The 121260-nt window shown below is 48.4% G+C and overlaps 6 protein-coding genes across 20 annotated transcripts; 3 read left to right on the top strand and 3 right to left on the bottom strand.

Moving 5' to 3' along the window:
- Window positions 1–819: 819 nt before the first annotated feature.
- VPS33B (VPS33B late endosome and lysosome associated) lies at window positions 820–20190 on the top strand. Its single transcript, XM_068557914.1, has 23 exons — window positions 820–1260; window positions 4815–4895; window positions 5242–5303; window positions 6707–6756; window positions 6952–7019; window positions 11831–11876; window positions 12950–13044; window positions 13342–13446; window positions 13845–13941; window positions 14166–14243; window positions 14594–14667; window positions 14969–15055; window positions 15219–15309; window positions 15524–15598; window positions 15846–15910; window positions 16032–16086; window positions 17014–17060; window positions 17651–17783; window positions 18405–18478; window positions 18973–19074; window positions 19229–19304; window positions 19407–19523; window positions 19818–20190. Exons 1-23 carry the CDS (start codon window positions 1165–1167, stop codon window positions 19895–19897), a joined length of 1854 nt encoding a protein of 617 aa, XP_068414015.1. The 5' UTR covers window positions 820–1164; the 3' UTR covers window positions 19898–20190.
- A 3720-nt stretch (window positions 20191–23910) lies between these two features.
- On the top strand, window positions 23911–53543 carry PRC1 (protein regulator of cytokinesis 1). Of its 6 annotated transcripts, none has more exons than XM_068557953.1 (15): window positions 23911–24102; window positions 36170–36302; window positions 36668–36790; window positions 38626–38859; window positions 38942–39112; window positions 40115–40264; window positions 40587–40749; window positions 41553–41689; window positions 43958–44053; window positions 45583–45729; window positions 45946–46056; window positions 48899–49009; window positions 50244–50420; window positions 50749–50790; window positions 52361–53543. In XM_068557953.1, the coding sequence occupies exons 1-15, from the start codon at window positions 24092–24094 to the stop codon at window positions 52430–52432; spliced, it is 1878 nt and encodes a 625-aa protein (XP_068414054.1). In that variant the 5' UTR covers window positions 23911–24091; the 3' UTR covers window positions 52433–53543. The 6 variants fall into 6 exon arrangements, with proteins under 6 accessions (XP_068414054.1, XP_068414071.1, XP_068414063.1 ...); XM_068557962.1 differs by having other exon boundaries at window positions 23913–24102; window positions 40602–40749; XM_068557970.1 differs by lacking the exon at window positions 50749–50790 and having other exon boundaries at window positions 23912–24102.
- RCCD1 (RCC1 domain containing 1) lies at window positions 49195–71040 on the bottom strand. 6 transcript variants are annotated; one of them, XM_068558010.1, is made up of 8 exons: window positions 70218–71040; window positions 68076–68856; window positions 67774–67895; window positions 64847–64942; window positions 64029–64199; window positions 63488–63517; window positions 62833–62918; window positions 49195–49539 (listed from the first exon to the last, which is right to left on the bottom strand). In XM_068558010.1, exons 1-8 carry the CDS (start codon window positions 70510–70512, stop codon window positions 49420–49422), a joined length of 1701 nt encoding a protein of 566 aa, XP_068414111.1. In that variant the 5' UTR covers window positions 70513–71040; the 3' UTR covers window positions 49195–49419. The 6 variants fall into 6 exon arrangements, with proteins under 6 accessions (XP_068414111.1, XP_068414145.1, XP_068414136.1 ...); XM_068558035.1 differs by lacking the exon at window positions 64029–64199 and adding an exon at window positions 65339–65529 and having other exon boundaries at window positions 49465–49539; XM_068558044.1 differs by lacking the exon at window positions 64029–64199.
- Window positions 71041–71147: 107 nt separating this feature from the next.
- UNC45A (unc-45 myosin chaperone A) lies at window positions 71148–84910 on the bottom strand. Of its 3 annotated transcripts, none has more exons than XM_068557933.1 (20): window positions 84463–84910; window positions 84122–84283; window positions 83853–83889; window positions 83379–83554; window positions 81524–81616; window positions 80847–81014; window positions 79195–79363; window positions 78771–78941; window positions 77729–77900; window positions 76677–76977; window positions 75783–75877; window positions 75407–75548; window positions 74887–75027; window positions 74557–74684; window positions 74283–74349; window positions 73694–73807; window positions 73351–73466; window positions 72373–72490; window positions 72111–72263; window positions 71148–71985 (listed from the first exon to the last, which is right to left on the bottom strand). In XM_068557933.1, exons 1-20 carry the CDS (start codon window positions 84511–84513, stop codon window positions 71728–71730), a joined length of 2832 nt encoding a protein of 943 aa, XP_068414034.1. In that variant the 5' UTR covers window positions 84514–84910; the 3' UTR covers window positions 71148–71727. The 3 variants fall into 3 exon arrangements, with proteins under 3 accessions (XP_068414034.1, XP_068414028.1, XP_068414042.1); XM_068557927.1 differs by having other exon boundaries at window positions 72108–72263; window positions 84463–84907; XM_068557941.1 differs by having other exon boundaries at window positions 72108–72263; window positions 84508–84905.
- A 2853-nt stretch (window positions 84911–87763) lies between these two features.
- Window positions 87764–89389, top strand: HDDC3 (HD domain containing 3). The gene is made up of 4 exons (XM_068558066.1): window positions 87764–87899; window positions 88208–88263; window positions 88371–88611; window positions 88916–89389. Exons 1-4 carry the CDS (start codon window positions 87788–87790, stop codon window positions 89044–89046), a joined length of 540 nt encoding a protein of 179 aa, XP_068414167.1. The 5' UTR covers window positions 87764–87787; the 3' UTR covers window positions 89047–89389.
- A 3948-nt stretch (window positions 89390–93337) lies between these two features.
- On the bottom strand, window positions 93338–114001 carry MAN2A2 (mannosidase alpha class 2A member 2). Of its 3 annotated transcripts, none has more exons than XM_068558075.1 (24): window positions 113833–114001; window positions 113365–113573; window positions 112359–112508; window positions 111531–111788; window positions 111315–111459; window positions 109432–109603; window positions 108856–108983; window positions 108466–108639; window positions 107917–108103; window positions 105306–105483; window positions 104794–104996; window positions 104406–104588; window positions 104119–104233; window positions 103813–103880; window positions 103481–103646; window positions 102727–102963; window positions 102358–102480; window positions 101947–102061; window positions 101557–101690; window positions 101235–101376; window positions 99075–99208; window positions 96928–97122; window positions 96657–96767; window positions 93338–95902 (listed from the first exon to the last, which is right to left on the bottom strand). In XM_068558075.1, exons 3-24 carry the CDS (start codon window positions 112488–112490, stop codon window positions 95750–95752), a joined length of 3453 nt encoding a protein of 1150 aa, XP_068414176.1. In that variant the 5' UTR covers window positions 112491–112508; window positions 113365–113573; window positions 113833–114001; the 3' UTR covers window positions 93338–95749. The 3 variants fall into 3 exon arrangements, with proteins under 3 accessions (XP_068414176.1, XP_068414184.1, XP_068414192.1); XM_068558083.1 differs by having other exon boundaries at window positions 113075–113573; XM_068558091.1 differs by lacking the exons at window positions 113365–113573; window positions 113833–114001 and adding an exon at window positions 98681–98755 and having other exon boundaries at window positions 112359–112505.
- Window positions 114002–121260: the final 7259 nt, after the last annotated feature.

Genomic DNA, 121260 nt, shown 5'->3' on the forward strand with positions numbered 1-121260 from the left:
ATTAGTGAGTTCAGGTATTGTCAGCCGGATCTGTCCATTATAATGTCTCTCATAAGCTTTTTTTTTTTTTTTTTTTTTTAATGGTGTGTTAGCTTCTGCTTTTTTTTTTTTTTAACAAGGTAAATATAGATCTTTACCATCACCCCTGAAAATTCCCTAATTTTCTTCCCAATTTTCATCCCCAAAGTCAATCACTTTTCTGAAATTTTTCACTATAGTTTTTCCTGTTCGAGAACCTGATAGAAATGGCATGCAGATGCCACTCTCGTGTCTGGCTTCTTTCATGTATTCAGTTATTTTTATTGTATGAATATGCCACAGTTTATTTACCCGTTTTCCCACGAAGGGCATTAATGAGTCAAAACTCCGGTATTGAAAGGTCACAGCTGGCGAGACTTGGCTTCCATTGGCTCCTAACGCGTTCCTCTTCTCTCCCCTCACACCCGCCCCGCAACTCCACGCGTCTGGCCTCCCGCAGTTCGGAAGCCAGAGAGCTCCCAGCTTGCAGCTAAATTTGTGGAGTAGATTTGATTGACAGCCCAGATCCTCTGATCAATGCCCTCCGGATTCCGAGTTGGTTTCGCCGATTTCACCAAGTTCTAAAAATCGAGCAAGTGCCCAACGCTTGCTTGAGTGAGCTAGGAGAATTGGGTGTACCCTTCAAAGTTAGTTTAAGGTATAATTCTTTTATCACAGGAACAGTCGCCTCTGGTTAGGAATGAAACTGAACCTTGACGCGTTGCCGCTCGTTTTCAAATGTCCCTTCCAGGACGCCGTCCTTTTCCGGGTACGCTGAGCGCAGGGCGAGTGCACGGGATTTCCGGGAGGTCTAGGAAGTCGTCCCTCTCTTTGGCAGGAGGCGGGTATCTCTGCAGGTGTAGACCCTAATCCTGCGGACCGGCAGAGTGGACCGGGAGGGGTGGGGTGGGACAAAGTGGCTGCAGGCCTGAGGCGAGGTCCCCCGAGGCTGCGGCTGTCCGGCCAGGAGGTGGCCATTCATTCCTCCAGTGTGGCTGAGGAGCGAGGGCCCCTTCGGGGGCTCTTTCGAAGTCCGTGCCCTTACCTGAAGGAGAGCCATCCTGCGCTTACCCTGGGGCGCTGCCGGCCTTCTCAGAGCGGAGGGCGTCCGCCTTCTTCCACCCTGCGGCCCAGGTGACCGCTGCCATGGCTTTTCCCCATCGGCCGGATGCCCCAGAGCTGCCTGACTTCTCCATGCTCAAGAGGCTGGCCCGAGACCAGCTCATCTATCTGCTGGAGCAGGTCAGTGCCTGCCATGCTGGGGGCCTTTACTGTATCAACAGCCAGCACTCACTGGATGCATAGTTCTTTCTTACTGAGCTCCCTTGGTCTTGCTCTTGGCCCTTGGTATTGTCCTTGCAGTTTCTGTGGCAGGTCCAAAATGAAGCACTCAGGGAGGAAAACTTGGGACGATCTGGCCAGAGAGTTAATGGAAATCCCCCCTCCCCCCCTTTTTTTTTCGTACAGACAAGGGAGACACCACTAGTGCCAGGCATCACTGGGGATGGAAAGGTGGTTAAGACAACTTTGTCCTTAGGGTTCTTACGTTCCAGTGGGAGCAGTATGAAACACAAATTACCACACACAGGGTATCATGTGGTGAACGAGTGACAGCTAGGGTGCCTGAAACAATCATTTCTAGCTGGAGTGATCTAGGAGTTTCCAGGAGCTGGAGTGTGAAGATAAGCATATTTTCCTTGGAGATGGGAGAGGATGTTCCAGGTAGATGGACCGGTAGGAGCAAAGTTGAGGAACCAGGGAAGGACAGGCATGTAATACAGAGAAGAGAGGGATGAGAAGTTACACAATAGGCATTAGGCAGCTACTGAAAAATTTTCCCCAATATGTGACATGAAACAGTACTTGAAGATGATTCTAATAGCCATTGTGAAGTTGGATAAATGGGCAAAACAAGAAGGCCAGTGAGGAGACCATAGATCAGATTGAAGTAATAAAGGCCCACACAAAATTAGTGGCAGTGGAAATGAAAGGAATTGATGGGTTTTTTTGAGTCAAAGACTCAAAGACGTTGATTGGTCGTAAAGGTTAAGGGAGAAGCAAAGCTGAGTTTGACATTTTTAACTTGAGCTAATAAGAAAGTAATGCTGTTACTGTAATTTTAATGGATTACGTATATAGTCATTTGTTTAATGTTCATATTCCCCACTAGATTGGAAGGTCCTTGAGGACAGGGACATACCTATTTTGTTCAACATGTATACCTAGTGAGTACCTAGCTTAGAATCAGGCACTTAGCATGTGCTTAATAAATATTTGTTGCATGAACATTGAATAGAAATGAGAAAAAGAATTAGAGGAACAGTTTTGGTGGGGGAAGTTGAGTAGTTTGGGTTTGGATAGGGTGAAGTTAAGATGCTAGTAGGAAATACTGCTTGTAACATCAGCAGATAGAAAGGTAAAATTGCAGCTGGGGTAAAGATGGGGACTTGGGAGAACCTCAGGGGATGTGGGACCATATTTTCTTTCTCTGTAATGTGTCCTGTAGTGGTAGCACAATGATTGGCACATGAAAGACACCCAACAAATGTCTGAGGAATTGAAAAGAGATGCTAGTTAGAACCACTAGTTCAGGTGAGAGCCCCATGAAAGACAGTAAATGAGACCAAGGATAGAAACTTGTAAATAGAATGACCTGAGGAAGAGCTGCCCACAAGGGTGACTCAACGTGGCCAGAGTGGATTTCTGTGCAGTAATGTCCTCTTCAAACTAACTTCCTCTGACTTAATTCTTATTAATGGGCATTGCTATTCAGGCTTGAAACCTCAGAATCATCTTTGACTCTTCTTCCGTCCTCACACTTAACTAAACCAGTTGCTGAGTCCTGTGGATATTCCCTTACACCTGACTTTTTTTTTTAAATTAATTAATTTATTTATGGCTGTGTTGGGTCTTCATTTCTGTGTGAGGGCTTTCTCTAGTTGTGGCAAGTGGGGGCCACTCTTCATCGCGGTGTGCGGGCCTCTCACTATCGCGGCCTCTCTTGTTGCGGAGCACAGGCTCCAGACGCGCAGGCTCAGTAGTTGTGGCTCACGGGCCCAGTTGCTCCGTGGCATGTGGGATCTTCCCAGACCAGGGCTCGAACCCGTGTCCCCTGCATTGGCAGGCAGATTCTCAACCACTGCGCCACCAGGGAAGCCCTACACCTGACTTTTAAAATGGTGATTATAAAATAACACTAACAAATTCTAGAAAATGCAGAAGGTAAAGTGTAAAGAAAAGAAAATCACTTATAACCCTACCATCAGATACAAGCACTGTTAACACTTAATTTCTTTCAAGTATTTTTAAAAATTCTATTACACGTTCCATGTATCTCTTAAAAACCTGTTTTTGTTCACATCACCACCAGCCTAAATCAGGTCCTCATTCATTACCACAGGCTTGGGCTGCTTGTTTGTCTTTTGTTTTCTTGCCGCACCCCGCTGTATGCCGCGCTTCCCCGACCAGGGATCGAACCCTCACCCCCTGCAGTGGAAGCACAGAGTCTTAACCACTGGACCGCCAGGGAGGTCCTTGGGCTGCTTGGACTGTTGCATTAACCACATAAGTGTAGTCCTTACCTCTAGTTTCTCATGTCTCCAATCCATTTTACCCACAGTTCCCAGATTTACCTAATGAAAATTCCCAGCTGATTGGATGCTTCAGTGTACAAAAGCTTTCTATTTTTCCTTGTTCCATAGAGGATCAACACCAAACTCCCTAACTTGGCATTTGGGACCCTTCATGCTCTAATTCCTGTCAAAGATTTCAATCTTGTTTCACACCATTCCCCTACATCAAGATTTCTCAGCCTTGGTGCTATGGACATTTTGGGCTGCTTAATTCTTTGTGGTGGGACTGTTCTGTGCATTGTAGGATATTTAGCAGCATCCCTAACCTCTACCCACTAGATGCCCGTAACACCCCCTGCCCCAAGGTGGACAACCCAAAATGTCTCTAGACTTTACCAAATGTGCCCTGGGGGGCAAAATCAGCCCTGGTTGAGGACTACTGCCTTACATGTACCTTACCCATCAGGCAAACTGAATTGCTTGTTCTGCCCTTACCATTCAACCTGTTCTCTTTCCCTGGCCTTTGCTAGATTGCCATCTCAATCTATCACTGCCAACATCCTACCCATTTGTCAAAGCCTAGTTGAGAGGAAACTTTCAATGACTTCCCCCTCTCTTCTGCTCAGTATGACCTCTCCTTCCTCTGGACAGATGAAAAAGTAGCATCAAGAGTGATGAAGCAGGAACCAGATGACAGGGATTTGGCGTGGGAGAGTGGGTGTGTGGGTGAGGACTGTCCTGGGTTAAGTTTTCCGCCTTGAACATAGGTTATTTTTGTAATTAGAAGAAAAATGCCATTTAAAGAGATATTTGGCAGTTAGTTGAGGGGCTGCAGGATACACGGCGCGGTTTTCTTTTGTTTGGCTTCGTTCAGCAGGAAATCGATTGGGTTATCAGGAGACAGAGTGGAAGAGGCAGTGGAGTAGAGGAGCAATGATGTAGAACAAGGTCACAGGCAAGCAGGAGGGTTGAGTGACAAGGACTTAACCTTAGAAAGAAGGTGAAATATCTTTCCACTGGTACAGAAAATGAGAAGACAAAATAGGTGAATATGTAGAGAAATGTCAGCTGTGGATATAGGCAATAAATAAGGTGCTGGGGTAGATGAGGTCTAGTGCCCTTCCAACTCAGAGACTGCTTCTATTAAATGGATGGCTAGATGAGCTGTCAGCCGAGGGAGCTTGTGTGACCTGAGAGTAACCCAAGATACTGTGTCTCCTTCAGCTTCCAGGAAAAAAGGACTTGTTCATTGAGGCAGATCTCATGAGCCCGTTGGATCGAATCGCCAATGTCTCCATCCTAAAGGTACCTGCCCCTTTCCCCACGTGTATCAGGCCCCTCTTTCCTATTAAGCAGTTTTTCTTTTGATGAACAGTACATATTACTGAAGAGTGACTACCCTTATAGGGTAAATAGAGGATGGCAGAGTTGCAGTGACAAGTGGGGATTGATACTCTTTGTATTGTTTTATTTTTGGTTTTTCTATTGACAGTTTGAGGAAGGTTCAGTGGGATGGTTGTCAGGGAGGTACTTTGACTGCTAGAATTAGTATAAATAGGAGGGAGCCCTTCCAGAAGACCCCTGTCATTGTATCAGGCTTTGGGTTTCCAAGCACACTTATGTCCATTGTTTTGTTGGATTCTCTCTGTAGCAACATGAAGTAGACAAGCTGTACAAAGTGGAGAACAAGCCAGCCTTCAGCTCCAGTGAACAGTGAGTGTCTGGGAGACTCTGTCTTGGCTCCAAGCTGGAGGAGGTCCCTACACATTTGCCTTTGATCGGTCCTTGGCCGAGATCTGGCACCATGATGTTTGTGACATGGTTACAATTTCATCCTTAGGTTATGCTTTAGCCTCTTAATTGGTCTCCCTTTCTGCGGTTTCTCCCTCCCTTGTCCTCTTCTCTCTTTAACCCAATCTACCATCTCTAACCAGATTGATTAATCTTTCAAAAATATTTTCACTGGGCTCTCCTGAAGCACCTTCAAGGCTTCCCTTACTTACCGAGTGAGGTCCTCATTGTTCGTCATAGATTCCAAGGCTGCCTGCAGGGAGGCCTCTCACCCCCTTTCCAGCCTGGTCTCTTTCACGTGCCCACTACTCAGCTCGCACTTTTGCGTGCTTCCCAGCTCTGCACACGTACCTCCGTGTTTTTGGCCACTCCACCCACTCTCTCCTCTCCTCACTGTTCTTGCGACAAATACCCAGCCTTCAGAATCCAGCCCCGCCTCCTCCACGCAGCTCTCAGTTGCCATTCTGGGGTGATTTTCTCCTCCTCTGGACTTACATGGGGTTCAGTGTTTGTCCTGTTCACCTGGCACACAGTCACATCCTGCCTGTTGTCTGGTGTTTGTTTTTATTTTTAATACTTCTCAACTTAAGTAATGTACACCCTCCCTTAGAGGAAAAAATTCTCCTAGATACATGGAGAATACATCCATGAACCCCAGTTTGAAAAACAATTTTATATACTTTCTTGTATTGTTTTTTAACACTTGATTGTTAATATACTCCATACATATATGCATCTTATTTTGCCCAATAGACTGTAAATTATTTGAGAGCAGGAACTCCTGGGTCCACCATAAGGCCAATAAGTGCCCCCAGCCCACCACGATATACCTGTTTTATCGGGGGGAGTCTTGTGTGTGTGTGTGTGTGTGTGTGTGTGTGTGTGTGTTTAAACTCTTAATTATATACTCATTTTTTTAAAAAATATTTATTTATTTATTTGTTTGGTTGCACCAGGTCTTAGTTGCGGGAGGCGGGCTCCTTAGTTGCAGCAGGCGGGCTCCTTAGTTTTGGCTCGCCGGCTCCTTAGTTGTGGCATGCTAACTCTTAGTTGCAGTATGCATGTGGGATCTAGTTCCCTGACCAGGGATTGAACCTGGGCCCCCTGCATTGGGAGCGCAGAGTCTCATCCACTGCGCCACCAGGGAAGTCCTGAGTCTTGTGTGTTTGGTATGTGGTGAGCCAAAAGAGCTGGCAGGGCTTTGGCTGGGGTGAGAACTGTAGCAAATGGTGAAAGAGTTGACATTGTTTAAGTTTCTTCTAAGCTGCTATCACCAACTTCATGATTTTTCTTCGCTAAGGTTTTTTCCCCCTTCTCTCCCATAGACTGTGCTTCTTGGTCAGACCTCGCATCAAGAATATGCGGTACATTGCCAGTGAGTGTGCCATGGTGTTCATTATAACTAAGACCTGGGAAAGGGTGGGAAGGTCTAAGGACCTTGGCCATAAGAACCCTTTAATAAGAAAAGAATTGTTTGGGTAGGCCATACTCCTCGTAGAGGCTCTCTGCTTCCTTGCTTCTAGTCTAACAAAGGTCCATGGCTTTCGGGTTGCATCCTTTCTGTCTGTAGATCTTGTCAATGCTGACAAAATGGCTGGCCGAACTCGGAAATACAAAGTGATCTTCAGTCCTCAGAAGGTGAGTTTGGACCCTGGTGGAAATGACATAGGGTAGAACAGGACTGGGGACTGGGAAGGGGTAAGGGGCCAACAGCTATATCTCCCTCAAAGCAAATTATAGGTGACTGAGTAAAATACCTGTCACTTTTTTTTTATTAAGGTAGCAGAGTCTGTCATCAAATTGCCCCGAATATAGATTGTACAGTTGTGAGAGGTGTCCTCTACATAGATTTCTTTAAATGAAAAGATTGACATTTTTGAAGTAGAACCTGCAATGTATCCCTTCTAACACCAATTCCTATATAGTAATGGTGCACAATGTTATGGCTTTTCAATGACTTTCTCCCTATATCTCTTTAATAACAAACACAATAAATCTTCACCCCCTGCCCCATGCTCATCGAAGGCATGTGGCTGGGCTGCCCTTGGGTTATCAGAACCATACCAGTGTACTTTGGAAGAGGTTTTTCTTACACAGTGTGCAGTAAAATGGTCTCTAAGCTTGGAGCAGCTGAGGGAACTGAAGCCCACAGTCACATAGTGAATTAGCATAGCCAGGCTAGGTTTCTTCCATCTTTACCTCAATAATTGCAGTAAGTGTTAGGTGATCTGTCATAGTATCTCCGTTTCTCGATTCCATCAAGTTCCCCTGTCATCCCCACATCAACGGGGTGCATTGTAGGTACATCCTCAACCTGATTGATTGGGAGGAATGATGTACCAGGTCTATACATTGCCCGTCGTAGGACTATACAGTTATACCAAGTAGTGCATGCCACACTCAGAGCAGGTAGAAATTAAAGTTGAAAGGACAGGGATTTATTTCTTTGCAATTTTCCCAAGAAAATTCTAAAGAAAATAGAAGCAGTAGGTAAGACTAAAGACACTGAAGCCAAACTGTCTGGCTGTGAATCCATGCTTTAGCACCTATTACCTGTGTGATCTTGGATAAGTTACTTAACTGCTCTGTGTCTCAGTTTTCTCATCTATAAAATGGAGTTGATAATAGTACTTATCTCTTTTAAATGAGATGACTTTCAGTTTCTATTAAGAAGTCTAGAGGAATCATAGGCTTATATTGTTTTCTCATCATTTAAAAGGAATAAGAGGAAAGAACCAGTGATCTTCCTTTGAAGATCATTTGAAGATTGATAGCACAGTCTTACAGCTATTAATCCTGTTTAGGAATATAAATATATCAAGTGTAGCATTATTACCAGGGCAAGAAAATTATTGAGTAAAATAACCAATCAGAATTACAGGTTACTTTTGAATGTTATTAAAGGAGCTATAGCAGTAATTTCTAGTTTTTGGAGTCTTACGAGACCCTTTTTTTCAAATTATACTTCCAAGGACAGACTTGTTTAAACAGGGAATAGAACAAGTTGGTAACAGTTTCAAATAATGCTACAAGCCTCCATATCACACAGAAAAAGAAAATTGATATTTTTATGAAGTTTTTCTTTCTAACACCCTATCTAATCAAATTCTTTGACCTAATTTTCCATCACAGGACAGTGTCTTCCTTAGTTGCTGTAGGGAAGAGGAATTTTCTCTCTCTTCCTGAGACTCCCTTTGTTAATTATGAAGATTGGCAGTTTTCAAACTGGGCTATGGAGTTCCATTAGTTAGCATTAAAAGTAGCCCTGTAGGGACTTCCCTGGTGGTGCAGTGGTTAATAATCCACCTGCCAATGCAGGCGACACGGGTTCGAGCCCTGGTCCGGGAAGATCCCACATGTCACGGAGCAACTAAGCCCGTGTGCCACAATTACTGAGCCTGCACTTTAGAGCCCATGAGCCACAACTACTGAAACCCGTGTGCTACAGCTACTGAAGCCTGGGCGCCTAGAGCCCATGCTCCACAACAAGAGAAGCCACCGCAATGAGAAGCCCGCGCACCGCAACTAAGAGTAGCCGCCACTCTCCGCAACTAGAGAAAGCCCGCACACAGCAACGAAGACCCAACACAGCCAAAAATAAATTAATAAAATTAATTAATTAATTAAAAAAAAAAAAAAAAAGTAGCCCTGTAGGATTTCAGTTTTACTGACATAAATGGATGAGGGATGAATAGGACTCTTCTGTGTAACCATAAAATAAGGAGCACATAGCATTAATCTTCCACACCTCATAGAATTATGAGGATCAAGAGAGGTATAATGCTTTTATTTTTTATTTATTTACTTTTTAATTTTTTTTTTTTTTTTTGGCTGCGTTGGGTCTTCGTTGTTCCACGCTGGCTTTCTCTAGTTACGGCGAGCGGGGGCTACTCTTCGTTTCAGCGCTCGGGCTTCTCATTGTTGTGGCTTCTCTTGTTGCAGAGCACAGGCTCTAGGCGAGCGGGCTTCAGTAGTTGCGGCACGCAGGTTCAGTAGTTGTGGCTCGCGGGCTCTAGAGCGCAGGCTCAGTAGTTGTGGCGCACAGGCTTAGTTGCTCCGCGGCATGTGGGATCTTCTTGGACCAGGGATTGAACCCGTGTCCCTTGCATTGGCAGGTGGATTCTTAACCACTGCGCCACCAGGGAAGTCCCTTTTTTAAAAAAATGTTTATTTATTTATTTGGCTGCTCCGGGTCTTAGTTGCAGCGTGCAGGATCTTTAGTTGCAGCCTGTGGGGTCTTAGTTGGGGCATGCATGTAGGATCCAGTTCCCTGACCAGGGCTCGTACCCGGGCCCCTTGCATTGGGAGCACAGAGTCTCAACCACTGGACCTCCAGGGAAGTCCCGATGGCACAGTCTTACAGCTATTTATCCTGTTTAGGAATACAAATATATCAAGTATAACATTATTACTAGGGCAAGAAAATTATTGAGTAAAATAACCAATCAAAATTACAGGATACTTTTGAATGTTATTAAAGGTGCTATAGCAGTAATTTCTAGTTTTTGGAGTCTTACAAGACCCTTTTTTTCAAATTATACTTCCAAGGACAGACTTGTTTAAACAAGGAATAGAACAAGTTGGTAACAGTTTCAAATAATGCTACAAGCCTCCATATCACACAGAAAAAGAAAATTGATATTTTTATGAATTTTTTCTTTCTAACACCCTATCTGATCAAATTCTTTGACCTAGTTTTCCATCATAGGACGATGTCTTCCTTAGTAGCTGTAGGGAAGAGGAAATCTGTTTCTCTTCCTGAGACTCCCTTTGTTAATTATGAAGATTGGCAGTTTTCAAACTGGGCTATGGAATTCGATTAGTTAGCATTAAAAGTAGGTCTATAGGGACTTCCCTGGTGGTCCAGTGGTTAAGACTCCTTGCTTCCCCTGCCGGGGACGCAGGTTCGATCCCTGGTCGGGGAACTAAGATCCCACATGCTGCATGCCACGTGGCGTGGCCAAAAAAAAAGGCCTATAGGATTTCAGTTTTACTGACATAAATGAATGAGGGATGAATAGGACTCTTCTGTATAACTGTAAAATAAGGCAAACCTAACATTAATCTTCCACACCTCATAGAGTTATTATGAGGATCAAGAGAGGTAATGCTTTTAAAACACTGACAACAATGCCTAGTACATGTGAAACAAATAATACACATCCACTATTATTATTGTCATCATCATTATCAGACAGAAGTGCCCTCAACTTTCTTCCTCATTACCTCCAAATATTTCACCCTTTTCCCACCTGTCTCAAAGGAGGATGAGGGAATTCCCTGGTGGTTCAGTGGTTAGCACTCTGCGCTTTCACTGCCAAGGGTGTGGGTTCAGTCCCTGGTTGGGGAACTAAGATCCCCACGAGCCATGCAGCATGGCCAAAAAAAACATAAAATAAAAAATAATTTACAAAAAATAAAAAAATAAAAGAGGACGAGACACTGGCCTTTCCCCATCTAAGAGCGGAGGCTCCCCTGTGTTCTTGGCCCCATCTCTGCCTGCTTTCTCCACTCTCTTGCTTCATCGAGTAGACTTTTTTATATCTTCAACCATATCTATCCCTTCTAAACAGTTCTCTCTCCTCATCTCTTGTCCCTGACAGCGACTCTCCCTTAATTCGTGGCCAGACTGAAGAATTATCTGCTGCCACTTCTTCTGCTTCCTCACGTCCACCTTCATCTTTTAATCTAGTCGCCTAAGATCTCCGCTGTCAAATCCAGTGATGTCTGTGTCATGCTCTTCCTACTTAACTTCTCTGGCATTTGAGACTGTTGCCCATTCTTCCTTGAAACTCTGCCTTTAGAGGTGCTATTTAGGGGTGCTGTTTTCTCCTAGTCTCACCTCTTTATGTATTCTTTCTCGGTCTTCTCTGCCCTGTCTTGGACTGTGCACCCTTTTAATTTTGGTTCCCTAGAGTCCTGTCCTAAGCTCTCTTCTCTCTGTGTGTTCTTTTGGACAAACTATCCACTTTAAATGCAGTATATGTGCCTTTAACCCCCGAGGCTGTCTGTCCAGACCTCCCTCGGTGTCTGCAGAGGTCCCATGGACATGTCCTAACCAGAACTCCATCCCTCCTCTCTCCACACCATTGCTTTTTACCTCCACCTGCTCCTCCTCCTCTGTTTCTATAGCACTGTCACGCCCTGCTTCCTGTCTCTGCCTGCAGGACCCACCCCTCCATGACAGCTGAATACCTTCTCCTTTGTAAAGCTTTTCCAGTCAGGGAGAAAAAAGCAATTGACTTAATAAATGAATGAAATGGCTGAAAAGGAAACAAAGCGTTGGGCCAATGATTCCAGTGGTCCTTTCTAGATCTAAGAGTCTGGGTTCTCTTGTCTTTTTCACTGGGTTCAATAAGTGTGGTCCTCATCAGTGACCACAGAGGAACTCCAGAGAAATGGAAAGAATGGAGAAGGGGGTTACTAATCAGCTTCCCTTTCTCTTTCAGTTTTATGCGTGCGAGATGGTGCTTGAGGAAGAGGGCATCTATGGAGGTGAGAGGAGACGGATATGAGTGGAAAGGGGGAGGACGTGTGCAAGAAGGCCGTGATGGTTGTTCCCCGTCCCCATCTCCTCCTTTTCCCTGCCTCATTCCTGTTGGCCTGGCAGGAGGAGAGGGTCCTGAGAATTGGAAGGAAGACCCCAAATTAGAATACTAGTGGGGCTATAGTTGAAAATCACCGGTGCTCTCTTCTTACCTCCCAAGACTCCCACAAGCAAAAATCGTGCCTTCCCTCCTGTATGTATTCCTCACTCCATCCTCCATGCAACACAAAGCTGGTCACCGTCCTCCCTACTGGAAATCCTGCAGTGGCTCAGATTAAAGCTCAGAATCCTCAGCATGGCCTCCTGCGCCTCTACAGTCTGGCCCCTTCCTGGCCCTTTCGCCTCATCATGTGCCGCTCCTCTCGCCTGACTCACTACCCTCCAGCCATGGGGACTTCACACACCTGTTCTTGTTGCCTAGAATATTCCTCACCCTACGGCTTTTTGCCTACCCAAATCATACTCAAATTCTAAGCCAAATGTCTCTTCTTTAGGGAAGTCTTTCCTGTACCTGTAGTTGAGGTTAGATCCCTGAAATGTTTGTGCTCATAGGTTGCTGTTTTACTTCTTTGGAGCATATAACTGTAGTTAAATTTGTCTGGTGTGTACTCTCTCACTACATTGTCAGCTCCAGAAGTCAGGAGCATGTCTATTCTGTTTACCACCATGTCCCCAGTATTTAGCCTAGCGCCGTACATATGTGGCTTTCCGTCAGTATTTGTCCAATAATGCATAAATGAAGGAGTGTTTCATCAGCACTTTTGGTTGGCGATCTAATGAAAACACACCACTGATCCCACTGTATTACAGGCTGATACGTACATGTCTCCTTTCCTTATCAGCCTGTGAGCCCCTTCCAGGCAGAAACTGTATCTTATTCATCTCTGAGCATCCCATGCTCAGTGCAGTACCTGGCATGTGGCAGGCACTCAGGAGTTTCTGCATGGCTGTAGTGGAGCTTCCCTCTTAAGGTGGAGCCACGTGCCTTCGGCAGGGAGGCTGATGCTCTCTGTACCCACAGATGTGAGCTGTGACGAATGGGCCTTCTCTTTGTTGCCTCTTGATGTGGATCTGTTGAGCATGGAACTACCAGAATTTTTCAGAGACTACTTCCTGGTAAATGCAGGGCCCTTGGGTCTTGGCATCAAGGAGTCGGGACAGACATGGGGTCCTGTGGGCTAGAAATATGGATTCAACCTTCATCCAGCTCATAATTTATCATGAGTGATAGTAATTTGGAGATGGAATACTACCGCTTGATGTTCATGGGGCTTCCTTTGGGGCCAATGAAAATGGACTTTTGCAAGCGTTGCCCAGACCCTGCCTTTCTGCGCAGGGCTTCTAGGCCTATCCACTTTCCAGATGGATCTGTCGGGTTGATCCATATCTTTGTGGCCCATGTGGTCCCTGCAGGAAGGAGATCAGTGTTGGATCAACACTGTGGCACAGGCCTTGCACCTCCTCAGCACGCTCTATGGACCCTTCCCTAACTGCTATGGAATTGGCAGATGTGCTAAGGTGAGCAGTTCTGTGTCCTGATAGCCCCTATTCACTTGTTTTCTAATCACCAAGGATTATTCATGGGCATCTGGGATGTGAGGTATATTCTTTACCTTGCTTTCATTGCTCCGGAGTAGGTCCCCAGAGGGGAGAACTTGTGTGGTTAACAGAACGGCAAGAGCCCGGGACCTCTGGGTAGCATCCCTAAATCTTTGGGGGCGGAGAGACTCCTTCACTGGTGTGGGGCAGGATGGGGAGGGGTAGGAACAGGTGGGAGTAGAAGAGATAATATTGTTAATAATTAGCTCCTCTCGGGGTCAAGGAGAAGGATCACATGGAAAAGGTTTGGGTTCTGTAGGTGTGGGGCTGCACAAGGGATCTGGACATAAGATTGCGAATGTCTTGGGCCCTGGCAGATGTCACATGAATTGTGGAGGAAACTGGAAGAGGAGGAGGATGGTGAAACCAAGGGCCGAAGGCCAGAAATTGGACATGTCTTTCTCCTGGACAGAGGTAAAGTATGCTCAGCAGTCCTCTCATCTGTCGACCCTAGAAGATACGGGAATATGGGAAACATGGTGGCACAGCTGGGATCCTCAAGTTGGGGCTGTGAATGCCAGCGTTGACTGGGGGCGTGGGCACTTGGGACCCATGGAAGGCACTTGAGCAGATACTGAGCAAACTGGGTGGGAGGCTGCATCGGGGAGGACCCTCACGGTCGGGGATCTTGGTTTCAGATGTGGACTTTGTGACGGCACTTTGCTCCCAGGTGGTTTACGAGGGCCTGGTGGATGACACCTTCCGTGTCAAGTGTGGTAAGTGGCATCTCGGCGAGACGGAGGGGTCCTCAGCTCCTGGGGCTTCCCCACGGTGAGGGTGCAGGACTTGTGGGAGAGACCCAGGCTTGGAGTGAACTGCTGCCTTCCAAATAGTTTGGGGGAACGTTTAAATCTTCTTTTCTTTTTTTTTGGCCACGCTCTGTGGCTTGTGGGATCTTAGTTCCCTGACCAGGGATGGAACCTGGGCCCCTGCCATTGGAAGCTCAGAGTCCTAACCACTGGACCACCAGGGAAGTCCCTGGGGGACCTTTAATGGCAGTTCAGGAAAGGGAGGGGAAGGAAGGACTCATCAAAGATCCTCATAGCTGTTTCCTCTGCTCTCAAAGGGAGTGTCGACTTTGGCCCAGAAGTCACATCCTCTGACAAGAGTCTGAAGGTGCTGCTCAACGCCGAGGACAAGGTGAGCACATGGGTGCCAGCAGAGGATTTCCCCAGGGCCACTGCCACCATGAGGCTGTGGGCCCCGGCACTGGGAGGAGAGGCCGAGTCCCCAGGAGAGAGGGACACCCTGCCGGTTAAGAGCACAACCCAGAGCACATAGCAGGGATTTGACATGTCCTGACTGATACCAGCTCAGCTTTCTTTGTACTTCTGCTAGAATAGCTGAGCACTCTCCCTGTGCTGTTGTTACCCTGATGAGGCAGGAAGGAACGAGGTATGCGTCTGTATAGTAATTTGTTCCTGTCTTATTCCCCTTGCAGGTGTTTAATGAGATTCGTAACGAGCACTTCTCCAATGTCTTTGGCTTCTTGAGCCAGAAGGCCCGGAACTTGCAGGCCCAGTATGATGTGAGGCTCCCAGCCCAGGTCCTCCGTCTGTTTCCTCAGTGGCTCCCCAGGCTGCTGCCCTTTGGCTCCCCTTCTGATGCTACAGTGGGTGGGAACTGAGGGAGGGTAGTGCTTGCTCACATCTGAGGGCAGAGGGGCTGACCTCATGGGAATGTCCCCACAGCGCCGGAGAGGCATGGACATCAAGCAGATGAAGAACTTCGTGTCCCAGGAGCTCAAGGGACTGAAGCAGGAGCACCGCCTGCTGAGTCTCCGTAGGTTTCAGCTTGAGGGTAGGGCAAAGGGATCCCTGCAGAGGAGATCTGGGAGGAGATCCCTGTTCATTTGGAAAATAGTGCTCTTCTTTGGTCTAAAGTGGGAAGAAGTGCTCCTGCACTTTGCCTTAAGAGGTCCTTATTCTTCTGGACAATAAAGAGACATTCTTCCAGAACTAGGTATATGTCAGCTCCCCTTTTGTCCTGTCTGCAGATATCGGGGCCTGTGAATCCATCATGAAGAAGAAAACCAAGCAGGACTTCCAGGAGCTCATCAAGACTGAGCATGGTGACTTGGCTACTTCTCCTGCTTCTGCTTCCCTGGCTCCCAGCCCCAGCCCGCCCTGAAAAGATGCTCTCTGGCTCTTTCCAGCTGATGCTGGCTGTGTGGAATGTTGGTTCCTGCTAGAAGCCCTGGGGGCCCCTTAACCCACCCCAAGGATGGAGAAAGAGATGAGGAGACAGACGCCCATTAGCATAGATGGCAACAGCTGAGCCGCTCCCCCAGTAACAGGCTCTCCTCTGATTATTCGCAGCGCTGCTGGAGGGCTTCAGCATCCGTGAGAGCACCAACTACATTGAAGAGCACATAGACCGGCAGGTGAGGCGGGAAGGGGGGAGATATTGGGAACAGCGTTTAGAGGTGAGGCTCAAGCGGAAGCAAGAGGAGAGAACGTGTGTTATGAAACTTGAATTCTCCTTGACTCTTTCTTCCTGTGCAGGTGTCACCCATAGAAAGCCTTCGCCTCATGTGCCTTTTGTCCATCACTGAGAATGGTGAGCCCCAGGGACCAAAGACGCCAGATTGAAAAGCTGTACTTTAGGGATAGTCCCCTGTAATCTCGTGGATTCTTTCCCCTGTAAAATAAAGCAGTTTTTGTTTTGGGTGAAACATTCCCAGGTCATAAGGTAATTTATTGTTCCAGCCCTAAACAGGACCACATCCACCCTCCCCAACCCCCCGGCACAAGGCCTGTCCCATCGTAGGACTGCAAAGGGGTAGAGCTGAGCGGCATTTCTCTCATCATTCCATCTGGCCTCCTACCCTCAACAAGATTTCATAATCAAGATACAGTCCAGGAAAAACCAATTTCATAAACATTTTAAAAGCTCAGATTCTGCAGCCTTTCATGGCAACTTGTTTTGAGTGTTGAAGTCTTCCAGTTGGCAAATATTCTTTAAGGTTGCTTTCTACCCAAAGACGTTATTTGCTTATTCTAAATCTCCTTTATTGTAGTTGGAAGTCCATTTCTTCTTACCTCTGTGGAGAAAAACATTTAAGACTGCACTTTGGGAGCTCATTTGAACACTTTTCCTATTCCTCACTAGCTGTTGAGCAATTCCCCAGAAAACTAGCCCATAGGCAGGGAGAAATGCACGGGAAGGCCCTTGTCCTCCCTCCTGCCGCATCCCACCCCCCACTACGGATTAGATTAGCTTTCGTTTCGGTGTCCCTTCCTCGGGGCTCTTCCTTGGAACTCTCAGATCCAGGCTATATCTTTCAAAAAGCAAGCTTAAATTTAGGAGTCAGTTTAGAATCAACTGCATAGGATGCAAGGTTAATGTTATGTACTGACTCCTTCCTTCTGACTAGGGTTTTTTTTTTGGTGGGGGGACGAGGGTTGGTTTGTTGGTTGGTTGGTTGGTTTGTACACTTTAGGACACCTCAACTGGCTCATGAACCTTTATCTTCCTTACCCTCAGGTTTGATCCCCAAGGATTACCGATCCCTGAAAACCCAGTATCTGCAGGTAAGGCCAGGAGACCGTGTTCTTGAGGGAACTTGGTGGAGGGAGGTCATTGGACATTTTCGAAAGAGGCAAAAGAAGAAACGGTCCCTTTCCTGTCCCCATCACCCTCCTGTTCCCATGCGCCTCCCTCTCAGAGGTTGTGGGGATGGTCACCTTTCACACGCAGAGACCCTTCCCACTGCCCTTGTTTCACTCTGCTCCCCTCTTATGTGGCCAATGCGGGGGGAATTTGAACAATACAGCTGTTGGACCCAGTGGAGAGTTCTTACTCCTGGGTTCTCCCTTTATTTAGCATCTTGCGAGGCGTCGATACACCTTTCCTTCCAGGTCCTTCTCAAGTCCTACCTCCTCTGTGAAGCCTTCCCCACCTCCTTACATCGATAGCTTTCTGTGCTCTTTAATTGTTCCGTGCTGCTTTTATTCTTTGTTTGGCATTTGGTGATTTCTGATATGAAAATCTTCCCCACAAACAAGTGTGCGCTGTTCAGGACACAGAGCGCATAATCCTCCTCTCCCCCACCTCCGTATCACCTAACAGTGCTAGGCCCTTGGTGGATGCTCGGTAGAGAGCTGAATTGCATTTTCTTCAGAGCTATGGCCCCGAGCACCTGCTAACCTTCTCCAATCTGCGGCGAGCTGGGCTCCTAACGGAGCAGGCCCCGGGGGACACCCTCACAGCCGTGGAGAGTAAAGTGAGCAAGCTGGTGACGGACAAGGCTGCAGGTGAGCAGGGAGTGCAGGTAACCCCTTTCACCCTCCTCGGCTGTTGTTGCCTGTTCTCTCAATGGGCAGAGCACCCTGGTGGGGAGAGAATGAGCTGGGGAAGGAGAAAGTGGTTCCTTACGGTTACTGTCCTGACTGCCACTACTTCTGCTTGTAAGAGCAGCTTCCAGTTATTGAACACTGACGTGCTAAGCCTTTTAGATACACTTTCTCATTTAATCCTCGCAAAGTTTCTATGTGGTAAGTTTTATTATCTCCATTTTACACATGAGGAAACCGAGGCTTAGGGAGGTTAAGTGACTTCTTCAGGGCCCCTTAGTAAGTCAGATTTGACTCCAAAGGCCGTACACTTAACCAGTAAACTAGGATCACCCTGTAGATTGCATTTAGTAGAGGGCTGGTACCCTGTAGGAGGAGGAAGACTGCGGGTGGGAGAAGGGTGGTGATTGTCTTAATCAGTTCCAGGGAACTGTAGGTGAACGGCTTTGAGGGGGATCTTCAGATGTGATAGGTCCTGCTATTTGAGAAGAGGGGGTCCTGTCATTTCCTGAGTGGTATCACCTGCGGCAGCATCATTAATCCATAAACCTTAGATGAAACCAGCGCAGATTTCTTTCCCAGGAAAGATTACTGATGCCTTCAGTTCTCTGGCCAAGAGGAGCAATTTCCGCGCCATCAGCAAGAAGCTGAATCTGGTATGTAGAACAGGGGTGGACAAGGGAGGCAGTGGGGTCAGTCCTTCGTGAAGTACTTTGAACCCACAAAAACCTCTCTGTCATTTTGTTTTTATAAAGATCCTTTTGTGTGGTAGCATTATAGCATGAGCTTAATAATGAGACAAGACACAAAGGTTCATTCATTTAATAAACACATAACTCACACCTACCAATGTCAGAGAATACACTGAGTGCTGCTTCAGTGACAGACATGTCCCATGTCGCTGAAGGGTCAGAAGGGGTCCCTCCTTCCAGCGAGCGTGGAAACTCATTCAAGAGAATCAGCAGGCACTGAACAGCTTTCATCTTTGGTTATGGATTCTTTTTTTTTTTTTTTCCTCCAAGGCTATTGCTGGTTCTCACTTTAGTTGAAGTAAGAACTGTTCTTAGGGGTATGCCACTTTTCTCTGACCCTGTAAAGGACTGGAGGGCTGAGTGGTCACTTGCCTCATACAGTCCCCTTTGCCCTCTAGATCCCACGTGTGGATGGCGAGTATGATCTGAAGGTGCCACGTGACATGGCATATGTGTTCAGTGGTGCTTACGTGCCCCTCAGCTGCCGAATCATTGAGCAGGTGAGAACGAGTGGCTCGCTCCTGTTCATATTTCAAGCTCTCTGCTTTCTCTTAGTCCCGGGCCTGGCCCAACTTTTAACTACCTGAGTGACTAGCAAGAAATGTGACAGTCTGGCTGCTGCTAGACTCGAAACTAGTGCTTGTGCCTTCCCAGGTGCTGGAGCGGCAAAGCTGGCAGGGCCTGGACGAAGTGGTGCGGCTTCTCAACTGCAGTGAGCTGGCATTCACAGGTGCGTGGCCTTGCCCAGTGGGGGCAGGGTGAAACGAGAGGAGGGCCGGATGCATCATCCAGTAGTGCCGGTGAAGAGCTGAGTCTGGTCTGGTCTTTGCAGACATGACCAAGGAAGACAAGGCTTCCAGCGAGTCCCTGCGCCTCATCTTGGTGGTGTTCTTGGGTGGTTGCACATTCTCTGAGATCTCAGCCCTCCGGTTCCTGGGCAGAGAGAAAGGTGAGATCAGGCTTCCGCGGGATCTGGGGGACAAAGGGCAGCCCTCAGGAAGGCTTCTTTACTGGCCTCTGGGTACCACTTACTGCCATCTTGCTGTGGGCTGAATAGCAGGAAGCCCAGTTCTACCAAGCGTGGCAAGTTGCTGTGCCCAGGAGCATGGCACTGACACATCTATGACTATAAACTGGTGCTCTGACCCAGCCAGGGCCATGGAACTGGAGGGGCTTGACATGGCTGGTGGTAGGGGCTTAAATCTGCTTTCAGTCATGTATGGTGGTGCTTTTGACTCCTTAGGGTACAGGTTCATTTTTCTGACGACAGCAGTCACCAACAGCGCTCGCCTTATGGAGGCCATGAGTGAGGTGAAAGCCTGAACTTTTCCCGGCCAGTGTTGATGTCTTCGCTGGACATGTTCCTCAGTGGGATGCAGGAGTTTGAATCCCAGCTGCTAATAAAATGTCTACCAACTATGCTCCTAAGAGCTGGGGAGCAGGGAACTTATTTGGATTTAGAGAACATATCTGAGGAGAGAGTTTACTTCCTGCCCCCAGGATATTTCTTTTTTGTTTATGAAGTACAGCCCATGCTGATGAGATAAGGAGGAAGAGGATCTTTTGCTAAATCCTGTTTGAGTATCATTGTAAATAAAGCCTCTACTCTCAATGTATCAATATTATGTTTAGTTCTAGACAGGCACTTCCATGTTTACTGGTGAAGCAGAGGTGGCTTTACATAGGGGCTTGGTGTATTCTGCGGCCTGGACTGGGTAGTAGCTCTGGGCCTGGTCTGGTTCTTCCTTGAAACTTGCACTGGTCTGGTTCTTCCTTGAAACTTGCACTGTACTGGACTTTCCTCAACCATAAAATGAGGATTAGATAGATGATCAGTACGCACCCTTCCAATTCTAAAATTCTGTGGTTCATTACACTTTGGAAAAAATGAGCTTGCTATTGTTTTAACTTAAGGAGTCGCTTGAATTTTAAGCCTTTTGTTTCTTATTGCAGAATGAAAGATTGTGTCCCTTGTTAGAGCAATTTCAGGCGTTGGCAAACTGTGCTCCTGTAAAGGTTACCAGTGCCCTCCTAAGTGCTGATTCTAGTGACCTTTCTTTCCCTTTACCCTTTAAAAATTGTGAACACTAACCACATCTATTAGTGGTTGTCTTCTAAGTTGATCTCACTGATGATCCCCTTTACCTTCTTGTAATTCTCATATTCAGCTTCCATGACACACTTTTTTGTCCTCCTGCATTCTCCTAGGCTGCACTTCCGTCTCCTTTGGTTCCTCTCTCTGTGTATCCTCCTTTGTTGCATCTCCTGTCTCTGTCCTTTATTGTTATCCACTTGCCCATCCCAAACTTTTGTCTCACTGCTGAGCTTCACGCGATTATTTACAACCTGGTCGTTCCATGGGCAGTTCACACTCAGCATGTCTAAAATAAACTCTCACACTGAACCTCGTGTCCCCACTTGGGATCCCTAAGTCTGCTCCTCTTCATCTGTTTCCTTAATTGACATTCTTATCATCTACCCAAGTTTTGTTCATGCAAGAAATTATATCCTTGGGACTTCCCTGGTGGTCCAGTGGTTAAGACTCCGTGTTCCCAATGCAGGGGACCCGAGTTCAATCCCTGGTCAGGGAACTGGATCCCACATGCATGCCACAACTAAGAGTCCGAATGCCACAACTGAAGATCCCACATGCGGCAACAAAGATCCCGCGTGCCGCTACTAAGACCCGGTGCGGCCAAATAAATAAATAAAATTTAAAAAATTAAAAAAAAAAAAGAAATTATATCTTTGACCTCAGATTTTTTTCTTTTTATACCCCACATGCAGCTGGTCCCCTTACCCATTATTTCTAAATGCTTCTGGTTCATCTTCTCACCATACCCATGGCAGAGGTACTTGTTTTTGGCCTGGGCTTTTGCAAAACTGTCCCTCCCAAGCTCTGCCTCCTATCTGTTGCCCAATCCACAGTGCTGCCACGTCTTTTTTTTTTTTTTTTAATTGGGGTATAGTTTTACAATGTTGTCTTAGTTTCTACTGTACAGCGGAGTTCCCTGTGCTATGCAGCAGGTTCTCATTAGTTGCCTATTTTATACATATTAGTGTATATATGTCAGTCCCGATCTCCCAGTTCATCCCACCCTCGGTGTCCATACGTTTGTTCTCTATGTCTGTGTCTCTATTTCTGCCTTGCATGCCACTTCTTAAAAGAAAGATCCAAACCTGTGGTGTTGGATCATCAAAAGTATTCTTTCCATAGGAGAATGATAATGCTATATGAGTGCAAATTCCAAGGAAAATGCAGTACCTCAAGTATCTAGCTAGAATCTTGACAGTGCTACGTGCTAGTGTGCAAGATCAAAGACACTGCTGACAGGGCTGTTAGTTTGTAGAAAGAATATGTGGCAGTCAGAAAAAATTCTATGGCCAAATGAATAAACAGTGGCAGTGCATTCTAGAACAGCACTGTTCACTAGAAATATAAAATGATCCTTTTTTATACACATTACAGAGTGTTTTACATGCTGAGTATGTGCTCTGAATTGATATCTTCCAACGGTTCTATGACTTAGTTAGCTTCAGAATTACAGTGTAAAGCACATGATAGCAAAATCGTCTTATCTCTGGATGCTTAGAACCGTGGCCCTGGGAACCTGTCTGAAGATCACAAGTTTTTGAAGCTTTCTGGAAAACTCTCAGGTTAATCAACAAAGAGCACATGTAAATTTAAAAAGTGGTGCCTGCAGGCCACATACTAGTGGTGCAGATGTTTGGCACGCTGCTCATGAGTTAAAGGATGTTGAAAGCACCAATGAAGTTTTTCCGAAAGTAAGAAAAACATGGTCTGGAAGGTGAAGCAAACAGGCATCCTTTACTTTTCCTTCATGGAAAAGACAAATGAAGAGAATTCACAGAAGTTACAGTTGACTAATACACATGGGGAAAATGTGCAATTTCAGCTATTATCAAGCAAGTATGAATCAAACAAGGAAATGCCACTTTTTGCCTAGCAAAGAGGTTTAAAAGGACAGTAGTACTCCATACTGCTGAGGGTGAGGAGGGTACTCTTCCAGTGAGACTTCCTTGGTGGTGAGGGCAAATTAATAAATACAACCTGTCTGGAGAGGGAGCATAAAGTAATTACACTTGTAGGAACCAACCCTAAGAAAATAATGCAAAATGCAAAGATTTAGGTATGAAGACATTTATTTGTAGAAAGTACAACCTAAATATCCATTGATGGCAAAATAGTTGAATTATGAATCTACACGCCAATATATTATGCAACCATGAAAAAAGGAAAAAGTGATATATAAGCATTAAGGCATGTAGCGAGGATACAAAAGTACTTTGTCGATTTTGAGTTTTTAAATTTTTGTATAACAATTATATAAATCCAGGTAATTTGAAAGAAAACCACGATCCAGGTAATCTCCATTCATTTACAGTCGTTACTTGGGCAAGTCACTCAGACCTTTTTGAGACAGTTCCCTTTGTAGAATGGCGATAATACCTAGCGGGATGGTTGGGGAGATTAAATGGGATCACTCGTCTAGAAAGGTACCAGGTCGGTGAGCAGGGTTCAGTGTCCGTCCCTTCCCTTTCCCTTTAGGTCATGGTTTCCTACATCTCGGGAAATTGCTCGGTCCCCAGGCTTGCTGCCTGAATGAGCAAGGGAAACAAATTATGGCGCCAGGCTTTTCTGTTAATCCCTCTCATGTCACCCTGCCGGCTGAGGGCGGCAAGGCCGTTTACGCGCCACGCCGGGGAGATCCGGACACCGGGCGGTCTCTGGGCGGCGACACGCACTTCGAATCAAAACCGCGCCGGGGGGCTTCCCTGGTGGCGCAGTGGTTGAGAGTCTGCCTGCCAATGCAGGGGACGCGGGTTCGAGCCCTGGTCTGGGAGGATCCCACATGCCGCGGAGCAACTGGGCCCGTGAGCCACAACTACTGAGCCTGCGCGTCTGGAGCCTGTGCTCCGCAACGGGAGAGGCCGCGATGGTGAGAGGCCCGCGCACCGCGATGAGGAGTGGCCCCCGCTTGCCGCAACTGGACGAAGCCGTCGCACAGAAACGAAGACCCAACACAGCCAGAATAAATAAATAAATAAATAATAATTAAAGGTGCTAATAATTAAAAAAAAAAAAAAACCGCGCCGGGGCCGGGCTGAACTCCGAGGAGGTTGCCGGCTCGCGAGGTTTGGACGTCCCCTCCCGGCTACAGAACAGCGAGGCAAAAGAGGCGCGCGTACGCGCACACAGCGACCCCGTCTCCCGCCGGCGCGCGAGCGCTTCCCACGCCCAGTGAGCGAGTCCCCGCCCCTAGCCACGGCGCGCCGGGGGGCGGGGCGAGGCGGGGCTTCGCGAGGAGCCACGAGACGCGGCACCAATCGCGGGGCTCCTCCGCCTCGGCGTTCGGTTTGAAATTCTGTGGAGGCCTAACGGCTCGTGGAACGGCTACCGGGAGTGAGACTGCCGGTGCTTGCGGGTGGTTGCTGCGCTCGGGCCCGCGTGGAGAGGGTCGGGGCCTCGACGCCCGCCCTCTTGGAGCGTCCGCCATGAGGAGAAGGTGCGGGTTGTGAGGGAATAGAGGGGACGTGGGAGGGATCTGTGCCGGTCCCGGGTGCGGGGCGGTGGCGGGGCGGTGCGGAGTCCGAGAGGCCGCCTTAGGCCGTGGGCCGGGGTGTCTCTTCAGCCGGCGCCCGAGTGAGGCTGGAAGAAGCCAGGCACGGCTGGGAAGCGGCGAGCCGGTGCACGGGCCGCGGGCCCCTGGCGGGGTGGAGGCCAGACCTGACGTGCGCCTTCCCCGGGGCCGCGGGCTCCCGCAGGCCCCGACGCCCGGGTGCGGGCCGAGCGCAGGTGCCCGGGAGAAGCGGCGGGAGGCCAGGCGGGCCCGCGGCGCCCCCGGTGCCGGGCGGTCAGAGCTGGCGTCCGGGAGCCCCACCCTCTCCGCCAGCAAAGCGTCTCAGGTGCTGCTTCTTAGCACCGACGGCTTGTCCTAAGTCCTGAGTCTTCTATGGTCAGTGTTTCTAGTTTTTCTTTAAATAAAGCCGTGCAGTTTTTAATTTATCGTTGCTTTTCGATGTATCTGGGTTGCAGTGTTAACACTTTACTTGAATTGGAAAGATAGCTTGGTTTTCGTGCAAGTTGAAAAACTCCGATAAAGGAATTCTTTTCCTGTCGTTTTAACAACTTCTCAGGCAGTGCTGGGAAAGGAGTGTCCGAATTGAAATTGGGACCAGACGCACCACAGTGCCACCTATCAGCCTTGTGACTTTGGGCAAAAATGTTGAATGTCAGTTTGCTCATCTCTAAAATAAAAATAATGTCAGTGCATAGGACTTTTGTGTTAAAAGCGATGCAGATGTTAACCTTATTTTCTATAAGTAGTGGGTGAAGCATTGTGATGATTCATTATTAAATAATTTATAGTTACTAGTCAAACTGATTGATGTATGGCTTTGTAAGTTTCCTCCTTCCATGATTACTAATTCCGACCGTTCTTTTTCAAATGCTTGCCCTCGTGAGAATGGGAATGGAGTACAAATCACTGGTACCATTGGAAAAACAGATCTCAGGTGTAAGGTTGTGGATTACAAATATCTTATATAAAAGACAGCACATTTAAGCTGCTGTGCGTTTCAGCTAATGATGCATTCTGAGGACTAGTAAAATTTTAAATGACATTTTACAGGAAACTCTTACTCCAAGTCCATTAACAGTTTTTGGATTGTTCAGGCATCTACTGCTTTCAAGAAAGTAAATGAAGGGGGAGGAAAAGTTATCAATTAACTTTGGTTCCAGGCTGACAGATATAATTAGGCTTTAAAAGAGCAACTGGAATTACTCTACTAACAAAACCAGACCTTCAGGTAATCTGGATTTCAGGTATTCATATTTAGAGAGGACTATGAGAAGTATGCCTGAGGAACATGGTTATCAGAATGGTCACTGAATTAACTATTGGCTATCGATTTCTGAAGCAGGTTGTACAGAGGAGCTTAACAAAGCTTCTCTGGAGGGCTATTTAGGAAAAAATAGGACTTTGTTTCAGTAGAATGCTGCCAGAAGGTAGGAAATCATTTAGAGGGTCATTTGGGATATCTTCCAGTCTAGTGACTTAGGTTCAAGAGACTGGAAAAATTGGCCCCCTTTTCAACCTCTGTATTCTTGGGTGGTATTCTTGTAAGCACCCTCAGTTTTTCAGTGATGTACTAAGAAAAAAGTCTCAAGTTTGCACCTTTTAGGGAATTACCTGAAACCATTTAGAAAGGCACTACATAATTGTACCATGATGATTATTTTTTTAACATTTTTTATGCTTTTATTTATTTTTAAAGTCTTATTGAAATTTACAATGTTGTGTTTAATTTTTGCTGTACAGCAGAGTGATTCAGTTATACACATATATTCTTTTTTAAACACTTTTATTTATTATTTTTAAAATTTATTTATTTATTTATTTATTTTTGGCTGCGTTGGGGTCTCGTTGCTTCGCGTGGTCTTTCTCTAGTTGTGGCGAGCGGGGGCTACACTTTGTTGCGGTGCGTGGGCTTCTCATGGTGGTGGCTTCTCTTGTTGTGGAGCACGGGCTGTAGGCCCACAGGCTTCAGTAGTTGTGGCTCACGGGCTCCGTAGTTGTGGCTCGCGGGCTTTAGAGCGCAGGCTCAGTAGTTGTGGCATACCGGCTTTTAGTTGCTCCGTGGCCTGTGGGATCTTCCCAGACCAGGGATCGAACCCGTGTCCCCTGCATTGGCAGGCGGATTCTTAACCACTGCGCCACCAGGGAAGCCCCACATCTTCTTTATCCATTCATCTGTCGATGGACATTTAGGTTGTTTCCATGTCTTGGCTATTGTAAATAGTGCTGCTGTGAACATAAGGGTGCATGTATTTTTTCAAATTATAGTTAGTCTGGGTGTATGCCCCAGGAGTGGAATTGCTGTATCATATGGTAACTCTGTTTTTAGTTTTTTGAGGAACCTCTACACTGTTTTCCATAGTGGCTGCACCAACTTACATTCCCACCAATAGTGTAGGAGGTTTCCCTTTTCTCCACACCCTCTCCAGCATTTGTTATTTGTAGACTTTTTATGATGGCCATTCTGACCAGTGTGAGGTGGTACCTCACTGTAGTTTTGATTTGCATTTCTCTAATAATTAGTGATGTTGAGCATCTTTTCATGTGCCTGCTGGCCATCTGTATGTCTTCTTTGGAGAAATGTCTCTTAAGGTCTTCTGCCCATTTTTCGATTGGGTTGTTTGGTTTTTTTGTTGTTGAATTGTATGTGCTGTTTGTATATTTTGGAGATTAAGCCCTTATCTGTCGCATCATTTGCAAATGTTTTCTCCCATTCCATAGGTTGTCTTTTCATTTTTTTATGGTTTCCTTTGCTGTGCAACAGCCTGTAGGTTTGATTAGGTCCCATTTGTTTTTTTTTGTTTTTATTTCTGTTGCCTTGGGAGACTGACCTAAGAAAACGTTGGTATGATTTATGTAGGAGAATGTTTTGCTTATGTTCTCGTCTAGGAGTTTTATGGTGTCATGACTTATATTTAAGTCTTTAAGCCATTTTGAGTTTATTTTTGTGTGTGGTGTGATGGTGTGTTCTAACTTCATTGATTTACGTGCAGCTGTCCAGCTTTCCTAACACTGCTTGCTGAAGAGACTGTCTTTTCCCCATTGTGTATTCTTGCCTCCTTTGTCAAAGATTAATTGTCCATAGGTGTATGACTTTATTTCTGGGCACTGTATTCTGTTCCATTTATCCAAATGTCTGTTTTTGTGCCAGTACCATGCTGTTTTGATTACTGTAGCTTTGTAGTATTGTCTGAAGTCTGGGAGGGTTATGCCTCCTGCTTTGTTCTTTTTCCTCAGGATTGCTTTGGCAATTCTGGGTCTTTTATGGTTCCATATAAATTTTAGGATTATTTGTTCTATTTCTGTGAAAAATGTCCTGGATAATTTGATAGGGATCACATTAGATCTGTAGATTGAGTAGTATACCATGATAATTATTATTTACAGTGACTGCACTCAGGTGTCGTAAGATCATACAGCTTTTTTGAAACATCTTTATTTGTTCAAATATTCTTCTTGAATCTTTATTATATATAAGACACCATTCTAAGTGGTGGGGATTCAGCAGTGAACACAACTGACATCCTTGCCCTTTAGAGGTTACATTTTAATAACAAAAAAAAAAGGTAATAAGTAAGCAAATTTTACATTAAATGGTAATAAGTGCTATGGAGAGAAATCAAGCAGAGAAAGGGGATAAGTACTGAAGGTGTGGGAAAGGGGAGTTGCAGTGTTAAGGGATAAGTACTGAAGGTGTGGGAAAGGGGAGTTGCAGTGTTAAAGAGATTGGTCAGGAAAGGCCTCCCTGAGAAGGAGATCTTTGAGAAAAGACCGAAAGGCGGCAAGGGGCAAGCCATGGGACACCTAGGGGAAGACAGTCTAGGTTGAGGGAATGGCAAATGCCAGCGCCTGAGGTGGGACAGTGCCCGGTGGGTTCCCGAAAGAGCAAGGAGTCCAGTGTGACTGGAGTAGATTAAAGGGCTCTGGAGGGCTTTGTAAAGTCAGAAGATTTTCCTCTAAGATAAGGAATCACTGGAGGATTTTGAGGGCATGGAGGCTTGTGGCTTCGGTCCACACAATAAGCTTAAGGAGGCCAAGGCAGAAGCAGGGAGACCAGTTAAAAGACCAGGGCAGTGGTACAGATGAAGAGATGATAGTGGTGACCTGGACCAGGGAGGTAAAGGCAGAAGTGGGGAGGGGTGAGATTCTGGCTGTCTTTTTTCCCCCCCCCCCTTAATATTTATTTATTTATTTAGGCCGCACCGGATCTCAGTTGCGGCACACGGGATCTTTAGTTGTGGCACGCGAACTCTTAGTTGCAGCATGCGTGTGGGATCTAGTTCCCCGACCAGGGATCGAACCCAGCCCCTCTGCATTGGGAGCGTGGAGTCTTACTCACTGGACCACCAGGGAAGTCTTTTGAAAGTAAGGGTAATGGCAGGGATGTAAGAAAGAGGTGTCAGAATGATATAAGAATTAAACTCGTATAATTGGAATGTTATAAAGAGTTTTTTAATTCTTTGAAAATATATAAACAGAAATATATAAACAGCTCATGCAGGTCAATATTAAAAAAACAAACAACCCAATCAAAAAATGGGCAGAAGACCTAAATAGACATTTTTCCAAAGAAGACATACAGGTGGCCAAGAAGCACATGAAAAGCTGTTCAACATCACTAATTATTAGAGAAATGCAAATCAAAACTACAATGAGGTATCGCCTCGCACCAATTAGAATGGGCATCATCAGAAAATCTACAAACAACAAATGCTGGAGAGGGTGTGGAGAAAAGGGAACTCTCTTGCACTGTTGGTGGGAATGTAAATTGATGCAGCCACTATGGAGAACAGTATGGAGTTTCCTTAAAAAACTAAAAATAGAATTACCATATGACCCAGCAATCCCAGTACTGGGCATACACCCAGAGAAAACAATAATTCAGAAAGACACATGCACCCCAATGTTCATTGCAGTACTATTTAAAATAGCCAGGTCATGGAAGCAACCTAAATGCCCATCAACAGACGAATGGATAAAGAAGAAGTGGTACATATATACAATGGAATATTACTCAGCCATAAAAAGGAACGAAATTGGGTCATTTGTAGAGATGTGGATGGATCTAGAGACTGTCATACAGAGTGAAGTAAGTCAGAAAGAGAAAAACAAATATTGTATATTAACGCATATATGTGGAACCTAGAAAAATGGTACAGATGAACCGGTTTGCAGGGCAGAAATAGAGACACAGATGTAGAGAACAAACGTATGGACACCAAGGGGGGAAAGTGGCGGGGGGTGGGGGTGGTATGAATTGGGAGATTGGGATTGACATGTATACACTGATGTGTATAAAATAGATAACTAATAGATAACTAATAACTGCTGTATAAAAAAATAAATAAAATTCAAAAATTCAAAAAAAAAGAGAAAATTATACTGTCATGAGAACTGCTTCTAGAATATTTGGTAATTCCAAACACTTGTTAAAGTAATCAGCTCCAAGGGAGGGTTAACTTTTTCATTATAACAAATTGTGTTTAGGCCCATCTGCTGGAGTTTAGCAGTCCATCTGCTGTATAGGTGTTTCGGTTTTAATTGATTTTGAGATCTATGAATTTTATCCCAATTTCATGTCATTTTATTTTGTAGAAGTAATTTGACTAAATGAATTAGCAATCAGATCTGTTTTTCAAGTAAGTCACAAATTTCACAACTTCCGATTATGTGCCAGATATTTTTAAATAACAGCTTTATTGAGATATAATCCTCATACTATACAATTCACCTATTTAACGTGTTACAATTTAATTATTTTTAGTATATTCAGAGTTGTGCAACTATCACTGCAGTCAGTTAACATTTTTATCATCCCTTTAAAAAACTCATACCTATTAGGGGTCAATCCCCTTTTCCCACCCACCTCCCTCCCCTGAATCCCAGCCCTAGGCAACTGCTAATCCACTTCTTTCTCTATCGATTTGCCTATTCTGGATATTTCACATAAATGGAATCATGATATGTCCTCTTTTGTGACTGGCTTCTTTCACTTGGCATAATGTTTTCAAGGTTTATTGTCAAATATTATTCCATTGTATAGGTATATCATATGTACCTGTTCATTAGTTGATGGCCATTTGGGTTGTTTACACTGTCTTCGTTGTGGCACACGGGCTCCTTAGTTGCGGTTTGCTGGCTCCTTAGTTGCAGCAGGTGGGCTCCTTAGTTGTGGCATGTGGGCTCCTAGTTGTGGCATGAGAACTCTTAGTTGTGGCATGCATGTGGGATCTAGTTCCCTGACCAGGGATTCAACCTGGACCTCCTGCATTGGGAGCACGGAGTCTTAACCACTGGACCGCCAGGGAAGTCCTCTTGTAGGTTATTTTATTTTATTTTATTTTTAAATTTTTTAATTTTTTAAAAAATGTTTATTTATTTGGTTGCACCGGGTCTTAGTTGTGGCACATGGGCTCCTTAGTCACGGCTCACTGGCTCCTTAGTTGTGGCTCACTGGCTCCTTAGTTGCGGCAGGTGGGCTCCTTAGTTGTGGCATGCGAACTCTTAGTTGTGGCATGCATGTGGGATCTAGTTCCCTGACCAGGGATTCAACCTGGGCCCCCTGCATTGGGAGCACAGAGTCTTAACCACTGCGCCACCAGGGAAGTCCCTCTTGTATAGGTTATTTTACATAAAATGCTAAAATTAGGATTTTGACTTGTGGGTTCTTTTGTCTTAAAAGTGCAGTGCAAAGGGATTATTTGTCTGAGGAAGCACTTTAGTTAAACTTGAGTTAATTGAGATTATATTTAATACCTTGATACCTGTTAACGTTTCTAAAATGGAGTACAGTAAATTCTTTCTTTTTTAAAGGAATTCCTTTATTTTTATTATTTATTTATTTATTTTTGGCTGTGTTGGGTCTTCGTTTCTGTACCAGGGCTTTCTCTAGTTGCGGCAAGCGGGGGCCGTTCTTCATCGCGGTGCGCGGGCCTCTCACTATCGTGGCCTCTCTTGTTGCGGAGCACAAGCTCCAGACGCACAGGCTCAGTAGTTGTGGCTCACGGGCCTAGTTGCTCCGCGGCATGTGGGATCCTCCCAGACCAGGGCTCGAACCCGTGTCCCCTGCATTGGCAGGCAGACTCTCAACCACTGTGCCCCAGGGAAGCCCCCTTTTTTTTTTTTTTTTTTTTTAATAATTCCTCTTGGCTGCGCCGGTGTCTTAGTTGCGGCATGCACGTGGGATCTAGTTCCCTGACCAGGGATCAAACCCGGGCCCCCTGCACTGGGAGTGCCAAGTCCTACCCACTGGACCACCAGGGAAGTCCCTGTAAATTCTTTTAAACACTCTTCATTATGGGGGTATTGATAATTGGCCGTCCGGTATATAGGCAGCTGGTATTTGTGCAGAAGTTTTTCTTGAACTAGGACAGGCAACCTTTGAATTGGGATTTCTTGGCTAGAGAAATGTCTTGGATATGAATATATTAAAACCTAAGGAGGACTTCCCTGGTGGTGCAAGGTTGGGAATCCGTCTGCCAATGCAGCGGACATGGGTTTGAGCCCTAGTCCGGGAGGCTCCCACATGCTGTGGAGCAACTAAGCCCGTGCACCACAACTACTGAGTCCACGCGCCACAACTACTGAAACCCGTGTGCCCTAGAGCCCGTGCTCCACAAGAGAAGCCACTGCAATGAGAAGCCTGTGCACCCCAACGAAGAGTAGCCCCTGCTCGCCGCAACTAGAGAAAGCCAGTGCAGCAACGAAGACCCAACGCAGCCAAAAATAAAATAAAATAAATAAATAAATAGAGAGAAAAGGAAGGAAGGAAAAGAAAGGAAGGAAAGAAGGAAGGAAGGAAGAAGTGAACAGAAAAGAAAAAAGAACCTATGGAGAAACTGATGTTCTTGGAGATCTAGGCTGGTGATTCAGAACCCCTGAATATGCTGCGACAGAGAGGGGGCCAGTGAGAGCCTCTATCCTCATCATTTGCACACAAAGAGCTTCAGTGACTTGTTCGAGGCCTCCTGGCTAACTGATAGCAAAGCACATCCAGAGTTTAGTTTCTCTGGTGCCAGAGTGGTCTCTTTGTTATCCAGGTGTACCAAGAAAGGAGAGAAAATCTCTGTTATTTAAATGCTGTGTGAAGCAGACTAAGGGTTATCATTTTTAAAGTAAAGGTTTTTTGAGAATTCCCTGGCAGGCAGTGGTTAAGACTGCGCTTTCATTGCCGAGGGTGCAGGTTCGATCCCTGGTCGGGGAGCTAAGATCTCACAAGTTGTGCAGTGAGGCCAAAGAAAAAGAAAACTGAAGTTTTTTTTGAAAGATAAAATACAAGGTACACAGTTAAATTTGTGCTTCAGATAAACAGTGAATAATTTTTTAAATAAACTTTTTGTAATTGAAGTATAACATACATTCAGAAATGCACACAAATCAAGTGCAAACTTGATGGATTTTCATAAAGTCAACACACACTGTGTAACCCCAGGACAATGACAACCACTATCCTGACTTCTCAAAGCAAAGCTTAGTTCTGCCTGTTTTTGAACTTTGTATAATTGGAATCATGTAGTGATAGATGCTTGCTTATATGGCTGTTTTTCCTCTTCTTCCCCAACTTTTTGTTCTGTTTTTCCATCTTAGTTGTTTCTTTTACCTCCCTTTTTTTTTTCTTTAAGAATTGAGGTATAATTTACATACAGTAAAATTGACTCATTTCACATGTACAGTTTGAATTTTGGTCACTGTGTATAGTTATGTAATCATCATCACCATTAAGATCTAGAACCATTCTGTCACCCTAAAAATAGTTGCCTTGGGCTTCCCTGGTGGCGCAGTGGTTGAGAATCTGCCTGCCAATGCAGGGAACACAGGTTCGAGCCCTGGTCTGGGAAGATCCCACCTGCTGCAGAGCGACAAGGCCCGTGAGCCACAACTACTGAGCCTGCGCGTCTGGAGCCTGTGCTCCGCAACAAGAGAGGCCGCGATAGTGAGAGGCCCACGCACTGTGATGAAGAGTGGCCCCCACTTGCCGCAACTGGAGAGAGCCCTTGCACAGAAACAAAGACCAAACGCAGCCAAAAATAAATTAAAAAAAAAAAAAAGTTGCCTTGTGCCCCTTTGCAGTTGATCCCCTGCCCCGATTCCAGGCAGCTCATTTGCTTTCTTTCACTATAGTTTTGCCTTTTCTAAAATTTCATAAGATAGAATCATATAGTATGTAGTCTTTTTGCATTTGACCTCTTTCATTTAGCATAGCTCAACGTGATGTTTCTGAGATTCACCCATGTTTTTTATTCATTGCTGTATTATTCGATTGTAGGAATGTACTGTTTCTCTATTCTGTTGATGGGCATCTAGGTTGTTTCTACCTTTATGATATTATGAGTAGTGCTGCTTTGATCATTTTGGTACATACCTTTGGTACATATGTGTGCGTTTCCGCTGGGTATGTATGTAGACATGGAACTGCTGGGTTCAGCTTTAGCAGATACTGCCAACAGTTTTCAAAGTGGTTGTACCAATTCACACTCCAAGCAGTAGTATATGAAAGTTCTGGCTTTTCTGTATATTCACCAACACCTGATTATTTTTTAAATTTTAGCCATTCTGTAAATTAATAGTTGTAGTTTAAGAACAACAACAAGGCCACCTACTGAATGGGAGAAGATATTTGAAAACAGTATATCTGAGAAGGGGTTAATATCCAAAATATACAGAGAACTTACACAACTCAACATTGAGAAGAACGAGCAACCTGACTAAAAAATGGGCAGAGGATCTGAATAGACATTTTTCCAAGGAAGACATACAGATAGTCAACAGGCACATAAAAAGATGCTTAACATCACTAATCAAAAGGGAGATGCAAAACCACAATGAGATAATCACCTCACAACTGTCAGAATGACTATTATTATTATTATTTTTGTTTCTTTAAATTTTATTTATTTATTTATTTATTTATGGCTGTGTTGGGTCTTTGTTTCTGTGCGAGGGCTTTCTCTAGTTGCAGCAAGTGGGGGCCACTCTTCATCGCGGTGCGCGGGCCTTTCATTATTGCGGCCTCTCTTGTTGCGGAGCACAGGCTCCAGACGTGCAGGCTCAGTAGTTGTGGCTCACGGGCCCAGTTGCTCCGCAGCATGTGGGATCTTCCCAGACCAGGGCTTGAACCGGTGTTCCCTGCATTGGCAGGCGGATTCTCAACCCCTGAGCCACCAGGGAAGCCCAGAATGGCTGTTATTAAAGACAGTAGATAACGCGTATTGGCGAGGATGTGGAGAAAAGGGAACGCTTGTGCACTGTTGGAGGGGATATAAATTGGAGTAGCCACTATGGAAAACAGTATGGAGATTCCTCAAAAAATTAGAAATAGAACTACCGTATGATCTAGCAATTCCACTCCTGAGTATTTATCCAAAGAAAACAAAACACTTAATTCGAAAAGATATGTGCACCTCTATGTTTATTGCAGCATCCAAGATATGGAAGCAACCTAAGTGCCCATCAGTAGATGAATGGATAAAGAATATGTGTATATGTTTGTGTGTGTATGTATGTATGTGTGTGTGCATGCACACACACACTGGAATATTACTCAGGCATAAAAAAAGAATGAATTTTTGCCATTTGTGACAACATGGATGGACTTAAGAGGACATTATGCTAAGTGAAATAAGTCAGACAGAGATAGACAAATACCATGTAATTTCACTTACATGTGGAATTTAAAAAGATAAAACAAATGAACAAACATAATAAAATGTAAACACAGTTATAGATACAGAGAACAAACAGGAATTTGCCAAGAGGGGTGGGGGGTAGGGGGAGGAAAGAAATAGGTGAGGCAGATTAAGAAATACAAACTTCCAGTTGCAAAATAAATGTGTCACAGGTATGAAGTGTACAGTGTGGGGAATATAGTCAATAACTATGTAATATCTTTGTATGGTGACATATCATAGCTAGACTTATTGTGGTGATCAGTTGTGAGGTGATTATATCAAATCACTGTGTTCTGTAACAGGAACTAACATAGTGTTATAGGTCAATTATATTTCAAAAACAAACTCATAGAAGAAGAGATTAGAGTCTTAGGTTACCAGAGGCTGGGGGTGGGGAACTGGATGAGGGCAGTCAAAAGGTTATAAGGAATCAGTTTTAAGATAAATAAGTACTAGGGATGTAATATAGAACATGATAAATATAATTAGCACCACTGTATTTTTAAAAATATTTATTTATTTAATTTATTTATGGATGGCTGCGCCGGGTCTTCTTTAGGCATGCAGGATCTTTAGTTGTAGCATGTGGACTCCTCGCTGCGGCATGCACACAGGATCTAGTTCCCTGACCAGGGATCAAACCCGGGCCCCCTGCACTGGGAGCGCGGAGCCTTATCCACTGGACCACCAGGGAAGTCCCAGCACCACTGTATGTTAGTTATGAAAGTTGTTAAGAGAGTAAACCCTATGAGTTCTCATTACAAGGAAAAAAATTTTTTTTCTATTTCTTTAATTTTGTACCTATATGAGATGATGGATGTTTACTAAACTTATTGTGATAATTACTTCATGATGTATGTAAATCAAATCATTATGCTGTATACCTTAAACTTATACAGTGCTATATATGTCAATTATAGCTTAAAAAAACAGGAAGGGAAAAAATGAGTAACAAAATCGCAATAAATTGCCAGCTATTTTATAAGAGCTGACATTTTTGTCTGTTTTTTCTTTAATAAAAGCATTTAAAATTCTGTATTGTACTGCCATAGGTAGACTCATTGATCAAAGTCCAGATTCTGAGTATTATTCAGAAGATTGAATTTCCACACTGAATTGATAATATGATACTGGATTTTGCTTTGCCAGCGTTGTGGTGTTTGGAGGGGGAAGGATAGGAGTGTGTTCAAGATGAGTTAAGCTGAATGCTTGTTTTCAATTTGTTTTAGCCTTGAGCCCACTGCGAAACTAGTTTGTTTAGTTTCGTAAATACTGCTTTTAGGCTGGAGGCAGTGGCTCATGTAGCTGGCTTCTCTTTTGCTTTTTAGTGAGGTGCTGGCAGAGGAGTCCATAGTATGTCTCCAGAAAGCTCTGAATCACCTTCGGGAAATATGGGAATTGATTGGGATTCCAGAGGACCAGCGGTTACAAAGAACTGAGGTTGTAAAGAAGCATATCAAGGTGAGTTGAGTAATACTGATCTCTTTGTAGTGGGACAGGGGTAAGGATGTTGGTTTCTCATCTAAGATAGCATATAGAAGTGACACTAGGATGTCACAGGCTCCTCCTGGTTTTTTGTTTGTTTGTTTGTTTGTTTTGGCTGCGCCGTGCAGCATACAGGATCCTAGTTCCCCGACCAGGGATCGAACCTGTGCCCCCTGCATTGGGAGCGCAGAATCTTAACCACTGGACCGCCAGGGAAGTCCTGGTTTTGTTTAAGTCCTTCCTTTAAAATTTGAAATTATGAGGGTTTTGGTGTTATTTGTTGTTTGAGGCCAATGGAGAAAACACCCAAAACTTTTATGGGACTGTTTTATCTCTCGTAGGACCTCCTGGATATGATGATTGCTGAAGAGGAAAGCCTGAAGGAAAGGCTCATCAAAAGCATAGCCATCTGTCAAAAAGAGCTGAACACTCTGTGCAGTGAGCTACATGTCGAGCCATTTCAGGTACATGGCAGGGTGTCAGGGGATCCTGCTTGGGTCTGAGATTTAGGGAAGAACTTTGATTTGGGGCTACAGGTGGAAAGTTTCCTTGTAGGGCTGATACTGGACATGAGAAATGGGGAAAATGTGCTGCCTAGTTACTTGGTTCCAGCAAAGCAATTTTCACTTATGTGAAGAGTTGCCCTGTTGAGAGGTGAAGCAGCTAAGTGTTGCAATGTTTTAATCAAAAACAAGCCTCTTACTATCAATTTGTAGGACACAAAAATTTTTTTAAACTCTGAGCTAGGCATAGACGATATCATTCCATTCTTTCTTTGAAAGAAAATGAAGAGAGCTACTTAGGAAACAAAAGTGACTAGTGATATAAGGAAAAGTTACCCGAAAAATCTGCCTCTGTGGATTTTTTCATACCCGAAAGCTACATATCCCTGAACGAGCCAGAATGGCCACTTGAGAAGAGATGTATCCACAGCTGGAATATCAAGAGAGCGTAGTCAAATTCAGGGCATGCCATGTTTATCTGTGTACTTTGCTGAGAGGTTGCTGTCCTGTGGTCCAGCACAAATCGGACTTGAATGAGGACACCAGCAAGCATGACATGAATGACAGAGGGACCCCAAAACATATCCCTGGCTAGAACCGGTAAAAACAGTGTTGGGATCATAAAAATGAAGACAAACGTGGAGTTTGGGAAGGTAATTAGAATAGATGTGGGTGCAAGGACAGCACACAGTGGCTAATGTGGTACCAATAAGGTCTCAGGTCCTTCTCCCTGTTCCAGAAAGAACTGCCTGGGTATCTCAGTGGAGTCGGCCTAGGAGGAGGAGACTGTCTTTAAAGGGTTAAGGCTAATTCATTTCTGGTAGCCAAGAGCAGTCAGGCGGACTGTGACATCAGTAGAGCTTCCTGAAATCAACACAAATGGCATAAATATCATTGATTTTGGACAAATAGTTTCTTTCTTTAGTCTTTTTTTTTTTTTTTCTACAAAGGGTTTTTTAGTAGAACAGTGGCAGGATCTGATATATATATATATATATTTTTTTTTTAATTAATTTATTTATTTATTCATTTATGGCTGTGTTGGGTCTTCGTTTCTGTGCGAGGGCTTTCTCTAGTTGTGGCAAGTGGGGGCCACTCTTCATCGCGGTGCGCGGGCCTCTCACTGTCGCGGCCTCTCTTGTTGTGGAGCACAGGCTCCAGATGCGCAGGCTCAGTAATTGTGGCTCACGGGCCCAGCCGCTCCGTGGCATGTGGGATCCTCCCAGACCAGGGCTCGAACCCGTGTCCCCCGCATTGGCAGGCAGACTCTCAACCACTGCGCCACCAGGGAAGCCCTTTAGTCTTTTTTTTTTTAATTTTCAATATGAAATTGGGTGAGAAGTTAGATATACAGTGGTACATCTCCCTTAAATTATATGACAGTTCTTAGTTCACCAATGTTGAATGAAATTTATAGGACATATAACTGCCACTTTTCTTTTTCTCCCGCTTATCAGTTAGGAGTAGAGCAAGGAGTACTAAATTGATTTTTATTGGTTAAGTGATGTTTAGGATTATTGGGATAAACATTTAGTTGGGAGCTAAATATACTACCCTATAGCTAATTCAAAATAAGCTTTTCAACCAATTTTTACCTCTTGTAAAAAGTGCCCTGGTACCTTTCCTTATTGGGGACCTTTTTTAGGGGACCCTCTTTGTGCCATATTCTGTTAGCTGTAAGTTGATTTATTTGTAAGTTTAACTAAAAGTCTGTCATCCTAGTCCTCTTTCGTTGTCTTCTCTTCCTTTGAAGAAATCCGCTTGGAACCTTAACAATGGTACATTGTCTCATACAGGAAGAAGGAGAGACGACCATCTTGCAGCTAGAAAAGGATTTGCGCACTCAGGTAGAACTGATGAGAAAACAGAAAAAGGAGAGAAAACAAGAACTGAAACTACTTCAAGAACAAGATCAAGAACTGTGTGAAATTCTTTGCACGCCCCACTATGACATTGACAGCACCTCAGTTCCCAGCTTAGAAGAGCTGAGCCAGTTTAGACAACACGTGGCAACTTTGAGGGAAACAAAGGTGTGCTTACATTCATACTTCCTAAAAGTCATTTGACTTTCCTGTAGGTATCTTGTAATCTTTTTTTTTTTTTTTTTAATAGGCATCTAGGCGTGAGGAGTTTGTCAACATAAAGAGACAGATCATACTGTGTATGGAAGAATTAGAACACACACCAGACACAAGCTTTGAAAGAGATGTGGTCTGTGAAGATGAAGATGCCTTTTGTTTATCTTTGGCAAATATTGCAACACTACAGAAGTTGCTACGGCAGGTAATGTCTACTCAAATTATGGCCTGGGATCTCCATAGTATCCAGCAATCTGAGAAAACTGCAGTTTTTTCCTTTAAGATAATGAGATAGGGCTTCCCTGGTGGCCCAGTGGTTAGGAATCCACCTGCCAATGCTGGGGATACGGGTTTGATCTCTGGTCCGGGAAGATCCTACATACCGCGGAGGAACTGAGCCCATGCGCCACAAGTACTGAGCCTGTGCTCTAGAGCCTGCCAGCCACAACTACTGAGCCTGCGCACCTAGAGATTGTGCTCCGCAACAAGAGAAGCCACCACAATGAGAAGCCCTCGCACTGCAGTGAAGAGTAGCTCCCTCTCGCCACAACTAGAGAAAGCCTGCATGCAGCAACAAAGACCCAGTGCAGCCAAAAAAAAAAAGATAATAGTATTATATGAAACACAACCTTGATTTTTTTTTAAACAAAAACCTTAATTTATATATAGCTCTGAGAATGTGAAATTGAGATTTTTTTTTTAATGTTTATTCATTCATTCATTTACGCTGCGCTGGGTCTTTGTTGTGGCACGTGGGATCTTTTTTAGTTGCAGCCTGTGGATTCCTTAGTTGCAGCATGCGGACTCTTAGTTGTGGCATGTGTGTGGGACCTAGTTCCCCGACCAGGGATCGAACCCTGGCCCCCTACATTGGGAGCAGGGAGTCTTACCCACTGGACCATGAGGGAAATCCCCTGAAATTGAGATTTTTGGATGAAATAATAATAGTCATTTGAATTAGCTTAGTGTTTAATTGAAAAAAAATTTTTTTAATTAAAAATTTGAATCCTAATTCTTGGGGTCTGAGATCCTATCATAATGACAGCCTTACAGTTTGTTTTCAGAAGTCATGAAAACACACCTCTTCACAGTCTTGTAAAAGTGCTTCTTCTCCATGTGGGTACAGATGTGTCTCTGTGGGAGGCCAGAGGGCCAGTTTTCTCTGTGCTGCTGTCTTTGCTATAACCACTGGCTTTCCTTGCTGCAGCTGGAAATGCGAAAATCACAAAACGAAGCAGTGTGTGAGGGGCTGCGTGCTCAGATACGAGAACTCTGGGATAGGTTGCAAATACCTGCAGAAGAGAGAGAAGCTGTGGCCACAGTTATGACTGGGTCAAAGGCCAAGGTCCGGAAAGCGGTAAGAAACCCAAAGGGTGCTGGGTCAGCATTTTGGTGTCAAGTCTGATGTCTTTACCAGCTTCTGCCTTGAGTGAGCCTGTTTTTTTTTTTTTTTTTTTTTTTTTGAGCCTGTTTTTAAGACAAGCGTCAGAAATGAGTGGCAGTAGCCTGCTCATCTTTTATCTTTCGCATATGTTTCTAGATTTCTGGCTCCTATGATATCATTGTTAATAAAGAGTGTTGACTTACCTCTGTGGTTTTGTATTGTAATTTTATTAAAAAGGGGGAAAATATTTTGCAAACCTACGTGAGTATACAAGTATGACAAGCACTTTTAACAGGTCTCTTTGTTTCAGCTGCAATTAGAAGTGGATCGGTTGGAAGAACTGAAAATGCAAAACATGAAGAAAGTGATTGAGGCAATACGAGTGGAGCTGGCTCAGTACTGGGACCAGTGTTTTTATAGCCAGGAGCAGAGACAAGCTTTTGCCCCTTACTATTCTGGTTCGTACAGAAGCGTCACTCTTCATGTGGCCTGCTCACTTGTCTTTTACAAGTGCAGACATTCACTGGGAAGTATTTCCTCTACTGAACAGACATTGCTACCTTTCCAGGCCATTCAGCATAAATTGCCATTCCCGTTCAAATGAGCATTTGCAAATGCTATTGGGAAATAAGGGATCTCTTGGTTTCTGAAGCAGTATATCTCTGTAGCATGTAGTTGTGAAGCTCAAGTTTATCAGGTGCTTACTCTGTGCCAGGCGCAATGTCAGACTCTTAACAGGATTATCTGACTTAATTCTCATGTCAAGAGATGAGGACACTGAGGCATATAAATGTTGAACAGCTTAACCCAGAGACACACAGCAGGTAAATGGCAGAGCCCACATTTGAGCCCACGAAGTATGACCCCAGGGCCCAATGGAATTCTAGTCTGACCTGAACTGAATATAAAGATGAAGCCGTCTTTACTAAATTCAACATTTTTGGACATTTTCTGTGACTCAGCCCTCTATTGGGCAGGGTGGAAAGGAAGAATATGAAAGAAACCTAAGACAAGGCAAGAGATGACAGAGTTTTGAGAATCTTAGTCCTTTTAGTCCACACCCTAGTCCCTTAGTCTCTAGTCCCACCAGGCTGATTGGGACAAACCTGGCTTTTATTATCCGCAACATACACTTACTCGTGTATCATTTTTACTGTAAGGAAGAAAATTCTGTTTCCATTTTAGGGGGATGAGGGATTAGTAAACTGGGATACTAAACACTAGAGGGATTTTTTAAAACTACTGGGCCTATATCTTGCAGAGGACTACACAGAAAATCTGCTCCAGCTCCATGATGCCGAGATTGTGCGGTTAAGAAACTACTATGAGGTTCACAAAGAACTCTTTGAAGGTGTCCAGAAGTGGGAAGAAAGCTGGAAGCTTTTCTTAGAGTTCGAGGTACTGCCTTAGTTTTTGTCTGTTTTCCTTAGAGTACAGTGAAGTGTTAAAGCGTCCCCTGTATAGAGTCAGAGGCCTGTTTCCTTTGCTCTTTACCAGGTTTCTAATACCATCTTTATCATTAAGTCTGTAAATTACTGCTAACCCATCTGTATTTGTCAAGCTTATATGCAGAAACATGTAAGAGAAAACCCCAAAATTAATGCCTTCAATAAGGTTGAAGTTTCTTGCATAAAGGAAGTCTAAAGGTAGGCAGTGCAAGGCAGGTATGGCTATTCCACAGTCAGGGGGTCCCAGGCTTATCCAGCTCATAGCTCCTTTACCACTAAGGGGTGGATCTTATCTTCCAGTCCAGGGTGGTTCTAGAGCTCCCACCACAGCGTTTCAGGCAGTGTGGTGGAGGAGGGAACACAGAAGGCATTGCTCCTCCACCCCCTCTAAGAGGTTTTCCCAGGCTCTCTTCACAGCACTTCTGCTTAAATGCCACACCAACTACTGTAGCGAGGCTGGGAGAATCACTATTGCAGATAAATTCAGGTTCTATTACTAAGGAAGGAGAGAAAAATGGATGTTGGGGCAGGCAACTAACATTCTATACTCTTCCAACTTTTGTTATTATCTTAGAAAATTGCCTGGGTATTTGGGGCACATTTGTGGACTCTGAATTCCTTTTGTTTTGATAGACTTAGCACGAATAGATTCCCTTAGAGCATTTTAGAGCTCAGAACTGGGACTAGGATGAGGCAAGTGAGGCACCTTGGGCACGAAATTCAAGGAGACTCATTCTCAGGTTCATACTGGTCCTGTTAGAGCTTGAACAGGCCTTTAGAGAATCTGGAGTTTAACTCCTTCAAGTTTCCGGGCAAGAAACTAGGACTCAGAAGTGGAAAAAACTGTGAGAGCCCACAGCTGTTTAAGAGCAAGTGTTCTAGTCCTCAGTTACTCCTTACTTCTGGTTGAAAGCAAGAAGGAGGAGTAATAAAAGTCAATAAAGAGCTCAGCCATAAACAAGAATGAAATTTTGCCTTTTGCAACAACATGGATGGATCTATATAGGGTATTATGCTTAGTGAAATAACTCAGAGAAAGGCAAATACTGTATGATACCACTTATATGTGGAATCTAGAAAATAAAACAAACTAGTGAATATAACAAAAAAGAAACAGACTCACAGATACAGAGAACAGACTAATGGTTACCAGAGGGGAGGGGGAAGGGGGGAGGGGCAATAAAGGGGTAGGGGTTTAAGAAGTACATACTATTATGTATAAAATAAATAAGCTACGAGGATATATTGTACAGCATGGAATATAGCTAATATTTTATAACTATAAATGGAGTATAACCTTCAAAAATTGTGAATCACTGTGTTGTACACCTGAGACTTATACTGTAAATCAACTATACTTCAGTGTAAAAATAAACCATGTGTACACACACACATATATATATAAAGACAGTAAAGAGCCAAATAAGCAACCCTTGTTTACATGCCAGTATTTAAGAAAAAATAAGAAACTAATTACCATTCCTTTTAGTTATTGCTTATAATCAAGCAGTCTGGAAAGGAAATAGAATTTATCAGTTTGGCCCCCAAATTGTCAAGATTGTTTCTAAACTTTTCTGATTACCTGCCCCGTTTTTTAGTGTATTCGCCTAATTTATATTTACAAATTATACACTTATATTACTGTTCTGATATACTGTATACACTGTAGAATAACAAAAAACAGAAAAGTTAAAAAGAATAAGAACCCTAACATTTTACATTTTTTGTCCATTTTGTGAGGGTTAATTTAATAAAAACCAGATTATCTATAAACCCCTTAACTGAGCACATTTAAGTTGCATTGTCTCAATATGTTGGAAGTGAGTGGGCAAGTAAGGATGCCACCACCAAACCCTCTGAGTGTAGACCTCCCCCTTGTCCTTCCGCATACCCCATTTCCTGTTGGTGACATCTGAACCCAGGAAGGGAGCCAGTGACATTGTGCATTAAATATTAAAGCCTGTCTTACTTCTTAGACTAAAAAGGAAACACTAGTTTTCCTGCACCCCAGTGTATGATCTTGCATATGCCTCAGAGTGTTCACACCCCACTCCCTGCCTTAGAAAGCCACGATTTCTCACTGCTAAAAGTGGATGGGAATGCAAAACTCCGAAGTCTCCCTAAAAATATGTATCTGTTTATGAGAGTGAGGATTCTTAGCAGAAGTGACTGGTCTGACTGTCCGGGGTTCACTCTAATTAAAATGTATTTTTCACAGAGAAAAGCTTCAGATCCAAGTCGATTTACAAATCGTGGAGGAAATCTTCTAAAAGAAGAAAAGCAGAGAGCCAAGCTCCAAAAAACACTCCCTAAGGTAATATTGTTGCTGAAAGAGTTTTTGGTGCTTGGCTACAAAATACCTCACTTTTTGTATATCTCTTGCTTTGAATCATTTTTTCTTAAGTAAGGATAATAAGTATATACTGGGCCTACCTAGTATAAGCAACTGAATATCAAGTTTTATTAGCTTTTTAGGGCTGCCATAACAAAGTACCAGAGACTGGGTGGTTTAAACAACAGAAATTCACTTTCTCACAATTCTGGAGGCTAGAAGTCTGAGATCAAGGTGTCAGCAGAGTTGCTTTCTTCCGGAGCCTTTCTCCTGGCTCCAGATAGTAGTCTTCTCCCTGTATCTTCACATGGGCTTCCTTCTGTATGTGTCTGTGTCCAAATTTTCTTATACGGCTACCAGTCATGTTGGATTAGGACCCACCCTAATGACCTCATTTTAACTTAATTACCTCTGTGTCCCAATAAAGCCACATTCTGAGGTACTGGGGATTAAGACTTCAACATGTGAATTTGGCAGGGGACATAATTCAGCCCATAACACAAGGTAACCTTTTGAGAAAGTGCTTTGGATCTCATTACTATTCTCTATTTTAATAATAATAATAATAGTTAACATTTATTGAATTAAGTGCCATATACTGTTTCAAAGTGCTTTCCATTTATTCATTTAATTGTCACAACATCCTTAAGAAGTTGGTATTATTATTATTTTTTTTTTTTTCAAATGTATTAAGTGTATACTCTGTGCTCAGGGCTTTACATGAAATATTTCTTATTCCTCAAACTTCTGAGTCAATTTAATAGGCAGTTTTTTTTTTGTTTTTTGAAATTCACGTTCTTTTTATTTATTTATTTATGACTGTGTTGAGTCTTCGTTTCTGTGCGAGGGCTTTCTCCAGTTGCGGCAAGCGGGGGCCACTCTTCATCGCGGTGCGCGGGCCTCTCACCATCGCGGCCTCTCTTGTTGCGGAGCACAGGCTCCAGATGCGCAGGCTCAGTAATTGTGGCTCACGGGCCCAGTTGCTCCGTGGCATGTGGGATCTTCCCAGACCAGGGCTCGAACCCGTGTCCCCTGCATTGGCAGGCAGATTCTCAACCACTGCGCCACCAGGGAAGCCCCAAGAAGTTGGTATTATTAATTCCATTTTTACAGATGAGGAAACTAAGGCACTGCGAACTTAAGTAATTTGCCTACCTCTTCACAGCCAGTAAGAGGTAGATTCCAGATTGGAGCCCAGATAGTGCCGCTCTAGTGTACACTGCATATTTAACGTTGCTGGTTTCCCCCAGTGCTGCCTCCAACTTCGGGCACCAAAACTGTAGTGGTCAGGCTCTGGGTTCTCGCCTTTTCCCACCTTCATGTGTATTATGAATGAACCATCCCAAGACCGATTTCTGGCCACTCCAACCCGTTCCCACGTGGGTCCAGCTACCTGAAGTCAGGCTAATGATACTCTGGGGAGGGAGGAGGCATTCTTCGGGAGAATCATTTCTTTTGGGCTTCACACCAAAAATTTGAAGTAATTAACATGTCCTTGTTTCTGGTCTCAGTTGGAAGAGGAGTTGAAAGCAAGGATTGAAATGTGGGAACAGGAGCATTCAAAGGCATTTGTGGTGAATGGGCAGAAATTCATGGAGTATGTAACAGAACAGTGGGAGATGCACCGACTGGAGAAAGAGAGAGCCAAGCAGGAACGAGTAAGTGAACCCAGTTTGGGAGGAGGAGAAGATAGCATGAGTGAGCAGCCCAGAGTCTCTGCCAGGGCTCTAGGTTGGTTGAAGGAGTAGCTCATGGCAGCTCTTTTTAGCTCTGGGTGCAGAGACTTGCGCTAGATTTCTGGCCCTGCCTCTGCCCCCATCCCAGACCTGTTCTCCTTCTGGGATTTGTCACTCTTGCTTCTGACTTTCACATAGCAACTAAAGAACAAGAAGCAAACTGAGACAGAGATGCTCTATGGCAGTACTCCGCGAACACCCAACAAGCGGCGAGGACTGGCACCTGGCACACCGGGCAAAGTGCGCAAGGTAAACATGAGGCTGCATGAACTGCCATGTCTGAGGCATTTTTGAGGCTAGGGCTCTGCCCATCTCTTGCCTTCTGTCCTGCAGAGATGGGAAAGAGTTTTTCTAGCCTTCCAGGTTGAGTCCATTTGACAGTGTGAATGCAATTCCGCAGTTCAATCCTGAGTAGGGACTTGACAGTGACAGTCAAGGAGTGGCCAGCTTTGATGTGTGCCAGTTGTTGAGTCCCAGATTAAACTCGGGGGCCAGCAGCTGCCAACATTCTGTAATGATGAGAACCTTCAGAGGTTCATTCTGTAATTCCAACAAGTGACCATGGCACTACGTGAAAGAAGACTTTCATGCTTGGCAAATGGAATACCTAATACTCCTTAATCTCTAGAGCAGGAAATCAGGGAGTTCTTCCTTCCTTCCTTCTTTCTTTCTTTCTTCCTTTGTTTTTTTTAAACCGTTTCTTTAATAAATGAAGTGGAGCATTATTTTCCTCTTCCCTTGCAACTCATTTTATAACACATAAAATGTTTTAAAAATCACCTGTAATGTAACTCCAGGAGAACCAATGAGAATATTTGGTGTTTTTCCTGCTTCTGTAAAAAGCTTTTTAAAATAGTGTATTTTCACAAAATAGAGATCACATATAATTTTGATTTCTGCTTTTTCCCTAGTTGGTATTGGTTGTGATTTTTTTTTTTCATAGCATCAAACTTTCTTCAAATAACATGCTCATTCTTAGCTATATATTCTATTCTTTTGATATAGTGTCATTTACTAAACTAGTTCCCTATTGTTTGATATTAGGTAGTTAATTTTTTATTAGGAAAATAATGTGACGAAATTTTAAAAACGTGTTATAAAATCCTAGAAAGGTTTGGGGTTTTTTTTGGCTCTGTTGGGTCTTTGTTGCTGCGCGTGGGCTTTCTCTTGTTGCGGTGAGCAGGGGCTACTCTTCATTGCGGTGCGCGGGCTTCTCATTGTGGTGGCTTCTCTTCTTGCAGAGCATGGGCCCTAGGCGTGCAGGCTTCAGTAGTTGCGACACGTGGGCTCAGTAGTTGTGGCACACGGGCTTAGTTGGTCCGCGGCATGTGGGATCTTCCCGGACCAGGGATTGAACCCGTGTCCCCTGCATTGGCAGGCAGATCCTTAACCACTGCGCCACCAGGGAAGTCCGAAAGGTTTGTTTTCATTAAAAGTTTGAAAATCTCTCTATTAGATGCTGAGAACACAAAGATTAAGTGATACGGCCCATGATCTCAAGAGTGCTGCATCCAAACATTTCTCAAGTGCTGGCTGCACTAATCATTCAGTCTGTGATACCAAAGCAGTTATAACAATTTACGCTTCCAGTGACAGTGCCTAAGTGCTACGCTGGCTCCAATCTTTGCCAACATGTGATATTTTCAGACTTTACAGTTTTTGCCCATCTGATGGGTGTGAAGTAATGTCTCATTATAATTTTAGTTTGCATTTTCCTAATTACTAATGAAGTTGAACCTTTTGACATGTTCATTAGCCTTCTGGATGTCCTATTCTGAGACAGTTTTTCTGTTGGAACATTTGTTTCTTTCTTGCAAATTTTATAGGAATTCTTTGTATGTTCTGGATGCTACTTCCTTGTCAGTTGTGTTACAATAGCTTTTCCCAGCATTTGTGTGTGTCTTCTGTAGCTTGTCTTTTTTGTTGTTGTTGTGCCGGGTCTTAGTTGTGGCAGGTGGGCTCCTTAGTTGTGGCATGCGAACTCTTAGTTGCGGCATGCATGTGGGATCTAGTTCCCTGACCAGGGATCGAACCCAGGCCCCCTGCACTGGTAGCTCAGAGTCTTAACCACTGCGCCACCAGGGAAGTCCCTGTAGCTTGTCTTTTTACTCTTTATGGTGTTTTGTTGATGAACGAAAAGTTCTTAATATCAATATAGTAAAAATGTTTTCAATCTGTTTTCTTAATGGCTTGTACTTGCAAATAACCTACCCAGGACCTGAGGCACACAGATATTTTCCTGTGTTGTATTTCCTAGTTTGTGTCTTGTATTTGAATAGTCTTGCTATCCCATTTAATGTTTTTAATCCACCTAGAGTTTTTCCAATTAAAGAAAAAGCTTACAGCTTTATTGAATAAAGTAGACACATAATATTTAAAGTGTACACGTTAATAAGCTGTGATATATGTATGCACCGTGAATCCCTCACCACAATCAAGACAGTGAACATACCCATCACACCCAAAGTTTCCTTTTGCCCCTTTGTTTTCTTTTTGCTTCCCTTACCACCCATTTCCCTCCCCCCACCCACTTCCCACTAGCTCCTGGCAACTGCAGCTTTGCTCTGTTAGTTTGCATTTTCTAACATTTTATATAAATAGAATCATACAGTATGTATACTTCTGTGTCTGACTTTTTTCATCTGTTGTTGCATGTATCAGTAGGTTACCTCTTTTTATTGTTGAACAGTATTCCATTGGACGTATATACCACAGTTTGCTTATCTAGTTGCCTGTGTTGATGGATATTTGGCTTAATTCTAGTTTTCTGGCTGCTACACATAAAGCTGCTATAAATATTTATATGTAAGTCTTTGTATGGATATATGCTTTCATTTCTCTTGGGTAAATACCCAAGAATGATATGGCTGGGTCTTATGATAGTTGTCCGTTTAACTTTTGGAAACAAAATGGTTGTCCCATTTTACAATTCCATCTGCTGGATGGAACACTGAACGCTTTTCACAGGTGTCCTCAAAGCTCTTCACCATGAAAACAATCTTAGACTACTTCCCATCCTCACTCTCTGTAGTGTAAGGATGGGCTGCTAAGCATGTCATCTCACATCAGTAATCTCTGTTCTTCTCCTTAGCTGAACACTACCACTGTGTCCAATGCTACGGCCAACAGCAGCATTCGGCCTGTCTTTTCGGGGACAGTCTGCCGCTCCCCTGTGTCTCGCCTTCCACCTTCTGGCAGCAAGGTTAGTATGCTCTGTGTACAAGCACATCCCCGACACTGCCCCAACCTATGTACTCCGGGGACTGCTGGGAGGTGGAGAGATTGAATACTATCCTCTGGACTGAGAAGGAACTTTGAGGCCGAAAAACAAAGCAGGCAGCTTCATAAAGCGCAATTATGAAGTTTATTGTGGGTAACTTGCATACAGGCAGAATCGGGCAGACGGTGACCCAGAGGCATTTGCAGCTGCACTCAAGCACGAAAGAGATACGGGGTGGGGGGGGGATTTAAGGGGGCCAAAGCTAAAAATAGAATCTGACTACTAGGGAGAAGCACATCTGTAGTGACAGGAACTGGGTGGTTTTCCTCCCCCCAGGGTCTCAAGACCATTAATCGTCTACATCAGCAAAAGGCATTCTTCCAGTTTTCTTATCAGATGAAGGCAAGGGTCAAAGTTGATAGGGAACTTATCTGGCTTGGCCTCATTCCTTGTAAGCTGAAGCTCAGTCTTGCAGGAAGGGGAGGGGATGGGACTGCAGGCCTAAGATGGAGCTGACAAAAAGGAGTCAGTATGGTTCAGCCATACAGGGCCCCACCTAACTTGTTCCACTTTCTAAGATCCCTGGATTCGGTTATCATTGAGATGCTGAAAGTTGACAGATGTAAGCTAGCTAATCTGTCAAAAACTAAATGAGAGAAGAGAATGGTCATTTTGAGCCCCATCCGGTATCAAGGGAAGCACTGGGATGTGACTGGGAAACTGAAGAGTCTCCATAGGCTCAGTTCAAAGCCTGGTCTTCAGTTGCTACTGAGCAAGGTCCTTGCATGTGGGTCCAGCCCAGTGACACTGGACAACTAGATGCAGATAGGTACTCTCACCCAAGGAGGGAGTGAGGAGTGCGTGCTAAAATGTGTTCAGTCTTTCAGGTATTTTACAGACTATGCTCAAGATAAGGGTTCTGCAGATCATTAAGAATTTGTATGTTTTTAAACCAAAAGTAGGGACTTCCCTGGTGGTCCAGTGGTTGGGACTCCATGCTTCCAATGCGGGGGGCGTGGGTTTGATCCCTGGCTGGGGAGTAAGATCCCGCATGCCGTGCGGCGTGGCCAAAAGATAAAAATTTAAAAAATAAAATAAGCCAGAAGTATAGGATTACAGACACACGAATAATATAAAGATGGTATCAGCCTTTGATAATTTGTGTGTGTGGTCATTATAAGGATGATACATTGGTCGATCTTTCTTTTCTCTACAGCCAGTCACCACTTCCACCTGTTCGGGGAAAAAAACACCCCGTGGCATCAAGCATGGAGCCAACAAGGAGAACCTGGAGCTCAATGGTAGCATCTTCAGCGGTGGGTACCCTGCCTCGGCCCCCCCACGGCGCAACTTCAGCATTAATTCTGTTGCCAGCACCTATTCTGAGTTTGCGGTAATTCACCTTTTCTAATATCTACCAGTCCCTGGGGAGCACACAGTTGGGGCAGAGTGGGTATCTTCCCAAGGGCACCCAGGCTATTAGTTAGGACAGTTCTTTGGAGGCTGAGAATCCCTTTCCTGACTTGACCATGGCACATGAGGTGGGGGTGGTTTAAGGGTGGTATATAGGAAGAAAGATGGCAGCAGCAAGCAGACATTTAACCTGGATCCTTCTGCTTAAGAAATACCATTCCCTGGCTGCAGGAGGTGAACCTTCTAATCACTGCCCTGGTGCTCTCTTGGTGGAGTTCTTGGTAATTGTCTCAATTCTTTGTTCTTAGAAGGATCCGTCCCTCTCTGACAGCTCCACTGTTGGGCTTCAGGTCTGTATGGCAACCCCTGCATGTCCCATGTCCCTTTTCCAGACTGATCTGTCATCTGCTGGCTTCATTCCCATCTGGGCACAGGGCTACACTAACCAATAATCTCAGCTGTACTATCATAAAACCTTTTTTTAACAAAGGAAGCAGGAATTCCTAATACGGACTTCAGAAATAATAAATATCTGGCTTAACTTCCCAACAGACTGACTAACCTGCCAATTAACTTGTTCAGACTTGAATTGGATTCTCAGCCCCATCTAAAGTCAGGCAAAGTTTTTTTATCATGTTATTTCACAACAGAAAACTTTCACCCTCCCCAGTTGTGACATTAAAGGCCTCCAATGTGCTGCAAGGAATAGAGGCCCCACCACGTGGGGAGGGGAGCCCCAGCTGTGTGCTGCCTATGAGGTTCTTGGCCTGTGTGCTGATTATTTCCTGGAGTATATGTCTTACTAACCCCTCAGAGCTGAATTGCCAACTTTCTGTCTACTCTGAGCTAGCCAATGCTCATTTCTTGCCTTTGCCTATTTTCTACCACATTGAGCTGCTAAAGCATATATGAGGCACTGGAAGAAAGTAATTTTTTCCCACAATGCTCTTCAGCTCCTAGTAACGTACTCCACATTTACCAACACTTAACTGCAGTGCCCTTTCCTTAACAATGTGTGTTCTCTCTTCCCTCAGTATCTAACTGTTGAGAGGTGAGCCTGCCCCTCACCCTTGTGGGGGATACTGAGTTAAAGCCTAGGGCATCGACTCTCTTGCTGCAGTGATGGAGAATGTGACAGCTGCCCAAGGCTATCGTTCATTTTGAGCACTGAAGCTAGCTTTATATTCTTCTACTTTTGTCAAGTTACTTGACAGGGGTGGTTCTACCTATAGAAGGTGGGTATTTGTCACTCTGGCTAGCTGATTGCTGGACAGAGTCCAGCTTTCTCTTTTGTTTGCTCAGCCAAGCCCGCTTCATCCACTTGCTGCTTACATATATCTGTTTCTCTCTGGCTAGGCCGAGGGAGATTCTTCTGGTTTTGGTTGCTATGGCTGGTAGACTCCACCAGGCAGCACTGAAGCCAGTAGACTAACCTCTACTAACATCTGTCCTTTCTCAGTGGTCATTACTGCTCTGTCTTCTGCTTCTATACCATGTGCTCCAGCATGAGATCAGATCACCAGCAGGTTACAAGGCCCTCAGCCCCAGGGATTGGTAGATATATGTTCTGGCCCATTGTTTCCTAAAGGGCTCAAAAGACCAAAGCTTGTTGCCTACCTAGCTTGACAACTCAGAGAGTACTTTGTGAAGTATAAAGGATTTCTCTTCTGTGAGGTTTTAATAGAATGGACTGGCTGAGGAAAGGGATCAAGGGGCATATGTGCACATGCTTAATCTGTGACTAAGGTGTTCAGAGTCCCTCCCCTTTTGTTCCTAACACAGCCTGTGCTGGGCTAGGGACCACCATCTTAGAGAAACAGCCCTCAGAGGGCTGTATGCTGACACTCACCCGTGCTTACAAGGGCAGGGCATGCATGAGAGGGGACAGTAATGCCACTGATGTTATTTATTTTTCAACAGCGAGAACTTTCAAAGGCTTCCAAATCTGATGCTACTTCTCGAATCCTCAATTCAACCAACATCCAGTCCTGAGAAGCCCTGACCAGTCATCCAGCTGAGGTTTCCTATGCCCTGTGCCTAATTATACAGGGGTGGCTTTAATGTTTCTTCAGTTTAGATGCGCTTGAAAGCCTGGACAGGTTCCATTACCATGGGCCTAACTTACAGAAGTGAATGAGTTACAGATGAGAGTCCATCATAAGCTTAGTACGTCCTTAGACACTTGGTTTTATTTTGACTCAAGAAATACATTAAAACATAGTTCATAGCAGTAAGTGTAAATTTTAGCATATGGAACCTAATTTCTTTTCCTACCCCATAATTGTACTTGCTAAAGCATGATCAAGGGCTTGTTTTACTTCACCATTGTGTAGTTTAATGATTGACTATGCCCAAGCTTGGGGTATGGGACATGAAGCAGTTTTGGGCTTGTACACTTATAATTAGCAATTAACGTCTTTTTTGTTTAGGGATGTTCAGTTAATGCTATAGCTTCAATAGCTTTGCTCTCACCTAAAGGCCTGTCCCCACCACACAGGACAGCCTTCCTCCTGATGAAGATGTCTGTGTGTCAGAAGTTAGGATGGCCCAACTCACTGCCAAAGAGGTGACAGGGAGGCTGGGAGCACCTTTGTTAAATTGTGTACAGTTTTGTTATATAGGCCAGTGCTGTGGGGGTGTGTGTGTGAACACACGTACTTGTCTGCACTCTGCTTCTTCAGTTTATCTCTGGGTCCAGTTCCCCATCCCTGTGCGCCCTGTGCCTGAGTTCCTCCACCCTCTGCACTTGCCAGCCAAGTTGGGAGGCTGTTTGGATGGGTTGGGCCGTTTCTGTCGTGGAGATCTGGAACTTTGCACATGTCAGTACTGGGGAGCTGTTCCTGCTGTAGCGTCCACGATGAGGCTCCTTCTTTACCTACCCTATGTATCAATCACTACTGTGCTCCCCAAAGCACTATTATTTATTCTCCGTCTGCCTGCACCAGTACTACTGTCAGCACAGTAAATGGTTCTTGGAAGCTTACCAGTGTGGATTTGGTCTGTGTCAGCCATGCTGTTTAGGCATACGTATAAATGTCCTGATTTTAAAATATAAATATTCTTAAAAATAAATTAAAATGTGTATACTTATATTTCAAAGATATATACTGTGGTGTGTGTTTTCGTTGTTCCCCATGTCACTTTTTGGTTGGTTTTTGTCTGTGGAAAATAGAAAGGACTAAAAGAAATACAAGAAATTTTTAGTCGGGAGTATGATTTTCACATTCTTTTGAGTGTTTGTAAATTAAGAACATCTCTTATTCTGAGAAAAAAGTTTTTTTGAGAGGAATAAAAAGCCTAAATCCTGATGTATAAAGAGGCTGAGGTACTATTAGGAAACTTCTGGTTTCATTGCTATGTACACGTCTTTGTATGGAGATATATTTTCTTTTGGCTAAATACCTAGGAGTGGAATAGCTGCATCATACATATGGTAGGTGTATGTTTAACTTTTTAAGAAACTGCCAAATGGTTTTCCAAAGCAGTTGGACTATCTTACATTCTCTTCAATAATGTGTAAGGGTTCCAATTTCTTTTCTTTTTTTTTTTTTTAATAAATTTATTTATTTATTTATTTTTGGCTGCGTTGGGTCTTCGTTGCTGCGCAAAGGCTTTTTCTAGTTGTGAGTGAGTGGGGACTACTCTTCATTGCAATGCGCGGGCTTCTCATTGTGGTGGCTTCTCTTGCTGTGGAGTGTGGGCTCTAGGTGTGCAGGCTTCAGCAGTTGCAGCACATGGGCTCAGTAGTTGTGGAGCGTGGGCTCTAGGTGTGCGGTCTTTAGTAGTTGCAGCACATGGGCTCAGTAGTTGTGGCTCGTGGGCTCTAGAGTGCAGACTCAGTAGCTGTGGCTCACAGGCTTAGTTGCTCCGCGGCATGTGGGATCTTCCCAGACCGGGGATCGAACCCGTGTCCCCTGCATTGGCAGGTGGATTCTTAACCACTGTGCCAACCAAGGAAGTCCCTGAAGGTTCCAATTTCTTCTATCTTTTCCAACACTTTGTATGGTCAGTCTTTATAATTTTAGCCATTTTAGTAGCTGTGAAATGGTATCTCATTGTGGTTGGAATTTTCACTTCCCTAATGACTAATGATGTTTAATATCTTTTTGTGTACTTTTTTGCCATCATTCTTATCTTCTTTGGTGAAGTACCTGTTTACTATTTTTGGCCATTTAAAAAATTGAATTGTATTTGTTTTTTATTTTTTTGGCTGTGCCCACGTGGCTTATGGGATCTTAGATCCTCAACCAGGGATCGAACCCAGGCCCTCAGCAGTGGAAGTGTGGAGTCCTTACCACTTGACTGCCAGGGAATTCCAAAGCTATGTTCTTACTGTTGAGTTTTGAGAGCTCTCTATATATGCTGCATACAAGTTCTTTTATCAGGTGTATGTTTTGCAAAGATCTTGTCCCCATCTGTGGCTTCTTTTTGTTTTCTTGAAGTATAATTGACATACATTATATTAATTTCAGGCTGCTTTAATTCTTTTAACAGTGTCACTGAAGAGCAGAGGTTTAATTTTGATGACATCCATTTGTTCTTTGGATTGTACTGCTGTTGCTCTAAGAAATCTTTACCTAACCCAAGATGATAAAGGTTTTCTCCTAGAAGTTTAAAGTTTTCAGTTTTACATTTACGTCTGATTCATTTTGGCTCTGTGTGTATCATCTATCTGTATGGCTCCAGGTATGGCTTTAAGTTCATTCTTTTTGCATACAGGTAGCCAGTTGTCCAGCACCATTAGCTGAAAAGCTAAACCTTCTCCACTGTACGTTTCTGTTCCACTAATCTATTTGTCCTAATGACAGTACTACCCTGTCTTAATTACTGAGGATTTATACAAATTCTTGAAATCAGGTAATGTTAGCTTTCCAACTTGGTGCTTTTAAACGTTATTTTTTGTCTGTTCTGCTTACTGTGCATTTCTGTAAGAGTTTTAGGAAAAAAGCTTGTCAATTTCTACCCAAAAATCTGGTAGGATTTTTATTGGCATTGCATTGAATCTGTGGACCACCTGAGGGAGAACTGACAACCCCCGAACAAGGCATATCTCTCCATTTATTTAGGTTTTCTTTAATTTCTCTCAGTATTTTGTAGGTCATGTTTACAGATCTTTCACATCTTTGTCAGATTTATCCCTAAGTATTTCATGTTTCTTGATGCTATTGTAAATGGTATTTTTTAATAAGAATTTCTTGTTGTTGCTTGGCTACATATAGCAGTTGATTTTTGTATATTGCTCTTGTATCCTGCAGCCTTGCTAAACTTATTAAAAGAAAAGTGAGAAAAAGAAATACATTCTTTACAGATGATTGGCTTTGTGTTGCAGCAAGCCTTTAATGCTTAGCCAGGCTGTTTACAACTCTGCCTTAGCTTTCAGTCTTGCTTGTGTGGAGCCTGAATGCTAGACAGAAATGAAAGCTTATTGTTTTCTCAGGCATTTCTGAGCAAATATCCAGCCCTGGGCATGTGTTATGCTTTGATTCCCCAGTATACTGTGGGACCTTTTAAAAGGCCTTTCTCCCTATCATCTCCTTTCCCAACCTCTTTCTTCCCAGATCTTTCCCTTGCCCAGGTTATTGCAGCCAATACTTGTGCCTTTAAATACTTTCAGCAAAAGCTGCCCAGCCCTGGGAACATTAAGTCTGGCAAAACAAAGGTGAGCTCTTGCACTGATCCTCCAGGGAGCTGCCAGATAGCCTGTAACCCACAACCACCATTCTGTGAGAACTGTTTTCCTCCCTCTGGTACTAGCAACCCACCCAAGCAACTTCCAGGAAATTTAACAGATCAGTGAGTGCCCTTATGTTCCCCCTTCATTTTTCACTTTTTCCCTTTTGGGAGTCGGATGTTAAAGACTAGGACATTCAAAAGTATCTGCATATATGGGGAAAATTAGAAAGTGACCATGATACCTAAGGAAAGGCTCAGAAAAGACAATATTACGTTTACACCTAAGGCTGATCCTTGGTACAGAGAGAGACAGCCTACGACAATTAAAAAAAAAAACAATGGCAAACCCTGGAAAAGGGGGAGAATCTGATTCCCGGAGTTACCATATTACCAGATTCAAATGTCCAGTGTTCAACAAAAAATTCACAAGGCATGCAAAGAAACATGAGAGTATGGCCCATTCAAAAGAAAATAAATCACCAGAATCTGTCCCTGAAAAAGACTTAATGGCAGCTATATTTATTAGACAAAGACTTGCAAACAATGGTCCTGGGGACTTCCCTGGTAATGCAGTGGTTAAGAATCCGCCTGCCAATGCAGGGGACATGGGTTCGAGCTCTGGTCCAGGAAGATCCCACATGCCACAGAGCAGCTAAGCCTGTGCGCCACAACTACTGAGCCCATGTGCCACAACTACTGAAGCCCACACGCCTAGAGCCCGTGCTCTGCAACAAAGAGAAGCCACTGCAGCCCGCGCACCACAATGAAGAGTAGCCCCTGCAAGTGGGGGCTTAATATTTATTTTTATATTAATATTTTATATAAATATTAATATTTAATATTAATTAAAAATAAATAAACCAGTGGCTCAGAGGAAATCACAGGGGAAATCAGAAAATAATTAGAATGAATGAAAAGAAAAACAAAACATACCAAAACTTATGGGATGCAGCAAAAGCAGTGCTAAGGGGAAATTATAGCTGTAAATGTTCACATTAAAAAAACAAAGATCTTAAGTCAGCCAGCTAACTTTCAACTTAAAAACTAGAAAAAGAACAAACTAAACCAAAAGCTAGCAGAAGGAAGAAAATAAAGATTACAGCAAAGATAAATGAAATTCGTATAGAAAAACAATAGAGAAAATCAGTGAAACCAAAAGTTGGTTCTTTGAAAAGATCAATGAAATGGATGAACTTTTAGCTAGATGGACTAAGGAAAAAAGACACAAGTCATTAAAATAAGAAATGAAAGCAAGGGGACTTCCCTGTTGGCTCAGTGGTTAAGAATCTGCTTGCCAATGCAGGGGACATGGGTTCAAGCCCTGGTCTGGGAAGATCCCACATGTCGCGGAGCAACTAAGCCTGTGTGCCACAACTACTGAGCCTGCACTCTAGAGCCCACGAGCCACAACTACTGAGCCTGCACACCTAGAGCCTGTGCTCCACAACGAGAAGCCACTGCAATGAGAAGCCCACCACCGCAGCAAAGAGTAGCCCCCTCACCTCAACTAGAGAAAGCCCCTGCGTGGCAACAGAAGACCCAACGCAGCCAAAAATAAAAATAAATAAATTTATATATAAAAAAAATGAAAGCAGGGACATTACTACTAATTCTACAGAAAGAAAAAAGGGTTTTAAAAGAGTACTATGGGGACTTCCCTGGTAGTACAGCAGTTAGGACTCCTTGCTCCCAGTGCAGGGGGCCTGGGTTCAATCCCTGGTCAGCAAACTAGATCCCGCATGCTGCAACTAAGACCTGGTGCAGCCAAATAATTTTTTTTTTTTTTTATAGAGAGTACTATGAGCAATTAATTGTACACCAACAAATCAGATTACCTGGGTGAAATGGACATGTTCCTAGAAACACAAAACCTATCAAGAGTAAATCACAAAGAAATAATCTGAATAGACCTATAACTAGTAAGGAGATAGAATCACTACTCAAGAATTTCCCAGGAAAGGGCTTCCCTGGTGGCACAGTGGTTAAGAATCCACCTGCCGATGCAGGGGACATGGGTTTGAGCCCTGGTCCGGGAAGATCCCACAGGCTGCGGAGCAACTAAGCCCATGTGCCACAACTGCTGAGCCTATGCTGTAGAGCCCTCAAGCCACAACTACCGAGCCCGCGTGCCTAGAGCCCATGATCCGCAACAAGAGAAACTACCACAATGAGAAGCCCACGCACCACAACAAAGAGTAGTCCCCACTCACCGCAACTAGAGAAAGCCCGCATGCAGCAACGAAGACCCAACACAGCCAAAAATAAATAAATAATTAAAAAAAAAAAAAAAAAAAAGAATTTCCCAAGAAAGAAAAGCCTTGGACTTAATGGCTTCACTGTGAATTCTACCAAATATTTAAAGAACTAACACCAGTCCTTCTCAAGTTTTTCCGAAATATTTCAGGGGAAGAAACACTTCCTAACTCATTCTGTGAGGCCAGCATAACTTTGATACCAAAGCCAGAAGACACTACAGGAAAACTACAGACCAATATCCCTTTTGAACATAGATGAAAAAATCCTCAGCAAAATACTAGCAAATAGAATTCAGCAACACTTGAAAAGGATTATACATCATGACCAAGTGAGATTTATTCCTGGAATACAAGGATGATCAACGTAACATGCTACATCAAAAAAATGAAGGAAAAAAAACACATGATCATCTCAACTGATGTAGAAAAAGCAAGATTCCGTGCCCTTTCGTGATTAAAAACACTCAATAAAATAGGAAAAGAAGGGAACTACTTCCACACAATAAAATCCGTATATGAAAATCCCACAGCAAACATTAATACTCAATGGCTTTTCCTCTAAAATCAGGAACAAGGCAAGGATGCCCACTTTCACCACTTTTATTCAACATAGTAATGGAAGTTCTAGTCAGAGCCATTAGGCTCTAAAAGAAATAAAAGGCATCCAAATTAGAAAGGAAGAAGTAAAAGTATCTCTGTTTGCAGACGAATGATCTTATATGTAGAAAATCCTAAAGACTACAAAAAAGCTGTTAGAACTAATAAATGACTTCAGCAAAGTAGCAGGATACAAAGTCAACACACAGTTGTATTTCTATACACAATGAACAATCCGAAAAGGAAATTACAAAAATGATTCCAGGGCTTCCCTGGTGGCACAGTGGTTAAGAATCCGCCTGCCAGTGCAGGGGCCCTGGGTTCGAGCCCTGGGCCAGGAAGATCCCACATGCCGCAGAGCCAACAAAGCCCGTGCGCCACAACTACTGAGCCTGCGCTCTAGAGCCCGTGAGCCACAACTACTGAAGCCCGCGCGCCTAGAGCTCCGCAACGAGAAGCCACCGCAATGAGAAGCCTGCGCACCACAACAAAGAGTAGCCCCAGCTCATTGCAACTAGAGAAAGCCCACATGCAGCAGCAAGGACCCAACGCAGCCAAAAATAAAATAAATTAATTTTAAAAAATGATTCCATATATAGTAGCATCAAAAAGAATAAAATACTTAGGAATTAACCAAGGAAGTGAAAGACATGTACAATGAAAACTACAAAACACTCCTGAAAGAAATTATAGACATAAATAAATGGAAACACATCCCATGATCATGGATTGGAAGACTTAATGTTGTTAAAATTGGACTTCCCTGGTGGTCCAGTGGTAAAGAACCCGCCTTTCAATGCAGGGGACAGAGGTTCTATCCCTGGTTGGGGAACTAAGATCTCACATGCCGCAGGGAAACTAAACCCGTATACCACAACTACTGAGCTCGTGCGCCTCAACGAGACAGCCCACGTGCCGCAAACTACAGAGCCCATGCGCTCTGGAGCCTGCACGCCAGAACTAGAGAGAGAAAATCCGCACGCTGCAACTAGAGAGAAGCCCAAGCGCCACAATGAAGAGCCCGCGCCACAATGGAGGATCCCGCATGCCTCAGTGAAGACCCCATGTGCCTCAACTGAGACCCGACACAGCCAAAAAAAAAAAAAATTAAAAAAAAATTGTTAAAATGTTATTAGTACCTAAAGCAATCTATAGATTCAGTGCAGTCCCTAAAATCTCAAGGACCTTTATGCAGAAATAGAAAAACACTACAACTCATATGGGATCTCAAGGGACCCCAACAGACAAAACAATTTTGAAAAAGACTAAAACTGGAGGACTCACACTTCCTGGTTTCAAAACCTACTACAAAGCTATAGTAATCACAACAGTATTGACATAAAAAGAGACAGACATATAGATCAATGAAATAGCCCAGAAATAAACCCTCGAATATACAATCAAATGATTCTTGACAATGGTGCCAAGGCCATTCAATGAGGAAAGGACAGTCTTTTCAACAAATGGTGCTGGGAAAACTGGATAACCACATGCAAAAGAATGAAGTTGGACTCTTACCTAACACTATATACAAAAATTAACTCAAAATGGATCAAGGACCAAAATATAAAACCTAAAACAATAAAATTCTTGGAAAACATAGGACAAAAGCTTCGTGACATTGGATTTGGTGATGATTTCTTGGATATGACACCAAAAGCATAGGCAACAAAAGAAAAAATAGACAAATTGGACTTCATGAAAATTAAAAAACTTTTTACATTAAGAGACAGTATCAACAAAGTAAAAAGGCAACCAACAGAATGGGAGAAAATATTTCCAAATCACTTATTTGATAAGGGATTAGTATCTAGAATGTATAGAGAACTCCTAAAACAACACACACACACACAAAACCAGATTCAAAAATGGGCAAAGGACTTGAATAGACATTTCTCCAAAAAAGATATGTGAATGGCCAATAAGCACATGAAAAGATGCTTAACATCACTAATTATTAGGGAAACGCAAATCAAAATTACAATGAGATACCACCTCACACCTATCAGGATGGCTACTGTCAAAAAAACAGAAAACAAAGTGTTCGGTGAGGATGTGGAGAAATTGGAACACTTGTGCACTATTGGTGGGATTGTAAAATGGGAAAGCCACTGTGGAAAACAGTATGTAGGCTCCTCAAAAAATTAAAAATAGAATTACCATATGACCCAGCAATTCCACTTTAGGGTATATATCGAAAAAAATTAAAAGCAGAGTCTCAAAGAGATGTTTGTAAACTCATGTTCATAGCAGCAGTATTCACAATAGCTAAAACATGAAAGCAACCCAAGTGTCCATCAACCAATGAATGGATAAACAAAATGTGGTATATACATACAATGGAATATTATTCAGGCCTAAAAAGGAAGGAAATTCTGCAATATGCTATAACATGGATGAACCTCGAGAACATTATGCTAAGTGAAATAAAACAATATTTATCTTATAAAAAGATAAATACTGTATGATTCCACTTATATTAGGTACGTAGGGTAGTCAAGAGCACAAAGACAGACACAAGGTATAATGATGGTTGCCAGGGGCTGGGGAGAACAGGGAGTTATTGTTTAATAACTGTAGAGTTTCAGATTTACAAGATGAAAAGAGATGGGAATGGATGGTGGTGATGGCTACACAACAATGTGAATGTATTTAATACCACTTAAAAATGATTAAGATAGTAAATTTTTTGTTATGTGTATTTTAACTCAATAAGAAAAAAGAAACAAATTCCTATCAGTAAGAGACTATAGCGCTTCCCTGGTGGCGCAGTGGTTGAGAATCTGCCTGCCAATGCAGAGGACACGGGTTCGGGCCCTGGTCTGGGAAGATCCCACATGCCGAAGAGCAGCTAGGCTCGTGAGCCACAATTACTGAGCCTGCGCATCTGGAGCCTGTGCTCCGCAACAAGAGAAGCCGTGATAGTGAGAGGCCCGCGCATCACGATGAAGAGTGGCCCCCACTTGCCGCAACTGGAGAAAGCCCTTGCACAGAAACGAAGACCCAGCACAGCCATATATAAATAAATAAATAAAAATAAATAATTAAAAAAAAAAAGTGAATGGGAAAATTCCTCTAAAAAAAAAAAAAAGAGAATATATAACTTGAGGTATAACTCATACAATGGAATACCATATAACAATAAAAATGAATCAACTGCACGACACCACAGATGAATCACACAGTGCTGATGAAAAAACAAGACATAAAAGAACATACACAGAATGATTCTATTTACCTAAAGTTCAAAAGCAGGCAAATTATATTGTATAAAGATGCATACAAGGAATGGTATGAGTCAAAATGAAAACAGGTGTATGAATAACAAAATAAGATGACCTCTAGTGGTTCCCAATCTTAGCACTACCTCCAAATCACAGGGGTGGGGTGGGGTGTGGCAGCCTAAAAAATCTGCCCGCATCTAGGTTCCACACCCCTAAGTTCTGATTTCAAATCTCCAGGTGTTTGTTTCTTTTCTTTTCTTTTTTGGGCCACACTGTGCCACGCGGCTTGTGTGATCTTAGTTCCCAGGCCGGGGACTGAACCCGCGCCCTAGGCAGTGAAAGCGCAGAGTCCTAACCACTGGACCGCCAGGGAGTTCCCTCCAGGTGTTTCTAATGTGAAGACAAAGTTGAGGATGCTGCCTGCTCTAAGGTGGAGCAAGAGGGCTGTGATAGGGAAGGCCAGATGTGGGGCCTCTGGGGTGCTGGCAATGGTCTTCCTTGACCTGGGGGGAGTTTCACAGGTGTTAGCTTCATAATTTTTCACTCTACATTTATTTTATGCCCTTATCTATACATGTCAGCTCTTCTCTTTTTCCACAGCGTACACGTAGGTGTTCCAGGGCCCACAGCTCACGGTCCTTACTTGGAGTTGCTTATCTACAAAGTACTTCACACGGCAGGGCCGATCCAAGCTGGTCGTGTCTTTGTGGCCAAGCTGTCCATATTTACCTAAAGTGAAATAAGCTGCTTTGCCATCCTCTCCAGTGGGCCTTGTGGCTTTTCCCCTCCAGGAAGGAAAAACAGCCCACTGACTGAAGTGCTGGGCTTAAGCCACCACTCTGCTGGTGTCTGCTCCATGAATTCAGGAGACCAGCACCACAGAGCCTCCAGGACCAGGCAATTCCACAGGTCCCCAAGAGGCAAGATGCTCCTCCAGGCTCCCCACTCCTAAGCTCAGATGTTCAGAGCAGAGATTTTATTTTATCTTTTTCTCTACCCAGTGCCAGACCAAAAGATGTTTCATGACTGCTGGCTAAATATTCCCTTAAGACAAATACTTTTTCAGAAAGGTAGATGGGAAATACTGATATGTTGCCCTATTTCTCTCTTGTCTGGTCTCTGCCCCTCTGAGTGTGCCTATATCTGTCCCAGAGAAGGGAGTAGACAGCTTTTCAGTCCCAATGGTCAGGCCGAGGCCCCTGCTTCCACTTCTCTGCATGGCTGTTGTCACCTGCCCTCTACTCCCAGGTATTTCCTCCCCTTGGTTTAAGTGTCACAAAAGCAAACCTTTTACTTACCCCAGCCCCAGGTGTAGAGCTCCCCCATTCCTGCAACCAAAGGACAGCAAAAGGACAGTAAGGGGCTGACACCACTGCTCTTTGACTAGGCATTTGTCCAGCTCGGCCTGCCAGCATGTTATGGTCACCATGAGACTTACTTGGCGTAGCAAAACATATCCTCTCTCTCTTTAACAACCGTCTAGTTGCATTTGGGGTGATAAAGGATCCAAACTGAAAAAGCTCACCTCCCTATATGGGGACTGATTGGCCTGCAACTCACAGCTGCTGAGTTTAGGACAGCCCTGCTGTCACATGAAAGGCTGGCAACACTAGCCTCCCTCCAGAAGGAAGAACCTTCGGGGCCTGACAGGCTGGGGAGCCACTGTTAAAGCCCCGTGGGAGTGTACTGAGTGGGGCAGCTACTCAGTACATGTCAAAGACGCTTAATTAAAATGGTAGTTTTTTAGGTGACCACACCCTTTTCTGCAGCCACCAGCTAGAGAGTGGGGTGGAGGGACCTCCTGCTCCATCCTGAACCAGCCTACCCAGCCCCACTCACTTGTCACCACTGCTGTGTGCCGGGATCCACAGCTGGCCTTGACTGCATCTGAGCCCAGGGGGAGGTCCAATAAAGCCGGGAAGGGCTGGACAGCTATGAAGGGGGTGGGGGCTCCATCCTCACCCCCGGCTACTCTCTTCACTTCAGAACCATCTTCATTCAGTCCTGAGGCTTCAGAGAAGTAATAAGAGTGATGATGATAATGATGCTGAACACTCACTGAGCGCTGATCTAAACCTCATTCATATACTGACTCACTCACTACAACCGCTGACACACTTGCTCTAGCTCCAAAGCCATCGCTCCCAACCCCACATTCCCTGGGAAGTGCTGGAGTTGACAGGTTTGTGGGGCATGTAGTGCTGACACTGGCATCAGCCTTGCCGTGCTCCCTCTCATAAGGGGCTCAGAGTCCTTCGTTGTGTCCTGGGGTCCCAAGGATGTCACATACCCTTTTGAGCACTGTAGCTCTCAGGCCAACAATATGGCCAGGAGTCAGGAATGACAGAAACGTGTGGAAATCAAGAATTGACCCTCACCAACAGACTTGTGGTTGCCAAGGAGGAGAGGGGTGGGGGAGGGATGGATTGGGAGTTTGGGATTAGCAGATGTCAACTATTATATATAGACTGGATAAACAACAAGATCCTACTGTGTAGCACAGGGAACTGTATTCAATATGCTGTGATAAACCATAATGGAAAAGAATATATATATATATGTATAACTGAATCATTTTGCCATACAGCAGAAATTAACACAACATAAATCAACTATACTTCAATAAAATATATCAAAAAAAAAGAATTGACTCTCACCTTCTGAGGTTGTCTTTCCATCCTCTGCCACGCTCTTGGTGGGCAGGGCCAGCTGCCCTGATTCATTCCAGCCCCAGATATAAATATCCCCAGCCTCTGAAAGAGAGATAAAGGGGCCCCATTAACAGACTGTGATCGCCCCCTCCACCTCCTAAGCATGTGCAACCATCTAGACTCCACTACACCCCACTAGCTCCCTAGAGACAACTCCTGCCTGCCCTGCCCAAGTCAGCACTCCAGGCAAAGTGCTTCCCTCAGGCCCCAGCAGCTTCCTTGTCTCAACAGGGCCCCTTCCCCCTTAAGTGCCTTCAGGTCACCCTATTCTTAAAGGAAGTCTCTTGCTGGCTCTTCCTCTCCACTTTCACTTTTTCCTTTTGTTGTTAAATTGCACCCCTCACTCACCCCGCATGAGTTTGGAAATGTGGCCCTGGAAGTTCCCCAGTGGTCTTTTTTTCACATCCACTGAGCCCAGGCCCCTTTCGTCAGCCCTACCTGCCACCGGTCCTGCTGAAGGCCTTTTAAAAAACTTGTTTTGGGCTTCCCTGGTGGCGCAGTGGTTGAGGGTCTGCCTGCTAATGCAGGGAGCACGGGTTCGAGCCCTGGTCTGGGAGGATCCCGCATGCCGCGGAGCGGCTGGGCCCATGAGCCACAATTACTGAGCTTGCGCATCTGGAGCCTGTGCTCTGCAACAGGAGAGGCCGTGATGGTGAGGGGCCCGCGCACCGCGATGAAGAGTGGCCCCACTTGCCGCAACTGGAGAAAGCCCTTGCACGGAAACGAAGACCCAACACAGCCAAAAATAAATAAATAAATAAATAAATAATTCTGCTAAAAAAAAAAAACAAAAAACAAAAAACCTTCCACCTTCCCCCACCTCTGTCCTGCTCATCTTAATCTCAACCACCATCAGCTCTTTCCTAGACAACAAGAACCTTTTAAAAAAAACAAAACTTGTTTTAACTGAGGTGGTATTGGTTTATAACATAAGTTTCATGTGTACAGCATTATATTTTGACTTCTGTATGCACTACAGTGTGCTTATCACCAAGAGGTTAGTTTTCATCCGTCACCATCCAGCCAACCCCCTTTACCCATTGCACCCTCCCCCTCCCCCGAAGGCCTCTGGAAGCTCTCACAGCACTGGAGTTGGTTGATTGGAGCAACAGCCCTATGCTAAAAATTCACTAACAGCAGTGGCTAATTTTCATCAAGTGCTTATTCTGTGCCACTGTTCTAAGCACAATATCCCCATTTTATTCAAGAGAAAACTTGAGGCACAGAGAGGTTAGGTCCTCTGCCCAAGATCACAAGGGGCAGGGTGATGATTTGAACCTGGGAGGTCCAGTCTGAAGCATCCGTGCTCCAACCACGCAACACCAAGGCCTCAAATGCCTTTTGGACCTTAGTGCGAGACTTCCCATTGGGCTCACCTTCCAGCCCTCTCTTCTCTTCCCTCCAGCCCAGTCATTCTCAAGCCTGGCTGCTGACCCAGGCCCATTACATGTGAATATGGACGGGACAGTACAGGCATAGGTAGTTTTTAAAGACCCCTGGTGAAACCATGCCCCATAGAGTTAACAGAAGCTGATAACTAATAGAAATTCCTGAACTTCTCTTACAGAACAACAGATGAGGGAACAGCCTGTTAAAACCCCTTTGCTTGTTAAGTGCCTTCATTGATTAAGTTCACTTTCGTTATTTTTCTTTTTTTCTCTTTAATCGCATACCTTCCCAGCTTCATGCAACTCAGTTGTTTCACAGGAACTTGGAGTCAGCTCCTGCCCAATGAAAGCCAGCTGGGGACTAGTTGGGGCCACTGACCCTAAAACTGGGCCTGTGCAGATGTCCAGTGGATGGCCTCTTGATGTCAGAGGGCTGGAAAACTCCACCCTCAGATCATGCTAAGCGCCTCCACTTTTTTTTTTTTTTTGGCCACACTGCGCGGCTTGTGGGATCTTAGTTCCCCAACCAGGGACTGAACCAGGGCCCCTGAAGTGAAAGCGCCGAGTCCTAACCACTGGACCGCCAGGGAGTTCCCAAAGCGCCTCCATTTTGAATATGCAGAAGCATGTGACCCAGATATGCCTGCTCAGAACACTGATTACCTCCCCTTCTTCCCTACCTCCAATCACCTTTCCCCACACCTAAGACCACCCTGCTTATCCCATAAACACCCCAACTCCCTTCAGGGAGGCAGATCTGAGACTTATTATTCTCCCATTTCCTCTCTTGGCTGCCTTGTGAACAAACTGTTTCTTGGCTGTAAACCTTGGCATCTCAGCGTCTGGCTTGCTGAGCATCAGGACCTGGTCGGTAACAATATAAGTGGCGGCCAGAGCCCCAAATGCAGATCCTTGCAAAGATCATTCGCTCCCAGCCGCACCCAACAGCCTAGAAATCAGCTGCACCTGGATCTCCTGCCAGAGTGGTGAACACAATCTCAAGTGAAACTCCTCATTCTGGTCCTGGGTCACCAGCCATGGCACCACCAGAGCTCACACTCACCATCATCATCCTCCCGGTGGGCATCCAAGTGTCCACTGTGTGCCACACATCACGGCCACCCGGGCAACTGCTGCCTTCTTTTTTTTTTCTCCTTAGCTCGGTTGCCCCTCACCCCTTCATTCTCCCTTGGGGAGTATTTTAGAAAGACAGCCCTGGCTGGAGGCAGACGGAGGGGAGGGGTAGTGAGACCAGTAACAGAAGACAGGAAACAATTGTAACAGTCCGGGTGCGAGTGGGTGATGGTGGCGGCAGAGGGGCTGAATCTGAGAGGCATTAGGGAGTCATGAATGACTGGGCTGGCTGATGTGGGAGGAGCCTGGGAGGAGGCCCGGCTAGGGCACCCATCAATCTGCGAGAGAAGGAGGAAGGTTTGGAGCCTACGAGACCTTGAGCTGGTTTTGGAAAAGCACTAGGTCACTCACCACTCACACACAGAGAGTGCCAGCCACCTGCGGCCACCTCAGCCATGGTTAGGCCCTGCAGCGCCTGCAGCAGCCTCGGCTCCGGCTCTGCCTCCAGAGTCCCGTGGCCCAGCTGTCCGTGCCTGAGCAAGGGAGACCCTAGTCAACTACAGTCACACCAATGGGTCTCCCTCCCCTTCCCTCCCCAATCACTCTCTCCTGCCCCCTGTATGCTCACCTCCCACTCCGAGCCACATTTACCCGCACCCCACCCCACCCCCACCCCCCGTCATCGCCACAAAAGCCCAGCCGGCCCACCTCACCTGCCCCCGCCCCAGGAGAACACCTGGCCCGCCGCGTCCAGCAGCAACGCGTGCTCAGCGCCCAGCTCCAGCCGGCGCGCCCGCAGTGTCGGGGCCAGAGGCCGGTAGAAGGGCGGCCGCGGGCTCACGTAGGCGCGAGCGCAGGGCAGCAGCGGCAGCGGCCCAGCCTGGGTCTCATCCCCGCCCGGTCCGTCTTCCCGCTCGGCCTCCGGCACGGTCTGGGCCCAGAGGGGCTCCCCGCGCAGCGCCGAACCGGGCGCCCAGGCCTGCAGTTCCGTCCCGGCCCCGGGTCCCGGCCCCGCCCGCAGCACCACCAGGAGCTCCTCCGACGCCCATGCGTCCCTGCAGCCGCCCACCGCTCCGATGGCGAAGCCAGACAGTTCCACCTGGCCTCCTCCACCTGCGGGGGGCGGAGAGCTGGCTGGGGAGGGGGCGGGACACGCACCCAGGGCTGGGGTCGGGATGGCGCCGGAAGGGGGGCGCTCACGGGTCACGAAGGCGGTGTAGCTCCAGCTCGCGCTCACGCGGCAGACATCGAGGCCCGCACCCGGCGCCCTCAGAGGCTCGGGGCTGTGTACCTGGCGCCCGCGCCCCGAGCCCAGCGCCTGCCCGAAGCCGCAGAAACCGAAGCCGAACCAGGCCCCGCGACGCTCCTCGGCCATGCCCGGCAGCGCCCTCTGCTGGCTGCGACCGGGCTGGGGCGGCCGGCGGGACGGAGGGTTAAGGCTAGAACTCGAAGAGATTCTTCCAGATGCCTTGCGGTACACTGAAGCTGCCTCACCTGTAAAATGGGGGAAATGCCATCCTCCTAACCACAGAGGCAGACGATGTGCATTCCACCAACATTTGCTGAGCGGGAGCCTTGGCTAAGTCCTGCCAGATTTAGGAAGATTCTGAGCTGTCTAGAGTGGGGCACTTTCCCTGCCTTCCCTTTTGACTCAAACAAGTTCGCTGTCCCACAAAGTGGGCACGAGGTATTTAAATGGCTTCTCTCTTAGGCGTTGGACTAGGATCTGAGTCCCTCCCCCTCCAAATTCCCAATGCCAGGCACATTATCCCATGTAATCTTGGGAACTAGAATTGCCCCCATTTGACAGCAGAGACTCCCAAAGAAAGTAACCCTTACACAATCACATAGCTTAGGACCGAGAGGGGCAGAAGGCTGAACTCAAGGCCCATAATTTCCACATACAGTGCTCTTCCCACCAGTGGAAGGCAGAGCATTTGAGAAACAATGCCCTGTACGGGTTAGGACCAGTTCCAGGGTTCACATGTTTGCCTCTGCAGCTAGCAGGGCCTGTGTCCTCAGCCAATTTACTTAAGCTCTCTCAATCCAATTCAATTTCTTCAGTTTCACAAAGCTGGGGAGTAGGGGAGGTGATGTTTGTACCTACCTTGTAGAATTGTTTGGAACAGATGCAAATAAAGGGTTCAAGTGTTGGCACCTACCATGGTAAGCACATGGTATCAGCTTATTAAGTCCAGTACTTAGAACTGATAAAAATGACCACTGGATTTTCAGGGAACTATATAAACACAATTTCAACTGGACCTTATCTAGTCACTTATTCGTTCCACATGCATTTATTGATCCCTTACTCTAAGTCATTGAGGACCGCTGTCTCCTTCCAAGGAGCTCACGCATAAATGGGGAGACAGATGCACAGTCGAGTGGCACGGTAAGGCCACTTTTTCCGTACAGCATGTTCGGCTTGATCAGAATTTCCCTGGCATTTTCAAGCCTGTGAAGTCAGGTCCTGGGTCTCTCCTTGACCCGGGCCTGGGCTCCTGCCCCTTCCGGGTCAAATCCCAGCCCTAGGAGGCCTCTGACCTTGATTTTGACCCTGTGCCCTCCACCCCCTCAGGCAGCTCCTTCCAATGGGCAGTCTTGAGGGAGGAGGAAAGGCCGGGGCGCAGGGCGGCCACCCAGGAACGAGGCTCCAGACAGCCCAAGACCTGGCTGGCAGCCGCAGGAAGGAAAGGTTTGAAGAGCCGCGCCCTGAGCGAGGCGCCCATTGGCTGCCGCCGCCTCCCCGGGGCCAATCACCGGAGAGAGTGGTGACGTCACCGCGCGGGGAGGACAGCCTTGGGACAAGCTCACCTCGGTTCGGGCGATCTCCGCCGCGGCCTGTCCAGTCCTACCTCGATCAAACAGGTCCCCAAGGCCTACGCTAGGCCGCTGCGGCCTCCGGCGGGGAGTGGGCGAAACCTTCGGTGGGCGTGGGCTCGTTGGGCCAGATGGTCCCGTCCTCCGCAGGCACGCGCGGGGCCGCGGAGTCAGTATTAGAAGCACTTGGGGGACGATAAGAAAGAACTGAGGGGTTGGCGACAAGGGACCCCAGTGACGGGCGCCGCCTGTCAGTCCTCTCAGTCTGGGATGGCGGCAGCTCGCTACTGGACACGCGCGGGTCTGAGGCCCTAGAAGCAGCACCCGCATTAGGCGGGTGCTGGGCAGCTTTTACCTTCCATTGGCTCGGGATCTGTCACTTACCTCCGTTAAGCCAATGAGAGTCAAGCTGGGCTTAGTCCGCTCTGCAGAGAGCGGAAGTAGGCTCTCAGGTACCACCCGCCCAAGCAGGTGGGGATGCCCGCAGCGGTCCAAGCTTAGCTCCAACCCCGCTCAGCTACTGAAGCTTCCCTCAGGGCTTTCCCACCCCCAGATCCCGAGCTCTGCCTGACTGGACGTCACTGAAAACTCTCAATACAAAGGCAGAAGTGGGCTTCCCTGGTGGCGCAGTGGTTAAGACTCCACCTGCCAATGCAGGGGACACGAGTTCAAGCCCCGGTCCAGGAAAATCCCACATGCGGCGGAGCAACTAAGCCCGTGCGCCACAACTACTAAGCCTGCACTCTAGAGCCCCCAAGCCACAACTACTGAGCCCATGTGCCTGGAGCCTGTGCTCCGCCACAAGAAAAGCCAACGCAATGAGAAGCCCACTCACTGCAACAAAGAGTAGCCCCCGTTAGCCCCCGTTCACTGCAACTAGAGAAAGCCTACACAGCAAGGAAGAACCAAAAGCAGCCATAAATCAATCAATAAAGGTGGAAGTAATGAAAAGCCTAACGCATGTGTTTCCATGCGACAGGATACTTTATTGATTCACTTACGTTTACCCTTTGGCCCTCTACAAGGATCAAGAGGCAATTCAGCGGGCCCTGGGGTGGGAATTCATTGGATTCCTTCCGCAGAGGTGGCTGTGCTGCTGAAAAGCTGCCCACACAGGCTCAGCCATGCCCAGCTCCTGCTCCACGCTTTGGCCCACAGCCAGCCCTCCCTGCCCACTGACTGGGCACATATTTTGAGTTCCACACACTTTTATTAGAGGATCAGGGGTGGTCCTGCCAGCAGGCTCAGGTGAGGCTCACAGCTGGTGAGGCTGCTTGCTGGGTCCTTCCCAGTGCAGGGAGTCCACAGGCTGAGTTAGGACGCGCCATCCCCATTCCCAGCTGTCTAAGTAGTACAGGAAAAGTTCCCTGCTGCGTGAGGCTGAAGGCAGTAATGGCAGAGCAGGGCTGTGAACGTGGCCCGTGACTCAGAACAGAGGACATCAAAGGGCAGCTGGGCAGGAGACACCCCAGCACCCACCAGCCAAAGCCACATCTGCCCTCGCTCTCTGTGCTGTGGTAGGTAGCGTGTGTGAGAGGCAGGTCCTCACTTTCCATCCTGGCTGGGTCTGATAAGCCCATATTCCACTGCTTTCCCCAGACAAGCGGCGGCAGCCCTTGTGACGGGGCTCTCCTTGCCCTTAGCCAGCACTGACAGGATCTCCAGCATCTCGCTCTCCATCAAGGTGCTGGCAATCTCGCTCGAGGCCTCCACCATGTTCAACACCACCACAGCGCCCCGGTGCTGTAGCTCCTGGTTGGGGCTCAGAAGCAGGGCCTGCAGGATCTCCAGCCAGTGTGTGGTCTGCAGGAAACAGAGCAGCGTGACCACCGAGCAGCAGGGAACCCTGGCAGGGCACTCACTCACACACCCTGGCTGGGGGTTCCTGGCCCACCTCCCCTGCCCCACCAAGAAGGGGCACTGACCACCTGGGGGATGCGGCTGCACAGCGAGGGCCGCGTGGAGGTGAGCACGGCCAGGCCCCCGGCAGCCGCCCGCCGTAGCAGCTCGTCGTCCTCTCCACTGTACAGCACCAGCAGCTTCAGCCGGTCACTGCCCGTGGCTTCAAAGAGATCCTGCACCTGTGGCCGGAAGCGGGGAGTGCACCAGGTCAGCTGGGGCAAAGTCCAGCCAGGGACAGGTACTTCTGCGTGCCTGCCTGCCATGACCGCCTCCTGGACCAACCCTCACCTCCTTGCTCATGGCCAAGTTACACATGCACTCGGTGGCTGCCCGGCGGATCATCTCATGCTCCTCAAACATGTAGCCCTCAATCATGGGCACAGCCCTCTCCTTCAGGATCTTCTGCCTGTGGGGCCAAGGGTGGAGGGTCGGCATCATCAGAGCGTTGGCATCCATCACCCCCACCCCCGCTTCCCCACACAATCAAACCCGGGGCCAAGGATTTCCCTGGGCAATATCCAAAGAACCCCTGCACCGGGGATGAAACCACCAGGCAGTGGTTTCCAGCCTTCTAACCGGGCCTAGGAGATAGCATGGGACCTTGGGAAATGCTCTAAAGTAGGAGTTAGGAGACCCGGGTGGTGATGATGGCGATGCTAACACCTAACATTTGAGCCCTCACCCTGACCCAGCACTCGGACTATCTTACTTAATCCTCGCCACAGCCCTACGGTGAAGGTGCAGGTGTGATTATCATTACTATTTTGCATAAGAGGAGACTGAGACTGAGTGGCCCAAGGACACAATCAGCAGTAATAGCTCATCTGTACTGCTTGGGCACATTGCCAGGAGCCAGGCACCTATGTAGTAAATGCTTTTATACGTATTTTCTCATTTAATCCTCCTCGCTGCTCCTCCACGAGCTAGGTACTGTAGCCATCCCATTTCACAGAGGGGGAAACTGAGGCACAGAGGAGTTAAGTTACTTGTGAGATTATACACTAATAAACAGTGAACCCAGGATTTGAACCCAGGCAGCCTGACTCCAGGGCCTGCGCTGTCATTGCCCAGTCCCTTGCTATCTCACGGGACACTGCACAAGTCACGCCTCTCGGCCTGTCTCTTCCGCTATAAGATGCAGAGGAGTCACCGTGAGGAGCAAATAAGTGAGTGACTGGGGAGTGCTTTCCACGCTGTAAAGCGCTTTCCCGGGGATGGTCCAAACCATGATGCCCTGCCCAGGCCCCACATCCCAAGGGACCTTACCGGAGCCTCTCGCTGATCCCCGCCAGGTTCGTTAGAGCCATGAGCGCCTCAAAGTTCTGCAGGCCGGAGCAGTTGAGGTGCAGGAGGGAGACCAGGGGCCGGACCACCTCGTAGATCTGCGATATGCACCCACCTGTCAGGGCTACGCGCCCCAGCTCCCCCAACTCCACCGGCCCTGCAGATGGGAGGGAGTCCAGCCCCCAAAAGAAGGCTGCCCTTCCCACCCCCAGGGCTCAGCAAAGCTGACACTTCCCCAAGGAGGAGCCGCAGCCCGGGTCAAAGGCCATCAGGGCCCCGTGAGGGGGTGGAGGACAGGCCAGCGCTGGGGCAGAAAGACACGCACCCGCTCGCCAGGAAAGGTCATCTCTGGGTTGGAGGTGATGGTGAGCTTGGCAAGAGCCTGGGCTGCCTTCATCTGCCCCACGTCAGTGCCTTCCAGGGCCAGCGGGAGCAGAGCCTGTAGGGACAAGCCCATCAGTGTCCAAGATGTGCCTGGGAACATAAGGCCCAAAGCGCGAGGCTCTGAGGCCCTGACTGTGCTGCCCTCACCTTTCCCCCCCATTCTCTCCCCAGGCTTGACAATGATACTCCCACTCCCACCCCTCTCATCTCTCTGAGGCCTCCCAGTAAGCTACCCAAACACTTCCCGAAACAACTATTAAGGAATAGACGTGGATTGTGCCCGGCACCAGAGCCATGGAGGTCAATGACACAAGGGAAAGGAGAAGAGCTCAGGACCCTAATAGGCACAAAGTCCAGGGCTCTGAAGAGCCCCCCCCCACCGCCCCCCAGCATCTCTCACTCAGCAGGAAGACATTCCTGCTGGTCGCTAATAATACTTCTCCATCCCACACCCAACACTGATCTCTGGTGTAGCAGCCACTCAGTGATGTTTTATACGCCATCGCGAAGGAGTCTGTAAGCCCGCTTACCTTGCCCCCTCCCTGAGCAACCACGGTGCCGCGGTCCTCGGACTCCTCCACCAAAGCCAGGAAGACCCTGTGGGGAGAAGGCTGTGCTGGACGGGCGGGCCCGGGCTCTGGCAGGCAGACCCTCCACTCCTGGCTCAGCGAAGGAAGGGTGCCATGCGGGTGGCCCCCTGCTCCGAGGGGCCCATGGCACCGGGACCTGCTCCCGCTGTAGTTCCATCAGCAGCCTGGAGGCTGACGGGCTGCAGCAGGTCCGGTGTAGCTGGGGCAGGCTCACCTGGAGAGCAGCTCCCTGCAGGAACTGGTCAGCACAGGGCTCTCGGTCTTCACCATGCACGTCATGGCTGACACCACACCAGCCGCCAGCAGCTTCTTAACCCGAGCACGCACGAAACTCGGTTTGTCCTGGGGGAGGAGGCAGCTGAGCACAGGGGCCTCGGCTGATTAGGCAGGGAAAGGGGAACCCTCCTCACAGCACAAATTGATGAACATGAAAACAAAGGGAAAGAAACCCGCTTAAACAGAAGGCTCATCTGCTGTGGATGTTTCAGGTCAACTGGCCCCAATGACACGGAGGCCCCCAAACCCCTCCTAGCAGCCCCCTCACCTTGGGGTGCTGCTCGGGCACGTGCTGCTTGGCATACTTGGCCAGCTCCACCATCTTGGGGTCCGGCTCCTCGTAGTCGTAGCTATTGGTGCAGTTCACCAGCGCCGAGGCCACCGCAAAGAGCACCGACCTCTCCTCGGACTGCCGGGAGCAGAGGGGCCATCAGTGGCCATCCCAGGGGAAAGAGCAGCACCGGGATAAGCGCTGCCCAGGCTCCCAGTTCTACCCTCAACTGGACCACGCAGGCACCAGGATGAATCTGGGAACCGCCCAGGCCCCAGGGTGGCCCCAGACTTTGGGAGCTCACACACTTGACCACCCCAACTGCTTCTAAGAGATCGTCCTTTCCGACCCTGCTGGTGCAGGCCAGTATGCCCAGGCCACACAGAGCGGCCACTCAGGCTACCAGCCCCCCCTCCCTGGGGTCACAAAAGCCATTGGCCAAGACCTGCCAAGAAAGCCCCATAGGCTCTAATCCTAGACAGTGTCCCCGGACGACTGCAGGAGCCCATGCAGCTACCTTGCTGAGCTGGAACAGAGCCTTCAGCGCAGCCTCATCCTCCACAAACTCCTCCTTCACGTCGGCATCGAAGGTAAGGTAGGCCAGACCCTCCACCGCCCAGCGCCGAGTGCCCGCATCGATCTGGTCATTGCACAGCCACCTGGGGGCATGCAGGGCACGGATGACCATCAGAAAGGCGGGGGGACAGGAGGGGCACACCAGGACCAAGGGGGAAAAGCCAGGGGCTGGGGCATCCCCGCCACAGACAGAAGTAGTTCACGTGGCAGCGCAGGAGGGTCTGCCTGGGGGAGGACAGGGCAGTGAGGAGACCCCACCCTCCTCTTTTGAGGTCTGGCTGACAGGTTGGGAGCCACAACAGTGCTAAATGACTCACTTTCGACACTGCTTGGCCAGTTTGAGCGTGGAGCCTTCAGCAAACTGCTTCATGCTAAAGTCGGTCCCTCCGGCCGAGCCGAGCTTACAGAGTCCCTGGTGGAAGAAGCGAGAACCAGCTGTTGGCCGAGGGACGGAGGCAGAGCAGGGCTCCTCCACAGCTGGCGTGGGCTCCCCCCCGGGCACTCTGCCAGGCTCTCTGGAGGCCATGCACACCGCCACCAGGTTACCACCTGGAGAACCGGGCAGCAAAATCACCTACTGGGGTGGCAACATGACATGGCATCTGGTAGAGACTGACATATTGACCACCGTGCTGGCCTGGGCCCCAACCCCTCCCGATCTGCACTGGGATTTGCTGTTCCTTTCCATGTCATACAAGGAAGCTCTTTACAGATGGAGCTAAGATCCGTGTGGGGAGAAGACGGGTACCTTAGGCCAGGCCAGGATCCTCACGGAATGGAGAAACCCAGGACTAAGTGCTCCAAGGAGGAGGACCAGCGTCCTCAAGGTGCAGGGCTGCAACAGGCTCAGGGAGGCCAAGCAGTCCCCACACCACCCGCTCCTGGGGCCGCCTGCCGGCCCAGCCTGTCCACACAGCCCTCTGACCCGCCTGCCCAGCGTGTCCTCCATCATCTCCTCCTGGAGCCGCTCCCACTGCCCCAGCCCAGCCGCCCTGCATTCTCAGGTGTCCTCTGTGTACGAGGCTCACCTCCCTGACCTGACCATGAGACCTGTGGTAGCAGGAGCCAGGGCCCCTGCCTCCGGCCTCGACAAGGCCCTGCACATCCCATACTGTCACCCAGCGTGTGCTGGGATTGCACCCTGAGACACCAGCCAGCCCAGAGCCCCTGCCTGGCTGCCTGCTTGCCCAGCCCAGGCCCGCCCGTCTCACCACCAGCGCCCGGATGCGGATGCTGTCCTTCTCGCCACGCCTGTACAGGTCCTTCAGCAGTGAGACACCGTTGGCCGTGATAAACGAGGCCCGCTTGGCCTTGCCAGCCGCGTGGATCAGGGCCTCCATGGCCACCAGCTGCTCCTCCTCCTGCTCTGAGGCACACAGAGCGATCACACTCTCCATGACGCCATTCAGCTCTAGGGCCCGGTTGCCGGCGTCACATGGGCCCTGCAGGAGGCAGGACACCGTCTGGAGGGCCCGCAGCTTCCCAGTCAGCCCTTGGCCCTCAAACCAGCTCCTGAGGAGTACAGGGTGGCAGCTGTCACATCAAAGCCAGCATAAAGGGACTCTCCTTCCCTCCCTTCCCCTCTACTGGCCGGGCATCTGCACTACTTGAGCAGCAACAGCAAGAAAAGCTGCCGGAATTCCCTGGTGGTCCAGTGGTTAGGATTCTGGGCTTTCACTGCCGGGGGCCCGGGTTTGTTCCCTGGTCAGGGAACTAAGATTTTATAAGCCGCGTGGTGCAGCCAAAAAAAAGAAGAAGAAAAGAGAAGTTGCCAATGGGAAGACTAGGACATCCTCTGGATGGCAGTCGTTGGCGTTCTTTATCGAGGCTTTCATTCGAGCCTCCCCTGATGACACACTACCTAATGTAGGTCACTCTCACTCACACCACCCTGTTTGCCTCCTTCCCTGTACTCACTAAAATCTGAACTTGTGCTGCTTATTTCCTGACTTGTTTTCTCCTAGCTGTGAGCTCCTTAAGGGTAAGGACTGTCATACTGCACTGCTGTGTCAGAACGGACACACAGTAAGGGCTCAGTGAACACTATGTGCTTGAGGACATTTGTTGCACTAGAGAAGTGATTTGAGAAAGAATGTCCCTGGGGAGGTCACTCTGGAACAAGATGTGGCCCTTGGGACCACCCTGTCTGGCCCCCGCTAGTCCTCCCCAAGGCTGCTCTCCTTGTGGGAAACCTTTCACTGCTGTCCCTCCCCAAAGAGTCAGAACTCTCACGGGAACCCTGGCAATAGGAGGCTTCCCTTACTTGATGTAGTTTTCACAGAGTCGGTGGAAATTCTCCCTCTCGGCATCACACTTCAGGTCATCGAAGAGCTTGCTGAGGAGAATGGAGGCGCTCATGCGGCTGTTTGCTGTCACCGTGAGCTCCCCGAGAGGGTCCTGCACGGAGCCCCCCACCTCCAGAATCTTTTTCAGACCTGAAAAGACACCCTATTTAGACAGCAGAACATGAGTTCCAACCCCTATAAGCAAAGGGAAGAGGTTTCCTGGGAGATGCGTGCAAAGGCAGGACCACTCTTGCACGAGGTCAGAGTGCAGACAGGCTCACAGAAGCTGGTGGGCTGGGGGCAGGCGTGGGGTCAGGGAAGGACCTCAGAAGTAAGGTCTGCATGCAGGCCCTGCCCATGGGGGTGAATGCTGTCGGGTTTGGAGGTTCCTCATCTGTAAAACTGAAGGGAAAACAACATCCACGCCTCATAGGATAATTGGGATAACAAGAAAAGATGAGTACCCAACAGATGTACTCAGGCTGGGACTTTGCCAACCTTTCCTAATTTATCTTTTAAGGGAAAAGAGAAGTATGAACTTATATATTAAACTTGAAGAATTTTCTCCCTGCATATAGAAGTAACACACACTCATTGAAAACACTTCAGATACAGAAAGCTGACCCAGCCTCCCTGTTAACCTGCTCGTGGGCCTGCTCGATGTGCGTGCACGTGCACATGAACGTGGCTGAAGGGCCCAATGTTCCCTAAGGGTACAGCGCAGGCCGCATGCACTTCAGTACAGACACACGCTGGGTGCAATTCCTCCCGGAGACAAGCAGGCCCAGCTACCCAAGCAAGATGCAACACACACTTGATCTTTCTCTGTCTCTCTGTATTTAGTTATCTATTTATCTATCTACCTATTTATTTATTTACTTATATGCCACACCACAACGGCTTGCAGGATCTTAGTTCCCCGAGCAGGGATCGAACGCAGGCCCTCGGCAGTGAAAGCGCAGAGTCCTAACCGCTGGACCACCAGGGAATTCCCTTTCTCTCTAAGACTCTGTCACCTACCTTGGTCGATAACCCAGAGGGTGAGGCTGTTGTTGGGGTCCTTAGGAGACTTCCGGGGCACCACTTTAATCAGGAGGGTCAGGGCACTGTCTCGGCCTTGGCCCGAGACCCCCACCTCAGTCAGTAGCTCCAAGAGGTTACTGATGAGGACCTTCAGCTCCCGGGCGGGATCTAGCAACAAGAAGACATTAGTGGGCTCTACAGTGGCCTAGCCCCAACTTCCCTGGTAGGGAGAGGGGACCTGCAGCCTGAGTGCTGGTTTCCAGCCTACCCCAGAGGCGCCCTGGCTACTTAGAACCTCGAGTAAAATACTGTCAACAAGCCGTATTCCTGAACAACCTGCGGCTGCAGCTGGCCTGGCTGGCTCAGCCCCTTCTTCTCCACGAGAGCCACACCCACAGGACACAGACTTGCTTCCACTCACCCACGATGATGGCGCCTTCTTTGCCACGGAAGCCCTTCTTGACGCCTTCCTTGAGGGCATCAAACATAACCTGCAACAGGTGGCAGGCAGCCAGGGACACGGACTGGTTTTCCACACCCAGGATGGAGACCACCCTCCGAGTTCCCAGCACGCTCAGGGTCGCCACTGTCTGGGTGGGAGAGAAGTGGGCAGAGCTTCCAGTTGGTGAAGGGCAGCCATGGAGATCCCTAACTGGGGGTCAGAGAGGGTGGCCAGAGGGGGGAAAACATGTGGGTGAAAGCGCAGCTCCCCGTGAAAGCAAAGTGGGCCTGCTGAGGGTGAGGCCAGGGCAATGCCAGGATTATCTTGTTGGAGGGCTTCCTAAAGAAACATTCCAGGGGACTCCCCCACTCTCTCTCTCCTCGGCTCCAATCAGAGAAGACAAGGAATACTGTGGCTCTGAAGGCAGCTGCTTTGGTTCGTGTCTCCCCAGGAAGGAGAAACATAAGCCTGGACAAAGCTACCTGAATACCCGGCCCAGGGACACCTCATTCCTCCCTGACACCAACCCTGAGGTTCTGTCTACATCCTGGGGATGTGGACATACATGGAACGAACCACAAGGCCTCTGCGCCCATTTCTGAGCTGGAAAAACCCCGAAGGTCTACTTGGGTCCATCCCCATTCACAACAGGGATGGGCAGGAAGGCTAGAGGAGGCAGGCAGAATTCACGTGGCTTTACCGTTCCTACTCCTGGGAGACCCAGAAATAGAGCCCGATCTTGGCCTGAAGCGTTCATAGAATGTTTCACGTTTCCACCCCTGATCTAAGAACTGTGGGCTCCTCTAAAAGCAACCAAGGGTCAAGTCCCTGTTCCCTAGGTCCAGTCAGTTCGGGCAAGAGCCAGAGCATGGACTTTGTGACACTAGCCTGGGGCAGGGCTGTTCCTGCTGAACTGTCTGTGCAGGACACCCACAGTCTACACTGAGAACCATCTCAGGGTCCTGCCCTACATATCTGGTCTCGATGGTAAAGATGCTGCGGGTCACATCACTGACCACATCAAGCACTGTGAGGACCTCTGTCCAAGGGAAATGCCAGCTTGATGGTGAGGGAAGGACAGGTGCCCTGTTCTTCGCATGCAGCTTGCTTTTACCACACGGACAATGAAGGGATCAATGACCAGGTGTCTCTGTGATCAGCTGCAAGAGAGTTCCCTGGTCCGGGAAGATCCCACATGCTGCGGAGCAGTTAAGCCCGTGCGCCACAACTACTGAGCCTGTGCTCTGGAGCCCACGAGCCACAACTACCGAAGCCCGCGCGCCTAGAGCCCGTGCTCCGCAACAAGAGAAGCCACTGCAATGAGAAGCCCGCGCACCGCAACGAAGAGTAGCCCTCGCTCGCCGCACCTAGAGAAAGCCCGCGCACAGCAACAAAGACCCAACGCAGCCAAAAATAAAATAGATGAAAAAAAAAAAAAGTGCTCAGGGTGTCAGTGGGCTGCTTTTGCTCTTTCCTGGCCGCACTTTGTCCCAAATCATGTTGGTCTTTTTGTGTCATTTTACTTTTGCCTCTCGTTACATATCTCCTTATATTTTGCCTTATGAGAGGTGGAAGAGTGGATGGACAGACAGACTGACTGAAGCAGTAACTAGACCCTTCGCCCCACCCACCCGTGATTGGTGTTCAGAGCAAATGCCGACTAGTGTGCGCAGGGCCGCCAGCATCAGGTCGGGCTCTCCCGTGTCCAGCAGGCGCTGCAAAAGCTGAACCCCGTTGCTCTGGAAGATCTTCTCAGCTCCAGCATCCTCCCGGGCCAGCACCACCAGGTTCTGAGATGCCTGCGTCAAAGGAAGTGCACATAACGTGAACACTGTACACGGCACAGGGCAGGGCGAGTAGACGCCCTGAGCTCTGGACCTCACTGCTTCCACTTAGCAGCTGAGTGACCTTAGCCATAAACTTAACCTCTGTGAACTTCAGCTTCCTCTTCTGTAAGTAGAGAAAAGAGCTTGCTCTTGGCATTGACAGTTAGAATAAATGGAGTCCTGAGTTCCTGGCAAAGCCTGAAGGGCAGAAACAGTGCCTCAGTCACCTCTGTACACCCAACTCCAAGCACAGGACCTAAGCACCAACAAGGTGCTTCGGGAACACTGGTTCCCTCTCCCTGGCTCACACTTAGGCCCCAGGCCCTCTGAGCTCCCACCCAGGCTCTGTGAGCCCAGCTGCCCGATCTAAGGAGCGACGTGCAGCAGGCCAAGCCAGCAGGGGCTCCCAGGGCCAACATCAGCACACAGGGAGGGATGGGCAGCACTGGGGGAGTTCAGCTCCCACTCACACAGTTCCATACCTTTTGCTTTTTCTCAGTGCCTTTTTCTTGTGGGTCCAATAATATCTGAAACATCTGCTCCACTTTGGCATCCGTCGAAGACATGTATCTCACCTACGACAAATCAGCAAAGCACGGGAGGAACTGCCTCTCTTGACCGGAGACAACACATTCCCTCTTTGTTCTCTCCGGCTCCTCCCAGGGCCTGGCTCCTGACCCTGGGAGGCACAGAAGGATGCCTGGGCTTAGGCCTCGCACCAAGCTACCTTGGGCAGGAAGAGACTTGCCTGGCAGCTTCTCCCAAACTCCCCGCAGCTGTTTTCTTCTCTGAGCTACTTCCCACTTGGGCAGCGGGGGGCAGCGCTGATGCTGAAGGCAGGGCCATTCAGAAGGGGTGGCGTCCTGTTAGCCACGAGGCAACCCACTCCCAGGGGACCATGTACATTGGGCAGCCTGGTGCGCGGCCCGTGGCACTGAACCAGCATTTATACCTCCTGCAAGGGAGCCAGCAAGTCATGAGGTAGCTGCTGACACGCCTTTTAAGTCAAGGATTCTCTTTTTGATGTTTTTTTAAAAATAATGTGAATGACCAAGCTCATCCTAGGCCCTCTCCCTCCCTAGGGTCCTGGGCGTGGATAGCAGCACATGCCTAGCATGTGTGCGCCGCTCCCTGCTTCCCCTCCTGCAGCCATGGCAGACGTGGTTCATGTCACAACACGTTCTTCTCCTAGGCCCAGGCGACCTGCTTCCTAATCCTTCTCAACACAGGGTTCTAAGCAGCCCCAGCTGATCAGACAGAGCTGACACTGAGAGTGCTAACACTGAGACCTTTCTCAGGTCTCAACCTTTTGATAAGGTGTTTGCCATTATATTACTTGCTTCCACTGGATCAGCATTTTAACACCAAATTATCTGGCTAATTCAAGCTTGATAATAGTTCATGACAATCTTTAGATTATTTTCTCCTAAATTTATTTTTAAATATGTGTATCACACAATGTCTATTTAAAAAAACCACCAGAAAAAGCAAAATCTTTTTTGAAAAGCTCTCTCAATCCTATTCCTTTCCCTAGCAGTCATACCGTCATCATTTTGATGCATGTCTTTTAAAATATTTTTCTTTGTGTTTACATACCCAACTGTACCCGTGGAAAAAACATGGTATTATTTTGAGTGCATTTGGGGGGGGGGGATCATTTTAACATAAACGGTATCATACTATACGTTATTATATATTTTGCTTTCTTTTCACTTACAAGTGTCAGCTTTCCACGTCCATATGTGTTGATCTGCCTATTCTTAGTAACTACAACGTAGGAGTCTGTAGTAAGGATGTCGCTTAGTTTATTTAGCCATTCCCCTACTGCTGGGCATTTAAGCAAGTTCCAATTTTTCATTACTACAAACAAGGCTGAAACAAACATACACACACCTGCTTGTATACACGGGCAAGGCTTCTCTAGGGGAGACAGCAATAAGTAAACATACTGAATCATAGGACATGCTCATTTAAAATTTTAAGAGATATGCTAAAGGACTCTCCAAAGGAGCTGTGCCAATTTACATACATCCCCTCCAGCAGTCATGAATGAGCCCACGTCCTCCCGCAACCTCACCCCTTAAGTGTGTCTCCTTCCTTCTAGCAATGTGTACAAACTTTAAATGTTTGCCAAAAGACCACCAAAAAGAACAGCACTTTACTGTTCTTTTAATTTCCTTTTACGTAACCACTGGCAAGACTGAGCATCATTCTATAAGGTCATTTGCCATCAGCATCTCCCTTCCAGGGAACTGTGTTTACACCTTTGATCCGGATCCATTTACCAGTGCCCCTCTACCACTGGTCAATGCCTCGCTCTCTCAATTACTCACACACCTTCTCCTGAATCTGGCCCGCGATGTTCCGCAGGGCCTCCTGGAAAACTTTGTTCTTGGGCTCCAGGCTCACACATCTCTGCAGGTCAAGGACGGCCTGGTCGAGGCGGCCTAGCTTCTCTAGGGCTTGGCTCCGCCGGTAAAGTGCTTTGACATCCCCACCGTCCTTTTCAATGGCTGAGCACAAACAGGAGCTCTGTCAGCACCCATGAGGCCACCATCTCCAGGTAAGAGCAGCAGGGAAAGATCTCGAGGGGCAGAGGAAGGTGGGGGGACGGATGTGGGGCTCAGTACTTCAGCCTCAGAAAAGGTGAGGGTAGCTGCGGAAAGGAAATGCCCCGGGAAGGGGGAAAGAAAAAAGGCAAATGTGTTTCAGGGGTGAAAAGGAGGAGGAGAAAGTGACGGTGCAGTGGTCCCAGAATCCTTGCCCACCCCAGAAGTCCCACAGCTCCACACAAGGGCCACATTCCCCTACCTTTGGATGCCTCGGTTTCTGCTTTGTCGTAATCTTCCTGTAAGAGAAAGAACAGGCCTGAGAGGCTGGTCATCTCCTTTTTCGGGCACAACTGGGCAACAAAGTTGTTTTCCTTAGTCACGAGGTTCCCCCACCACCTAGAGACCCAGAAGACGTGTAACAAGTGTGGGTGGCCTGAAAAGGCGAACGTCCAGTCGGAGCCCAAGCAGCAGCGAGGTGGGCAAACAGGGGTCCGGGCAGGCCAAGGGAAGAGCAGCCGGCTCGCTCACCAGCTTGAGGTGGCAGGCGGCCCGGTTCCGGTGCAGAATGGCCTGGTCCTGGGGCGTTGCGCCCAGACCCAGGGCTTGGGTGTAGGCCGTCAAGGCGCCTTCGTAGTCCCCGCATTTGAACAGCTCGTTGCCATCCTTCCGCAACTGTTCCACTGAGCTGGCCTGAGGAGGGAAGGGGTGGAAACGTCCGAGATGGGCTCAGGGTGAGCCGGGGAGCTAGGGGCAGAGGAGCCTGGGGTCGCGGGTGAGTCCCATGGAGGGCCAAGATTGAGGGAGGAGGAGGCCCGAGAATGGTCAGTGCAGGTGCGAAGCGGTGAGGGCGCAGGGGGATGGGTACGCACTCCGGGGTCGGCGGGCCGGGGCTCGGGGGTCCCTGGACCACTCACGGTCATCGCGCAGCGGACGTCCCGGGCGCGCGCAGGCGTAGTCTCTGGAGAGTGGTGCGTCTAGGCTCGGGAATCCGCCGTCGGCTGCCCCGCCCCAGTCTTGCGTCAGAGGCGGTGGCAGAGAAGGGGCGTGGCCAAGGCGAGAGCACGCCGGGAAGAGGGGCAGGGCGCTCGGCCCGGGTCCGCAGGCGCAGAGAAGCCCCAGGCGCGCTTAGTCTGTTCCCGCCGAGACCGACAGGGGGCGCGCGGCGGAGGACCGAGAGGGGCGCTCGTGGCTGCTCAGGCCCGGTCCCGGCCCAGGTCCCGGCCCAGATCTCGGCCCCGGCCCCGACCGCGGCAGAAATGCACGAGGTCTGCAGTCATCAGGGCCACGAGCAGCAGGCTGTAAAGGCCCAGTGCTAGAAGCGGGCCCGGGCCCCTATGGGAGAGGGTAGAATATCAGGATGCTGGCCCAAGCCGCGCTCTTGCTGCTGCAGCCTGTGGGTTAGAGCCCCTGAGAGTCTGGAGAAAGCCCAGAACTCCCTACCCAGAAAAGTGTAGAATTTGAAAATACAAATTCAGGGAGCTCACAGGTACCCTGAAGCCATCCGTGGACAGATTCAGGATTGAAAACCCCGACTATAATAACGTGTAATCCAGAATACAAGATCCTCTCAGTATTGACACCCGTCCCACCCCACCCACCACACAACACCTACAATTACTCCCTGTCACCTGCTTTCACAGCCCCCTGAACTTTTCCTTCACAGATTTGTTTGTAATCATGTATTTACGTGATTTTATGTTTGAGATCTGTCCCTCCACTGGTCTGTAAGCTACAAGCCTCCCACCCCAGAAATTAGGAACAGAGCCTCAGGTACTGGAACACCCTGTCAATGTGCCAGTGGCTCTGGGGCTGGAGTTCTCACCTGAAGACGGGAGGAGGCGGAAGGGCAGAGAGATTGATCTGGTACAAGGCCTCAAATTCAGACCGAGTGCAGCAGGAGCCCCCTGCAGCCTGCAGGTGGCAGCAGTAGGCTTCCTCCGGGGTATCAGAGAGCCGAGGACAGAAGAAACCGGGGTAGCGATGGCCATCAGCATCCCAGGCGGTCTGGCACAAGTGGGGATGGTGCGCCAAAGCTGAAGGGAGGGGCAAGAGGGCTGGAGACAGGCAGGAATGATCTACCCACACCCCACTCCACCCCTTTTGGAGAATAAAAGGGATCAACCATTATCAGAAGGGCAGGCTTCCTTCCTCCCCACAAGCTCCCCAGAGTAGCCTATACCCTGCTAAAAGAGTAGGGTACTGGAGGGGGGTGCTGCGCAGAGGAGAGTGCTGTACCTGAGAGAGAGGTCGGCTGGGCAAGCGTCATCCAGCTGAAGAGCAGCAGTAGCCCCACAGACAGGCCTGTCAGCAAAGGGCCTGGCCTCCTCTGGAAGCCCATGAGAGGTCACCTCCACCTCAGCCCTGGTCCTAGAAATCCCAACATCTCTATTTCTAAGCCATGGCTGCAGGCAGTAAGGAAATAAAATCAAAGCCCCAAAGCACCATTAATACAAACCTGAAGCTTCTCTGTCACAGACCTCTAGAGAGAAATGAAAGTGACTGAGTTTCTATCTTCTATTGGAAAATGGGAGGATTGTAGCTCCAAGCTGCCTAAGGTTCTCTGAGCTGAAGGGGAGAAGGCTCAGAAGGCTAGAAGACCGAATGAGGAATGAGAGAGAAGTTGAGCCACTAGCCTGAAGAACAGACAAGCATTAAGAACCAAATATGTTTCTCTCTATACACTCTCAACTTTCAGGCTGCCATGGAAGCCATGGGAATTCTGATTGTTCCACTTCAGGCCCCAGAGACCTCAGTTCCAGCGTTTGGAGCTTCCCTCTCTAACTTCTGCATCATGGCAACCACCAAGACTAGCTGAAAAGCAAGAGTGAGTGCTCTCATTAACTTTTCCCCTGAGCCCTCATTGACCCCAGCTACCAACCAAAGTATAAGAGCTACCAATCTGACTGGAGTATACTTAGCAACCAGCCAACCCCATTTCACAAGAAAAGCTCTTACAGGGTCTCCAGGTCCAAACCTCATACTTCATAGATGCTGTCTGCTGAGACAGGGAATTTCTCGAGAAGGCCAGAGGCCACCAGCCAGCAGTGTTGTGTTGTTCCAGTGTCTACTGAGGCCTAACAACGTCATGCTCCCAGAACAGCAGTGACACCACTCATAAGGGGCCCACAGCAGTGCCTGGGGACTGAAGCAGGAACCCTCACGGCACAAGAAAGAAATGCAGGTTTTGTTCCCAGCGCCTGACAGCAAAGAAGACAGTTCCTGCAGAAACAACACTGCTGCCTGGGAGCCTAAGTCTGAAACAGTTAGGGAGGGCTCCCAGTGCAGGCTCCAATTTCCAGAAGGTTAAGCACTAGGGTCTTCTGGGCCCAAAGGTGAGGCTCCCATGCCCATAGCAACCAGGCCATTCTTGCAGGGAGAACTATTTTTATAAATTTATTTATGTTATTTTATTTTTGGCTGCGTTGGATCTTCGTTGCTGCGCGCGGGCTTTCTTTATTTGCGGCCAGCAGGGGCTACTCTTTGTTGCGGTGCATGGGCTTCTTATTGCGGTGGCTTCTCTTGTTCTGGAGCACGGGCTCTAGGCGTGCAGGCTCAGTACTTGTAGCACGCGGGCTCAGTAGTTGTGGCTCGCAGACTCTAGAGTGCAGGCTCAGTGGTTGTGGCACATGGGCTTAGTTGCTCCGCGGCATGTGGGATCTTCCTGGACCAGGGCTCGAACCCATGTCCCCTGCATTGGCAGGAAGATTCTTAACCACTGCGGCCACCAGGGAAGCTCAAGAACTATTTTTAGAGCACTTTGAGAATTTTCAGAGCATTGACAGCTTGAAAATTGTTTTGTCACGGCGGGAGAGGGCCCTCCTGGGAGAGGCTGTCTCTGGTCCAGAGGCTAGGTGAATTGCCCTTCCTCCAAGTTGCCAGTCCCCTGTGCCTTCCTGCCCTGGACACACTGAGAGGCTGCTGGCTTATGTCTTGTCTGTTTTCCTCCTTCCCCCAGGATGTGGGTTCCCAGAGCCAGGCCATATTCTTCTTGCACCCTCAGCAAAGCCCACTTAACCAGGGGCTGCGATATTGAGGGCAGCTTCCCACATCCAGTGCCCTCACGTCAGCCCCAGAGAAACTCTTCTGGGCCAGACTCCACAATCCCCGGGCCTCCGCGGCGCTAGGGGGCGCTGTGGACGCTCGGTCCACGCTTCCCGGGCTTCTGGGACCGAAGTCGCCCGCCCCACTCACGCGATGGGCTCCGAGGCGGCCCAGCTGTTGGAGGCTGCTGACTTCGCGGCTCGCAAGCACCAATGGCAGCGGCGGAAGGACCCCGAAGGGACGCCCTACATCAATCATCCTATCGGTGGGCGCGCCGCCGGGGGAGCAACGGCTGTAGCATCTAGGGGATGGGGACCGGGAAGGGAACGTGGAGGGCGTGCACCTCATCGAGCACCTAGTCCGTACCAGGCTTTGTGCCAGGCACTGTTCGTGACTCACCACAACCTGGGGCGGTAGGCATGACTGTTCCCTTTGTACAGTGAACATCCAAAAAAGAGTAAAGGACTTGCCCAAGGTCACCCAGCTAGTGAGGGGCCACATCTGGCTCTACAAAACCCACAACACGCCGCCCTGGGACTCCCTCCTGTCTGACTTCCTGCTTTGCCCCGTCAGGTGTGGCTCGTATCCTGACCCACGAGGCAGGAATCTCTGACATTGTGGTGTTACAGGTAACTTTCCTCCTCTGCTAGGAGGCTGGGGTGCGGGTCAGGGGCCCCATTCAGCTCTGGGTTCCCCTTGGCAGGCGTCACAGGACTGAGTGGGAGCCTGTCCCCAGGCAGCCCTGCTCCATGACACGGTGGAGGACACAGACACCACCCTGGATGAGGTGGAGCTGCACTTTGGGGCACAAGTGCGGCGTCTGGTGGAGGAGGTAACAGATGACAAGACTCTGCCCAAGCTGGAGAGAAAGCGGCTGCAGGTGGAGCAGGCACCCCACAGCAGCCCCGGGGCTAAACTGGTGAAGCTGGCAGACAAGCTGTACAATCTGAGGGACCTGAATCGCTGCATCCCAGAGGGTATGCTCCTCTACCTGCTCTGAGGGAAAGGGGAGGGGTATCCACCTTCTGAAGGCACAGCTTGGTCAGTTCCACTGAAAAAAAGCCCAGGTGTTCTTGTTAGTTCCCTAGACTAATCTTAGTAGACTCTCATCTTCTTTCATACACTAGAAATGCAGTAGCTGGGCAAAGGGGAAGTATTCAGAACGAATCCTTCCATCAAGAACTCATCTCACAGCCCTGCACCAAGCCCTCCAGGAAGTGGGCAAAATCCAGTGCCTTCCTGGACGTCAACATGAGCAGTTTTCTGTCCATTCTTATGCAGGATGGTCCGAACACCGAGTCCAGGAATACTTCGAGTGGGCAGCACAGGTGGTGAAGGGGCTTCAGGGGACAAACCAACAGCTGGAAGACGCTCTAAAGCAGCTGTTTAAGGAGCGGGGGCTGACACTCTGAGCAGTACTTGGAGCCATCCAGTGGCACAGACTCCATCCTTGCCCAGGCCAGAGAAGATTCATACTTCAGCCTTTCGGTGCCTCCCGAGCTTCCTCCTGGTTCACTCAGCCCAGATATTAGAGACCAAATACACGTGTCCTTTCTCACTCTGAAGATCTGCCAACTAAGCTGAGCCCCAGATTGTGGGATGATGTGCGCCATCCATTTCTAATGCATTCACTGCCCTTCTTCAGGCCTTGGGTCTGATTGCATGGTGGGATCTCTGGCCCCTCAGGGACTTGGGCTTATATATAAACGCTAGTTCAAAAGTCATTATGCAAAATAAAACATTTGGATAAAGGTTTGAGTTGCTGCTGCTCCTTCTCCAGCCTCCCCAGTGGGGAACCGATGGGGGGAGGGGGGATACCTGCCCTTCAGTAGGGCAGGGTTCCAATTGTGTGCCCCTGGGACAGATCCCTCAGGTTGAGGGCCTCAACCCCTCGGAGACTGGCTTCCTTATCAGTAAGATAGGTTGTGTAATTATCAGGGTTGGATTATGTGACGTGCCTGACACACAGGTATTCAAAAATTGGTAGGCTTCCTCATTAAGAAAGTTGGATGGGTTGACAGATACATTGGAAAGGAGTGCCAACCTGCTTACTGGCAGCTCTTGCTGAGCACGGGAGAGTCCCCAGAAGCAACATGATAGGGCCAGTGGGGGACTGCGGGTCCCTCAAACCCCGGGTTGCAACGGAAACTTGCCGAGGTTTGCAGCCCACCCCCAGTTTCACCGTCATCACATCTCTGGTTCCTTTGGTTGCTAAGCGACAGGAACTTCCGGGCGCCTGGGGAAGTGGCCTGGGAACTCCACCCTTGGAGCCCGGCGGTAGGCGGGGTCTGGGTGAGGGGGCGGACCTTCTCAAGGTGTCCGCGTGAAGGGATCCCCAAGTGATCGGTTTTTTGGTCGGTGCTGAGCAGCTGAGGCCTATTAGCCCACTTGAAAAGGGTACATCTGTGGGGACGAGGAGGTTGTTAGGTCAAAGGCCACTTCGTGGTCACGAGGTGCTTGATGTTTTACAAAACCTTTTCACATGTGTTACCTCACCTGTTCTTTATAATAACCAGATGAGATAGTCAGGGTAGGGATTATTGTTCTCATTTTACTGAGATGAAATATGAAGCTCTCAGAGGTGAGACTTGTTAATGATCAACAAGACCAGAATCCCTCTCTCTTTTTGCCACACTGCTGGGCCTTTTTAACCAGACAAAAATGACCACAATTGAGGTTCGCTCCAACCACGCTGGACATAGTAAAGATCAAGTCTGAAGAGGCTAGTGGATCTGGATTATGAGTCTGGCCTCCCTAGATAACCTGTATGATCTGAGCCAATATAGTGGATTTTTTTTATTCAATAATTTTTAAAAATAATCAGAGACTTTTGGAAAAGTGGGAAGTACAGCATAAGTAACTTTTTCCCCTGAACCATTTGAGATTAACTTGCTGACCTGATGGCCTATCACCCCTAAGTACTTTAGTATTTGGACAAAGAAATTCTCCTGTATAAACCAAACTACAACCATCAACATCAGGAAATTAATGTTAATACATTACTACCCTAACTCTCTGATTATACGGGGCTTCACAATTTACTTGTATGCTTAGTTTGGCTTTTGCTGGGCTGGGAATCAAAAGGTTTACTTCCGGCCTAGAATTAGAATGACAACAAAGAGATTCCTGGCCACTCTGAGGATCTGTCCTTAACTGGTCTCCATTTCTCTGGAACTGCATGGCCTTGTCTTCTGTTCATGGCTGTAGCTGGTCTCTCCATTCTTAGCCAAAGGAGACTTCCTCTTGTTTTGAGTATGACCATGTTTTTACATTTTTAAAAAAATATATTTATTTTGGCTGCTCCGGGTCTTAGTTGCGGCATGCGTGTGGGATCCAGTTCCCCAACCAGGGATCAAACCCAGGCCCCCTGCATTGGGAGCACGGAGTCTTAACCACTGGACCACCAGAGAAGTCCCTTGCTTTTCCATTTTTCATATTTTGTTTAGCATTCTTAGGCATTAGGAGTTGAGGGGGCAGCAGTACAGGTGTGCTTACTCATCTAGTTTGAATGCAAGTCCCCAGGCATTCTGACAAGAAAACCTGTCTTTCCTCCACTGAGCTTCTCAGGCCTCCACACCCAATGCTGTCTTACATCTTCATCCCTGTCATGTTCCAAATGCCAAGGAGGCCTCATCCCCAACCCCACATAGGCTTCCTGTGCCTAGACTACCTAATTTCAGAGTTCTTTCCTTCCAGGTTTATTCTCAACTAGGGAGGTCTAAGTCAGGAGCCAAAATGGATGGACACTCTTTGCAGCACTTGGTCCTGGCAACTATTATGATCAAATCAGATTTCCCACTGACCCTAAGTAAAACTGAGGTCTGTTGTGAAGGATCTGGTCTCTCATCTATTTTTTTTCTATGAGAATTGCTCCTTGAAGTGTTTGTACGCATTTTTGTTAGGGAGAAACAAAAATTTAGTTCAGAGGTCTCTTTTGGATGGTTAGCCTCATTCCTACCACCCAGACTACGATTTCCTTTCTCTGTGAGGGCATGAGTGTCATTAGCTAACCACAGTGACAGAGAGTGTGGTAAGCAGGTCAATTTCAGGTAAAGACGCCACTCTCTCCACACAGGTCATACCCATCCCCTAGGCAAGCCAAATCAGAGCACTGTGTGGGGGTGGGCCTGGCCCACCCTGCATGGGGGGACTCAGCTCTTACAGTTTGAGTCTGCCTTTCTCTTCATGGTTCCAGCTGGCCATACAGCCCTCCCTTCTTCATGGAAACAGTATGATTCTATGGATGGAGAGTTGCAGAGAGGAACAGAATCCTATCCATTTCCAGTGGCTGAAGTTGCTTCTGTTACGTCCTGGTTCCGTTTTTTTTTTTTTTTTAATGTGTTTTATGTCACTGAAAATTGATTTGTTCAATAACCTGGTATCGATATTGCATACTGGAAAGAACATTTAATTGGCTTTGCCACTGATATAGGTGAGTTCATGTAACCTCTGTGGGTCTCAGTTCCTCATTAGCAAAATGAGAGGGTTGGACTAAATGGCCTCTATGTGCCCTTCTAGAACTAACATCATACATGTTTGTAATTGAAAAGAAATTCCATACTACTTAACGGAGGATCCTGCATTGAAAGCAGGCCCTCTTGGGGCAAAGGGTGTCTGCCCCCTGGGCTCACTCTTTCCACCTGAGTTCTCCCTTACTCCTAAGGTCCCTGGTTGATTTTTTTTTTTTTTAAGAAACACTCAAAAATAGCTTATTAGAAACTGTGTGTGTCAGATTATCAAGTTATATTGACACAATGATTTCTAAGTTCTTTCCAATTCCAGAATATGGTTTATAGGTTAATTTACTTATATTCTTAACTCCAGGCATTGATCTAAGAAACAGACCAACACTTTAGCCTATGGTCTCTACAAAGGCTGTAGTTTTCTGCAAATCACATTTTATAAACTGAATTACATATACACATAATTTAATTTTTAAACATTTTTGAACTGGAAAGGTGCATTTTTCTACAAAGGGCAAAAGAGATATCTTTTTTTCCTACTTGATACCATAAAGAGAAGTCTGTCAGAATGGAGATGGTACAGTTATCAGAGTTCATAAGACAATAATACTTTCAACAAATGGGATCTAAATAACTGCAAAATTGAGTGTCCTTTAAGAAATGGAAGCTGAAAAGTATATTCAAAAAATTTCAATCAAGCCCAAGTAATCCACTTTCCTGAACTGCAAACACTTCCTCAAGTATACATAAGGGATCTGGTTCCGGTTTTGATGTAACCCTCAGAACTGTGAGGCCTCAGGGCCAGAGCCCCGTGGGAAAGGGTTGCTGCTAGCCTTAAAATAGTAGGCCCCTTTCCAAATTACGTGTGCAGAAGACTCACCTGGGAGCTTGTTAAGAATGCAGATTCTTTGGCCCCTCCTCCCAGAGATTGGTCCAATAGGTTCTGCCAAGGAATCTGTCTCTCCTCTCGTGCACTAAGGGAGGGTTTTGGTTTTTGCTCTTGTTACAGGTCGGTCTCCGGGATCCGTGGCTCTGCCGCACAGATGCCCATTTCAGCCTGCGGGCTGAAGGAGGAGCCCCAGTCAGGGCAGGCCAGGAAGCTGGACTTTCAACAAGGAATTCTGGTGATTCTGGACCACACCTTGAGCAATGCTGCCTTATGGAGTTCTAAAAGGCCAGTGTGTAGGAGTAAACATTTCAGTTCCTGGCAGATGAATAACTTCACTGCACATCTAAGACCTCCAGAGAGAACAGCCTTTATTCTGCTAATTTCCTCGGGGGTTCACAGATTCTCCCTTATCATTTGATTACAAATTACATTATACTTGCAAATAATGCCTGCTATAGTGTAACCGCTTAGAATCCTTTACTAATATGATTATAGTTCATATTTACTGAGCTCTTGTATGTACCAGGCACTGTGCTAAGCACTTCACACTGATAATCTTCATTCTTTCACTATGACATAGACAGGATTCCATGTGCCCTGGCCTGGTGCTGGCAGCAATGCCCTTGGATGACCCGGAAGAACTCAGCTGGTCACTGCTGAATCTTTAGGTCACTGCTTAGCAGGCCCCAGTGACTTGCTCCAAGGAGCCCAAAGCAAGCTATTCTCCTAAAGTAACTGTACTCACCAATTTTTGAAGTGCTGCAAATATTTTCTCCCAAATCTGTCATTTGTGTTTTAACCTTGGTGGTTTCCATCATATACAAACTTTCAATATATTTTTGGTGGTAAAATCTGTTTATCTTCTCCCTTATTATATCTTTTAGGTTTCATGTTGTTTAGAAAAGACCTTCCCACGCCAAAGGTATAAAAATATCCTATATTTTCCTCAGTAATTCTGTAATTTTTTTGTTTTTTCTCTCTAGAGCTAATTTTTGTGGAAACTGTGAGGTAGAGAACTCTTACTTTGATAGGCAGTTATCTTAAAGTACTCTTTATTAAATAGTCCATCTTTTTCCCACTTAAAATACTCCTCGGGTCCTGTACCAAACCCCCTCACACCTGGGTCTGATGCTAGGCTCTCCCTTTGGTTCCAGCAGTCTGATCCCACTCCAGGTCACACTGACTGAACTCATGGTCAGTCGAGAGTCCCCTGGGAAATCTCGTAGGACAAGTGTCTTTTACCCACCTGAGCACCACCGCCCCGGACTCACCGTCATTCAGAATTTTCTTGGTCTTCTCACACATTTCCTCTTCCAAATGAACATTAGAACCCATTAAATTCCAAGAAGTATCCAATCTCACTGGAATACATTGAATTTATGAGCTGATTTGGAAAGAACCAGAATCTTTATAGAAACGTGATATGCCTTGTTTGCTCTGTTAAGGTCTTCAGCTGATCCTGTTGGATTGTACAGGTCGGCTGTTCTTTAACCCTTCCTCATCTCTCTCATCTGCCACACTGCAGGGGTTAGTAGTGCCAGAACACGGCTAAATAATAGCATGTCCTTGACTAATTTCTGACTTTACTGGGAATGCCGGTGGTATGTGACTCTTTAGAATGCCACTGACTGTTGGTTTCAGATAGAGACACCTTTATCTAGGTTAGGATGTTTCTTTATAATCTTAACTTACTAAGAGTTTAATAAGGGATAGATTTTAAATTTTACCAAATATCGTTTCAGCGTGTCTAGAGACTATCATAAATTTTTTTCTAATAATCGAAGCTGCAGTGAAGGCTAATGAGCAGCCACGGTGCCTCCTAATTTAGTGTACGTCTCCCTAGTCCCCGCGCCAGGAAGTGAATACTTCTGTCGAAGGATGTACAAGGCGAAGCTTCAGGGCTGCCTGTAGGGATGATGACGAAAGCTTTCTCGAGTTGCCCACCGCAAGTTGGAGGCTTCACTTTCTTTCCAGGGAAAGGAAATATGCCCGATCAAACGCCCCCATGATGGGAAGCAGCTCTTCGGGACAGTGGTGTCCCGAGTGCAGGAACCAAAGAGGAGTCAAGTAGGGTGGCCTCTGCCACCATTCCACAAATCAACACACAGACCAAGTGCCCAGTCTGAGATGGGGTTTTGGTACCTGAAGTGTCCTATGACCTCCGGTCATGACAGTCTTCACGAGTCCTTCCTGCCACACTGCAGCGCCCGGCCAGGGCGTGAGGGTCAGGGAGCACTAACAGTGGAGCCGTCACAGAGAGCAGCGATTCCTTCTACTCCTCCACCCCACTGCGAACTCTCGGTCCCCAGCCCCCTCCTCCTGGCATCGCTCTGCTTCTGCTTGTCACACACCACAGGACTCCCCTAGAGCCAGCTCTTGCCTACTGTGACCCTGACGCTGGGCTATTACCCACTCAGGCTCCCCTGCTTCTCCTCCATCCCATTCAGGGGAAAGGATGGGTGCTTGAGCCTGCACCCAACTAGGTGGACACGCACAACCCAAAGCAGAGGCTGGCACCACCCACTCTGACCGAGGGCCTTCTCTCCTACATCTCACTGGCGCCTGCCCTATCCACCCAACGCTGGGCTGTGGGTTGCCCCCGAACACAGAAGCAACGATAAAGAGAAAATGAGGGCAGAGCCCAGTCTGTCACAGTTCTGAGAGGTAGATCAGGATAGGAGACCTGGGGTGGCTTGTCCAACCCGATCTTATGTGAAAAGGCCGTCTCTGTGGATGAACTTTCTCTTCAGGCCACAAGAAGCCCTAGCCCAGGCGGAGGCGAAAGGTGGCGATCTCCATGGGCTCCAAATAGATGTCAGTGCTGTTGGAGGGCGAGGCCAGGGGGTACAGCAATGTCAAGGAGGTTGGCTGCAGGAAAACCACATCCAAGCCACGGAAGAGGCTCCCCAGGGCCACCTGTGGGGAGGAGAGAAGGCGCAGGGCAGTGCTGGGGGCTGACACACCAGATGCTGCTGCTCTTCCTCTATATAACTTGGATGACTCTCACAGAAGCTATGGGCCTCTCCGCAGCAAGGTGCCTACATACACAGGTGAGTCTGCGCAACCTTGAAGCCTGTCCACAGACCTTAGGGTAGGAACTGCTGCACTGAGCTGTGAGCTCTTTGAGGAGAGGGACCATGTCTTTTGCTTTTTTTTTTTTTCGGCTGTGCCATGCGGCTTACAGGATCCTAGTTCCCCGACCAGGGATTGAACCTGGCCCAAGGCAGTGAAATCACTGAGTCCTAACCACTGGACCGCCAGGGAACTCCCAGCAGGGACCATGTCTTGATTCACTTCTGAATCACTGGTGCCCAGCACACGGAGGCATTTATCAGTGCCAGCCTTTGCTGGCTTAAACAATGAACAGAGTATGATGGCTTTTAGTTTTTAATTCCTGGTGTTTCCATTTGTTTGATAGAGGTCCGTACACATGAAACAGAAGTTCTCTACCTGGACACCTCATCTGGAACTGGCCCCTGCCAGGCCTCAGAGGCTTTGAAAACACATGTCAACAGCTTCTCCCTTGCTCTCCGTAAAGCCCCAGAATAACCCTGCCACCTCCCCCCTCGCTGCCCAGCCTCACTGCCACCTCACCAAGCTCTCAGCTTGCCATCCCCAGTGCTCTGTTTCCCTGCCCTCCTCTCCCTTCCCGCACGTGGGCCCTGCTCACCTTGCCTTGGCTTGTGGTGCAGTTGAAGCCCAAGTTCTTGGCCTCAAGGCCACAGTCAAAACCCTTGCGGTGTAAGAGGAGCGCAGTTTCGGCTGAGGGCAAGCTATCATCCTGGTGACACACACACAGGGCAGTGGGGAGAGGGGGGTCTCTGCAGGGCTCACAGGTGTAGCAGCACCTCTGCCCGGCAGGCAGGGCTGGGACGGGGAGGAGTCTGGGCGAGGAGGGGCAGGGTCCGCCCCGGAGGGTCAGCACTGAGCGGGACACTCACCTCTGCCTGGAGCGTCCGCAGGTTGAGCAGGTGGAAGTCACAGGGCAGAGAGGAGGCCAGAGGACGAAATGAGCACAGAGCAGGGCCTGGGGGCTGCCTCTTGGCCACAGGCAGGGCGAGCACGGGGGTGTTCAGGTACATGGAAGTCAGGTGACTGAGGAGGGACGGGTAGCTGGTAGAGGGGCCATCTTGGACCTGAAAGATTGGCCCGAGACGTGGGTGAGGAAGTGGAGCGCGGGGAGCAGGAGGATAAAAGCACATCCAGGTCAGTTTCTTTGGAGAGAGCTTCCCTGATGTGTCTGGATACAAGGGGTGCCTGACTTCAGGACTCTTCAAATGCGGTCACTTCCCACCTCACACAGCTTAGGAAGGGCTACCTCACCAGGCCAGCGCTCCTCTAACTCTGGAGGCTTTCTGCTTCCACAACACCATCGTGAGTCACACACTCCCATCAGCAACATCTCCTGTCACATAGAGATTCTCAGTGCAGGGAGGAGAATGGAAGACAGACAGACGGATGTTTCACCATGGAGGATGGGCCTCTGATGGAGAAAGTCTCTGGGGCAACCCTGCAGCTTCAAGCTCGACCCCGTGTCCACAGCACCAGCCCTGATGCTCGGGCCCGGCAGTCCCCACAGCTGTGCTGACTGAGGACTACTCCTTAGATGGCTGACCTGGACGTCACACTCACGGGCCTAAGCTGGACTTTCCTCCACGGTGGCTACTCTTCCATATTCTGGATTTCTGCTCTTAGCACCACCCGCCTTCCTGCTGTCCAGAATCTTGCACTTCCTTCAGCCACGATCTCCATTCCCACCTCGGCAGTGTCCTCACGTCCACCCCCGGCTTCTCCCTCCCATGGCTCATTTCAAGCCACCAAAATTTCCTGCTTGAACAACCTTTAAGCTGTCACCCCTGCCTCCGGTCTCCCTGAAGATCCACCTGAGTCCCTGCTGTGGGAGTGACATGCTTAGGGCAAAGTCCCAACAGTGTTCTCCCAGCTCAGATCCCTCACTAGCCTCCAGGAGGAAGTCCAGACTCTTCGCCAGGCACTGAAGGCCCACTACAGTCTGCCCCAACCTACCCCCATGGCATCCCAGCACTGGCCACTAGAACTTTCTGCAATCAGGGAAATATGCTATATCTGCACTAGCACAGCAGCTACTAACCACTTGTGGCCACTGAGCCACTTGAAATGTGGCCAGTTTGAATGAAGAATCAAATTGGTTATTGTGTTTTGTCTTAATACGTTTAAGTGGCCACACGTGGCTAGTGGCTATCACACTGCACAGGCGGCTCTGGTCTAGCTGAGTGAATTCACGGCTCTTCCCATTCACGTTCTTTCCTGCCTCCCACCCTGTGCCTCGGTTCAAGTGTGTAGGGCAGACCCCCATTCATCAAAGACGTGTGTGGATGACACCTCCTCCAAGAAGCTGTCCTTGATCCCCTTGGCCCACTATGTTCTCTCACTCCTCAGGACCAGTGGACATACCCCTTTTCGACCTTATATTTTCACACACATAGCTTGGCCCCCACCCATACTCACAAGTCAATTCCTAGAGCTCTGAGGCAGTATCTTATGCATTTGCAGGCCTCTCAGTCCTTACAGCATAGCGGGTGCCCAGCAGCTATTTGATGAGTGAGGGACTGAGCCCCAGACAGGGAGATGGAGCAGCGGGCTCTGCCATCCGCCAGCTCCAACTCCAGCTACAAATAACTAACACTAGTCCAACACCCCATCGCTGGCCCTTACCTCTCGGTGCCCGCTCCTGCTGCTGTGAAAGATCAAGCCCCTAAACATGGCTGCCAGTTTGGAGAAAAAGCCAGGCTGGTGGGGGCAAAGAAAGCCATGAGATGAGCAGGGCAAGAGCAGAGCAGGTTAGAGGACACCGGGGCGGGGGTGGGAAGGTGGGAGATGAGCACGAGGAGGGCACAGGCGACAGGGTGCTGTGGAGAGGGAGGTGCCAGGCTGCATGAGATGGAGCAGCAAAGCATCAGACTCACTTCCCCGCCAACCCAGGAATCAGGCCCTACTCTTGCTACCCTTGCCCACCTCTAGTACGCTCCCCAAGCCCTAGGCTGGAACCCCAGGGCCACCCACGGGGCCTAGCCTGACCTGGCTCCCTAGGGGTAGGCCCAGAACTTACCTCCCTGCCCAGGGTTCGCCGTTCCAACAGGAGACGGAAATGGTTGCAGGTTCTCTTGTTGTCCTTGAGCCCTTGGCCCAGGCCCCGGTTGTCGTCCTGCATTAGTCGCCGGTCCAAGATCACCTCCAGCTGGCCTAGGGAAGTTAGCTGTGAGCCCCCAGCCTGCCTGTCTCACCCCCAAGCAGACACCGACCTCTGGAAGCAGCAGCCCACCAAAGCCCCAAGGGAAGAGCCCAGGGAACTGGCTGGAAGCTGAGTCACTCAGGGCACAAAGCTGCCGTGGAACCTAGAGCTGGAAGGGGGCTGAGTGAAGGACTGTGACCCTGGTAGTTCACTGCCCGTGCTCCGCGGCTCAGGAGTGGGGGCCGGCCCGGGTGCCCAGGCAGAGAACCGTCTCTAGGCTGGCTGCATGCAACAAAGTGAACAGCAAACACAACAGCCATCAGCAGCTGCTGCAGAGGCCCTGACCCGGGGCAGGTTTTCTCAGGTTGGGTGGATTCTGTTGTGACTGGAACACACGCTTCCAGCCCTGGTTCTATGTGGGGACAGACTCCAGCTCTGCCTGCCACGTCTGTCAAAAGGAGGGAGCAAGAGGACAGACAGATGGCACATCAGGCAGAGGCTCAGATTAGGTGTTATTTGGGGTTGCCCTGCAGACAAGAGATGGCAGAGAATCCTTTGCTTTTTTTTTTTTGGCTGCACCGCACACGGCATGTGGGATCTTAGTTCCCTGACCAGGAATTGAACCCACGCCCCCTGCGTTGGAAGCACGGAGTCTTAACCACTGGACCTCCAGGGAAGTCCCTAACCTTTCCTTTCCTTTAAAAATATGTCTGGGGGGACATCCCTCGTGGCACAGTGGTTAAGAATCTGCCTGCCAATGCAGGGGACATGGGTTCGAGCCCTGGTCCGGGAAGATCCCACAGGCTGCGGAGCTACTGAGCCCATGTGCCACAACTACCGAGCCCGTGTGCCACAACTACTGAAACTGGCGTGCCTAGAGCCCGTGCTCCACAATGAGAAGCCACCACAATGAGAAGCCCGCACACCGCGACGAAGAGTAGCCCCCGCTCGCCACAACTAGAGGAAGCCCGTGCGCAGCAACGAAGACCCAACGCAGCCAAAAAAAATTAAAAAATAAAATAAAATAAAAATAAAAATATGCCTGGGGAAGGGGCTCACTCAAAGCTGACATATGTTGGAATGAGGATTTTTCCCAGCATCCGTTTTTTCAAGAGTCTCTTGAGAGGAGCCCATACAGACGGCTCTATCTGCACTCCCATCACCCCAGCCCAGATTCTGACTTACGTAGTTCCTCAGTCTTTACCCTGCGCAACCACAGAAAGGCACACCAAATCCTAAAATGGACCCCTTGCATGTAAAACAATCGCCTGTTAGCGCACTGTTTTCCAGAAGGGCAGAGACCAAGGGAGGACGCTGGGCTGGGTTAAGAGTTTTACAACCTGAGTGATACTGGGCAAAGGGGCAGCAGAGCCTCATGCCTTCCAGCAGGGAGTCAGGTTCCCACTGCGCTTGCTATCAGCCCCGCAGAGCCTGGACTGGGCACTCTTGGCTCAGTCCTGCACAAAGGCTCTGCCCCAAGGACAGACGACCTGAAGGCCTCAGAGGCCACTAAGTGCAAACTGTTCACTTTACCCTGAGGCTATGGGAGCCACCTGGGCTGGCCCAGTGTGACCAGCTCCAGGTCAGTCTCCTCATGTCCTCGTTTTGATTCTTAAGAATGTCATGCTCTCTTTTTTTTTTGTCATTCTCTCTTTTAATGACCATTGGTAGGAAGGCAGGAAGTATTTTTCTCCTTTGCTAAATATTTCATTATAACACTGACTACACTTTTCCAACTGTCCCTACTGCCATCCCCGTCAGGAGAAGGTGGCTGCACGCCTCAGCTAAGAATCACCCTTCAATACCCTGATGCTTCTTGAGGGGATCCAACAGGCCACCCACCCCCCAGTCACCTCCACAGCTGCCTCCACCAGGGGAGAGGGTGACGGCAGGTGTCTGCCTTCCTTTCATCTCCCGCTGGTGTGTGACAGACAGACAGGAAAGACAGAGAGGCCCACAGAGAGGACAGGCCTCGGTGGCGGGGATGGGCTTCTCGATCTTGCCCTCTCCCCCCCGAACAGCGCCTGCTCCCCTCACCATCGTGGAGGCTGGAGACGCCCAGGGCCTGGGCAGCGTGCAGCGTGAGGCGGCTCTGTGCGTCCTGGAGGCAGGCCATGACCGGCATGGGGTAGAAGTTGGCCTGCAGGGGCAGCTTCTTCAGATACCGCCGGGGCTGCACCTGCGGGGGCAAGGCCAGCAGATCAAGAGCATCCGGGCACCATCTGGGCCCCGATCACTCTTGCTTTCGATTCCTCCTGCTCTGTCAGAGCAGATCACCTGCCAGGGCCTGTGATGCAGGCAGTAAACAGTCCAAGTTCTGTTCCATAGGGTCTCTGGGGCCCCAGGCCTGAGGCATCACCTGAAAGCCATTGAGGTCCGTGAAGAAGGTGCCCTGGCTGTCAATGTCTGTGTGGATGCGCAGGGCCAGCTCCTTGTTGACGTAGTCCCGGATGTCCACCAGGGATGACACGTCCAGAGACAGCCCCTCCACCCCTGGGCACAGGACAAAGGGAGAGGCCGAGTGGCGTGAGCCACAGCCTGAGAGACTGGGCTGGGAGAGGCTGTGCCCAAGCCCCGGGCAATTCCCAGCATTTCTGGCCAAGCTCTACTCCAAGAAAGTTAAGAATCATCTCAAATGATACATTTGTTGGGAACAGATGCATGAATAGACAACGGGCAGAAGGAAGAGCACGTCACAGCCCACGGAGCCCGCACCTCCTTCCCTACCTTCCTCGTCTGCAGGGCTCACCTGGCAGGTTATAAAGCCGGACTACCTGGTGAACGTGCTCATAGTAGGCAACCACCTCTGAGAAGAAAGGGCCTTCCGTGATGCGCAGCACGGGAGGGTCCTTGGGGACGTAGGGCTGGGGAAAGAGCAGGTGGCTGCTGAACCCACGGCACAGAGAGCAAAGCAGGGAGATGCCGGCCCGCGGTCAGGCAGGAGGACTTGTTCCCAGCAGGCTCTGGGCTGAGACCCCTGGCCGAGCCGGGCCCAGGCCCCCAGGCAACGTTCCTCAGTCTCCCACCCTCCGCAGGCGCAGTGCAGGCGAGGCACCTTGGCAGGCAGGGTCGCCCTGGACGAGGCCCGTGCCCTTCTCCCTGCCCTCCTCTCCTGAGGCCTCCAGGGCCTGCTGGGGTTTGCAAGGTGTCTGTAGGGTACCTTGGCCTCGCCGTCAGGCAGGAAGAGGTAGGCTCCACTCTTGTCTTTGGACGAGCGGGTGCCATAGATGAGGAACTCCATGTCCACCCGCTGCTCCTGCTCCTCGTCCACCCTTCGGATGCTCTGCCAAGAGACACAGCCCTGACCCCTGGCCCCACACCCGCGTGTCAGGCCCGCCCCCGGGAGGGCGTGGACGAACTTCCCCCAAGGAGCCCAGCCCTGCTTCCCTGTGCTGTCAGCTCGGGGCCCAGACGGCCCACTCCCGGGTCCACCATGAGTCAGGTGGCAGCACACTCATGGGCCGGAGGCAGCTCCACGACCCCCCCGACATGCGCGCCCTCCTCCGGCTCCCAGCCCCTGGCCCTTTACCTTGAGGAGCCCGGTAAGGCCTGAGAACCAGACCTGCATATAGCGGTTGCTGAGGGCGAAGTCGCTGGTGCCAGAGTCAATGACGCGTAGAGGGAACGCCTCATGCCTGCTGACGGACAGCTGCCGCCCATGCAGGTAGATGCGCACGGAGGAGGGCAGAGTGCGGGGCCCATCCAGACCCAGCTGCAGCTGCAGCACACCCAGGCCCAGCGCCGGCAGGCGGACGGGCACAGACACCTGCGGGCACGGGAAGGGTGAGGAAGTGTGGGCCACGGCATGGGTGTCTGTCTTGGATGCAGGCCTGGGGTTCTGGCCCTGAGAGCCTGAGCAAGTCCCTGCACCCACTGGGGCCTCGGTGCCCTCCGCCCAAAGCGCAGGTGATGTTACTTGCCCCTCGTCAGACTTTCATGAGTCTCAGATGATATTTGGAAAACTATGAGATGGTAAACACACGTTAAGCTTTCAATAAATATTTGTTGAATGAACAAACGATGGGGCAACATAACTGCCATTTTTACTATCATATACTATACCAAACTTCCCCTTCCTTTCAAGGACAGACTCAAAGCCCAGGAGTGACTGTCCTCTGGGCAACCCCTCTCCCCAAGACTCTGGTCCCCAACCTGGGGAGTAAGAGGGCTGCAAGCAGGAGGGTGGAAGCCAGTGTCCGTGGGCAGTGTGAGGCTCCGGGGAGAGGCCAAGGATCAGCACAGAGGGCCGAGGCCGGGCCCCACCTGCCAAGCCCCCGCCTCACCTGGTAGACGTCAGGGACCATGTCAGTGGCAGAGCTCCAATGCGCGCTGACCTGCACGGCCAGGGGCTGACCCTCCTCTGTAAGGACCCGCACCCGGGGTGAGCTGACCAGAAGGGACACCACGCTGAGCCGCTCCTGCTCCAGTGGGTTGAACAGCACCACGTACCTGTGAGCAGAAAGCAGGCTCACCCAGGAGGCCACCGCTCTGGGGCAGTGGAAGCAGGAACAGTGGCCAGGCCAAGAGTCCCTCAGTGGTTTGGCAGGGTGGGGGCGGGAGGGTGCCCAGAGCCATGAAGGGGCTTTGCCTCTGCGCCTGGCCCAGCTCGGCTCACCTGGGTGAGGAATCCAGCTGGATCACTGTGCGCTCTGGTAGGGCATCGTGATTTAAGCGGGTGTCATCCTGGAATGAAGTGGGTGGGAAGAAAGAACTATCATGGGGCTCGGCCTGACTCGGAGTCTTGCCTCCCCCGACCCCCCCCCCCAACCTATCCCAGATGGGGACCGGCAGCTGCGCCAGGCACAGATCTTTCACTCCAGGACCAGGAAGGAAAAGAAGGGCAACGCCCTCGCACCACAGTTCTCGGCACAGGGCTGCACACCAGAGGGTCCCCCTGAGCAGGTGCAGGAGCGGGGCTCACCATTTGCAGGAAGGGCGCCTCAGGGTCAAAGTGGTAGCTTTTCTTGTCCCCCAGCACCAGATAGTGAGCTGCGTTAATGATGACCTGCTTCAGGTTGACAAGGGAGCGCAAAAGCCTGGGAGGGCGGGCAGGAGAGGGACCATGGGAGAGGTGACCACCGAGAGACTGTCCACCTGCCAACAGGGCGAGCCCTTGGCAGGCCTGCCCACTGACTGCCCGGTGCATCCTCTCTTTTGGGACGGTGGGCCGAGGCGTGGAGCTGATGGGGAAGAGGAGAGGGCTCCCACCTGATCCCATAGTCCACAACAACTGCCTCCTTGGCAGTGCCAGTGATGGCGTCGTGGTGCTGGAAGAGCCCCAGTGTGCGCCGAGCTTCCGTCAGAAGGGCGAAGTTCGAGAGCGGGTACTGGCTGGCCAGTCCAGAGCGCCGGGCATGAGCCACAGCCAGGCTGTACAGAATCTCTGCCCCCCTGCCCAGAGAGAGAAGTCAGCCTCCTGCCACACAGCTCCCTAGGGCCCACCCTCACTCTGCAAGCCCCACTCCTCTTCCTTTCACCCCTTCTCCACTTGTCTTGGTCTCCATGCCCTTCTAGTCCCTTCTGAGCCAATCCAGCCCCTCCTTAAACCCCAAAGGCTTACTCTATCCCTCCAGCCTGGAAGGGGGGCAGGTCTCACCGCAGGTGCGCTTCCAGGACGCGGTCCAAGCTCTTGTAGAAAGGCCGCGAAGTATAATAGCCTGTCCAGTAATGGTCCTCCCGGTCCGCGTAGGAGAAGAAATCCCCGCTCAGCACAGGAAACCCTGGAGGCTGGGCCCCTGGCTCCACCCCTGTCCTCTTGTATAGAGCGTCAAAATAGTCGGAGAGGGTGCCAAACTGGGCCTGTGGGGACCCCAAAAACACACTTCCATCAGTTCCAGAGTCTTCTGGGAATTGTGGCCCCCCAGTGCTGCAGTGGAGGCTAGGGGCAGGGATTTTTGCCTATGCAGAGGGTAGTCACCATATGTCCTACCTTCTGGACCTCGAGAAGCTGAGGAACCTGGGAAAGAACTGTGACATAAAAGGGAAACCGTGCCCAGAGTTGGGAATGAGCCCTTGCTTTGGAGCAGTATCGGGGAGCATGAAATCTCACAGGAAGGGCTGGGCTGCAGCACCACCGAGGTCCCCTCCCCAGTGAGTGCCCCTTCACACCTGCACGTGGAGATCAGGCTTGCTGTTGAGGAAGTCGAAGAGCCGCTGGTAGTTGAAGAACTGGGCATCCCACTCCTGGGGCTTGTCGTATCGGAAGTCATCGCCCAGCGGCACCAGGAGGACGTTGCTTCGGAAGAGCCGGGACTTCTTCCTGTACTGGTCCAGGAGCAGGCCTGCCCTGCGGTGGGAAGGCGGACGGGCCCCACATGGAGTCTCACATTATAGGATCCTGAGCAGAGCCAGCCTGAGAGGAGCCCTCCGATACATCCTCATCACAGAGTCACTCGGCTTGCGGGTAGATACCTCATGGGGTGAAACCCAGTCCCAGGGAGCCCAGTGTTCTCCGAACAACTAGAGAGTTCTTCCTGATGCGTGGCTTCAATTCCCTGGCCCCAGTTATGCCCTTGGACACCACAAAGAACAAACCAGTCCTCCTTCCCCATGACGGTCCCTCAGACATATCCAAGATGTGCAAGCATTCCCTTGTGCTTTCTCATCAGGCTCTGCAATCCCAGCCCCTCTATTTGGTCCCTACATAGCAGTTGAGAATCCAGTCACCAGTAGTTCTCTGAGCAGCCCGTCTGCCAGGGTCCCAGAGTGCGGGGCCCAGCGCTGAATACGGGAGTCCAGGGGAAGGCAGACCACACACCCCAGTCTGGCCAGAGCTGCCGTGGGAGCGGCGTGTTTATACAGGCATGTCTGGCAGCCCCCACTGTCACCCCACCATGCTGACATCAGTGATCATGTTTTCTGTGCATGCGGCCCAGCAAGATCTTTTCTCATCCTGAACTTTCCTATTCTGTTTGCTGAAGCTAAGAGTAGAACCTTACATTTATCTGATAAATCTTATCTGGTTAGATTCAACCCACGTCCCAACCTACTGAGATCTTTTGGGATCCTGACTCTGACACTCCAGCTTTGTTTGCCACCAGTTAGTGACGCAGCACAGCCCCAGAGCGAAGAGCCTGGACTTGGGGACCAGACTACACCAACACTAGCTCCGTATGCACTAGCTGTGTGACCTTGGACAACTTACTTAACCTCTCTGGGCCTCAGTTTCTATAAAATGAGAGTAACATCAGTACCTACTGTCATAGTATTATGAGAATTACAATGAACTGAGTGAATTAATATTTGCTGAACACTTAGAACAGTGCCTGGCACTGTTCTACATAAACATTTATTATTTCCTTTTTCATCCAAGTCATTAATGCAATCAACAGAAAAACAGACCTGTGGCATTAAAACCTCTTTCTCTTTTTAGACCAGCCTGGTAATTGGCATGTTATGGGTGTTACAGTTCAACCAGCCACTAATGTACTTAGCCATGCTGGTGCAGCTTGTTCTATTCCATTTTGCTCTCAAGAAAGGACTCCTCAAATACCACCTTCCCCTAATTTATCATCCTTGTAAGCCTTTTAAAGGAGAAAACGAGAGCTTCCCTGGTGGCGCAGTGGTTAAGAATCCACCTGCCAATGCAGGGGACATGGGTTCAATCCCTGGTCTGGGAAGATCCCACATGCCGCAGAGCAACTAAGCCCGTGAGCCACAACTACTGAGCCCCTGTGCCACAACTACTGAAGCCTGACCTAGAGCCCGTACTCTGCAACAAGAGAAGCCACCGCAGTGAGAAGCCCGCACACCGCAACGAAGAGTAGCCCCTGCTCGCCACAACCAGAGAAAAGCCCGCGCACAGCAAGGAAGACCCAACGCAGCCAAAAATAAAATAAATAAATTTAAAGGAGAAAATGAGGTTATCTCCCATGACTTGCTCTCTGTAAACCTGGCCTGGCATCTGTAGATCACAGCTGCTGCTTTCAGAAAAAGCATGCCTTAAAAGCCCTAGATTCTTGCTTGGAATCAGCATTTAGATTTCTGGATTCTGGAAACAAAAGACCACTTTCTTTCCCTTCTGGTCACGTGTTTCACCTCTTGGACATCATGGAAATCGGAGGATTGCAACATGAAAACCCGTTCAACTTGTTATATTCTTAAGGCCAGTCCAGTTCTGGCTAAATCATTGCTTAGCTCTCTCTTAATCCACCTTTTCCCAGGGGAGCTGATTTCAGCAACATCTTTTGGGGTCCCTAAGGATTCTCTCAAAGGGAACAGGTCTGTTTTCTCAGAGGCTGGAGGCTGTTGGGCGGGACAGAATGTGCATCTGAATGGGATTCTGGGTGCACAGAGCACTGAGGATCCCTGGTGACTTCAAGCCAAGGCAGGAGGCCGGCCTGAGCTTAATGCAGGCCTACCAGACTGAAGGCTGTGAGGCACTGCACCTAATCTGAGAATTATTCGCCTCTGAGTCAGTCCACTGGCTCCGACAGTTTGTTAGGACACTGGAAAACATACTCATTTGGGAAAATAAAACCATTCTGGAAAAGGTGGTTCCTTAGAGCCACTCACTCTAGTTTTCCAGGAAAACACAGTAAAGGAACTGTCACTGCAAGGGCTGTGGGCCTGAACTCAGCAACCGAGCCCACCCCCATTTTATGAATGTGGAACCCGAAGCCCCCATGCAGCAGAGCCCAGACCAGAAGCCAGGTCTCCTGACTCCTCTGCAGAGTGAAAATGACACCACCACACTTAGTCCAGGTCTGGGAGCAAGTACCTCTCGGCCACGTTTGTCTCTGTGATAGCCCGGGGCGGCACCTTCCAAGGGCAGTTGATGCGCCCCCCGGGCAAGCGCTTGAAATCAAACTGGCAGCAGATCTTGGGATCCGGGCCACATGTATGGGGGACGTCATAGCTGTAGAAAGGCATCATGTGGCAGAAGATGTCTGTGCTGGAGTCCGAGTCTATAGAAAACACACCAAGCTGTCAGCCCCCGGAGCTGGGCACAGGGATGCCGGGGGTGGGAGGGGATCTGCTCCAGCTAAAGGCGTGAACTAGACTTAAGGCTGCAGAGGACATGCAGGCCAATGGTCAGGACACAGGGAGGGCTCTGGAGCCCACAGCTCCTCCAGGAGACAGACAGCAGGCTCCACAGAGGCTAGAGATCAATGTGATCCCCACCTAACCTGAAGGAGAGAGTTTCTGACGGTCTGCACCAGTGTTTGTTGGTCTGCTCTAAAGGACAGATGGGTCTTATTTCCGATATCCCTGCCCTTTCCCAGTGGGAACCACTACTGTGACCCCCCTCCACCCTACCTGGCCTTACCCCAGGTCTGCCTCCACATGAACTCCAGGCTGTGGGTGGCAGCAAAGTGCTTCTTGATAGCATAATGTACCCTCTGAATCAGCATGCTGGTCAGGTTGGCACGGCGCAGAAGGTAAGGCATGGTGGGGCTGTATCCAAAGGGGTCCACCGCCCAGCCTGAACGCGGGGTTGCACCTGGGCAGGGGCATGGAAGCCAGAGGCCTGAATGTCTCAGGGCCTGGCCTCCCGGCACAGGGGCCCCAGATCCCGTCTTGCCATCACACCACACCCATGCTGGTGGAATTAGCCTAGCAAAGAAGCACCCCCTGCCAATCCTTGTGCCTTACAGCCCCCTGCTGTCCTCTGGGCCCAGCTATGGGGGCAGACTCCCACTCCTGAGCCCGGACTCACCGAGGTTTTTCTCCAGCCACTGGTGTCCCTCAATGAGCTGGTCAATCAATGCAAAGTAGTGGGAGTTGGCCTCATCCGGCATTACCCAGCCTCCTGTTGCAATCTCCAGCTGCCCATTTCCCACCAGCCTGGAGTTAAGGACTCACACTCAGCCTGGGGCAGAGACCCTCTGCTCAGTCCTGCCAACCAGATGCTGGACCTGTGTGTACTGGCCTCACTGAGCCAGTTCACCCAAACCCAGGACCAAGACAACAGACATGCGCCCTCCTCTCTCTCCAGCCAACCACCATGCTGTCCTGGCTCTGCTTATTCCTGGACCTCTGTCTGTGCTTCCAGGGGCCAGGCCCTATGTTTTCTCTTCCCTGTGCTCACACTACTTTGATTTCTCCTAACACTAGTGACCCTCAAATCAGTTCTTGCCTTCTTATTCCTGGCCCCTCTACCATCACTCCTCATCTCTGCCAAGGTTCCCCTTGCCTCTCCCTGACACCTTGGCACCTGCAGCTCCAGGAGAGGACTTCACACCCATCCTAGGGCCCAGAGGATAGCCCTCCTGCCTCCCCGACTGGCACTGGCCTTCGGACTGCTGCTCTCTTTTGGGCATTGATGTTGTCCCACCACTTGGCGAAGAAGGAGACTTCGGCCCAGATGAAGCGCCGCCGGGGGTCCTCTTGCAGCTTGGACACCATGTTGTTGAGAATGTGCTGGGTCTGCTCTGTGTAGTACTTGTCAAAGGTCTTGAGCCAGCCTGGGGAGCCAACATAGGGTCCCCTGAGGATGCCACCATCTTCTTCAACTGTCCCTCCCTTACCTTTGCCATCAGGAAGCCCACCCCAGCCAAAGCAATCTTAAGAAAATCAGAGCTGGAGGAATCAGGCTCCCTGACTTCAGACTATACTACAAAGCTACAGTAATCAAAACAGTATGGTACTGGCACAAACCCAGAAATATAGATCAATAAAACAGAATAGAAAGTCCAAAGATAAACCCATGCACCTATGGTCAACTAATCTATGACAAAGGAAGCAAGAATATACAATGGAGAAAAGACAGTCTCTTCAATAAGTGGTGCTGGGAAAACTGGACAACTACATGTAAAAAAATGAAATTAAAACACTCTCTAATACCATACACAAAAATAAACTCAAAATGGTTTAAAGACCTAAATGTAAGGCCGGATACTATAAAACTCTTAGAGGAAAACATGGGCAGAACACTCTCTGACATAAATCACACCAATATCTTTTTTGATCCACCTCTTAGAGTAATGAAAGTAAAAATAAACAAATGGGACCTAACTAAACTTAAAAGCTTTTGCACAGCAAAGGAAACCATAAACAAGACGAAAAGACAACCCTCAGAATGGGAGAAAATATTTGCAAATGAAGCAACGGACAAAGGATTAATCTCCAAAATATACAAACAGCTCATGGAGCTCAATATCAAAAAAGAACCCAATGAAAAAATGGGCGGAAGACCTAAATAGCCATTTCTCCAAAGAAGACATACAGATGGCCAAAAAGCACATGAAAGATGCTCGACATCGTTAATTAGTAGAGAAACACAAATCAAAACTACAATGAGGTAACACCTCACACCGGTAAGAATGGCCATCATCAAAAAATCTACAAATAATAAATGCTGGAGAGGGTGTGGAGAAAAGGGAACCCTCCTACCACTGTTAGTGGGACTGTAAACTGGTACAACCATTATGGAGAACAGTATGGAGGTTCCTTAAAAAACTAAATATAGAACTACCATATGATCCAGCAATCCCACTCCTGGGCATATATCCGGGAAAAACCATAATTCGAAAAGATACATGCACCCCAATGTTCACTGCAGCACTATTCACAATAGCCAAGACATGGAAGCAACCTAAATGTCCAACAGCAGAGGAGTGGATAAAGAAGATGTGGTACATATATACAAAGGAATATTACTCAGCCATAAAAAAGAAAGAAAGAAATGCCATTTGCAGCAACTTGGATGGACCCAGAGATTGTCATACTGAGTGAAGTCAGTCAGACAGAGAAAGACAAATATCATATGATATCGCTTACGTGTGGAATCTAAAAAAATGGTACAAATGAACTTACTTACAAAACTGAAATAGAGTCACAGATATAGAAAACAAACTTATGGTTACCAAGGGGGAGAGGGGGGAGGGATAAATTGGGAGACTGGGACTGACATATACACACTACTAGACATAAAACAGATAACTAATAAGGACCTGCTGTATAGCACACGGAACTCTACTCAATACTCTGAAAAGACCTATATGGGAAAAGAATCTAAAAGAGACTGTATATATGTGTACGTGTAACTGATTCACTTTGCTGTACAGCAGAAACTAACACAACATTTTAAATCAACTATACTCCAATAAAAATTTAAAAAAGTAAAAAAGAAAGCCCATTCCACACCCTGGCTCCCAGGGTCTGCTGGGCCCTCACCTGGGTCATTGTGAGAGTGGGGGACCACAAACACCTGCAGGTCTTCGGTGTCCCAGTCGTGCGGGCTATAAGAGATGTCAAAGCCTTGCTTCCACACGCCGCCATCCACGTTGTCAAATGGTAACTCCTCTGATACAGTCAGCATCTGCCAGGCAGGAGAGCAGCTCAGTGCCCCAGCCATGGCCACTGTGGGTCCCTGCCAGCTCTGACTCTTACCTGCAGCTCTGGCTTCTGGCCCCGGACCCCCAAAGCAAATTGGCAGTCTTGAGGGGAGATGGAGAAGAAGCTGGGCCGGGGCTCTGGTGGCACCACCCAGGAGCCATTGGCCATATAGTACGGCAGCAGGGCAGGTGGGCTCTCCACGTTGGCCGTCAGCTCCAGCACAGAGTCCTTGATGTGGCTGATGATCTCATGATTCTCCTCCAACAGCTGCTCCAGCTGTTCAATGCGGTTCTGCAGCACAGAAATTTGACTCTGCCAAAAAACCAGAAAGCAATCACCCCCAGCTCCTTATGTCACAAGAAGGATCTCTGCATGGGGCCCACCACCTGAGGCCTGACTATGCTCCTTCCCTCCCCAGTCAAAGGCAGGACCATGAGCCTACAGGGCTGGATTGCTCTGGTCAGATAAGGGAAGAGGTGTGAATCACTACTGACGACTGCAATCCGCTTGGGTTGGGAGTACCCTCACTCTCTAGCTTATGGATGGCAAAGATTTCACCTCCCATGCCTATTCTCAACAATCGGCATTGCCTATCAAGAGCATTGTGCTGACAAGGACTGCACTGGGGCTTAGTGGGAAGGGATGCTGCAATCCATTAGCAATGTCTGCCAATAATTCAGGAGGACAGAGCAGCAGTACATATTGCCATTTTCCCTCCCTCCTTTCTTTTTGCCATCACTGCTTTCAGCTTTGAGTTTCTAGAAAATCTGCCTATTGAGAAGGAATGTTCTTGCCCTGGGCTGACATGACTCTCCAGCTGGGGCAATAACCCGATCCCAGATGATTTGTGTATGAAGAGATCAGCAATCAGGCATGACTCACCCGGGGGAAGTTCCCACCGTTCTGGTGTCGGGTGGGATCATGCTGCACTCGATCCAGCATGAGGTAGAGTGAGAAGACAGCCACACAGAAGATGGCAGCCCCACACACTGTCACCTGCTTTTTCAGCTTCATACTGGCCTCCACACACACCTGGCCGGAGGGATACCAGATGTAGCTCCAGCAGGCAAAAATCCCTTTGGTGGTCTTTCCACCAAATGCCCCAAGGAGTTCCTGAGGGCTGCTCCCGAGGAACACCAAAGAAAAGAAAACTTCTAAGCACTGAATCCCAACACTGGCTATGGATCCTGACCCAACCTGGATCGTATTCTCTTGGCTGAGACACAGAAAGCACTAGTAAGAGGCACATCTGAGGCCGGTCCTGCCTGGTCCTGGTAGCAGCTTTGCCCCTAGGGTGGAGATGATGCTCTCTCCCAGGCAGATGCTATTAAAAAACACGCCCGGAAAACAAAACTTCCCAGCTGTGACTCCTGAGTTCGCCATACAACTTCCTGATCACAACCAGCTGCCCACAGAGCTTGCCTACAAGAAAGACACAGCCAGTTAAATGACGTGGGTGTCCAAGCTCCCTGGCCATGTGCCTCTAATTTCAGAGGAATATACTGGTATCTATTTTGATTTAAAGGATACAGACAAAGCCCCAAAAGCCTAACAAGAAAGCCTTTCTCCCTGCCCGCTTGCATCAGACTGGTACTCACCAGAAAGAGTGACTGGCACAGCTGCTCCCTTATTCAGAAATGCAGAATGAATAAAAAAAGAAGCCACAGCTTATGTTTCTAACATAAAGAGTCCTCTCCCTGTTAGCTCTGACTCCTGCGGTGGGTAACTTTCAGCCTCTGCTTACAGAGCATTTAGGGGACCCCCTGGAAGCCAGCAGTGATTGATGTCAAAGATAACCTGGGTAGAGAGAAGCTAGGCACAGCTGCTCGGCTGTGGGGCAACTTCAGAGAATCAGTGTCCTCCGCCACCGCCCGCGGCCCGCACTTGCCTGCTGGGCGGAGGGAGACAGCTAGCTGGCGGCCTAGCGGCGGCGGGAGCGGCAGCGGCAGCTCAGGAGTCTTCCTCCAGCCCTCGGGCTAAGGAGCTCTGTCGCCTCTGCAGCGTTGTGCCCTATTTAGCGCGATCTTATTCCGCTCAGGAGCCTCCGGGCAATATTTTTAGCCCTGGGAAGCTGAGTCCAGGCCAAAGTAGGTGGAGCTGGGGAGAGAGAGTTGGATCTCAGAGGGGGGCCGGCACCTGCCGCCGGGTCTTCGGCTGCTCGCCCGCTCGCCGGCCCAGCCCCCTCCCGGCCCTCGACCCTCCCCGGCTCTGCCGGGCCCCTGAACCGCAACGGCAACTGCCCCGTGCGGGAGCTCGGGCCGCCTCCGACTCCGAAGCGCCGCACGCGCTCCTGCCGCTCAAGCCCGGCCTCGGCCGGGGCAACTGGAGCCCTGCCCGCGCCCGCCCAGCACGTTACCGTCTGCGGCCGGCTTCCGCGCCGCTCCGGGCCCCGCCGGCCGAGCTGCGCCCCTCACATCCCCGGGGGCTGCGGCCCGCGCGAAGGCAGCGAGGCAGAAGGCGGGCGTCCGCCCACCCGTCGCTCCCACAGGGGCCAGGCCGCCGGCTCCGGTTCCCCACGCTGGAGGCCGCCGGGCAGAGCGGCGTGCGGGGCGGGGACAGCCTCGCCGCGCCCCCGCGCCCCCCCAGCCCCGCCTCCTCGCCTCGGCCCCGCCTCCGCCTGCGGTGCGCCCAGCCGAGCCGGGCGAGTCGGGCCACTGGCGTCCCTAGCTCAGCTCCGGCGGGTCGGCCTCGCGCTTCCGGTGCGATCTGCGCCGTGGCCCCCGGCGCCGGCAGAGGGTCCGCAGTGCGCAGCCGCAGCCGCAGCCGCAGCCCGGACCCGGCCTGGGAGAGCTGCGGGTCCGCGAGGAGGGGCGCGCAGCTTGAGGTTTTACTGAGTCTTCCTAGAGTAAGCGCATTAATTACCAGTAGTAGAAACATTCCTCCTCCATTTCACCAACCGAACGGTGAAGTACATTTTCCAGCCCCCCCCTGGTTCTGGTGTAGGTATCCTTAATTAGATGCAGTTACGCTCCTCAGGCAAAGGAGTGCTGCCTCCTGTTGGTACCGTGCGTTAATCACGGTCCCTTTCCGTGCTTTCCTCCGGTAAGGCCTATAATTTTCTTGCTTGTTCTTTTACTGGACATCTGGGTTGTTTATAATTTTACAGCATAATAAACCACGCTAGTGAACATCTCCATGAATTCCACATGTCTTCTTTTTAAACTATTACCTTAGGACAAACTTTCAGCGGTGAGGTTACCAGGGCCAAAGCTAAGGACTGATATGACTGATGATACTTGGCATTCTGTTGCTCCCCAAAAGGGTTGTGCCAGTTTCCACCGCCAATTACAAACTGTTGAAAATTGCTTAAGCAACTTTTTGGTTGATTAACCAGATTTACAAACCCATCTCATTGTTTTAACTCCCATTTCTTTTATCACCATCAGAAACATTTTTCTAGGTTTATTCGCCAACTAGCATGCCTGTTACTAAGGTGGTAGACCTAGGCTGGGTTCGTCATCCTCTGTGTCTCTGTGTTTTGTCCTGTGTTCTGGGAAATTTATCTTCCGACCTGTCTACTGAATTTTCCATTTTGGCAATCATAATCTTATTTTCAAGAGCTCTTATTGATTCTCTGGTGGTTCTTTTTTTTTTTTTAACTGAGATACAACTTACAGTATATGGCACAAGTCTTAAGTGTGCTGCTCATGTATATAAATGGATATACAAGTATAATCACCACTCAGATCAAATTATCACTTTCTCATCACTCCAAAACTTCCCCTCTATCAAGAGGTCAAGCATTCCCTAAGTGCAGCCTGGTAGCTAACAAGGCCACAAATCCTTTTGCACAAATCACTGTGCAGCTGCCAGGTGTGCCTACCACACTTCCATGAGACCCAGCCAGTAAGAGGATGACAAGCCCCAATGGGTCCAGACAGCTATTACTCACACAGACAGCAAAAGCAAGACCAACATGGTGTCGGCTTTCCCTAGTCACAGGACAGCACTGAACCAGAGGGACCAGATGACAGGCACCACGATGGTAGGTCTGTCTGTGGCTGAGAAGCCAACTCAACTGCAGTCAGACAATTTTATGACCTGCAGCTACACTCTTAAGTGGGGGGAGGAGGGTGGGGCAAGGTGGAAAGGACTACACTTAACTGAAACTAGGAAGACGGATGAGAAGTGGGCTTGTGGGGCTTCCCTGGTGGCGCGGTGGTTAAGAATCCACCTGCCAATGCAGGGAACACGGGTTCGAGCCCTGCTCCGGGAGGATCCCACATGCTGTAGAGCAACTAAGCCCATGCGCCACAACTACTGAGCCTGTGCTCTAGAGCCCGCGAGTCGCAACTACTGAGCCCGAGTGCCACAACTACTGAAGTCCGCCTGCCTAGAGCCCGTGCTCTGCAACAAGAGAAGCCACCCAATGAGAAGCCCGTGTACCACAACGAAGAGTACCCCTGCTCGCCACAACTAGAGAAAGCCCGCGTGCAGCAACGAAGACCCAAGGCAGCCAAAAATAAATTAATTAATTAATTTAAATATTACATTTCCTTTATTAAAAAAAAAGATCTCATTTCCTTGAGCACCCGTAAATCCACTAGTTCCTTGATCAAGACTGTGGTCCCCCCCACTTCCCCATCCATAGCCCTCTGCTTCTTGGTAACCACTTGGCTAGGTCAGGAGAGGTGACCAGTTGTCCCTGTCCTAATTAACCACTATCCTAATCATGACACTTCTCCATTGGGAACATCCCTTACAATCAAAAGAAGTCTTAAACATACGTCAAACATCTATTCCCACAATACATTCAACAATGTTATTTACAACCACTTGGGTGTGTATTAGCTTAAAAAGTCTTGGGCTTCCCTGGTGGCGCAGTGGTTGAGAGTCTGCCTGCCAATGCGCGGGACACGGGTTCGAGCCCTGGTCTGGGAAGATCCCACATGCCGCGGAGCAACTAGGCCCGTGAGCCACAACTACTGAGCCTGCGCGTCTGGAGCCTGTGCTCCGCAACAAGAGAGGCTGCGATAGTGAGAGGCCCGCGCACCGCAATGAAGAGTGGCCCCCACTTGCCGCACCTAGAGAAAGCCCTCGCACAGAAAAGAAGACCCAACACAGGCATAAATAAATAAAAAAAATTAAAAAAAAAAAAAGTCTTACCCGGGGACTTCCCTGGCAGCCCAGTGGTTAGGACTCTGCACTTCCACTGCATGGGGCGTGGGTTCAATCCCTGGTTGGGGAACTAAGATCCCGCATGCCACATGGTGCGACCAAAAAAAAAAAAAAAAATTAAAAGGTCCCACCCCCAAACTACCTCAATCTGTTGTCCAATTTGAGAGCTATTTCCAAATCTAGTAAGAGTGAGTTTTCAGCCATGCTGAATCCATGAGGGGGATTCCATCCAGGGGACTAAAAGGAAGTGATAGACTCTCCCATTATTGTCCAAGGGTGCTTATCAGATGACAGGAATTTATCTTGGACAGGTCACGGTTTCATTATAGCTGTAAAGACCCACTGCAACAAGCCCTGATTTGTCCGTATATTTTCCTCCTCCATATCCACTTCACTGACCAGAATGGTTGTGGCCAAAGTGGCTTGGAGCATGGGGTCAGTTGTTAACACCCAAATGGCTTCCATTCCTTGTCATCTTACATCAGAATTTGCATAGCACTTGCCTTTGCTAGTCGGATAAGCCATGCTTCTATTGTTTCATTGGACTTTTGCCCAAGTCTGTCTCTAATTTCCCTCCTTTCTTACTCATTGTAAGAGTGGATCTCAGCCCATTTCTGAGTGGCAGACTGCCCTTACTCACCAGATAGTGTTCTATCTGTAGTCACAGTAGGAGGGCGAGTAATAACCAGCATATGCCTTCTTTAACTCTGCAAGACCCTCTTTGATTTCCAATGCTAAACACCAGTGGAGCTCATTGGGGATCAGGAACAATCGTCATAGACCACTTGTCTCTGATGTCACCAAACAACTCAGCAGTAAGTGGACACTTAGTGTACGCTAAGTCCACCAGAGTTCTAGCCCATACTTGACTTGACAGCCCACATTAAGAGCACTGTCTCTTCTCCAAAAAAAGGGTTGTGACCTTATCAGCCTCACATTAAGTACCAAAGTGGTCAAGTGGTCAAGCAGTCCCTAGGCGCAGCATGGTGGCTAACAGGGCCACAAGCATCTACTACTGCAGCCACTGGGTGGGCCTGTCACACTTCCAGAGACTCAGCTGGTAAGGAAACAACAAGTCGCAAGGATCCAGACAGCTCATTACTCACACTGACAGCAAAAGCAAGACCAGCATATTGTCAGCTTCTCACATCCCTCCCTAGTGCCGCAGGATGACACTGAACTGGAGGGACAGGTGACAGGAGGCATGGTGATAGGTCACTCTGTGGCTAAGGAGCCAACTCTAAACTCCGGCCAAGCAGTTGTATGGCATCTGGCCTTACTCTACGACAGGAGGGGGCCTGATGGAAAGCCCTGCACTCAACTGAAACTAGAAAGATGGATGAAAAATGGTCTCCCATAATACAGGGAGTCTCCTCTCTAGGCTGCTATGTCCCCTTGCTCCAGGAATAATAGTGGTGTATTCTGTCAAGACTCAAGTCACGGCTTCCCTGGTGCCGCAGTGGTTGGGAGTCTGCCTGCCAATGCAGGGGAAGCGGGTTCCAGCCCTGGTCCGGGAGGATCCCACATGCCGCAGAGCAGCTGGGCCCATGCGCCACAACTACTGAGTCTGCGCTCTAGAGCCTGCGAGCCACAACTACTGAGCCTGCGTGCCACAACTACTGAGTCCGCATGACACAACTAGTGAAGCCCGCACGCCTAGAGCCTGTGCTCTGCAACAAGAGAGGCCGCTGCAGTGAGAGGCCCGCGCACCGCAACGGGGAGTGGCCCCCACTCGTGGCAACTGGAGAGGGCCCGCACGCAGCAACGAAGACCAAATGCAGCCAAACATAAATAAATAAAATAAAAAGTTCCCTTTAAAAAAAAAAAAAAAAAGACTCAAGTCACCCTACTCAAGCCTTGCCTACATGGCCCATGTAGAGACAAGCAAGGTTGTAAGGATGCCACAGCGGAGCTGTTCCCCTACATGCTCATACTGCTTCCTGTCGGAACCCCTCAGACATAACTACTATTTTCATTTTTCTATAGCTTAGTTTTGCCTGTTCTTGAACTTCATGAAATGGAATCATAAGTATGCACTTTTTCACATAGCATTTCTTTGTCAACCTGTCTTTGAGATTCATCAGGGTTGGTACATGTACTTATGGCTTATTCTTTCTTATTCTTATATAGGCATTTGGGTCATCTCCAGTTTATTCTGGTCCAAACATCCCTTTTTCCTTCTGGAACTTCAATTACTCATATTTTGGAGTGCCACATGTTTCTTAGACTCTGTTCTTTCCATTTCTTTTTTTCTCTCTCTCTATTTTAGTTTAGACTCAATCTATCTTCAAGTTCACTAGTTCTGTCTTCTGGTTAGGGAACTAATCCTGAGACTGTGTGTTTAGTCTCTATGATTGTGACTTTATCCTTTAGCTCTATGAATTTTTAGAGTTTGTAATTTCAGAGATGGCATTTTTCAGTTCTACCTGCTCCTTTGATTCTTTTAAAATAGATTCCAACCCTGTTGAAATTCTCTATATTTGCACCTATTTTGTCCACCTTTGTCTCCGTTTAACATATTAAGCATAGTTATTTTAATTTAATTTAATTTAATTTATTATTTTTTAAGTATTTATTTATTTATTTAGTTTACTTATTTTGGCTGTGCCGGGTCTTAGTTGCGGCATGTGGGGTCTTTAGTTGCAGCATGCAGACTTCTTAGTTGCAGCATGCGAACTTTTAGTTGCGGCATGCATGTGGGATCTAGTTCCCTAACTAGGGTTGAACCCAGACCCCCTGCATTGGGAGCATGGAGTCTTACCCACTGGACCACCAGGGAAGTCCCAAGCATAGTTATCATTTGTGGGTCTGCTTCTACAGTTTATTTTTCTCTTGTGTATTGGCCCCATTTTTCTCCCTTTTTGCATGTTTTATAATATTTGAGTGTATGTTGCATATTGGGTATAAAAGAAAGGTAAAATATGATGTTATTCTCTTCCCCAACTTCTCCCTGAGGGTTCCCAGAGTAGCCAGTTACCTTGATATAATCAAGCATTGAGCTGAGTTGGGGCAGTTATAGTTCTGATAAAACTCCATCCTCCCCTGGATCGCCCCTGTCCTCTGAGTTTTAGGAAAGCCTGGCCAGTCTCTGTCTCTTCCAGCCCTTCAAGTGCTGCTTTAATGACATTTTGAGGTTAGCTCTTTAACCTCCCAACCCACACAGGTTCAAAATCTGGCCAATGGGACTTCCCTGGTGATCCAGTGGTTAAGAATCTGCCTTCCAATGCAGGGGAGGCGGGTTTGATCCCTGGTGGGGGAACTAAGATCCCACATGCCGTGGGGCAACTAAGCCTGAACACTCTAGAACCTACGTGCCACAACTGGAAAGAAGCCTGCACTCCGCGACGAAGAGCCCGCGTGCTGCGGCTAAGACCCAATGCAGCCAAAATAAACAAATAAATAAATATTTAAAAACAACAACAACAAACAAACAAAGTCTGGCCAATATCTTGAGGGGGAGACCAATTATTGTTTGTTTCAGGCCTCCTCCCTCTAAACACCTGCCTTTCCAGCCCAGCCCCTTCCTAGTTGCCCATACTGCTCCAGAACTCAGCAAATGTTCCATGGGGGAAAACTGGCTTTGCATTTTGGGTTCCTCCAGGTACCAATCCATAGCACTGTCCCTGTAAGCACCAGAAACTCCATTTCTTTTTTTCCCCAGTACAGCCTTTCTGTTTGGGACAATTCTGATCATCAGAGATGTCCCATCTCAGCAAATGTCTCAGGGAAGAAAACAACTGCCCATCATCAGTTCACCTTGAAGGGGCTTTCTCCTCCTTGAAATTTTAATTCATATGGTCTTTCTTTCTTAACACCCCTCGCCATTGTCTTTAAAAATTATTATTTTCGTCTTACATTTCCTCCTAGTTGTTGCAATGGGCGTGGGGACCTGCGGAGACCTACCACATCCTACCCAGAAGCAGAAGTTCTTCAGTTCTGCTTTTTACCACTTCTAATGGAGATACCATTTGAATTGTTAGTGTTTTTACTTAGTCACACTCTAACTTGATTTCCTCTTGTTGAAACAAGTATTGTCTTTTATCTCTTTGAAAATAGATATCAACTACTTCATGGCCATTTTATCTCAAAGTTCTTACTGCTTTGCTCTTTGGCGCTATAAATCTTTCCAGATTTCTGTTTTTCAGTCTATTCATACTTCTTTGTCGTCTTCTTCTTTTTTTTTTGGCCACACCATGTAGCATACAGGACCTTAGTTCCCTGACCAGGGATCGAACCCGCACCCCCTGCAGTGGAAGCACGGAGTCTTAACCACTGGACCTCCAGGGAAGTCCCTCTTTGTCTTCTTGACCTTCACCGTTGCTGCTAGAAAAGTTTCACATAACTTTGTAGGTTTCAGGTGAATTTAAGGGAGGAGGTGAGGGCTCCCCGCTCTGCTACCCATTGCTCAGTAAACCTGTCTTGAGAGATGGGAATAGTTTTCTTTCTCTTCAGCTACTCCAGTCCCCTTGGAGTGGAACTCTAACTTCCCCTGACACTCTCCTCTTCCTGTTTCTCATGTGACTGTGGTACACAGACATAGTGTCTCTGACATTTATAAGCTAATGACTTTCAAACCTCAGTTGCCAGCCTTTACTTCCATCTGAGCCTCCAGACTTATATGTCACACTTACATCCCCACAGGCCCCTGAAACGCAACATCTCCAGA

Source organism: Eschrichtius robustus, chromosome 1 (assembly GCF_028021215.1).
Source record: "Eschrichtius robustus isolate mEscRob2 chromosome 1, mEscRob2.pri, whole genome shotgun sequence".
Lineage (NCBI taxonomy): Eukaryota > Metazoa > Chordata > Mammalia > Artiodactyla > Eschrichtiidae > Eschrichtius > Eschrichtius robustus.

Bases quoted from the DNA above. Each gene is read 5' to 3' on its own strand.
- VPS33B (XM_068557914.1), top strand. From the start codon at position 1,165: ATGGCTTTTCCCCATCGGCCGGATGCCCCAGAGCTGCCTGACTTCTCC. The intron at 15,056-15,218 runs GTGAGGCTCCCA...ATGTCCCCACAG, and splicing joins ACTTGCAGGCCCAGTATGAT to CGCCGGAGAGGCATGGACAT. The intron at 16,087-17,013 runs GTGAGCCCCAGG...CCTTACCCTCAG, and splicing joins TTTGTCCATCACTGAGAATG to GTTTGATCCCCAAGGATTAC.
- PRC1 (XM_068557953.1), top strand. The intron at 44,054-45,582 runs GTAATATTGTTG...TTCTGGTCTCAG, and splicing joins TCCAAAAAACACTCCCTAAG to TTGGAAGAGGAGTTGAAAGC. The intron at 45,730-45,945 runs GTAAGTGAACCC...ACTTTCACATAG, and splicing joins AGAGAGCCAAGCAGGAACGA to CAACTAAAGAACAAGAAGCA.
- RCCD1 (XM_068558010.1), bottom strand. From the start codon at position 70,512: ATGCGGGTGCTGCTTCTAGGGCCTCAGACCCGCGCGTGTCCAGTAGCG. The intron at 67,896-68,075 runs GTGAGGTGGGCC...TCCCTTGCTCAG, and splicing joins TTCTCCTGGGGCGGGGGCAG to GCACGGACAGCTGGGCCACG. The intron at 64,200-64,846 runs GTGAGAGTCAAT...ACTTCTCTGAAG, and splicing joins TGGAAAGACAACCTCAGAAG to CCTCAGGACTGAATGAAGAT.
- UNC45A (XM_068557927.1), bottom strand. From the start codon at position 84,513: ATGACCGTGAGTGGTCCAGGGACCCCCGAGCCCCGGCCCGCCGACCCC. The intron at 84,284-84,462 runs GTGCGTACCCAT...TTCCCTCCTCAG, and splicing joins CCCGGCCCGCCGACCCCGGA to GCCAGCTCAGTGGAACAGTT. The intron at 79,364-80,846 runs GTGGGTGGGGCG...TCTCCCACCCAG, and splicing joins GCTCTGAACACCAATCACGG to ACAGTGGCGACCCTGAGCGT.
- HDDC3 (XM_068558066.1), top strand. From the start codon at position 87,788: ATGGGCTCCGAGGCGGCCCAGCTGTTGGAGGCTGCTGACTTCGCGGCT. The intron at 87,900-88,207 runs GTGGGCGCGCCG...TTGCCCCGTCAG, and splicing joins CTACATCAATCATCCTATCG to GTGTGGCTCGTATCCTGACC. The intron at 88,264-88,370 runs GTAACTTTCCTC...GCCTGTCCCCAG, and splicing joins CTGACATTGTGGTGTTACAG to GCAGCCCTGCTCCATGACAC.
- MAN2A2 (XM_068558091.1), bottom strand. From the start codon at position 112,490: ATGAAGCTGAAAAAGCAGGTGACAGTGTGTGGGGCTGCCATCTTCTGT. The intron at 109,604-111,314 runs GTGAGGGCCCAG...TTGGCTCCCCAG, and splicing joins CCACTCTCACAATGACCCAG to GCTGGCTCAAGACCTTTGAC. The intron at 104,997-105,305 runs GTGTGAAGGGGC...GGGTCCCCACAG, and splicing joins AGCCTGATCTCCACGTGCAG to GCCCAGTTTGGCACCCTCTC.